At 48.0% G+C, this 144,179-nt stretch overlaps 1 protein-coding gene across 3 annotated transcripts; it reads right to left on the bottom strand.

Annotated features, from left to right (window-relative positions):
* Window positions 1–56,452: 56,452 nt before the first annotated feature.
* On the bottom strand, window positions 56,453–114,708 carry LIPE (lipase E, hormone sensitive type). 3 transcript variants are annotated; one of them, XM_083162189.1, is made up of 12 exons: window positions 114,647–114,708; window positions 90,051–90,317; window positions 73,087–73,625; window positions 69,578–69,668; window positions 68,140–68,166; window positions 67,873–68,018; window positions 66,549–66,734; window positions 65,827–66,121; window positions 64,660–64,887; window positions 64,420–64,578; window positions 63,702–64,324; window positions 56,453–60,421 (listed from the first exon to the last, which is right to left on the bottom strand). In XM_083162189.1, the coding sequence occupies exons 2-12, from the start codon at window positions 90,073–90,075 to the stop codon at window positions 60,140–60,142; spliced, it is 2,601 nt and encodes an 866-aa protein (XP_083018315.1). In that variant the 5' UTR covers window positions 90,076–90,317; window positions 114,647–114,708; the 3' UTR covers window positions 56,453–60,139. The 3 variants fall into 3 exon arrangements, with proteins under 3 accessions (XP_083018315.1, XP_083018317.1, XP_083018316.1); XM_083162191.1 differs by lacking the exons at window positions 90,051–90,317; window positions 114,647–114,708 and adding an exon at window positions 78,690–78,848; XM_083162190.1 differs by lacking the exons at window positions 68,140–68,166; window positions 90,051–90,317; window positions 114,647–114,708.
* Window positions 114,709–144,179: the final 29,471 nt, after the last annotated feature.

The following is a 144,179-nucleotide window of genomic DNA, read 5'->3' as shown; positions in this document are numbered from 1 at the left end:
TTTTCCTTCACACCTGTTAAGATTTGGGCTGGCAGACTGCTGCTGCTATGTCACAGTACAGTACCGCTGACGGATCCGATTGTGGAATAAATAATTGTGCAAGTTACAATAACGGAAGTGATGACACAGATCACCCTGACAGGTCCTGTGCTTAGCGCAAGAGAGGAATTTCTGCCGATTGGCAAATTACATTGTTGCATAGACCAAATATAATTTTCCTGTCTAACAAGTAAAATGTGTTACTCATTGCAGTCACATTGGGCCTAATTCAGACCTGATTGCTGGGCTGCTAGAGTGAAGTCCCGCACCATACAAGCCTTCGAATTGATAAGCACGGTATGCGAAAAAGTTGCAGATAGGCGATTAGCACTAGTCCATTCGCAGGCCGGTCACCATAGAATGATTTGCCCACTGGGCGCAGGCTGTGCATTGCCCACAAGAGAAAGGATAGGTAACTTAGTTACCTGTAGGAGGCGCAGAAGTGTAAGTGGCTTTGTCAGGCTGCAGCACAATGGTGGGGAGTGTCAATCGCCAAAATAGATATAGAAAAGAAAAAGGGAGTAGACTGCGCTAGTTTCCAATATTTTGCAAATTGAATACTTAGATGTATCAAGTACCACTAAAATGGTTTTTAATCTTTAAAAATTAAAAAATTATCTCTTATATATTTGGCTACATCTGTCACTCAAAGTGTGTCTGACTCTCTAATGCTGGGTGGAGCCTCTGACTCACAGCAAAGACACAGCTACTCACCAGGCACACCAGGTGAGCGCCCGTCGCCGCCCCCCTCCCGTGATTCACGGCACACCCCCCCCCCCACGACCCCCCTCCAGCGATTCGTGGCACCCCCCGCGACCCCCCCTCCCGCAATTCGCGGCAAAACCACCTCTGCCCCCCCTCCCGCGATTCGCGGCACCCCCCGCGACCCCCCTCTCGCGATTCACGGGGCCCCTCCCACGATTCGTGTGCTCCCCCTGCCCCTGCGAACCCCCCCTACCGCAATTCGTGGCACCCCCCCCCCACGATTTGCGGCAACCCCAGCCCCCACGACCTTCCCTCCGGCAATTCAGGGTACCCCACTCCCCCGTGACCCCCCTCCTCCTGCAATTCGCGGCAGCCCACCCCCGCGTCCCCCCCTTCCGCGATTCGATGCAACCCCCCGTACCCATCCCCCCCTGCACCCCCCCTCCCGTGATTCGCGGCAAACCCCCCGGCCCGACGACCCCCCCTCCCGTGATTCGCTGCAACCCCCACGCTCCCCCTCCCGCAATTCGCGGCACCCACCCCCGCGACCCCCCCTCCCGCAATTCACGGCATCCACTAACGACACCCCTCACCTCCTACCCCCCCCCGCGCGCGATTCACAGCAACCCCAGGATTAAATGGCACATGCAAAACACTGACATGGCTATGGTCGACAATGAAAAAGGTTGTCATGAGTTTTTGAAGATTTATTTTTCTTTTTTTTGAATGTTTTCATATTCATTCTCATGTGTCGACATGGACACCAATGAAGTGCCACACTTATGTTAACATTTACATGTGTTGACCTTTCTGTGTTGATTTTTTTCTTGTAGCAATTTTTTTCCAGTGACAACTATGTGCACGTCAACCTAGACATCATCAACCAATTCTTTGTATAATATATAACACCTGTTCTGTTTTACTGTAGGTGTTTTAAGTCAGATCTTTTACTGCTACTATTACTGTTTATGTAAATGCATACTGAATGACAGCAACATCCTACCATTCTTCTACAAGAATATATAACCAACTAGGTGATTCATCGCGCCCTGTGCCCCCCCCTCCTGCAATTTGTGGAGCCCCGCGCACCCCCCCTCCCGCGATTCACGCCCCCTCCCACAATTCACGTCACCCCCCCGCGCACCCCCCCCCTCCCGCAATTCGCAACCCCCCCTTGAGCAATTCGCGCCTCCTCCCACGCTTTGCGGACCCTCTCCCGCGATTCGCGGACACCTGCGCCCCCTCCCTCCCTTGATTCACGGCACCCCCGCGCCCCTCCCGCAATTCACGGCACTCCTAAGCCCCTCTTTAGTCCCCTGTATACTCACACACCCCTATCGCTACCCAGCTTCCTGCTCTCCTGAACCGTAACTTCCACCACTGGGGTGTCGCTGACGCTGTTATGCACACATGCCCCTATCATGCCTCATAGCCCAGCCTCCTGCTCTCATGCACCCTAACTCCCACCCAGTAGGAGGAGACACTGACTCAGGGCCACCATCCTGTAATCCTGTACTGCCACGCTTGACCCTCACCCACTGGCAGAAGCTGCACAGTATCTCCCACCCTCCTCTTTAGTCCCCTTTATGCCCACACACCCCTATCACTACCCAGCCTCCTGTTTTCCTGTGTCGTGACCTCTGCCAGTGGGGAGCCGCTGACTCAAAAACACCCTACTATACTATTGCACACACACACACACACCTAAACAACATGTACACACAGCCCCCCCCCCCCCCCCACACCAGCAAATGTCACTGTACCATCCACACTATCAATGTACATCTTACTCTGTAACTGCTTTTTAAGGCGCCTAATGAATTATGTTGTTGTTAACCTGTACTATTACTTAACTCTTATGCCTAGAAATAAAGTGACACAAACACCTTATCTAAAAATAACGACACGGACACCAACTGCGTAAGGTTAAAAAGGTCATGGTTGTTTATTTAAGTGGTATGACCCCTATTTGTATAAGGGATGGCAAAGAAAGCGCTTGAGACCAGCCCCAGTCCCGGGTGTTGCCATGGCAGCGACCGTAGCGCCCCAAACTGGCCACACCCCTTCTTGTGGGTACAGCCCGCGCTGTGACGGACATACCGCCCCCTTCTATTGCATGACGTGGACCTTCCATGAAGGATCCAACGCCCCCAGCAGGAGCTGGGGACTCGCCCGCCTTCTTGGCAAAGGGGGTGCAATACCGCACAGAGACCACCTGACACCCCACCTGCTTGCTCTCCAGAACAAATAAGAAAGTGCAGGCGCTTGACTTGTATGTTCCGTAATGTGATTTTTTCTCTCACGTGAAAAATAAACAGAGAAAAAAATGTGTATCAGTGACACAATCTTAAATTTTAACTTATGAGGGTACCCTGCACCCAGGGAAGAAACTCGTACCGAAACTCACTCTGCAGTGAAGTGGGACAGGTGTGTAGCGGTTTCTTTAAAGGTTCACCACAGTGATGAATAAAAATATGTACCAAAATTAGGTGTCAACCTGCTTGCTGGTCGAGAGCGCCTTCTCGCCGATTGTTAACTAAACACTATGGAAATAGAGAACCAAATTTGTTGAGATGGCATCATGCCAGGTAGCACAGAGGAAAAATGGGTAGGGAGGGTGGGGATCCAGACTCAAAGAGGCTCACTTCCTGTCCTTGATCACTGATATACCCTCTCTGGCTAACGCCCCCCTGCTTCCTGATTGGCAGAACTAACTGCCACTCAACTGTATTTCCATAGGGCTTCACACAGATGCTTCTGCTATACTTGCTTGTGGACAACAAATTCACAGGCTCTTAAATTCCCTCCAGCCTATGCGGCCCTCGCTCTATTTAATTAAACAAAACAATACACCCCCCCTTCCACATCATATGCTCTCTATTTAACACATTTCACCTATAACTCAGGGTTGCCGACTTTAAGATTCTCCTCTCCGGGAGAAGCCCGGAGAGGAGAGTTTCAGCAGCCGCTCAGGGGGCGGGGCTTACGAGTGACATCACTAAGCCCCACCCCCATGTTGTTAAAGCAGCAAATTCAGTGATCTCCGTGGAGGGGGCGGGGCTAAAATGACGCGATTGAGCCGTTTTAGCTCCGCCCCCTCCTCTGAGACCTGAGGATTGCGGCATTTTAATGCCGCAATCCGGGGGTCAGCGGGGGTCCCCCCTGAATCCGAGAGGGTTGCCCACCCTTCCGGGGCCCGGGAAATTCCGGGAGGGTCGGCAACCCTGCTATAACTCAAGTTGCAATACAGGCATCTTTCATACAATTCTAACCATATTTCTCACAATACAAACGTTCACAAATTAAGGGGGCGCAGCGCCTTACGACGGTGTGAAGAGCGCCCCTAGGGCGCGATGAATCACCTAGTAAACAATATAAACATAACAACATTACAAGTCAAATATTGGCCATTACATACCTTTAAAACAAGGAAAGGGGGGGGGGGGTGGAGTGGGGAGGAAAAATTCACGTTTCTGACTGAACTGATGAAATAATTATTATAAGTCCATACGGTACCGTATTTTTGGTGGAACAGATGGATTTTTTTGAGATCTGTATATGCAGATTTGATGCAGATTTGGTGTCCTTTTTAATTTTCCTGTCTAACAAGTAAAATGTGTTACTCATTGCAGTCACATTGGGCCTAATTCAGACCTAATTGCTTGGCTGCTAGAGTGAAGTCCCGCACCATACGAGCCTGCGAATTGATGAGCACGGTATGCAAAATTTTTGCAGATAGGCGATTAGCGCTAATCCATTCGTAGGCCGGTCACCATAGAATGATTTTCCCACTGTGCGCAGGCTGTGCATTGCCCAGGACTTTCCCGGCGGCTGCAATAGAAACAGGCTGATTGGGCCGGAGCTGACGTCACATGACTTCCTTTCACATGCCTCTGTTTTCCCTGACACTCCCAGAAAATGACCCTCAAATGCCAGCTTCCTGTCAATCAACTGACACCCAGCAATAAAAAGTTGCATGATTTTATCGCAGGATGGCCCCAAGCATACTTACTACGGGCCGTACACATGCGCATTCTATGGATTAGACCTTCAGTCCCTTAAGTATTGTTTATGAAAAGCTTTTCTGTACTTCATTGTTCCTGTACTGTATTACATTCATTCTATCTGTTAAGCGCCAGGAGTCTTATTGGAGAAATAGCGCTATATAAATACAATTATTATAATTATTGGCCAGCCTGCCAATTCGCAGCTGGACTGGACTGTTAAACCCCCTATGACCATGCAAACTGGCGGTGGCAGTAGGAAATCTAAGCTCGCAGAAGCCGCCAGATACATTTGCAGTAAAATAATGCGCCTGAGTTTTCCTTACAACTTCCTGTAAACTCTCCGCTAACATCTCAAAACGGTCCCTTCCGTCAATCACTTTAGCATGAGATCCTCGCTGCGAGTGAGATTGCAGAAGCGCCTTGGCGCATGCGTAGTGCAATTGCAGCACATCTACAGTTGGCCCATAATCGCTTTGCTGCGTGATCGGTCATTGCAAATAAACATGAATTAGTCCCTTTGCACACAAGCGGTGGTTCAGAGACGCACCCAGAGATTGTCTTAATACAAGTCCCAGCGGTTGGGGCATTGGCATATATTCGCACAGGCGCTGCGTACAAATTCAGTGGGACGGCACAGCGGGTCAGTGGGTAGCATTGATGCCTGTTAATATTGGCATCATGAGTTTGATTCTATATCTATGTGCATGTCGTTGTGTGAATTTCCACAGGTGCTCGGGATTCTTCACGCATTCTAAGGGCCTGATTCCAACACGCTTGCTAAGCAGCGCTCTTTCGGTGCCTAGCGAGCCGGGAAAACGCTACCTGCCCGGGGATTGAATGCCTCCCCCCCCCTTTCGCTGACCGAATGCACGTGCCGGCCTGCCAATGGATGTGTGCGCTTATACATCCACTCACATGCGGGCGCACAGGCAAAAAAATCATTTGATGGTTGCTGACCATCGAAAAAATTTTTCCCCCATTTGCAAATAAGAGTCAGTCTAGGCTGATGCGTTTCACAGCAGGTGTGCACATGCGTATTTTCGTTGATAAAGCACAGACCCGGATCTAATTCGCTCAATAGCGACTAGACCTGAATCACCCCTAAATACTTACAGGTAGGTTCTTTGTGACTAAAATGGTGCGTGTGTGTGTGTGTGCATGTGTGTGTGCATGTGTGTGTGTGTGCGCGTGTGGTGTTCCTGCACCTGGGTTACACTCCAGTACTGTTAAGGATGACCGGGATTTCTATTAGAGAAGGAAGAACATTACATAGAAGCGTTAATTACACCACAGCCGTAATTACAGCACCGTAATTATTAATACCTCAGCTGCTCAGATTATCCCCTAAGGTAATTTACTGAAACCGTAAGGATTAGCTCCAACAAGTGATTTTCATAGCAACTATACACAGCAGGATTAGTGCGCCATGACGATCTCTCGTCCGGGTGAGCCTGTGGTATTTTGAGAGACACAACATAATTGTGCGCTGCCATTACTTTCATCAGGGCAGAGGATGGAGGGAATACAAGTAGAAGAAATGCCACTCTATGGACAAGAACTCATTAGGTGCAAGCTTCAATGTTGCGCCCGATAGTGCACCGATGGTATGTCTAAGTACGTTCCAGTACCGGAGCATGCGCACATGACAGAACAGTGTGTGGGGAGCAGTAAGGGAGTCGCTATGACTAATGGCCGTGGGCGCGCATGACAGAATAGTGTGCGGGGAGCAGTAAGGGAGTCACTATGTCTAATGGCTGCGGCACATGACAGAACAGTGTGTGGGGAGCAGTAAGGGAGTCGCTATGTCTAATGGCCTCGGCACATGACAGAACAGTGTGTGGGGAGCAGTAAGGGAGTCGCTATGTCTAATGGCTGCGGCACATGACAGAACAGTGTGTGGGGAGCAGTAAGGGAGTCGCTATGTTTAATGGCCGCGGCACATGACAGAACAGTGTGCGGGGAGCAGTAAGGGAGTCACTATGTCTAATGGCCTCGGCACATGACAGAACAGTGTGCGGGGAGCAGTAAGGGAGTCACTATGTCTAATGGCCTTGGCACATGACAGAATAGTGTGCGGGGAGCAGTAAGGGAGTCACTATGACTAATGGCCGCGGCACATGACAGAACAGTGTGTGGGGAGCAGTAAGGGAGTCACTATGTCTAATGGCCTCGGCACATGACAGAATAGTGTGCGGGGAGCAGTAAGGGAGTCACTATGACTAATGGCCGCGGCACATGACAGAACAGTGTGTGGGGAGCAGTAAGGGAGTCACTATGTCTAATGGCCGCAGCACATGACAGAACAGTGTGCGTGGAGCAGTAAGGGAGTCGCTATGACTAATGGCCGCGGCACATGACAGAATAGTGTGCGGGGAGCAGTAAGGGAGTCGCTATGTCTAATGGCCTCGGCACATGACAGAATAGTGTGCGGGGAGCAGTAAGGGAGTCGCTATGACTAATGGCCGCGGCACATGACTGAACAGTGTGTGGGGAGCAGTAAGGGAGTCGCTATGTCTAATGGCCGCGGCACATGACAGAACAGTGTGCGGGGAGCAGTAAGGGAGTCGCTATGTCTAATGGCCGCGGCACATGACAGAACAGTGTGCGTGGAGCAGTAAGGGAGTCACTATGTCTAATGGCCTCGGCACATGACAGAATAGTGTGCGGGGAGCAGTAAGGGAGTCATTATGACTAATGGCCGCGGCACATGACAGAACAGTGTGCGTGGAGCAGTAAGGGAGTCACTATGTCTAATGGCCTCGGCACATGACAGAACAGTGTGCGTGGAGCAGTAAGGGAGTCACTATGACTAATGGCCTCGGCACATGACAGAACAGTGTGCGTGGAGCAGTAAGGGAGTCACTATGTCTAATGGCCTCGGCACATGACAGAACAGTGTGCGTGGAGCAGTAAGGGAGTCACTATGACTAATGGCCTCGGCACATGACGGAATAGTGTGCGGGGAGCAGTAAGGGAGTCACTATGTCTAATGGCCTCGGCACATGACAGAATAGTGTGCGGGGAGCAGTAAGGGAGTCACTATGTCTAATGGCCTCGGCACATGACAGAATAGTGTTCGGGGAGCAGTAAGGGAGTCACTATGTCTAATGGCCTCGGCACATGACAGAACAGTGTGCGGGGAGCAGTAAGGGAGTCACTATGACTAATGGCCTCGGCACATGACAGAACAGTGTGTGGGGAGCAGTAAGGGAGTCGCTATGTCTAATGGCCGCGGCACATGACGGAACAGTGTTCGGGGAGCAGTAAGGGAGTCGCTATGTCTAATGGCCGCGGCACATGACAGAACAGTGTGCGTGGAGCAGTAAGGGAGTCACTATGTCTAATGGCCTCGGCACATGACAGAATAGTGTGTGGGGAGCAGTAAGGGAGTCGCTATGTCTAATGGCCGCGGCACATGACGGAACAGTGTTCGGGGAGCAGTAAGGGAGTCGCTATGTCTAATGGCCGCGGCACATGACAGAACAGTGTGCGTGGAGCAGTAAGGGAGTCACTATGTCTAATGGCCTCGGCACATGACAGAACAGTGTGCGGGGAGCAGTAAGGGAGTCGCTATGTCTAATGGCTGCGGCACATGACAGAACAGTGTGTGGGGAGCAGTAAGGGAGTCGCTATGTCTAATGGCCGCGGCAAATGACAGAATAGTGTGTGGGGAGCAGTAAGGGAGTCACTATGACTAATGGCAGCGGCACATGACAGAACAGTGTGTGGGGAGCAGTAAGGGAGTCGCTATGTCTAATGGCCGCGGCACATGACAGAACAGTGTGTGGGGAGCAGTAAGGGAGTCACTATGACTAATGGCCGCGGCACATGACAGAATAGTGTTCGGGGAGCAGTAAGGGAGTCGCTATGACTAATAGCCGCGGCACATGACAGAATAGTGTTCGGTGAGCAGTAATGGAGACACTATGAATAATAGCCGTGGCACATGACGGACCAGTGTGCGTGGAGCAGTAAGGGAGTCACTATGACTAATGGCCGCGGCACATGACAGAATAGTGTTCGGGGAGCAGTAAGGGAGTCGCTATGACTAATAGCCGCGGCACATGACAGAATAGTGTTCGGTGAGCAGTAATGGAGACACTATGACTAATAGCCGTGGCACATGACGGAATTGTGTGCGGGGAGCAGTAAGGGAGTCACTATGTCTAATGGCCGCGGCACATATCAGAATAGTGTTCGGTGAGCAGTAATGGAGACACTATGACTAATAGCCGTGGCACATGACGGAATAGTGTGCGGGGAGCAGTAAGGGAGTCACTATGTCTAATGGCCGTGGCACATGACAGAATAGTGTTCGGGGAGCAGTAAGGGAGTCGCTATGTCTAATGGCCGCAGCACATGACAGAACAGTGTTCGGGGAGCAGTAAGGGAGTCACTATGACTAATGGCCGCGGCACATGACAGAACAGTGTTCGGGGAGCAGTAAGGGAGTCACTATGACTAATGGCTGCGGCACATGACAGAACAGTGTGCGGGGAGCAGTAAGGGAGTCACTATGACTAATGGCCGCGGCACATGACGGAATAGTGTGCGTGGAGCAGTAAGGGAGTCACTATGACTAATGGCCGCGGCACATGACGGAACAGTGTGCGTGGAGCAGTAAGGGAGTCGCTTTGACTAATGGCCGCAGCACATGACAGAACAGTGTGCGGGGAGCAGTAAGGGAGTCGCTATGACTGATGGCCATGGCAACGCACCTCAGCGCCCCAGTGCGCCACCCTCACTCACCTGCGCATGGAGTGATACGGTGGGGGAGTAAAGCGACTGCCGCCGGAGCTGGGTCCGGGGGGGGGGGGGTGTGTGTGTGTGCTGTTGCCTCCTCCACCGCCGCAGAGTCCGGTGGGGGACAGAGGGAATGCGGCCGCCACCGAGTCCCGGGGGAGGAGGGGAATGCGTCCGCCACCGCCGAGTATGGGGGGGGGGGGGTTCGGAATGCGCCCACCACTGCCGAGTATGGGGGGGAGTAGCCACCGTCGATTTAAGGGGGCGGCGGGAGGGGAGGGAATGTGGCCGCTGCCGAGTCCTGGGGGGGCTTGGAATGCTCAGCCACCACCGAGTTCGGGGGGGGAGGGGGGGCAACGCCTACCTTGATCCAAGTGGGACAAAAGCCTAAAGCTGCACTGGTAAGGGAGTCGCTATGACTAATGGCCGCGGCACATGACAGAACAGTGTACGGGGATCAGGGTTTGTACAGTGACTCATTCACGGAGCGTTACTATTTGCACTAGTAAATGATCTGTGCTCTCCTTTGATTGTGAACCATACGGAGTTAATTATTATTCTGAATGCTAATGTCACATTTCCTTATCTGAGTTTTGACACCATTGCTAACCAGCAATACACATTATTAACCGTGGTGAATATATTGTAATGACCTCTTGGACTATAATAGTAAAACATACACTAGTAAATCATTTTTTCTAATAGTGGATCTGTAGTAGACCTAATTTATACTGATTTGCTATAGAATATCAATTGACTGAAAACTTAATAGTATTTGCTTACTCTCCTGGGATGACCAAGAGGCTCTCGGAAATCGTGTGGTAACAGTAATATCGTAAGTAAGGCTGAAAAAAGACGTTAGTCCATCGTGTTCAACCTATCTTACGTGTAACTAGTGACGTGACTAAGTCATATCTTTAGGATTCCCTTAGTGGCCAAAACTGTGTCCAGTTTTGATGTAAATTCATTAACAGTAGTTGCTGTAACCACCCCATCAACAAGGAGTTCAAGAATGTTACTTCTCTAATGGTGAAGAATCCTCCTCGTGATTCAGTATGGAATTTCTTTTCCTCGAGCCTCAGTACATGCCCGCGTGTCCTAAGTATAGGCCTGTTACTAACCAATCATCTCCCAGTTCCATATGATTCCCAATCCTGTATTTGACTCTCAGCCTCCGTTTCTCCAGTGAAAACATATTCAGCCTGGTTAACCTATCTTTGTATTCTAGTGATTGGAGACCTTTTACTAGCTTAGTCGCCCTTCTCTGCACCTGTTCCAATTCATTTATGTCCTTTAAGGTGCGGTGCCCAGAACTGAACACAATATTCCAAATGTGGTCTCACCAATGCCTTGTAAAGAGGCACTATCACATTGGCATCCCTAGAATCCATTCCCCTTTTTAATGTACTGTATGCCAGTATCCTGTTTGCTTTTGCTGCTGGTACTCTAGGAAAAGTGGGCAAATCTGCTGCATCCTACGTGCAGCCTCCGGACCTCACACTCACCAGTGTAGCTGCCGGCTCGGAGTGAAGAGGGCGGGACGATGACATGAAGAGGGCGGGACGATGACATGAAGAGGGCGGGACGATGACATGAAGAGGGCGGGACGATGACATGATTTGTGATGAATAGCACCATCATAGCTCCGCCCACAACTTCACAAAGGCAGTAATGTGGGCAGGATTCAGTCATTAGGTTGGCACAAGAAAGGTCGACACTCCTTAGGTTGACATCGGAATGTTGACAGGCAGAAGGTCGGCAGGGACTGAAGGCCAACATGGTCCTTGGTTCAACCAGCAGATGGTTGACACTGTTTTTTTTGACACCCCCCCCCCCCCTCAAAAAAAACAGGCAGTAGTTCATGCTCTACCATCCACTAGGGCAGGGGTCCTCAAACTATTTTGCTCTGGGGCCCCAACAGCCAATAAAAGTAACGACAGGACCCTAGCAGGTGACTGCAGAAGGTCATCACATCACACGTGTAGTCAGCAGACAGTACATACATGGCAGCATTGTGGAGGCACAGAATGATGGGAGGAGTCTAATATACCATAACCCATCACATCACACGTGTAGTCAGCAGACAGCACATACATGGCAGCATTGTGGAGGCACAGAGTGATGGGAGGAGTCTAATATACCATAACCCATCACATCACACGTGTAGTCAGCAGACAGCACATACATGGCAGCATTGTGGAGGCACAGAGTGATGGGAGGAGTCTAATATACCATAACCCATCACATCACACGTGTAGTCAGCAGACAGCACATACATGGCAGCATTGTGGAGGCACAGAGTGATGGGAGGAGTCTAATATACCATAACCCATCACATCACACATGTAGTCAGCAGACAGCACATACATGGCAGCATTGTGGAGGCACAGAGTGATGGGAGGAGTCTAATATACCATAACCCATCACATCACACGTGTAGTCAGCAGACAGCACATACATGGCAGCATTGTGGAGGCACAGAGTGATGGGAGGAGTCTAATATACCATAACCCATCACATTACACATGTAGTCAGCAGACAGCACATACATGGCAGCATTGTGAAGGCACAGAGTGATGGGAGGAGTCTAATATACCATAACCCATCACATCACACGTGTAGTCAGCAGACAGCACATACATGGCAGCATTGTGGAGGCACAACATGATCGGAGGAGTCTAATATACCATAACCCATCACATCACATGTGTAGTCAGCAGACAGCACATACATGGCAGCATTGTGGCGGCACAACATGATGGGAGGCAGGGCCGGACTGGGACCAAAAATCGGCCCTGGCATTTTGAGCACACAGGCCCACCTGAAGTAGGCAGGACCATTGCGCTGCAAAAAGGGGCGTGGTCTCATGTAAAGGAGGCTTGGCATCAGAGCATGCCGTATCCAAATTAATGCCTCAGATGCATTTACATAATTACCCATAGTTACACTATATAGCAAACGTATTCATTAATAGAATATGTGTGGAATCTATATGTGTACCGGGTTACTGGCTCCTTTGGTGCATGCAGAAACTGATTGGACAGCATGACAGACACAGCCAGACAGACCAAATGTTATTCCTCGGGAGTTTTTTTAGTAAATAAACAAAAGTTATCACCATTTCCCCTATAAATTCTGCTAATAATGCACAGGCAGTTAATATAGTAAGGAAAATATACATTGGCATAGTGAGAGTAGCTCTAGGCCCTCTCTCCATGGACCATGGGCCATTTATTACCCCACTTGTATAGGCTGGAAGGGGAGCAGAACACACACTGAGCTGCACTGGTGTGTAATGGAGCCAGTACAGGAACATGTAGCATATCATATGTTCCGTGTTCCTGTACTGGCTCCGTTACACACCACCCACTGACTGACTGTCCCCAGACTCCCCACTGACTGCACTCAGTACAGGAGTAGTGCACTCACTAGTTTCACCGCAGGACCGGACGGGTGATGATGGATCTCCCCTGGCCGAATTACAAACTCTGCAGGCAGTGGGTCCTCTCCTGGGCTGTCAGAGGGAGTCTCCGTCACGGAGACCAAATCAATCATGCCGCTGCGGCACTGCGATGGTGCCCGACTGACTGCTGTCCCGCCTTCTCCTTCTCCCAGCACGTGCCGCGTTGGCTGGCAGAGGGGCGGGACAGACTGTCAGTGACCAGTGTGGGATGCGGCAGTCACATGGGGGGTGAGTCGGGCTGCCTGGCCGGGTGGAAGTGAAGATAGCTACGAGTGGAGCCTGTGCCAGGCAGCGTCCGTTGAAAAGTAATGACAACATCCGGTAAAGCTGCACCAGCGGCACTACTGTGTCCTAACAAAATCGGCCCACAAGGCCATCGGCCCTTCTGGCATTTGCCAGAAGTGCCAGATGGCCAGTCCAGCCCTGATGGGAGGAGTCTAACATAACAGACAATTCAACAGATTTTTCAGACTCCTTGAATCACTGACAGATTAGAGAAGTCATCAGCCTGATGGTCAGCAACATGGAGTCATAACCTCATGCTGAGAAGGTCGGGACCCACTTTGAGGACAGGACCCACAGTTTGACAACCACTGCACTAGGGCATGGAGGGAGAATAGATTAGTGTGCCGAAAAAAAAATGTGTCGACCGTCTGCATTGTCAACCTTCCGCCGGTCGACCTAAGGACCCTTTCGACCTTCTGCCTATCAACCTTCCAGTGTCGACCCAAGGAGTGTCAACCTTTCTTGTGCTGACCTAACGACCCATACCCAATGTAGGCGGTGGAAATAGGTAACAGGGACGCGATGATGTAATCGCATATCTACATCCCTGGATCGCAACCTACTATGGGGCGCATTTATCAACATATTGCGATGCCGGCGCAGTGGCATCGCCGGACATCGCATTGCGGTGTTGAAGTACACCGCCTGAATGTATCATTAAAAGGGCGCAGGGACCAGGCTCCGGAAGGAGCCCGTCCCTTCGAAGCCCTGACCCGGAAGCCGGGGGTCTGCGCATGCGCGGTTATGTGCTGACCCCCGCCGACCCCTGTGACCGCACTGCCCCGCTCGGCAGCACGATCCCGCAGCCATAGGCTGCAATGGGCTATCACCATATCAGAATGGCGATAGCCCAGGGGTGCGAAGCCAGGCTGCCCGATGTTAATACATCGGCCAGCTTCGCATCCCCCATAGAAACCTATGGGGGATGCGGCCGGCGGCGGTGCAGGGGGGTATCGCAGCAGGGATCGGAGATCCCTGCTGCGGTCCCCCTTTGATACATTTAGGAGATACTTAATATTTGCGGCTAAACCCCAAAAACGTGTGTTTTCGGGGATTTAGCCACAAATATGGTTTGATAAATGGGCCCCTAAGTCCTTCACTGGTGTATATCTCAATGCACAAGCTCGGAGACCGCCCACTGCCAGCCTCCGCAGGCATAGAAATACCACTTGGTGCATATTTATCGGATGCATCATAGAAACCGTAACCATCCCTATTGCAGGCAGGTGCGGGGGTGAATACAGTATTATGGCTTATTGCATTAATATAAATCAGGTTTTCCGTGGTAGTCAGTTTCTTGATTTGTGAATAAATAACTAATTGCTCACTGGAGGCTGCCATATCGGTATAAAGTGCATGTACAAGGGTCAATTCCTGCTGATTATTAGTCAGAACTGTATATTGGTCAACTAATGTTTAATTTTATGATGTTAAGAGGATAGCTTGGTCTATATGACAATGGGAAGCGATCATCTATTAGAATGAACTTAGGTCTACAGTCATTAGGTCGACCCCACTAGGTCGACTGGCAGGAAGGTCGACCTGACTTAAGGTCGACATGGGCCAAGGTCTACATGACTTAAGGTCGAATTTGCATAAAGGTCGACATGAGGAAGGTAGACTGGTCATAAGGTCGACATGGGTTTTTCACTGTTTTTTGAGCCGACATGTGCCGACAGGCGGTATTTCATGCCCTACCATCCACTAGGGCGTGGTGGGAGAATAAAATAGTGTGCCGAGCGCAGCGAGGCACCGTGCCCGAAGCATTGCGAGCGAAGGGAGCGATGCGAGGGTCCGATTCTCATTGCCAACTGTGTCCATGTCGACTGTGTCGACATTCGGTTAAAAAAACAGTGAAAAACCCATATCGACCTTATGACCAGTCGACCTTCCTCATGTCGACCTTTATGCAAATTCGACCTTAAGTCATGTCGACCTTGGCCCATGTCGACCTTAAGTCAGGTCGACCTTCCTGCCAGTCGACCTAGTGGGGTCGACCTAATGACTGTAGACCTAAGTTCATTCTGACAGATGTACCGATTCCATGACAATAATGATGCCGGGCCGTAACTAGACATTTTGGTGCCCGGTGCCATAAATGGATTGGTGCCCCCCCCCTCCATACTCAAAACAGGGATATTATGCACCAAAGGTACATGTACAACATTTAGGGGTGTGGCTTCATGGGGAAGGGGCATAGCCACATAATAGTATCATAATAGTAATGTGGCCGTAGTAACATAATAGTATCAATTCACATTGCAACACACAGTAATGCCACTTGTTCACATTGCGCCAGGTAGAGCCCCTTAGGCACACTGCGCCAGGTAGAGCCCCTTAGGCACACTGCGCCAGGTAGAGCCCCTTAGGCGCACTGCGCCAGGTAGAGCCTTTTCTGCAAAGTGCGCTGGGATCACGCACAACGTAATGCCCATTACACATTATGCAACACCCTTGTGCCCTTTATACATTATACCACACAACATAATGGCCATTACACATTACACATTATACCATTCGCCGTAATGCCCTTTAAACATTATGCCGCACACCGTAATGTTTCTTGCACATTAAGCCACATTGTAATGCCCCTTACACATTATGCAGCACACTGTAATTCCCATTACACATTATGCCACATTGTAATGCCCCTTACATGTTATGCAGCAGGCCGTAATGTCCATTAAACATTATGACACACAGTAATATAAATTGGCCACAGCAATGCCCCTTACACACAGGGGCGCTGACAGCTCTGCTGAGCCCCGCTAAAATGAAGGAGCATGGTAAACAGGAGGGGACGTGGCCACGCCCCTGTAAAAAAGAAAAAAAGCCGCAGCTACCTCTCTCCCAATCTCAGCACACAGCACTGAGCGGCTCATACCAGGGTTATGGATATTTCAAACATTTTCTTGTGAGCCAATCACTGTCAGTCCACAAGCTCTGATAGGCTGGCTGGCAGGCCCAATGATTTAAATATCCGCTACCCTAGTGTGAGCTGCTCAGCAGCATAGAAGCTGAGCTCACACCACACAGGGTAGCAGCTGCGGGTGGAAAGCGGTGGGCTGCCGACAGAGAGCGATGAGAAGCTGGTGGGAGTGGTGCGGGCACGGGCCGTGTGGGTGGTGCTGCCAGTGCAAATGCGCTATGGGCAAGGCACCTCTGGCACAAACCTACAATAGTTACAACCCTGTAATAATATATAATTTGACACAGTGCTAAAGTTATATCAGTCATGGGTATGTCGGAGTACCTTGAGGAAACCCACGCGAGCACGGCTAGAATATACAAACTCCGCACAGTTAGGGCCATGGTGGGAATGGAACCCATGACCTCAGCGCTGTCAGGCAGTAATGCTAACCATTACACCGTCCGTACTGGCTCCAATGATGAAAAGACTCCCCCAAAAATGGTAATTCCACTTTAAAGGAAATATAAATGGTATGGTTTCCTATTGTGGTTTTCTTGTTACTTGTTGCATTGTTCAGCCGGGGGTTTGGTACGTGACATTTACTGATACAGTCGGACCTGGAAATAACTACTGATCAAACAGAGAGGTGTGTGCGCAGCGAGGTGTGTCCTGACAAGCTCAATCTATTCGTGGTTATCTCAGTTTATTTTTTTTTCACACTAGAGGTGTGTACATTAACCATAGAAACATCTGATTTGGCTGATGGTCGAACCTCGAAGTGGTTCAGAAAAATGTAATTTTGAAAGGCAAAGCAGGTATTAACCCCTTCAAGTCCAACGTCTAGTCAGGCTCAACAGCCCTAGCGCTAGTAGCTGATCCAGTGGGGAGCCACTTTAAAATAAGAACAGTAACATCGTTCAACATTAAATGTAGACCATTTTTGAAATAAAAAAAAATGACAATCAATTCAAACATTTAAACCAGACTATTTGAATTGCAAAAAAAAAAAAAAATGGACTGCAAAGGGTTAAAACCCCAGGCATTGCATTAGATTATTACTCCAGGGCTGGGATGTGATGAGAGACGATTATAGCGGCTCCAAAAAAGTCGCTCGAAGTGGGACGCTAGATTGTGCGGCTTTTCCCAGAACAGGGCCAATGCGTGCGACTTTTCCATTCCATTTGCAAACCGGGTCCAAATTGTGACTTTATATAGACCAGGATGCACCCAATTTATTCGGACCGACCTGAATGCAACCTACATATAGCATAACAGTGTAACATTTGGCCTAATTCAGACCGGATTGCACGGAGCGAATTTGCCAAGACCAATGATCAGTTAAACACCGCCCCCTAGAGTGAAATCCCGCCTTGCAAATGATTGTGCATGCTGTGTGAATAGAAGTGTACGGTTGCGTGAAGCTGTGCGAATATTATTATTATTTGTAAGACGATCACCATCAAATGGTCACCATCGATCGCAGGCTCTGGGCAGCCCTGGTCATTCTTGGCGGCTGCAATGAAATCAGCCTGATCAAGGCCGGAGCTGGTGTCACACACCCTCCCCTTAAATGCTTGGGCACGCCCAGAGGTGAATTTAGACCTTATGGGGACATAGACAGGATACCTGTTTGGGGCCCACCTCCCTCCTACAATCTATAGCAGTATATTTTTGCTGCTGAGTGCAGGCAGCATCGATAGTGTACCTTGGCGAGTGCACAGTCTACCTATCGATGCTCAGCTATGTGAACATCGGCATTGCGTACAAATCTGAATCAGGCCCTAGGTCTTTAGGAGGTAGGTTTAATACCTGTGTCACATAAAGAAAACCGATTGCCCACATACATGTGTAGTTTATCGATAATCGGCTGATGTGTGAAGCCCTTTATTTGGTAATCAGTTACAGTTGCATACAATGATAGACACAAACAGCTTTTACTGATTAAAATGATATACAGCACACCTATATTCTGTATGTAATTTTGACTGTATCTGTATATAAAATGTTCTGCTACAGGGTTTCCCAGCCAAACAGTGCAACATTATTTAGAATGCATAGTCGTAATTACACACTATGCATTCTAAACAATGTTGCACTGTTTGGGTGGGAAACCCTGTAGTAGAAAATTTTTTATACAGATACAGTCACAATTACATACAGAATATAGGTGTGCTGTATATCATTTTAATCAGTAAAAGCTGTTTGTGTCTAATTAGCATGATGCGCATAAGATGCATTTAATGGGAACAAATTACAAGTACAGCCATCAAGGTATATTTTGCAATTATTAAGTTACAAATTATTTCTAATTTTTTTTTTTATTACAAATGTGCTCTAATATTGTACTTGTAAGTTAATTTAATCATTGCTAATTATAACTCACCCAAACAAACCAGCTCTAATTATGTCTGACATTAACGACCTGTTGTGTGTCTGATACCCATTTTACACCGTATCAACCCATTTTAAGGTAAAAATCGTCCTTAATCTTTTATTGCGCCATATTGCCATGTCATTATTCGCAAAGGGGCCCTATTGCAAAACTGCATCCTTGCTAACATTTATAATCAATTGTCAGAGACCCTTCATGCATTCATGCTTGCTGGCCCGAGCCCCCGCTCCCCCCCCCCATCCTTGCTGGTTCAATTACTGCAAACCGCGGGTCTGCGAAGAGGGGATGGGGCTAAAATGTCACAGTAGCGGCATTTTGCGCCAGTTAAGCCCCGCCCCCTCTCCATGGCCAACGAATCACAGAGTTTTATGGCATGGGGCGGGGCCAAGTGATGTCATCTTTGTCCCCGCACCCCTGATGGGTTGTTTCTCCGCGGGGGTGTGTGTGTGCCAGTTCTAGTAATGGGGGGGGGGGGGGGCGCTAGTGCCAGTGACTCGGGGAGGGGGCCAGTGCTAGTGACCGCGGGTGTGTGTGCTAGTTCTAGTGATGGGGGGGGGGGCGCTAGTGCCAGTGACACGGGGAGGGGGCCAGTACTAGTGACCGCGGGGGTGTGTGTGTGCTAGTTCTAGTGATGGGGGGGCGCTAGTGCCAGTGACTCGGGGAGGGGGCCAGTGCTAGTGACCGTGGGTGTGTGTGTGCTAGTTCTAGTGATGGGGGGGCGCTATTGCCAGTGACTCGGGGAGGGGGCCAGTGCTAGTGACCGAGGGGGTGTGTGTGTGCTAGTTCTAGTGATGGGGGGGTGCTAGTGCCAGTGACTCGGGGAGGGAGCCAGTGCTTGTAACCGCGGGGGTGTGTGTGTGCTAGTTCTAGTGATGGGGGGGTGCTAGTGCCAGTGACTCGGGGAGGGAGCCAGTGCTAGTGACCGCGGGGTGTGTGCTAGTTCTAGTGATGGGGGGGCGCTAGTGCCAGTGACTCGGGGAGGGGGCCAGTGCTAGTGACCGCGGGTGTGTGTGCTAGTTCTAGTGATGGGGGGGGGGGGGGCGCTAGTGCCAGTGACACGGGGAGGGGGCCAGTACTAGTGACTGCGGGGGGGTGTGTGTGCTAGTTCTAGTGATGGGGGGGGCGCTAGTGCCAGTGACTCTGGGAGGGGGCCAGTGCTTGTAACCGCGGGGGTGTGTGTGTGCTAGTTCTAGTGATGGGGGGGCGCTAGTGCCAGTGACTCTGAGAGGGGGCCAGTGCTAGTGACCGCGGGGGTGTGTGTGTGCTAGTTCTAGTGATGGGGGGGCGCTAGTGCCAGTGACTCGGGGAGGGAGCCAGTGCTAGTGACCGCGGGGTGTGTGTGTGTCTGATAGCAGCAGTGCTAATGACCCAGGATGGGGGGTGATAGCGCTACTGACCCGGGCACTACTTACCCAGCTTCGGTGCCGCACTCGCCAGCACCATATCCGACCTGAAGCAGTTGCAGGTGACGTGATCACGTCAACCATAAGCGACCAGCGGGCAGCCACGGCCATCTTCAAACTGGTCAAAGCCGGCCGCGGATATATTTTCTGTGGGCAGCTCAGCCAGGCGGCGGGGGCCCAGGGGGGAAGCGGCGGCCCGGCCAGGGTGATATAGCAGCCAAATGTGGTCCGGCCCAAATGGGAAATGGCCCGGTTTCCCGGTGACCCAATCCGCCCCTGGGCGCTTACCTGTTGACTAGGCTGCGAGTATACGCAGCGTAGCACACCGGTCTGAATAAGGTCCTTAATCAGGAAGCCCAGGTGTGTCATTCCTGGTACAAGGATATGAGTTCATAGACCCCGTTTTACGTTGCATTGTATGAGATGTACATTAGTCACAATATGGTAATATATTGTTTAGTATGTGCATATCTAGGAAATACACACATTTATGGATGATGACAGAGCTTTGTTCTTGGGCAGATGAGTCTGTAAGGAGTGTGCCGAATACTTGTGGGCATAGAACATTTCATGAATTCAGAGGAACCTGTTTGTCTCGATCTTATTTATTTCTCTGTTCTACGAGAACATTACATCAAACACAAAGTAACAGTCTTCATTTGCAATGCTGTATGGGTATTTCTTTAAATTTCAACATTAAAGCGTAAACACATACTGTAGTAATTAAATGCGACAGCCGACAAGACGTGACCACTGGTCATTGTTATAAAAATACATAAGCACAGTAAGCATAGTGGCTAGCGTTGTTGCCTGCCACTGCTGAGATCATGAATTCAGTTTCTGACCAGGCATTATCTGTGTGTATGCCTGTCCTTGGGGATACATGGCTTCATACTGCTTTAATATGTCAATAATGTATGTGTGCTGCACTGCAGGTGGGGCAGATGTAACATGTGCAGAGATAGATTTGCTTGAGGTGTTTTGAAACTGAAATCTAAACTGCAGTGTAAAAATAAAGCAGCCAGTATTTACCCTGCACAGAAACAAAATAACTCACCCAAATCTAGCTCTCTCTGCACCTGTAACATCTGCCCCACCTGCAGTGCAGCATGGTTTTTCCTAGTTGTGCGTGGGATTGGATCCCTCGCTGCAGAGAGAAGCTCATAGGCATCGGAGCCCCAGTGGCGGGGCTTTGGTACCTTTGTAAAAGCGGTGAAAACACCACATATAGGGCGTAATCGAGCTTCTGACTCTGATTACAAAAAATCGCTATAAGGCATATTTGCCAACCCTCCCGGAATGGCCGGGAAGCTCCTGAAAATCGTGTCCCCCTCCCAGCCCCACGGGAAGGTGGCCAAGTCTCCAGCATCGCCCTGCACCTCCTTCCCCTCTGCTCCATATACTGTTTTTGCGGGTCCGCGACGAGGGGACGAGGCTAAACATGCAATTCACATAATTTTGAACGCCCCCATCCCCAATCAGCAGACCTGCAAATTGCTGCGTTTGACTGCCAAGGGGCAGGGCTTGGTGAGGTCAGTCTCGTCCCGCCCCCCTTACATACAGTATCTGGTCTCCTTTCTGGGCTTCTTCCAAGGAGGAGAAAAAAATAAGTAGGCAGGTATGGTATAAGGTGGCTGGTTGTTGTAAGACCCCTTAAACTGCAGTCACATTCAGCAAAAGGCAACTGCAGTGTAAGGGCCAGCGGGAGCTGCTACTCAGTGGCTCCGGGAGACTTGCCTACCGTTCCAGGGGGCTGGGAGAGCCACTAGATTTTCAGGAGCATCCCAGACAATTCTGGAGCATAGCCTAGGTAAGTATTCAACAGCCACCTAATGTGTGTACAGTAGGTGTGTATGAATATGACATGTGTGATAAGGTGTGTACAGTATGAACAATAAATAGAGCGTCAGCTGCTGGACTGGAAATGTTCAGAATAATGAATTAACAGAACGGAATATAGCGATACCTCTGGGGAACGTCACCCTCGCCGCCCTGTGATACACGATGGATTTATTTCCCATGTCAGGGCTTGTATGTTTGACCATGTTGAGTATTCCTAAGGGATATTATCAGCCACTCGTTAATGATTACACTAACTGCACTGAGCACCGGCCAATAGCAACAGGCCGGCAATCTGTTTGTATCTGGCGAGTGGAGGTTAGAGAACTTGGAGTTGAACACAAGTTGGCTATAGGGCCGGACTGAGACCCGTACACAGGGCTGCGAATTCTGCAGCCCTGCCGATTATAGAAAGGCTATGAGCACGGTCCCATTGCGATGGACCAAGCGATGGCTGGCCTTTGCTGGCCGATTACAAGGTGATTGACAGACGCCAGACGTTTGGGGGCATAATGCCGGTGTTTTCTGGGAATGACCCGGGAAATGCAGGTGTTCACGGGCTGTTGGGAGGGAGGACGGCTGATGCCAGCAGCTTTCTCCCCGTGGCCTGCACAGCGCTATGTCTAGACTTACTCAGCGCAGCGAGCAGGGGAAAATCATTAGATGCTGACTGCTTTTCCCCCTGCGAATGCGTTTACCTGCTTGCTGGCCACCTAAAACTCGCATCCCAGCAAGCATGCCTGAATCAGGCCCATAATCCCCTCCTGCAATATGTGCAGATGTATTATGGCCCTAATTCAGGTTGGCACGGTAAGCTGCAAACAGTGCTGTTTACCAAGAGCCTGAGCCGCCGCCCACCTTCTGGCCGAATACCCCCCCCACCACCACCAAATCCCCTTGGTACCATGCGAGGGGATGTGTATGAGAACACATCTCCCACATGCCTCCGCTAGCAGGGGAAACCATTGTACGGTCACTGACCATCGGATGATTTCTCTGCGCTAGGACGAAGACGGGGCGTGCGTCTGACGTCCTGTGACATGCAGGCATCGGTCCACCAGAGTACCCACGGGGAACGCCCATAAACCGCTGAGCGTTCTCATGGTAATCGGCCAGTGATGTGGGCGCCAGGGGCCAGCAGCTGACATCACCGGATGTCAGCAGCCACACCCTCTTCCCTTGGAATGTGCACGCCGGTGTAAGGTTGCTCTTAGCAACCTTAGATCTGCGTGCACGTTCTACATCATTCGATGGTCAGCGACTAACGAATGATGTGAGTGTTCCCAGCAGGCTGCAAATGGATGTTTATGTAAAACAGCCCGGCCACCATTCGCAAGGTGGGTTTGGTTGACTCGCAGGGATGCGAATTCGCATCCGAACGAATCAACCAGAATGAATGTATCCAACACAATGGAAGTTCTATTCAAGCGATACTCTGGTTTTGTTATTCAGCATCCGCCTCCCTTAGCTGGGAGTTTTTGCTAAATGTCATGTGTACTGCAAATATTGAGCAGGTAATCCTAATGATAGGAGGCTCCAAGACTAAGCTCCAGTATATATATATAGAGTACAAAGAATGCTATCGTGTTTTTTCTTTCTCTGAATGGAGATGGCTTCAGATGAGTGATTATTATTCAACTAGTTACCAGCCCATGAAAAGAAAAAACAACAACATAACAGGAAAGTCAGCCCAGGTGGCTGTGTGTGCGGAGCAACACTTACATTGCTAGATCGGCGCCATCTAGTGGCCGTTGGTGTGCAAAACACTTGAATCCCCCCATAAAGGGGAGAAACAGCATGAACACTTTATTATACAGGATTAGCATACCTTCCAACTGTCCAGATATTTGCAGGACAGTCCCGATAATTTGGAACAGTCCTGCGTCCCAAGCGCACAGTCTCTATTCCGTGAGACAGAGGGGCTAGGCCAGTAACTCTCAGAGAGCTGGCCGTTCCCTCCACAGCTAGGAAAATGGGCGCATGGCCTCACGGGAGTTCCATGATCGTAGGTCACACCCCCTGATTGGGATGCCACGCCCCCTAATTTCCTCCACTGCCACCAATGTTGGGAGGTATGGGATTCGCAAGCTCTGTTCCTGCATGTGATAATGATAGGGCGCGGTGGGAGAATAAAATAGTGTGCTGAGCGCAGCGAGGCACCGTGCCTGAAGCATCGCGAGCGAAGTGAGAGCTGCGGTTCACTTCCAACTGTGTCCATGTTGACCGTGTCGACATTCGGGTAAAAAAACTGTGAAAAAAACCCATGTCGACCTCATGTTGACTGTTTCACCTGTACATTCTATATGTCGGTATTTTGACCCTGGATTTTAAATGTCGGGATTTTGTCCTTGTCGGGATTTTAAATGTCGGGATTTTGAACTTGTCTGTATTTTGACCCATTCGGGATTTTGACCCTGTCGGATGTTGACTGTCGGGATTTCATACCGAATCCGATAGAACATAACATTGCTTCACCCCCATAAGCTCTAATGGCCCATACACACTGGACGATTTTGAGCTGAAAGCCGCCCAGTGTGTATGGCCCGGCAATGAGCGGTGAGGCTCACTCCTGCATCATCGATGGGTAATGGGTATTACCAGCAGATGAGCTGCTTTGTGGATGACTTTCCATATCGCCGCGCTATGTAAAGCCATCTCCCCCCCCCCCACGCTGATGGCGCCGGGCAGGGGGAAAGCCGCTCAGTGTGTATGCACTGAGCGGCTTTTCCCCCAGCAATAAACACGATCATTGCTGTCCATACACGCTGGGCATAATCGCTCAGTCTGTATGCACTGAGCGGCTTTGCCCCCAGCCAGTGGCGTAACTACTGTAAGGCAGCCACAGCAGCCGCTTGGGGGAGCAAGCGGCAGTGGGATCTGTGTGGGTGCCCACACCCGCTCGATGGACTGACATGCAGCTGCCTGCCACTGCCCACTGGCTGAGCACCGGAGGCGAGTCAGCCACAGCGCGGGTGCGGCCATAGCAGAGACGACAAATCCCCCCCACTGATTCAATTGACTGCACACAGAGCCGGCTATTGGCTACGGTGTACAGGATGGGGGGCGGATGGGCGTGCTGGGGCGGCCTGGGATGCGTCAGAGCCAGGGGAAGCAGCAGTGTCTGCTGGTCTCTCTTCCTCTCTCCTGCTTCAGCTTCTCCATTATGCGTGTGATATCATCACGTCACACACTGGGGAAACACGCTGGAGAGGAGCCCGGGGGGGTTGGGGGGGGGGGGTGCCACAAACTTTTTGGCAGGGGGGAGTAAAATTTATAGTTCCGCCACTGCCCCCAGCAATAAACACGATCATCGCTGTCCATACACGCTGGGCATAATCGCTCAGTGTGTATGTACCTTAAGGGTTAGATTCAGAAAAAAATTCATTGTGTGTCTGGAACAAACCATGTTGCAATGCGGGGGGGAGCAATACATTTATATTGTTTCTCTGCAGGGTAAATACTGGCTGCTTTTGCATGTGCATACATACACTCGGTATAGTTAATGATGCACGCTCCTTGAACATCTTGAACTCTTTGTCATGTTCCTCAAAAAGTTCTTAACCAAATGTTTCTGTGCAGCAGAACATATTATCCTGATCCAAAGAGGAAACTGTCATCAGGGAACACTTATGTCACAAATAGGTGACCTTGGCCTACAATAATATTTAGGTAAGTGGAATGTGTCAGCGTACAATTCACATGAATGCCAGGAGCCAGCAAGCTTGCAAACTTCCCACAGTGCATTCTGGTGCCATCTCTTCAACAGATGGGGAAAGTATTCCCAGCGCTTGACTTTTTATACATTTTGCTATGTTATAGTCTTATACCAAAATGGATAAATTATTTTTTTCCCCTCCAAATTCTACCCACAATAGAACATAATGACAATGTCTATACATTATAATAAAACAAATTTTCATACAATAAACTACCCATATTTATTTGAAGATAAAAATCTTCTAAACGATATTTTATACAGAAATAGTGAGGGATTGTCCAACCTCCTTCATGAAGAAATAGTCCACCTTTATACTCATATACTCTTACAAGATTAAATCCATGGAGTCCTCGTTGGTTGTGCTGAATTGGCGCTTGTCACCGGCGCGTTTCATCCTTTGGAATTCAGAGGATCAATCAATAGATAAATAGGTCAATATTTAACATTAACAGCTTTAAAGATTATCATTACTCAGAGTTATCTTTTATATGGGGAAACCCATACTGAGAACAAATCCCTATGAATAATACATATTTATATTCCACAATCTGTCATATTCTAATCTATAGCAGAATGATGACCAAGCAGCTAATGTTCATCCACGTGTGATCTATGAACGTGTGCATGCGTGTGTACGGCACAAGAGCAGAGCTGGGTCCAAATGTAATAGGGTGTGAAAATCGGAAAGTGTGAGAGTTTGGAAGAGTTTTCCCCATTTTTTTTTAAAGCGGCAATCATTTCCATGGCAAAAGCAACCTGGTTATTCAGTGTAACTGATTGCCGCTTTTAAAAAAATGGGGAAACTCTCCCAAACTCTCTCAATTTTTTTAAAATTCTTGCACACAGTTACATTTGGCCCATGATCTCTACACTTGTGCCGTACACATGCACACACCCGCACGCACACACACACACACACCCCGCACACAAGATCTAGAATATAAATCTGTATTATTCATAGGAATTTGTTAGTATTAATATCTCCGGGAGACTCTTCAGGCAACCTGTAGAGCTACCGGAGATTTGGGAGTCTCCCTGGTGTTCTGGGGGTGTTGGCAGATAATGATGAGATTGTATAAGACAGCTTTGTTCTCGCAGTAAATACACTAACGGTAACATGAATGCATCACATGTTTTACTGACAATTCTCCGTATACTTCAATGAACTTATTAAACCACAATGTGATCTTGTCACTGGAGAACTCAATAGCTTTCCTGGGAGGACAAGGCTGCGGCGCAGACAGATTGCCTCATCCCTACCAAACCTGTTTTTAAGAACTGATGGAGATTCAGGTTGGATAATTCAGGGGAACAATACAGAAAGCAGCATGAAGTAATTTCCTAACCACAGATACTAATGTACAGCCCAGGACAACATCTAGACGTTAACCATGGGATTGGAAGATGGTGGGGGGTGGGGCGGGGGGGGGGGGGGGTGGGGGGTGGGGGGTGGGTGTAGTTGTGGAAATATAAAGGACAGCGAGAATAATATATTTCCATTTGGTGTACTAATATGCTCCAGGGGTTGACATAATCCCAAAACCGGTCCATATGGGCCGATCATAGTGTGCTTTGCTTTCATCTCCACTCTTTCTCGCTATCCTTTATTCTTCCACATTGATTGTGATATTAATATGTTTAATACTGGTCTGACTTACAGATCCCACTAATACGGCTTTTATAAGCTGATGGCGGTGTGCTTTTTCTTCATCTTTACTCTATCTCGCTATCCTTTATTCTTCCTCATTTGAGTGTTATTATCTCCATGTTTTGAATACTATGAGAAACATAGCTGCCGACAGATTTGACAGTTATTATCTTCATGTTTTGAATACCATGAGAAACACAGCTGCTGACGGATATGACCGACACCTGAACTGAACAACAGATCCCTCATTACATGCAGGCGCTAAAATGCCAGAACTGACAACTACACTCCATCAGACTCTCTGGGCCACTTTCATACTAGAGGGACTCCCATATTCAATATTGACCTCGAGAATAATAGCCTTCACAGGCCAATCACAGTTTGCTTTCTTTTCACCTCTGATCTTTCTCGCTATCCTTTGTATTCCTAGTTGGTGTATATAAAATGTCTTCACGGTGTGACATAACTCCAAACCGGCCCATACTGGACGATCATAGTGTGCTTTTCTTTCATCTCCATCCTTTCTCGCTATCCTTTACTTTTCCATATTGATTGTATTTTGATTAACATATCCTATCACTGGACTTAACCCCTTCCCGACATTTGACGTACATTTACGTCATGGTCGGGATGTACTTCCTGACACATGGCATAAATGTACGTAATGCCATTAAACTGTCACCGCGTCTATAGACGATGCCCCCACCCATCGGCGATCGCTGTGATTGGCTGTTTCAATGTGAACAGCCAATTACAGCGTTTTCTGTGTACCGGCGAATAACGTTCGCCGGTGACACAGGGATCGGTGGTGATTGGTGCTGTTAAGTACAGCACCAATCACCACCGGGTGTAAGGGTGTCACTGGTGGTCACCCCAACTCACCCCACCTGCCCCCAAAGGCTGTGATTGGTCCGTCGGACCGACGGACCAATCACAGCCATTACACCTCAAATGAAATAACGGAGACAGCCCGGTCAGGAACAGCGTGCAGAGCGGTCTCCGTGCCCATCTGTGCCTATACTGACCTGATCAGCGTTGGTGGCATCCGTGCTGCCAGCTCCTGCTGTGACTTCCTGGTGCTTGTGCTGCTGGTGCTGCTGCTGCTGCTGCAGCAGCGTCATTGTGTCAAAGATTTAAATTGTGTGATATAATTTTGTATCTGCTGCCCCCTGCTGCCCCCCTTTTGTGCTGATCAGTGTAAACTAACTGATCAGCATTTTTTTGGGGTGCAGGGTTTTTTTTTTTTATATATATCCTGTCCGGTTGCACCCACAGTTGTGTGCCTGCTGCCCCTCACTGCTAATCAGTGTTGCATCACTGATCAGCAGTTTTTTTTTTTTTGAGGGTGCTGTGGGTTTTTTTTTTTTAATTTTTTTTACACCCACGGTGATTTTGTGGGTGTCCTGTGGCCGCAGAGCGCTGATCAGTGATGTACATCACTGATCAGCATTTTTGGCACAGGGTTGATTTATTTTATTTTTTTTGGGATCAAATTCTTGTTGCCTTTTGACTCATCAGCAGTTTTTTTTTATTTATTTTTTTTGGAGGGTGCTGTGGAGTCTTTTTTTTTAATTTTTTTTTACACCCACGGTGCTTTTGTGGGTGTCCTGTGCCCGCTGAGCGCTGATCAGTAACGGACGTTACTGACCAACATCTGTGCTCAATTTTTGGCGCAGGAGCTTTTTTTTTTCTTTTTACTTACACGTGTTAAAGCACTACATACACACTACATACCCCCCGTGTTGAAATAAAGTTTGTACCCCCCCCCCTACACTATACACGCCTACACAAAAATAATAAAAATGTCCCAATCATCGCAAAGACTGTTTTCAGCGGAGGAGGCATATGCCCTTATTGCCTCTGACACTGACACAGCCAGTGAAGAAAGCGATGAATTTGCATTAGTCTTAAGCTCCTCTTCCTCCTCTAGGGATGAGGGACCCCCTCAAAGACGCCCCCGTAGAGCAGCTGAGACCCCCCCCCCCCAATGATTGATCTCGTATGGACCCCACCACCAGACAATTTTGAGCCCCAGGTTCCTGAGTTTTTGGCCAACCCAGGAATCCAATTTGATACTACAGGCCTCGAAGAAATTGACTTTTTCAAAGTCTTTTTCTCTGATGATTTAATAAATTTAATGGTGGACCAAAGTAATTTATATGCCCAGCAGTTTATTGCCCAAAACCCCACGTCATCATTTGCTAGGTGGACCCCTGTAGAAGCAGTAGAGATGATGACGTTTTGGGGTCTGGTGTTACATATGGGCATAGTTAAAAAGCCAGAAATTAGGCAATATTGGAGTACAGATGTTCTGTACAGCACCCCACTTCATCGTATGGCCATGACCCGGACTCGTTTTGAGACTATTCTTAAATTTTTGCATTACAACGATAATGCACAGTGCCCACCCAGAGATGATTCCACCTTTGACCGGCTATTCAAAGTCAGGCCGGTCATTGATCATTTCATCGCCAAATTTGCTGAGATGTACATCCCCCAAAAATTCATTTGTGTAGACGAGTCACTTATACATTTTAAAGGAAGGGTTAAATTCCGCCAGTACCTTCCCAGTAAGAGGGCAAGGTATGGCATAAAAATGTATAAGCTGTACGAAAGTACCTCAGGGTACACCCACAGGTTTAGGGTATATGAAGGGAAGGACACAAGAATTGAACCGCCAGAATGCCCCCCCTCCCTCGTAGGTGTTAGTGGAAAGATTGTCTGGGATTTAGTGCACCCCTTCCTGGATAAGGGTTATCACCTCTATGTGGATAACTTTTACACCAGCATCCCCCTGTTTAAGGCCCTTGGTTCAAGAGGTACAGCAGCTTGCGGTACTGTGCGCAAGAACCAAAGAGGCCTCCCAAAAACGCACGTTGCCCAATTACTGAGAAAGGGAGAAAGCAGGGGAATATGCACCGAAAATATGTTGTTGGTCAAATATAAGGACAAGAGGGATGTCCTTATACTGACAACAATTCACGGAGACAGTACCACCTCCATCCCTGTACGAGGTACCAGTGCCCACACCTCAAAACCTATTTGTATCCTAGATTACAATAAGTACATGGGCGGAGTGGATCTTTCAGATCAGGTACTGAAGCCGTACAGTGCCCTGCGGAAAACAAAAATATGGTATAAGAAGCTGGCCGTGTATATCATCCAGATGGCACTGTATAACGCTTACGTACTATTCCGTTCTACCAGCCAGACGGGGACATTTATGCACTTTCAAGAGGAAGTCATAAAGGGCCTAATATTTGGGAACCAGCAGGCAGAGGGCCCCAGTACTTCTAGTACTGGCCCCAGTACTTCTAGTACTGGCCCCCGTATTGTATCAGGGCAGCATTTTCCTAACGAAATCCCCTCCACTGGAAAAAAGGGCAGGACACAAAAAAGGTGCAAAGTTTGCTATGAAAAGGGAATACGAAAGCAAACTATTTTCCACTGTGAAACTTGCCCCGACAAACCCGGCCTATGTATGAAGGAGTGCTTTAAAATATACCACACATCTATGGATTATTAGGTTCATCATTTCAGCGTGCTTCGGGGGTCTTGCTAATGCGACATAGCACCCACCATTCATTCCACCAGAATGTGTGCTGCAAAATCCAAATATCACTCCTTCCCTTCTGAGTCCTGCCAGGCACCCAAATGGTATTTTTTGGTCACATATGAGGCATTGCCGTACTCGGGAGAAATTGGGGCACAGATTTTGGGGTGCTTTGTCTCCTTCATTCCTTGTGAAAATGAAAAATTTTGAGCCAGAACTGCATTTTTGTGTAAAAAATGTAATTTTTCATTTTCACAGCCCAGTTGTACCACAATTGGTGAAACCCCTGGGGGTTTGAAATGTACACTATACCCCTAGATGAATTCCCTGAGGGGTGTAGTTTGCAAAATGGGGTCACTTGTGGGGGGTTCCACTGTATTGGTGCTTCGGGGGTCTTGCTAATGCAACATAGCACCCACCATGCATTCCACCAGAATGTGTGCTGCAAAATCCAAATATCACTCCTTCCCTTCTGAGTCCTGCCATGCACCCAAATGGTATTTTTTGGTCACATATGAGGCATTGCCGTACTCGGGAGAAATTGCGGCACAGATTTTGGGGTGCTTTGTCTCCTTCATTTCTTGTGAAAATGAAAAATTTTGAGCCAGAACTGCATTTTTGTGTAAAAAATTTAATTTTTCATTTTCACAGCCCAGTTGTACCACAATTGGTGAAACCCCTGGGGGTTTGAAATGTACACTATACCCCTAGATGAATTCCCTGAGGGGTGTAGTTTGCAAAATGGGGTCACTTGTGGGGGGGTTCCACTGTATTGGTGCTTCGGGGGTCTTGCTAATGCGACATAGCACCCACCATTCATTCCACCAGAATCTGTGCTGCAAAATCTCTTATATATTTGGCTACATCTGTCACTCAAAGTGTGTCTGAAGCTGTAACGCTGGGTGGAGCCTCTGACTCACATGACTGACTCACACGACAGAGAACCAGCCCAGTGAGCCCACAATGCCAGACACCCTCTGCCTCTCCATGTTACACAGCAAAGACACAGCTACTCACCAGACACACCAGGTGAGCGCCCCACACCGCCATACCTCCCAACATGACCCTCTCCAGGAGGGACAGAATGCTCTGTTTGTGGACTTCCATCTTAATTTATGATTGTCATCACCTGTTTGAAACAGGGTAATTGATAAGAAATGTGTTTAAGCACAGGTGATGGTAATCCATAAATTAAGAAGAAAGTCCAGAAACAAAGCAATGTGTCCCCCCCCCCCCCCCATTCACGGCAACCCCACAATTAAATGGCACATGCAAAACACTGACATGGCTATGGTCGACAATGAAAAAGGTTGACATGAGTTTTTGAAGATTTATTTTTCACTTTTTCAATGTTTTCATATTCATTCTCATGTGTCGACATGGACACCAATGAAGTGCCACACTTATGTCAACATTTATATGTGTTGACCTTTCTGTGTTGATTTTTTCTTGTGGCGATTCGCGGCACCCCCCGGCGACCCCCCTCCCGCGATTCACAGCACACCCCCCCCCAATTCGCGGCGACTCCCGCGATTTGCGGCCCCACCCCGTGACACACCCCCTCCTGCGATTTGTAGCACCCCTGTGACCCACCCTCCCACGATTCACTGCAACCCCCGCGTCCCCCCCTCCCACGATTCGCGGCACCCACACCCCCCCCGCGCCCCCCCCACAATTCACGGCATCCACCCACGACCCCTCCTCCCGTGATTCGTGGACACACCTCACCTCCTCCCTCCCCCCCCCACCCCCGCTCGCGATTCACGGCAACCCTAGGATTAAATGGCACATGCAAAACACTGACACGGCTATGGTCGACAATGAAAAAGGTTGACATGAGTTTTTGAAGATTTATTTGTCTTTTTTGAATGTTTTCATATTCATTCTCATGTGTCGACATGGACACCAATGAACTGCCACACTTATGTCAACATTTACATGTGTTGACCTTTCTGTGTTGATTTTTTCTTGTAGCAATTTTTTTACAGTGACAACTATGTGCACGTCAACCTACACATCATCAACCAATTCTTTGTATAATATATAACACCTGTTCTGTTTTACTGTAAGTGTTTTAAGTCAGATCTTTTACTGCTACTATTACTGTTTATGTAAATGCATTCTGAATGACAGCAACATCCTACCATCCTTTTACAAGAATATATAACCAACTAGGTGATTTATCGCGCCCCGTGCCCCCCCTCCCGCAATTCACGGACCCCCCGCGCACCCCCCCTACGATTCATGCCCCCTCCCACGATTCACGTCACCCCCCGCACCCCCCCCCCTCTCCCGCAATTCGCAACCCCCCCCGCAATTCACGCCCCCTCCCACGCTTTGCGGACCCCCGCCCTCTCCCGCAATTCGCGGACACCTGCACCCCCTCCCTCCCTTGATGCACGGCACCCCCCACGCCCCTCCCACAATTCACGGCACCCCTAAGCCCCTCTTTAGTCCCCCGTATACTCACACACCCCTATCACTACCCAGCTTCCTGCTCTCCTGAACCGTAACTTCCACCACTGGGGAGTCGCTGACGCTGTTTTGGCCACATGCCCCTATCATGCCTCATAGCCCAGCCTCCTGCTCTCATGTACCCTAACTCCCACCCAGTAGGAGGAGACACTGACTCAGGGCCACCATCCTGTACTCCTGTACTGCCACACTGGACCCTCACCCACTGGCAGAAGCTGCACAGTATCTCCCACCCTCCTCTTTAGTCCCCCTTATGTCCACACACCCCTATCACTACCCAGCCTCCTGTTTTCCTGTGTCGTGACCTCCGCCAGTGGGGTGCCGCTGACTCAAAAACACCCTACTATACTATTGCACACACACACACACACCTAAACAACATGCACACACAGCCCTTCCCCCCCACACCCACAAATGTCACTGTACCATCCACACTATCAATGTACATCTTACTCTGTAACCGCTTTTTAATTAAACAAAACAATACAATACAATACACACCCCCTTCCAAATCATATGCTCTCTATTTAACACATTTCACCTATAACTCAAGTTGCAATACAGGCCATCTTTCATACAGTTCTAACCATCTTTCTCATATACAAATGTTCACAAATTAAGGGGGCGCAGCCCCTTACGATGGTGTGAAGAGCGCCCGCAGGGCGCGATGAATCACCTAGTCCAAATATAACTCCTTCCCTTCTGAGTCCTGCCATGCACCCAAATGGTATTTTTTGGTCACATATGAGGCATTGCCGTACTCGGGAGAAATTGCGGCACAGATTTTGGGGTGCTTTGTCTCCTTCATTCCTTGTGAAAATGAAAAATTTTGAGCCAGAACTGCATTTTTGTGTAAAAAATGTAATTTTTCATTTTCACAGCCCAGTTGTACCACAATTGGTGAAACCCCTGGCGGTTTGAAATGTACACTATACCCCTAGATGAATTCCCTGAGGGGTGTAGTTTGCAAAATGGGGTCACTTGTGGGGGGGGTTCCTAACTTTTAGCATCTTATGGTGCCTAGAAACGTACATGGTGCCTAAAAAATAATCTCATAAAAAGGAGGCTCCAAAATCAAGTAGGTGCTCCTTCTATTATGAAGCCTGTGGTTTGGTCAACGTGCACACTAGGGCCACATATAGGATATTTATGAAAACAAAAGAATTGGGGGAATCAATTTTTAGTCACATTTCTCTAGTAAAATCTACTGTGTTCCTTAGAAAAATGTATTAAAATTGAAAATCTGCTAAAAAAATGAAATTTTGAAATTTCACCTACACTTTGTTTTAATTCCTGTGAAACACCTAAAGGGTTAACAAACTTCCAAAATGCTGTTTTGAATACTGTGAGGGGTGCAGTTTTTGAAATGGCATCATTTATGGGGGTGTCTCACATACAAGTCCCTCAAAGTCACATCAGAACTGAACTGGTCCCTAAAAAAATCAGTGTTTAAAATTTTCTTGAAAATTTGAGAATTTGCTATTCATATTTTAAGCCTCCTAGTGTCCAAAAAAATTAAAAGGAGGTTGAAATAATGATGGAAACATAAAGTATACATATGGTCTATGTTAGTTATTAACTATTTTGAGTTGTATGATTATTTGTCTCACAAGCAGAAAATTTAACATTTTGCAAATTGCAAAATTTTCTATTTTTTTACGACATTTTGGTATTTTTCACAAAAAAACACAGACTATATCGACCAAAATTTACCACTAACTTGAAGTACAATGTGTCACGAGAAAACAATCTCAAAATCACTGGGATAAGTAAAAGCAAAAAAAAGTTATCTCCACTTAAGTAATACATGTCAGATTTGAAAAAAAGGGCTCTGTCAGGAAGGCAAAAACAGGCTGCGTCGGTAAGGGGTTAATGTCCGCACATAGAGATTTCACTAATACATCATTTAGTGGATGATTGTGGTGTGGGTGTTCTCAATTTCCTTCCACCCTCTAGTACACCAATGGTACACCACATGAGAGATCTATACGTGCCAGCATTTCAGATACGTTTTCAACCAGTCTGACATTCTGGCCGACACTAGATCGAGTCGACATAACTGCATGAGACCCATTATCAGAATAACCATCGGAGCACCTGTGAACAGACCCATACACATGTGACCAGTTAACTTTTATCTAGCCATGAACATCTAATTGATAAGATTGCGTATTGTCCCAATGAATGCACATCACACCATTTAATGTATGCATAATCACATTGCCACTTGCGTGTTTATAACCACACCATTAGGTTATGAGAATGAAATGTGCCTTTGAATAATGACATGTCATTAATGTTTTGTTTCTGTCACATTATCCCTTAATAGGCTATTCTGACGGCGCCGGACAGACGCTTCCGCGAACCGCTCCAGTTACAATAAGCTTGCGTCTCAGCACCATGACGCTGACACGCACACTGAGCACCAGTTCTGCATCCGGCTTCCGCCTTCCGGTACAAGCGGCTTCCGGCAGCGGGCTCCCCGGCGTCTGACTGAATACGCCTCACGGTAAAGTCACCCTATTTAAGTTAGATGTGTACTTACTACTATTGTTGTTCCTGCACCTTGACAAAGGGGCTAGTCCCCGAAACGTTGGGGTTCTTTGAATACAGTTTTTTTGAAAATCCACCGAGTGCTGCAGTTTGTTTGTACCCTGATACAACTACGCTATATATATATATATATATATATATATATATATATTCTGATATTTTTAAAGACAGATTGTGAGTCTTATTTGTACCCTTGGATGTTTTTAACCAATAAATGTTTGTCCAACCTTATTTTAAACAAATTTAATGTGTCAGCCGACACCACCTCACCAGGAAGAGAGTTCCATAGTTTGACTGCTCTGACTGTAAAGACATTTTTCCTTCTAAGGGAACGAAAACGTCTTTCTTCTAATCTAAACTCATGCCCACGAGTCCTTGACTCCTTCCTTGCAGTAAAAAGGGTGTTTGACAGCTCCTTATATTGACCCTTGATATATTTGTACATGTCCCCCCTTAAACATCTCTTCTCTAGTGTAAACAGTCCCAATTTGCTCAGTCTCTCCTCGTAGCTTAGATTCTCCATTCCCCTAATTAGCTTTGTTGCTCTTCTTTGTTTTTTTTTCCCCCAGTTCTATGATGTCCTTTTTATAGTGCGGGGCCCAGAATTGTACCCCATATTCAAGGTGTGGTCTAACCAATGCCTTGTACGGTGGCATAATTACTTTTGAGTCCCTAGTCTCCATGCCCCTTCTAATACATGCTAGAATTCTGTTTAGTTGCTATGTGACATTGAGCACTACACCCCAGCTTGTTATCTATATGGACTCCTAGGGTGAGATTTAATGGGATGAGATTTTCAGAAAGTGAGAGATTTGGTGAGAAATCTCCAGTTTTTTTAAAGCGGCAATCATTTACACCGCAAAACCAGTTTGATTTTGCAGTGTAAATGATTGCCGCTTTAAAAAAACTGGAGATTTCTCACCAAATCTCTCCCTTTCTGAAAATCTCATCCTATTAAATCTCACCCCGCGATCCTTTTTAAGTACTGAATTACCCAATTCCTCCCCATTTAGGTTATATCTAGCACACTGGTTATGTCTCCCAAGGTGCATGACCTTGCATTTATCCACATTGAACCTAATTTTCCACTTTTTTGCCCACTCATCTAGATTGTCAAGATTATTTTGAAGCATGGTGACATCTTCTGATGATTTAATAACTCTGCTCAGTTTTGTATCGTCGGCAAAGATGGATACATTGCTTAGTAACCCCATCCCAATATTGTTAAATAAAATGGGCCCTAGTACTGAACCCTGTGACACTCCACTTAGTACTGGTATCATATTTGATACGGCACTGTTCACGACCACTCTTTGTTCTCTATTACACAGCCATTTCCCTACCCATCTACAGATTCTTACCCCTAATCCCAGGTCCTCCATTTTATTTATCAACCTCTTGTGTGGTACTGTATCAAAAGCTTTAGCAAAATCTAGGAAGACCACATCTACAGAGTTACCATTATCAAGGTTTTTGCTGACATCCTCATAGAAGCCTAAGTAAATTTGTTTGGCATGAACGATTTTTCCTTAGGAATGACTCCCCGCGCAGGGAGTGATGGCGGCAGCATGATGCAGAAGGTAGTCTGCACATCTGCTGTGTGCGAGGTGTAACTATTAAGCTGATACAGCACGCTGGCCATTGGGGGGAGGGGGGGCCGGACTGAAGGTCAGTCCTGGGCCCCAGGATTCCTAGTGTCGGCCCTGATAGAATGGAATATAAGTTTATACTGTTATGCCCGGTACACACCAGGACCAGGAACGTACGACCCACTCACGAGCTGATGGCGCCGCCGACCCGCCGCGAAAATGCCCCTAATGTGATCAAAGTTTTTCATGTTTTTTTAATATTATTTTTTGGGACTTTGCCTTTTGATTGAAAACAATAAAGTGGCGGAAGCGTGGCGAGTGAAGCAGAGACATATAAGGGTACACGCTACACTAATTTGGGGTTCCATGCTGACAGGTGTTCACATTGACACAAAAAACATGAAAAACTCAAGCCAACCTTTCCATGTGTAGGCCATTTCTATGTCGGCCTTTTGCTTGTGTTGACCCTTTGTCAATGCTGACCAAGTGCATGTCGACCAGTTCTCAGTGTTGACGTACTGCATGTCAACCTTTGGTGTAGATATTTGGGTAAATTGCGTTAGTTTATATGGGTGAAAATTGTAAGGTCAGTGGATCATGCGAGAATTCGACCTGTCTATAAGGGTGGTCGGCGGTGAGCGGGGCTGGTCTCGGTGAGGGGGAACTAGCCACACACTGAGGCTGGGGGGTGGCTGCAGGGGGCGTGGCATGACTGGCCAACGGCTGGGTTCCATCGCAGCCACATAGCAAGTCTCTGGCTACTCTGAGCCTCCAATGGCCGGTGCCCAGTGTAGAAATCATTGGATGGTGAGCGGCCTATGAAAACGCTTTGAACATATTTGCACGGTTGTGAATAGATTTGTAGCCATACACATCCATTTGCACAGCGAACACATTCATTTGCAAGGTGGAATTTCTCACTGGCGTCTACCTGAACCTGCAAATTCGTGGCAGTGCCATCAGGTCTGATTTACCACCTAACTACATAAACTCTGCCCCCCCATCTAATTAGGCAATTGAAAGTTTCCCATTAGCTTAATTTGTTTAATAATTAAATGTCATTATTGTGGTAAAAAACTCAAAACAGTTTCATTACTTTTATACACCCCTCATTTATTTACTAAAAATAAAAATAATAAATGCTTTTTCATGTTGTATCTTTTTTTGGTACTTGTGTATTATCTGGGCGCCCGATTTTTTCGTTGCATGCCACTACTTAAGGCATGCGATGCTATGCAATTTGATGCAATTTTTCACTGTAAAGACCCAATTTTTAATTGTATAGTCGCCCATGGGTGATTTCATACCCCACTATCCAACTACGCATGGAGTTGACTTTATATAGTGTGGCGAACGCAGCGAGCCACCGAGCCCGAAGCGTGACGAGCGCAGCGAACCCCGCAAGGGGCCGCAGATTACTTTACATGTATTCTGCGTGCGCTCGCCACGCTTCGGGCTCGGTGGCTCGCTGCGCTCGCCACACTATATAAGATCGACTCCATGCGTAGTTGGATAGTGGGGGTATGAAATCACCCATGGGTGACTATACAATTGAAAATCGGGTCTTAACAATGAAAAATCGCATCGCATGAATTGTATGCCACTATATTGCATGCGATGCGATGCGATGCAATACAATGACAAAATTGGGCGCCCAGATATTACACAAGTATTTTTTTTTACCTTAGTTCATACTTTGTTTAATTTTTTTGTTAATACTTTATAGAATTTGTGTGTGTGTACTTTTAGCAGTACCTAGAATCTCCCGAAATTCATCTGGGTGTGAAACTTTTAGCTATGTTGCTCCGACTCTATGGAACTCACTTCCCCGCACAGTTCGAGAAGCCCCCACTCTAGAATCCTATAAAAACAGACTCAAGACTTTCTTGTTTACTCAAGCATTTACATAATCCCCTTAAGTATCTTCATGCTCTCTGTAGTTTATGCAAAGATTTTCTGTACTTTATTGTTCCTGTACTGTATTACATTCATTCTATCTGTTAAGAATCTTGAGTCCTATTAGAAAGAGAGCGCTATATAAATAAAACAGTGGAAAACCCCATGTCGACCTTTTGACTGTCGACCTAATGCTTGTCGACAAACTTGCTGTAGACCAAACGATCCCAACCCAAAGTCAAAGGAGTTGTCTGTAGACAACGGCCCTAAGAATACAGGCAAGATATCAAAGGAGTGGCTTCAGGACAACTCTGTGAATGTCCCTGAGTGGCCCAGCCAGAGCCCAGACTTGTATCCGATTGAACATCTCTGGAGACATCTGATAATGGCTGTGCACCGACGCTTCCCATCCAACCTGATGGAGCTTGAGAGGTGCTGCAAAGAGGAATGGGCGAAACTGCCCAAAGACAGGTGTGCCAAGCTCCTGGCATCCTATTCACAAAGACTTGAGGCTGTAATTGCTGCCAAAGGTGCATCAATAAAGTATTGCGCAGAGGCTGTGAATACTTATGTACATTATGTGTAGTTTTTGATTTTTTACTAAATATGCAAAAATCTCCCAAAAACAATTTGCACATTATCATTATGGGGTATTGTGTGTAGAATTTTGAGGGGAAAAAAAATAATATATTCCATTTTGGAATAAAGCTATAACATAACAAAATGTGGAAAAAGTGAAGCGCTGTGAATACTTTCTGGATGCACTGTGTATAGACATATAAAATATTAGAGGGTGCTGGTACCATATAATATATCTCAGTAACTATAACCTCTCATTGGAAACACTATTGATATCACTCAGACATCTATACAATAAAACTCATTTTCATACAATAAACGGTACTCTTTACCTAGAACGGCGCCCATCGCGGTGATCGCGACATCGCGGGCAGTACATAAACGGCCGCGACGCGATGCCCGCGATCACCGCGATTTTCCCATAGGGAACAATGTTAAAAAGCCTGATTGACCGCGATTTTGCATTCAATGCCTCAATGCCCGCGATTTTCACATAGGAATCAATGTTAAATGGGCTACAGAGCCCAAATAGGCACAATTAACCCTTAAATGTCACCCCAATTTTTGTACGCCACCCCACGATCCACGCCAACCCGAAGCGTGGCGAGCGCAGCGAGCCCGCGAGGGGCGGCGGTACGCGTCCTCCGACCTTTTCATGCCCTACTATCCACGTCGGCGTGGAGTTGAGAATAGAATAGTGTGGCGAGCGTAGCGAGCCACCGAGCCCGAAGCGTGGCGAGCGCAGCGAGCCCCGCGAGGGGACGCGGATACCTTCACAGGTAAACGCGTCCCCTCGCGGGCTTCACAGGTGTCCGCTTTTCGCCACGGATACCTGTGAAGCCCGCGAGGGGACGCGTATAACTGTGAAGGTATCCGCGTCCCCTCGCCTCGCTGCGCTCGCTGCGCTCGCCACGCTTCGGGTTGGCGTGGATCGTGGGGTGGCGTACAAAAATTGGGGTGACATTTAAGGGTTAATTGTGCCTATTTGGGCTCTGTAGCCCATTTAACATTGATTCCTATGTGAAAATCGCGGGCATTGAGGCATTTTAAAGTAAAATCGCGGTCAATCAGGCTTTTTAACATTGTTCCCTATGGGAAAATCGCGGTGATCGCGGGTACACGATTTTTATGTACCCGCGATTTACCCGCGATGACCGCGATTTTTTACCCCCGACGCCCGCGATTCTAATCGCGGGCGCCGTTCTAGGTAAAGAGTACCCAATAAACTACCCATATTTATTTGAAGAAAAAATCTTCTAAAATATATTTTATACCGTAAAGTCACGACTGTCCATGAGGAAATAGTAAAAAGGAATAATATTATACTCTTTTGACTTTAAAGTCCTCATTGGTTGTGCTGAATTAGCCCTTGCCACCGGCGCGTTTCATTGGAACTCAGAGGATCAATCAATAGATAAATAGATCAATATTTATCATTAACAACCTTATAGATTATTATTACTCAGAGGCATCTTTTATGTGGGGAAACCCATACTGAGAACAAATCCCTATGTATAATACAGATTTATATTCCACAATCTGTCATATGCTAATCTATAGCCGAATGATGACCAAGCAGCTAATGTTCCTCCACGTGTGATCTACGTTCTTAGCCACACACTGAGGCTGGGGGTGTGGCTGCAGGGGGCGTGGCATGACTGGCCAATGGCTGGGTTCCATCGCAGCCACCGAGTAATTCTCTGGCTACTCTGAGCCTCCAATGGCCGGTGCCCAGTGTAGAAATCATTGGATGGTGAGCGGCCTATGAAAACGTTTTGAACATATTCGCACGGCTGTGAATAGATTTGTAGCCGTACACATCCATTTGCACAGTGAACACTTTCATTTTCAAAGTGGAATTTCTCTCTGGCGGGACGGTGTCTACCTGAACCTGCAAATTCGTGGCAGTATGATCAGGTCTGATGTACCCCCTAACTTCATAAACGCTGCACCCCCCCCCCCCCTCTAATTAGGCAATTCAAAGTTTCCAATTAGCTTAATTTGTGTAAATAATTAAGTGTCATTATTGCGGTTACAAAATTATCCAAAAAAAACCTCAAAACTGTTTAATTACTTTTATACACCCCTCATTTATTTACAAATTTTGTAATAAAAAAATAAATGCTTTTTCATTTTGTATCTTTTTTTTTTACCTTAGTTCAAACTTTGTTACATTTTTTTGTTAATACTTTATAGAATTTGTGTGTGTGTACTTTAAGCAGTACCTAGAATCTCCCGAAATTCATCTGGGGGTCGAGCTTTTAGCCATGCGGCTCTGACTCTATGGAACTCACTTCCCCACACAGTTCGAGAAGCCCCCACTCTAAAATCCTTCAAAAACAGACTCAAGACTTTCCTGTTTACTCATGCAGTTCTGTAATTCCCTTAAGTATCTTCATGCTCTCTGTAGTTTATGCAAAGCTTTTCTGTACTTCATTGTTCCTGTACTGTATTACATTCATTCTATCTGTAAAGAATTTTGAGTCCTATTAGAGGACTAATAAATAGAGCTCTAATATGGAGTGCTACATAAATAAAACTATTATTATTATTATGATAATAATATAATTATAGTAGCCCAAGGCTAATACAGAAGTGGCAGAGGGAGCCGGGAGCTGTCAGTGCTAGAAAAAAAAGCCTATACAATGAATGGGCAGCCTGTGATTGGCTGAGCGCTCTCTCAGCCAATTGCTGACTGGCTGAGAGAGCGCTCAGCCAATCACAGGCTGCCCATTCATTGTATGGCTTTTTTATTCAGTACTGACAGCTCCCGGCTCCCCCTGCCCGGCTCTATGCCGCCTGTGTCCCCCGCAGCGTCCCCAGCCCCCCCTGCTCCCTCCACCGCCGCGCCGCCCCACTAGGTCCCAAGTCGGGTGGTCGGACGTGCAGCAGGTCCGACCACCCGACGCAGATCCGATGCGCACGGGACCGCGCATCGGATCTGAGGGGACATCAAAACTAGCCGATTTTGGTCCGATTTCGGCCAGATCCGACTGATCTGGCCGAAATCTGACCAAAATTGGCTAGTGTATGGGGGCCTTAAGCTATAGGAAAAATATCAGCGGAGGATCACAAGGTCCTCAGGGAAGGCCTTAACTTAGGCAAGTGCACTCAAGCTTTTGTGGTTTCAAAGCAAAATGGGGCAATACTATGCTCGAACCCCCACCCAACAATATGGGATAAACAAGAACATATACTACCTTTCTGGAGATCGTTTCATAAAATACTGGAATTAGAATACAAGTGCTATAATGCGTTGACACAAATTACATATCAGTTTCCCTTAGTCTGGGGGGTGCCGGATGGGGTCCCAATAGTCGGGATCCCGACAGTCATTTACCCAACGTCTGGATCCCAACTGTTAAAACACCGACAGACGGGTTCCCGATGGCCACCGGCTATTCTCCCTCGTGGGGGTCCACGACTCACATAGAGGGAGAATAGAATAGGTGGTGAGCGTAGTGAGCCACAGTGCCCACAAGGGGCTTTGTTGCACTCACCACGCTGTCTGAGTCCGGCTAGTTGGGATCCTGACGTCGGGCTAATGACTGTCAGGATCCTGACTGTCGGAACCCTATACCACACCCTAGTCTGGGATCCATTAGACTGTTGAAAGCTGGTTTTAAGTTAATATAGATTTATTATTTTTGGCTTTTGCGTACTTTTTAAGTGATGTCCGTTTATTTCATTATAACGGAGTGACTCATTACTCCTATTTTTGTCCATCCTGGTCTAACCAGTGACCACCACGGTGAAGAACCCACTTGCGTGTCAGTAATGCATTGTGTCTAGGCTTGGGTATGGTTACTGTTAGCTATAGTCATTTCCTATAGTGAGGCTGCTATGCGATCTGCAGGAATGTACAATTGTGGTGAATGTGTTGTTGGAGATGTTCAGTCACAGTAAAAAAAAACCATCACAGCAAGAAGTAACATTGGCACCACATATTGCTAGAAACCGATGGCATCAGGGTGAGGAAACCATCAATGAAAAGCCTGAAGTGATGAAGATACTTCAGGCTTTCCGCTATTGTTTGTGATTCCAATTGTTTGGGAAATCTTATATAAACATTGGCAAGTTCTAATGCTTGACAACGAATTCAAAACCAATATACAACCAAAAGCCCGATTCATTTTCAAACGGGCAAAGACTAAAACAATTGACTCAAAGGTTCATCACCATGGAGGAGAAAAGAGACCAAGTCAACACAAAAGGCCTCTGTCTAAAATGTTTCCTTTATTTCCTTGAATGTCCGTGCGGTTTACAGTACATGGGCCAAGCAAAAAGAGGTCTGTAGGTAAAAACAGCTGAGCACATCTATAACATCAAGGGCTAGATGTATCAAGCTTCACAAGGTGATAAAATGGAGAGTGACAAACAGCCAGCCAATAAGCACCAACTCAATCCAGGGGGTAACTATTCCTCTACATTCCATTAGTGTTCAGGGGTATTTAAAGTACTACAGACATTGAGGGATATTTAATCAATTCTTGGGTGACATTTATTTTACTCATTATACCATGGTGTTTTTTACTGTGGTTTTCTAGGGGAACGCCCAGTGTTTCCACATGCGCAAAAAAAACCCCACCATAGGACAAAGGGACGAATTCGGATAGAACAAACGGTTCCGAATCGGCCACTTTAAAAAAATTAAAAAAAACCTTTTTTTTATTTAAAATGGATTCCTCTTCCCTGTTTTGTGAGTTACAATTACTAATGAAGGACCACTGGAAATCTTATTTTTTTCTCTGGGTTTCAACACTTCCTTCCTATCCATTCTTGAACTTTTTTTTTCTTTTCTTTTTTTTTTTTCCTATAACCTTGATCTAAAAAATATCTGAAAAAAGAGTTCCCCATCTCATCAATTTGTACATCACAAATGTGTTTTCAGTACAGTTATTTTTCGTAGGAACAGGCCAAACGGGATTCCGTCCAGCCAGTTCCTGCGGTGTTTGACTTCCCCTTTCGATGTAACTATTTGATTTAATATTTTTTTTCATTTCCATATGCAAATTTCAATAGTCAATGCGGATGATTATAAATAGAGAAACGTTCATTTTCAATAGACCGTTTCCATTTTCTGTTTTGATGACAGTAGAATGAAAACGTTCCCCATTCACATTGGAATTTCTCAAATAAACTGTAAAATATTGCCTATTTGTGTTTAAAGAGGAATGCACTAATATACAGACTCAATGTTACTACTTATCCACGGATGCTTCATTCCCTGTCCCAAGATGGCCACCGAGGTCAATACTGAACATGTGCGGTAAACTTTGTGTAAGTGGTGCCCCTCGGCTTCTGAGAGACCTGTGTTTAAAAGAGATTCACAACATTTTTCCAGAATCCCTGCGCCTCTATGGCTGACAGGCAATGTCTAGTTAGACAGTCAATGGGGGGGGGGGGGGGGGGAGGGGGGGAGATTGGGTGTTGTTTTGGGCAACCAATTAGATACGATCTATTATCTTCCAGAAGGTTCTAAATCTATAAAGAGGTAGATTCTGATTGGTTGCCCACATCACGTGAAATAGAACTCCCATCTTAGTACATTGCCCCCAATAGGTTGACACCAAGAGTTGGGGGTGCATGTGCCCAGATTTTGACATTGATACACAAAAAAACATGAAAACCCCATGTCGACCTTTTCCTGTGTCAACATTTCCATCCCGACTTTTTAACTAGTGTTGAACTTTTGTCACTGTCGAACTAATGCATGTTTAACTTTTGGTGACGCCCTATTGACGCACTAACCAGACACTGGGCCTTATTCTGGTTCACTCCTTCTGGCAAATTCCGGTACTTATGTAATATCTGGGCTCCCGTTTTTTTTATGAGACCGTGTCCCCTCGCGGGGCTCGCTGCGCTTGCCACGCTTCGGGCACGGTGGCTCGCTGCGCTCGCCACACTATATAAAATCAACTCCATGCGTATTTGGATAGTAGGGGTATGAAAAAATGGGGTGCATTTAACATGGGAGTCCAGATAATACATAAGTACCCAAATTCCTTCTTAGATGGACAAAACCATGTGCACTGCAGGTGGGGTAGATGTTACTTGTGCAGAGAGAGTTAGATTTGGGTGGAGTTTTACTTCAAAGTGAGATCTATATTGCAGTGTAAAAATAAAGCAGTCAGTATTTTCCCTGCACATAAACAAAATAACTCACCCAAATCTAATTCTCTCATTTTACATCTGCCCCACCTGCACATGGTTTTGTCCATCTAAGAGGGAATTTGAGAAGGAGTGAACCAGAATAAGGCCCACTGTCTGTAAGCTATATACCAGTGGTGAAACTTGGCAGACCCCACTGAGCTATACCGCACCCTTGTGGACAATGCAAGTAGACAATGTCAAATGCCGCTGTTCAAACGTACATTTTTTTTAAAACTGTAGGAGTGGGCAGAGAAGGAATTTTAGGCACGGTTAAAAAAAAGATACCTTTACATGCACATAGGGACCAATATCAAGGTCAGTCCAACTCCATTATTACATCTGGGAGTGAAAACCTGATATTGGTTGCCAAGTATTGAGGACAGCGCCAGAGCTATCGCACATTTGTTTGGTAGATTGGCTTGTGGGGATTTGGGGCCCTGTGTGAAGGCTCGGCTGCAATCTTAAGCAGTGCTAATCTTCAGGAGCCTCCTGGCCATTCTGGGAGAGTAGGCAAACCTGGCATGCACATGCCTTAGTATTACATGGGGCTGCGACTAGTTGCAGCCCAGCATATAAAATCACACCCCCGGCAAGGCACAGGCGGACATGTTTCTGGAAATAAGTGTGTCTTTGACACCCCCCCCCCCCCAATAACCCCGGTATGCGGTCATGATGTCGACAGTCAAAAGGTTGACACATGAAAAGGTTTGACATATATTAAATCGACATGGAAAAAGGTTGACATGATTTTCGTAATGATTTTTTTCTTTAAACTGACTTGTTCATACTTTACCATCCCAGTAGGCATAAAGGGAGAATATAATAGTATAGCGAGACCAGGTCACTAATATGGTGTGCATGTCAACAAAGACAACAAAAAAACCATGAAAGCTGCACGTTGACCTTTTTGATCATGTCGATCTTTTTTCATTTGGAGACTTTTTGACTGTTGACATCGTCGAACTAATGAACCATACCAAATAAGCCCAGGCTGGGGTATTTAGTACCTACCCCTCCCCCTTAATCTCAGATTGTGTTACTACTAGAGGTGGGCGCTGAGGCCGAAGATTTGGATTTGGATTTGTCAAGCGTCGGTGAAAGGCTTTGGATTTGGAGTTTTTTTCAAAAATAGTCAAAAACCACCCAAATCACATAATTTTTGCGTTTTTTTGTCCCTAGAGTAATATTAACACTAATTTCCAGCCCTTTCCAGACAATTTTGACCACTTTACAGCTCACAATGTTGTTTTCATTCAATTTAGGCCAAGGTCTGCAGCAAGCTGGCTGGTTATTAACACACTGAAGTTCTGACAGTATCAGTATGGTGTATTGGGGTGCGGTACACACAAACAATGAATAAAGAAGAGTAAAATTATTTATTTAATTTAATTTCTATTTTATGGACGGGACTTGTATAACACTGGGCCTTATTCTAGTTCACTCTTTCTGACAAAATCCTTCTTAGATGGACAAAACCATGTGCACTGCAGGGGGGCAGATGTAAAATGTGCAGAGAGAATTAGATTTGGGTGAGTTATTTTGTTTCTGTGCAGGGTAAATACTGGCTGCTTTATTTTTACACTGCAATATAGATCTCACTTTGAAGTAAAACCCCACCCAAATCTAATTCTCTCTTCACAAGTAACATCTGCCCCACCTGCAGTGCACATGGTTTTGTCCATCCAAGAAGGAATTTGTCAGAAAGAGTGAACCAAAATAACCCCCACTGTGAGGAGGCAGAACAATCACACACGGAACTTCTGACAGTAGTATATGGTTTATTGGATTGCAATGCAGCACACCACACACCACACAGAAAAAAAATGAAAAGCCTGTGTACTGTACCCCACTACACTGACAGCTTCTGCCCTCTGCCCACTGCCACAGCCTGCCTAACCCAGCACAAACCCCTGTGCACAGCACAACACCCCTCTGCACAGCACAACACCCCTCTGCACAGCCCAACACCCCTCTGTTACACAACACCCCTCAGACCCCTGCCAGTATCACCCCAGACTCAGGGCAGCCGAGAGGGGGGTGGAGCGGGTACTATTTACCCGGGCCCAGGCTTGCTGGAGGGGCCCCACAGGGACCCTGGTCTGATCATTCCATTCCTCAGGGGTTGAAACAGCAGCACACACTTCTATGGCATGTGCTGTGCTGACAGCAGGCTCAGCATGAGTGTCTCACTGACAGCGTGAGAGGTCATGCTGTCAGCACAGCATATGCTGTAGGTGTGTGCTGCTGCTGAGATTACAGTTTTTAGAGTTTTCTTTCACCCTCCTCTAAACATTTGGGGGGGTGTGTGGTCTAAGTGCAATAGGTGCCCACACAGGCCACGCCCCCAATTTTTTACCGGGGCCCGGCAATCCTCTCGGCTGCCCTGCCCAGACTACACTGCAGAGCTGTGCGCAGCTTGTGGAAGCGTGTGAGAAATGGCGCCAAATTCTCGGGATGCCGACCCCATAAAGTCTCAGCGTCTCGCGGGAATCTGACGCGAGCAAAGCCAGAAACTAGCGAACGCTGTTCGAATCGGTTCGTATTCCACGGAATCCGGATCGCTCATCTCTAGTTACTACCAGCAGTGCTCTTCCCATATATGTCCTCACACCACAAAATGCCATAGATACTATATTGTACTTTCATAGGGTGAAAGGCTGAGCTAAAAAAGTAAATATACACAGTAATACGTCATTTTATGACAGAAAGGTAGACATATGAAGCAGTGATAAGAGAGGAGAAGTGAGCCAGAGGAGAAGTGGCCCATGGCAACCAATCAGCACTGAAGTGACATCTATAATTTGCATAATATTAAATTATACAGAGCAGCTGATTGGATGCCCTGGGCCACTTCTCCTCTGGCTCACTTCTCCTCCCTTGTCACTGCTTCATACATCTACCCCAAAATATGTTAAGGACTTGCTGTTTATAATGTAAATGAGAGACAGGTACGTGTTAGTACATGTATTATCTCCTTACCTGATGCACAATGGTCCCTAGAGATAATTGCTGCTTAGTAACAGGATATTGGCAGTGAGACACCCATTTACCAGAATAACTGCTCTATTTATTGTTCCGCTACAATAGCTGTGTATGTGCCAAAGAGTCTGCAATTGTTTAAGACGCATTTATCGGTCTTATGCCAATAATTTAGAAAACAAATCTGTTTATCATCAATTACTTTCTGCCTAGTAACAGTATATTGGCAGCGATAAACCCTATTACCAGAATAACTGCTCTAGTTCTTGTTCCGCTCTGGGCTGGGGATGTCACAGAGTTTGTAATTGTTTAAGACCAGGGCTCCACAATTTTTTTTAAAAAATGTAGGAGCTAAACAAACTAAATATAAGGACAAAAATGTACACAGTAATGCCTATTACACATTTCACACACCCGTTACATATTATACCACATGCCATAATGCCCATTACATGTTATGCCACACACTGTAATACCCATTTCACATTATGCCACACGCCGTAATACCTATTACATATTATACCACACACTAGAATGCCCAATACATATACCACATACCATAATGCCCATTACACATTATGCCACACACTGTAATACCCATATATAATACCACACGCCGTATTGCCTATTACATATTATGCCACATAAGTGGCGATTACCTACATGCGCGTTGCTACGGGTTTCATGCTTGATGCCAGGGGTTTCATAATCTATGCCAGGGGTAACATTTTCTTTGCCAAGGGCAGCATGCTCTTTGCCAGGGGTTACATACTTGTTGCCACAGGGGATTACCCCTCCTCCCTCCCCACTGTTACCATGCATGGTAACAGCAACAGCCGCCGGGCAGAGCTGTGGACAACTCACCGGGCTGTATCAAATTAGGTCCGTGGTGCCACTATTTCAAAATTCAAGGCGGCTCGTGAGCCAATTGGAGCTCATGGTTTGACATCCAATAAGGAGCTACCACTGCTTCTCCTAATTGGCTGGTGAACTGCGAGCTCCGATTGGCTTGCGAGCCGCCCTGAGTTTTGAAATAACAACACCGTGGACCTGCTCCGATACAGCCGGAGCCAGGTGGGTCGTCCACTGCTCTGCCCAGCTGTTGCCAATAAGGCAAGCCACCACTCTGCCCAACGCCATCTGGCAAATCTGGTTTCCAAGAAGCAGAATATGGTCGCCATGGTGACCTGGCCCCCGGGTTTTGTTGAGCCCTGGTTTAGACTCATTCATAGGTCTTTAAGCCTGTCATCTCTTCCCCCACTGCCCGGTTACCTGCAAACAGGGAGGGGGAGCGGGAAACAGGCTCCCATAGCAGACCCAGATAAAATGTACCCGCACCCCTCCCCCCTCCCTCTTGGTACCATTGATTACACCCAGTTGTATAAATATATAATGCATACTATAATTACCTTCTCTCCTGGAATCTGCTGGATACACAATATTTTCAGGTGTACCCCACACCCCTGAAAGAGTGGGGGAAAATCCGGCATCATGCAGTGATTAGTGAGTGTGTATGGAGGCATGGGGATAAATCATGCAAATGACCTCACAGGTAACACAGGACAGCTGCAAATCCCTACACGGCTCAATCACCAACGCATGATTGTGCATACCTGTGACCCTTCCGCATCACACACCCTCCCTGAAAACACCTGGGCACACCTGCGCTTTTACAGACACTCCCAGAAAAAGCCGGTAAGCTCCCACAAACGGCGGCTTCCAGTCAGTCAAGTTACGAGCGGATTGCGGAAAAAGTATTCCCTGATTTTTGCCACTGTTTTGCCTCGCGCATGTGTGCTACACCATACGCATGTGCGTTCAGCTCTGAATAACCCCCTTCATGCCGCCCCTTTACACAGACCGCATTACACCAGAACCGGGCCCCGACCCCTGAACTTGCCAGTGGCAGCTCCTCTCTGAGCATCTCCAGGAGAGAACGTAGAAGTTAGTAACTATGACATAAAGCGGTCACAGTAAAAACTGTTACTCCCATGATTATGAAAAACAAAACAAAGTTTCTGACTCTGTACCCTGTGGAAGGGTATCCGGATGCTGGTCCGCTTGGATCATTCTTTACTATCCAAGTGGACATAGAGTTAGCACAAAATAGTGTGCTGAGTGCAGCGAGCCGGGAACCTGTGACATTCGGCACAAAAATATCCTGAAAAAGTCTCGTCGACCTTGGCTTCGCCAATCAGCTGCCGGTGTCTAACTAGCGTTACTGTTGCTCTAGCGGGTGCTGACTATCTTTGCGCTTCTAACTGAGCTGGGTCTACTAAGAGGTCGGCCATTCCAGGGTCCATCTAAACCCCATCGAGCCGCTATACCACAACCTTGCGACAGCCGCTACTTGCTCACCTTCTACCGCTATACCCCAACCCCGTGACAGCCTCTACCTGCTCACCTCCTACCGCTATACCACAACCCTGCGACAGCCGCTACTTGCTCACCTCCTACCGCTATACCACAACCCCGTGACAGCCTCTACCTGCTCACCTCCTACCGCTATACCACAACCCTGCGACAGCCGCTACTTGCTCACCTCCTACCGCTATACCACAACCCCGTGACAGCCTCTACCCGCTCACCTCCTACCGCTATACCACAACCCTGCGACAACCGCTACCTGCTCACCTCCTACTGCTATACCACAACCCTGTGACAGCCGATACTTGCTTCCATGTGCCGACAGGCGGTATTTCATGCCCTACCATCCACTAGGGCGTGGTGGGAGAATAGTGTGACGAAGCATGGCGAGCACAGGGAGCCATGCGAGGGGACGAGGCAAACGTAGGCGGCGTCCATGTCGACATTCGGGACAAAAACATGACCTTGTAGTCTTTTTGACTCCCAATCTAAACCAAATACTTGTGTCGACATTAGCCATGTTGACCTATTTCAGGTGTCGACCTAAGCCCTGTCAACCTTCAATGGTCGACCCAATGACCCACACCCCAGCTAGTCGATATACTACATCCGTTGCAGAATCACTAAATACAGTAAAACTCTTCTTGAAAATGATGCTCAAAATGTTTCTCTAATATCCTGAGATGCAGTGACACCTAGTGGCTGCTCTGCTTACTGCAACAAAACATGATCATTGTTTCTGAAGAGCAGCAAATTAGCACCTTTAAATAAATATATATATATATATATATATATATATATATATATTTCAGCCAATCATAAGCCAGTACAAGCAGCCAATCATAAGCCACTACAAGCAGATCATTTCATGATTATGTAGTTTTTTATTTTTTCTCTCCATAAGACATCCCCATATCTTAATTACAGAGTACTTCTTTAGCAAGTCAGTCACTTTGTAAACATTCTTATATTACAGTTTTACGCATTAAATTTACCAGCGGTTCTTCAGTCATCGTCTATAAACACCATGGAAACACAGACATGGCTATTGGTTTGCTTAGTACACTGCCTTAGTGCCAACACTCACTATGACTGCCCATACTAACCGTGTTGACGATGCCTAGACTACAATTTGCAGATCTGCAGGGAGGGGGTGGGACTAATATGAAGAGATTTGCATAATTTACCCAACAACTCCACACAGCACCACAATTCTGTTGTTTAGCTTCCGATCCTGCTAAACAACAGAAGCCTTTCAAATGGTTCCAGCTTCCCACGCATCAGAATCAAATGCTGTTACCGCAGCTATATATTTTGTATGTGTAAATGACACGAAAATAAAAATTGGGGTGAAATTAAGTATTTTGAACAAAATTGAGGGTCTGAAGCTTTGGGTATTTTTTTATCGGCCATTAAGTGGTTCCAGAGAGAAAATAATACAGTGCTAGGGTTTGACTGAATGAAAACTAACACAATTTACCAGTTAGATACATTTATTACATATTAAAAACAGACAGAGCAATTAAAATAGTTCGAGAATAAAAAAAAAAATAGGGATTAAAAAATAATAAAAAGGGTTTTAAAAATCAGTCTTTGCTAGCAGAAATTGCTCCAGTGAGTACATGATTATAGCAGCAGTTCATGTGCACCAGTGTTGATTATATAGTTATCAGAGATGAGGTTTAGTATGTGCCTCTCCTAGATTTGGAGGAGATTAGAGAAGGTCTATTGCTCCTGATGAAGACGTGTTAACAAGTCGAAACGCGTTGAGCTATTATCCGCCTTGCTCCAGTCTGCACCTTGTCATACCCGACCTTCCGGACCGGCTTTCTCAATACACAGGATTCCACAACCTCAGCCTTAGGTATAACTATCCAACCTGCAACCTCTGCCTCTTTTCAATGAGTAAATTTGGATCTGTATGCTGGGCAATCTCTTCCCTAATCTCCTCCAAGATTGCCCAATATGAAGTTAAGGTACTATAACAGATGTCATTTAGTCCGAAATATCATCAAATTGATGGGCAGTACTCACCTTTGGCCGGATGGGGTTGGTTAAATATTGTAATTCTATGGGCAGTATTCAATGTTAAATTTCGCCGTGTGCAGCGAATCCTGTTTAGGATTCGCTGCACACTCGCTGCGTTCCGGAGGGCTGGCTGCCACTCGCTCTCTCCGTATTCAATGTCGGAGTGGCGAGTAGCCCCTCGCTTCGAATCTTAACCTCTGCAGCGGACGAGCGTCCGCGGCAGGGAGCCGTGGGACGGTGGCAGGCAGGGAGATTGAAGTCTCCCTGACTGCCCCAGAATGTATGTGGGGGGGAGGTGGGCTCCCCGGGACCCAGGCAGCACAATCTGCCCCCCCCCAGAGTCAGCAGGGGACCGGGTATATTCACTGCTCCCGATCATGCATAGGTAATGATCGGGTGCAGTGAATATATGAATATCTAATGAGCGGCTCAGCTCCCGGCCCCCTGCTGGCTGCTCTGTGTAAAAAAAAAAAAAAATATATATATATATATATATATATATAAACAAGAAAAGTACCCCTTCAATGCGCTGTAAGTTAATGGATAAGGGTGGGCAGCAACTAGGGAAGTCCCTTCTGTTAGTAAGGGATAAGGACAGATAGAACAAAGAAATTTTCCCAGTGCGCCCTATGTATGGGTGTCCACCACCAGACCAATAATGAAATACAGTATTACTTCTGTAACAAAAATATTTAATACAAATGGTTTAAAAGTTATAATAAAATATCATTTTCATCTGTATATTCTTTCCAGTCAGTAACAAAGAAACCCAACGCGTTTCGTCGACCCAGCGACTTCCTCAGGGGTTATTTAGTCTAAGTGGTGGAGAGAGAGTATTATACACTACACGGGTAATGGGTGGTATAAGTCTATTAGAATGGGATTGTACATACCCAACAGTGGCTCAGGAGTATATATAGAGCTTTCAGGACTCTGACTTCAAAATATAGCGGATGAGTCCTTATAAGGACTTATATCCTATAAGTTGTAGTGTGGATTTATCTAAAACATAAAATATGTCACCGTTTCAATAAATGAAAAATATATATATATCCGGAGGAGAGCAAGTGTTTTATGAGTAACAAATAGGGTTGGAGGAATCAGTACATACCAATTTCCAGGTGGTGCCTTTTTTAAATGCAAAAAAAAGGATGAGGGGGAAGGATTCAAGATGAATCAAAAAAAGATCCACTGGTTCCTACAAATATTTATAAGTGTTTTATAAAACATCTAATTTCATGGTCATCATAAATCATTTATAATGGAACAGTATAAAGTTTAGATTAAATTAATTCTAATTGGCCCGTCATAATGGATAGAAGTTTAGCTGGTCTGTAATAAACATAAATAGTCGTTCCAGCAGAAATAGGAATAAGTTAGATTTCTATATCTAGATTCAAATAATCAGCCCAGGAGTATTCGGTTAATTAAGCATGCAGCAGGTGGAAATTGAGAGAACCAAACTTGTGGCATTCATAATTGGCTACAGTAATAGATACAATCATAATTGGCCACAATTATAGAGCAAGTACAAAATACAACAGATATTCATTATACAGGTTCATAGAACAGCTGATATTCATTACAAATCATACAACAATATTATGAAGAGGGAAGCCAGTTTTCACATACCTTACGTGACTGTGCACACCACCAAACACTGGACCAAACTGCAGGTAATGGTCTCAGTGCTGGCATCGAGTATAAATAGTGAAGCCACCCTGACGTCACTTCCGGTACGAGTGGAATAGTTAATCTGTCTATTGGCGATATGCGGCAGAATGAGCCGCATATAAGCTCATCGGCACAGTGTAAACTAAGTGCCAAGGAATAGAAGGTATAGTCCGGCGTGCGGGCTAGCGCTAGCAGTGAATAAAGGACTTTTCACCGCTATGCGCGTCACTAACGTGTCACTGGGCGTGTCACTAGGACGTAAGTTCCGGTGGTGGTGGAACGCATACAGCGTTCCAGGGGGAAGCTAGAAGTAACTACATGGTTCCCTGCAGTAGCAGTGGAACGCACGGCGTATTTACTAGATGGGACCTGTTAATATTAGGACGTGAGTTCCGGTAGTAGTGGTGTTAAATTAAAATATATAAATTAAAATATATATTCATGTGCTATAAGCACATGAATAAAAATATCATGTCCCTTCTCAGAATAAAATTCCTGATTTTTTTACACCAAAATTAAAACAAAAAACCTTTTATTTAAAAAGTTCACATTCCACTTCTCCATGAAAAGATGGAGAATTGCTACACGGAGAGACACGGCGAAAATCACTCAGAAAGACGGCGAGAAGTGCACGTTGAATAGGGTTGCTCGCTTTTTGAGAGCAAAAGTCTCCGTCCAATGCGAGAAAAGCACAAACTTGCCATAAAACATGGCAAATTTTTCTCATTGAATACTGCCCTATGTTTTAAAAACTGGAAATTTATATGTATAAACATATCCGTTGTTGCTGCATTTATTAGTATTGAATAGCATAGGTGTCTTACCCTCCTCTCTCCAAAAAAATAAATAAAAATACTATGTATTAAGTAGTGTCTATTAACATCTCTTAGATCACTGTCTCCGAATTATTGTGCTGTAAAGTAAAGCTTGTTTGTCATGTTTGAAGTAAATGTTCTAAAAAATTTTTTTTTACAAATAAAAACTCAATAAAAGAAAAAAAAGGACGTGCCTGAAAAATGCTGGGAGAGTTGGGGGAAAATGCAGGCACGCCAAGCCGGCTTAGAGAAGGGTTTGTGACATCAGCTTCAGCCCGGATGCACCTGCTTTCTTTGCAGCGCCGAGAAAGCCTCAGGCTACGCGGTGCCTACAATGACTTGTGCCCTATGTAAAAATCATTCAATGGTGAGCCTGGTACAAAGGATTTTGGACATGTTCACATGGGTGGGAACTGATGTGCACCCATACAGATCCATTCGCAAGGCGGGATTTCACTGGAGTAGGGCGGCGGCTTAACTGATCGCGGATTGCAAGTCCCTATCCGGCTGCTTTCCCAGGTACTGAAGGAAGACAGGCTAGGGACACCCAGACACAAACAGATGTTGTGCATGGCTTGTGCGTGAACTCTGATTGTGTAGAAATCACACACAGTAACACAATAACAAATACACATTGATTTCTGTACACAAGTTATTTTATTTACAGGTAAAAATAGTATCTAGGTCCTTATATATATAGTACAAGCAGGTTAGTGGTTACAGAGCACCAGCCCTGCACAGAGATTCCCTTACTTACATTTCCTTTTGATTAAATACATTTTACACAAACGCATCATATATAAATAGCTGTGAAGAAAGGTATATACATATGAATATATATGTATAGATATATAAACGTCTTTCTGTGTGCATAAACAATGACATATAAAGTGGGGTGTTTATGTATGTACAGAAACGTAAGAATGTGCACATATATTTGCAGATGGATGACGATCCCTAGGTGTATATATACAATCAGACGTGTTGAATATACAGTATAAGGATACGGTACAAGTAAATAACTTGTAAGTGTGCTTCTGCAGCTGGCGTTTGAGACAATATTAAAACAGTGCTCACTATAAATCTAAACTGACATCACAAATATCTCTGACATCACTAATGTCACAAGTAAGTACTGATTGAGGTTTAACAGTGGTTTGCCCCTTTATCAATAGGTCAACTGGAAGAGTTTGGCTCTATTCAGTGGTCTCATTGCGGTCTGAACATTTTGAAGTATGAACCAATGAGATAGTAGGATGTAATGACGTGGCTTCATGCCTTGGTTATCTGCTAAGTAACTGGGTGGTGTCAGGGTGGGTGTCTACTTTTAAGGTGATACTGTAATGCTCCACCACCCCCAGTGGGATGCACTGAAGCGAAAGGGGAACTAATGAAGTTATAAGGATGTTAATTCAAGAAAATACCAAATAGGTCAGGCACAGGTGTACTTTGTGTACTAAACCTAATTTAATCACATTTTATTTACTGCTATTGTGTACTGGGCTTACATTTCCTAGTCTTACTATCACTATATGTAATGGTAGTTGCATCCCGGCACGTTTTGCACTGGATTATAACAGCCACAGTAAGTTGTGCACAAAATTTACTAAAGCTTCTAAAAATTCTATCATTTTCTAGGATGCAATAGAGAAATGATGGACTTTTTTATTTGCAAAATCACCCTTTTAATTTTTAGAAGACTTTTAAATTTACTGCTTGATGTTTATCAGAGTCTTGTATCAGTAGACATGAGCCAACGCTAAGGCTGGATTCCTGCCACACAAGAACTGATAGTCTGGGAGAAACGGTATCTAGCCCCATGAAAACGTTATGCGCAAGGTGATGATGCTCCAGCCAATCAGCTACAATATGTAAATTGACAGTTAGAAGCTGATTGGCTGGAGCATTCTCACCTTTATGGGGATAGATGATACTACTTCTCCAAGCTTCATACATTTACCCCCACAGTACCAGTGTTTGATGTGAGACAGGGAAGCGGACACATGCACAGTCCCTGTGGCTGATATAAGCAGGCACAGAATGAGTCCGCGTGTCACAGTCCTTCTACTGTTATCAGTGGTACATAAAACCTTTATATAAAAATCCACAAACGCATTTTATGAAAAGTGCTTTCGGTTCCCTGATATTGCTGTAGAACGGCAAAGCCTTACAAATAATTCACAGTGGTTAGTTACTTCACATGTTTAAGACATAGCAGCAACATTAAGAGTCTGTAAATATCAGATATACAATTCTAAAGACCACTATGGTTACTGTGCAGAACAGACGAACGAACGAAACAGCCGACCACTCGTTACAGACTGCCGCAATGCACGCACCAAAATAACCATAGGTGTGGAAACAGCAATACAAACCTGAATACAACGCTTTGTTCTTGGAAAAGTCTGTAAATTAAACAAGTAAATAAACAATACAAAGAATTTGAACGATGAGAAGAACCACAAGGTCCATGTACCTGTAGTCTGCCCATTTTATTATTCTTAGACCTCAATTCAGGCATGGCCAAACAGCTGGTTTGGCCATGCCTGCCTTAATTATTTGATACTTAGGTTCTTATATAAAGCTATATATCTGTGTGTGTATATATATATATATATATATATATATATATATACACACACACACACACACTCATAGCAAAAAAAAAAAAAAAAGAATAATTATATATATATATATATATATATATATATATATACACATACATACACACACATATACACAATAGAGGAGTAAGGAATGTAACGTGGTACATAACAAATACATACTAAAATACAAGGAAAACACAAAAATATGCTGAAAGAGAGACAAGTTTGTGGTTAGTTAAGTTACTAAGAACCAATGACATGGCTCCGTCATGTGACCGGCTCCTAGCAATTTGATAGGCTGCATTCTCAGCATCCAGTGTTGGTTCAGGCAACCAATCAGGCCTCTGCTGTGAGCAGGGGACCAATGTACTTTAATGCTGCTGCAGCTGTATCAGTATTCCGCAGTAACCTGTGACTTTAATACCGGAGATAATGGGATAAATCGATGTAATTAAATCGAACGAACGCTACAGAGACTGATCTGCTACATAGAACCTTTACCTGTCACTATATGGATATAATCAATATGTTCTGGTGGAGCAGAAAGCCTGGCTTCTCGCGCTGTAGTACGTTAGGAGCACATACAGAACTTAGTGTGTGAGGTAAGGAGGTAGTAACACAGATGTATAGCAGTGGCTGATGCCACAGTCCTTTGCATCATTACATCAGCAGACTCGTATATTCTTATTAGTACTTCCTAATGGAAGATTGCAGCATTACCTAATACGCTTGTAGGAGCACCTTGATCATGGAGGAATGCCGATGCTCAGTATACCGTCGCCACTGCCGTCAGAAGACCCGCACCGGAACATCGAATGGATGAGGATGTCAACACTTGGCAGGTTTGGAAGGTAGACCCAGGCAATAGGTTGACAATGGAAAGGCCAACAGTCAAAAGGTCGACAAGTTTTCAAAATTTTTTGAAGCCGACAGGCGGTATTTCATGCCCTACCATCCACTACAGCGTGGCGGGAGAATAAAATAGTGTGCCGAGTGCATGGCAAGCACAGCGGTACACTTAGACGTGTCCATGTCGACTGTGTGTAAAAAAAAAAAAAAAAAAGTGAAAAATTTGCGTTGACCTTCCCATTGTCGACCTAATGCCTGTGTTGAACTTCCAACCCTGTTGAGCGGAGACGTGCCGACCTAAAGTGGTCAACCCAATGGCCCATAGCAGGTTAGGTTAAGGCGGTGGGAGTTAAACAGCAGCGGGAAGGGAGGGTATGTTTACCTATCTGACCCCTGTTGGGATTTTCTCCTTTGTGATGCCGACATCGGTATACTGAGCGCCGATATCCGTATGTATCCCCTGATTGAGCCACAAATGAAGACACAGTATAGTATTTGTTGTACGGCTGCAGCCAGTGACTTATCGGAGAGTTTCCATGTATCCCCCTTTCCTGCAAGCAATAAGCCATATGTATCTGACCTGCAGATGGGACAGATACAGGATACCAGGCCCTCATCCTTTATAGACATTTGTAGCTATTGCACAGAACCGGCTTCACAACATTTCTATTGGCTTTGGTGTCCAATCAAGATGCTCTGACCAAATAAGCCCATCCCTTTTTATTACAGCCAACCTATCAGTGACCGCTAAAGCTCATGTTGCATTGATAACCGCAGGGTCTTATTGCAATGAAAGCAGCGTAACAGGAGTAACCAGTGAGATTAAATGCGGTTTGTTATTGCACGTTATAAAGACAAGCTGTCATTATCTCAAGCACCGATCTCTCGCTCCGTCACTGCGCTCTTCCCCAGGGTCCGTTCCAGCTTCCAGTGCTTCCGGGGAGCTGCGGCCGGAGGCTCCTCCCGCAGTATTTGTCGGATGCGCTGTACACACACCGCTGTGGCGCTTCGGGTCTCGTGGGAGAGCTGTGAAAGGCTTAGGAAGCCGTGAGGGAGATCTTCAACCACGTGGAGTGTGACCGGGCGGGAGAGAGAGCGGAGCCTCTTGGCAAACATCACAGAGTCGTCCAGCATGGGGTCCAGGGCACAGGCCTGTATGGGGAGAGAAGGCTGGCATGAGTAGTGGCATCACATGGACATCGGCTGGCTTTGTAAGCACCCTAACCCTCTCCCCGTACCCTCCCTAGCCGCAGCCTAACCCCTACCCCCCCAGCAGCCTAACCCTTATTCCCCCACACTAGCGCCTAAACACCCCCTCCTTGGCCTGACCCTAACCCCCCCCCCCCCATACTCAGTGATCGGGATGCTGACTGTCAGTATTAGGGGGTGGGAATCCTGTCCCTTTTAAGGTTCAGCGCCAGTCTTGTGATGGCAGTTGGAATGCGGGCGTCGGTATTTCGAACGCCGGCTTCCTGACCGCATCCCATTTATCAAGCTGGGTTTTGCAATTAAAACCACTGCAGTTTTCAAATTTGGGCTTAACCCTTTGAGTACCAACATCTCTGTGAAAGCTGCACAAAATATCCGCTAAAAATTCCAGCGTCGCTCACATTTGTTATATAAATTCAAATAAAGAAAAGATGATATTTCCTATATAAGGTAATTGTGATGATAAACAATGTTTGTTTGCCAATTTTCACACCTAGTTTGACAAATTCCCTTGGCACTCAATCTAAGAAGAGGAGGCAATGGCAAGCCACTACTTCGTAATTATGCCCCTAAATATGCGTTATTTTACATTTGGAAGTGTGAGAGGACTCAGCCTATACAGGTGCGTAGCTATATATATTAGTTTCCCTTTAGTCGGCCTCCTATATCGCAAGTACTAAATGAATCGGCGTAATGGTGTGTACACACAGTCGATTGGTTTGCTCCCGATTGGATCCCGATGCGATCGAATTGCATGACAAGCAGGGGGGAGATACTGGATACGGATCTATCCTGCACTGTCCAGGAATCTCCATGACACAGGATACAAATAGGGAAGCAGCACAGCGCCCAGTGTGCGCCGTCACCTGGGAGGGGAACATTTCTACCTAATACTCAGAAAAGATAGTACAGCTCTGAGAGTCCAGAACACAACACGTAGTAAATCTCCATAGTACTCGGATATGGGGGGTTATTCTGATTCACTTGGAAAGGCACAATCACTCTCTAATGGACAAAACCACATTCACTGCAGGTGGGGCTGATGTAACATGTGCAGAGAGAGTTAGATTTGGGTGTTTTATTGTTTCTGTGCAGGGTAAATACTGGCTGCTTTATTTTTACACTGCAATATAGATATCAGTTTGAAGTACACCCCCCAGCCAAATCTAACTCTCTCTGCACATGTTACATCAGCCCCACCTGCAGTGCATATGGCTTTGTCCATTAGAGAATGATTGTGCCTTTCCGAGTGAATCAGAATAACCCCCATGGTTTATAACGGATCATGCTTTTTAAAATGATATGCTGGACTCTTTCTTTTATCTTTGTAGGGAGAAAGATTCAGATTCTACTTCTTATTTATTTAGCACCTACTTGAAGACAATAGAGAAGTTCTAATTGGTTGCTAAGGGCAACATCCCATCTTCAATAGATAGGGCGTCTGTTTCTGCAGACAACGCCTCTTTGGTCGCATGAGAAGACTGTGCGGATTCATTTGATATAGGATACTTGTGCAGTGCGTGTGACTGAGTCTGTATACGGAGCAGAACACAGCTTGTGATGGAATAAAGGCTGAGACTCAGTCGCACACAGATATACAAGTGTCACATATGAAATGAATCTGCAGAGTCTCCTGGTGCGTCCTAGTCACATTGCATTGCGACTAAGATGCATTTTCAGAAAATAAGTTGAATGATGTGTTATGCAAAAAAATTCTTACGGCACATGGCGTGCCAATAGGGGCTGTTTGGCGTGACTGCAGCGAAGATTAGGACACATCTGTTAGTATTAGTAGAAGCCGTGGTTCCCACACTGGGTGCTGATCACACTCGCAGGGTGCCACAGGTTAGTCATTCTGATTGGAAGCCACAAGCACTACCATGTCCCCACCACAAAACTGACCCTGAGGATTTCCTACATTTCTCAATAAGAAACGTTTGGCCTGGGGGTGCTATTGAAAAACATTCTAGGGTGGCCTGAATCAAAAAAAGTTTGGGAAAGTAGTTTTTAAATCTTTATAATTGCTGCTTACAACCACCTACATCAGGTCTGGCCAAACTGTGGTCCTCCAGCTGCTGTGAAACTACACATCCCAGCATGCCTTGCCATTGTTTTAGCATTCCCTAATAGCAAAACTGTGGCAAGGCATGATGGGACTTGTAGTTTCACAACAGCTGGAGGGCCATAGTTTGTCCATGCCTGACCTATATGCTTAACACAACAATGCATCAAAATATATTAATTCCCTCATGACTCGTTTCTGTGACATTATAGGTTCTGTCCCATATATTCTGATACCATGGTGTAATCTGTCTCTACTATATTCTGCCCGACTCTCTCTCTCACTATTTACTATTGTAAATCCTGTATATGAAACCATGCTCCTGGTCTCTATGGGAGAGGGAATTTTAGGTGTTGCGTGGGCCACTGGCCAGTAGATGGCGTCCGACAGCACGGTCATGTTGTTCCATCTTGTAACTAGTTTACTGTGGGGCCGATTCAGTCCGAATTCGGCCCCGTTCCCGAGATGGTTACACAAACCCCCGGAGCGAGCGCCTTCGGTGAGTTTCACCCTCGCCGGGGCGTTCGCTCACTGATGGGAAGGTAGAGGGAGATCACTGGGGTAGGCCCAGTGTTTCATAGGCGGCCTTGGCCCATGTCTGCTAGGGGTGGGCGGCTGACATCACATGATGTTAGGGCCCACCCCTATTCTGGCGGAAAGCGGTCATCTGAAAAGTATAGGCTTACTTTTCAGACCGATGCGCGACCATCTAATGATTTTTGTTCTGTGTGCCCGCCGAAGTGTAAACCTACACTGCTGCTCGCAGCGTAGCGTGGGGCCTTGCATTCTGCATTAACCTGCTCGCTGGGCAGCGAATATACGCAGTCTAGCGAGCAGGCCTGAATCGGTCCTAATGTATGAGCAATACTTGTACTACAACGAGTAAGGTCACCACATCAGAACGTCATCCGCAGCAGAGAGCTACAGAGACGTCGGGCTTTATCTACAGAGGGGTGGCTTCTATAAGCCACCAGCTTTCCAGGAGATAGTCCTACCCCAGGTACATTGAGTGATGTCATTAGTATGTCTGTGCTAGAACCGCTACATCTGCATGTACACAATGAGGAACATGCATCCGCTACCGTGCATACTAAGGAAGTCAGAATATCTGCAGGGGAATAGCGGCCATTTATAAAGCCCCAATCCAAGTCTTGTACTCACAACAATGTGAACAGGAGGAAGACCTTGCAGCATGCTGTCCGGGGCCAGCAGAGGCGACATGTAGGGGTTATGCACAATGGCAGACGTCTGCAAGGTCATATTAGCGAAGCCATTCTGTGAGCGCAGCGGCTGGAATCCCTCTGGGAAGCCCAGCATGTGGGGGCTGGGGTTGGAGTGCAGGGATGAGCTGTCCTCATTGGAGTGCAAAGGGGGAATGTTCTCCTTGGAGTGCATCGAAGGGTCTCTATCAAAGGAGTGTTCGGCTTCACTATCGCTCATGGTCAGGAAGAAATTGACCTGGTCCTGCGGGCTGCTGGAAGACAGCGGCTCTGTGGCTCCAGGACTTGCTGGCACCAGCGAGGGAGGAAGCGACTGCTGGTTCTTCACAGAAGAACCGCTGCTGCAATGAGATCCAATCTGTGATCCGTTATCTGTGCGTTTGTTCTGTGCTCTGCTCAGTGCCTTGTGCGGGGTCTGCGGTCCCCCTGACTCCTGCTCTGTGCTCTGCTCGCTGTACTGATGCCGACCGAGGTCCTGGCAGGTCTTGCTCTTTAAGGACACCTTGCGATTTACCAAGCTCTCCTCGGCCAAAGCTGCCTCCGACACGCTCTTCCTCACCGCCCCTGTAACGATCATACACGGTACACGTTGAAGTCATACATGGAGCCAGAGAGGTCACCTGATCACCCAGATTGTGCTGGAAGCTAAAACTACTTACCAGGACTTTCCTTTTCCTTGTTCCCCTCCATTAGATTACTCAGCCAGGACGCCGCCCCTTGTCGGATGTCTCGGAGAAATAAAGCCGTTCCTCTCTTTACTGTGCTGACGGCGCTCTGTTTTTCCACCACACGATCATCTATTGGGACATGCTCAGTGCCTGCATAGAGAGAGCATGGTCAGTGAGCGAAAACCCTGATGTGTCCTTCAGAAAGGTGTCCCGATACCCAAGAACCATTACCTGCGTAGGCGCTTAGACACTTGGACAGCACGCTGAGTGGCAGCAGCGGATCGATCAGAGTGAGGAGGCGGGAGGGGGATGCGGTGGCCTGTAACAGTGTGGCTGGGTAGGCCACCATGATCCCATCCGGTAATCTAACGCCAACAGAGGCTGCGCGCATCGACACGGTGATACACAGGTTACCACCAGCGCTGTCGCCGGCCAGGCAAACTCTCTCACCTGTGGAACCTGATAAGACAAAGACAAATGAAGTGCGTCCCCGATGGGTCAGAATTACCATTATATGTTACTAGTTAAAAGCCTGTCAAAATTACAGCTTCTGCAATGTACTTTGAGCTGTGGCAGTATTTACTTTCACTTTGAGCTGTGACAGTTTTTAGGCCACAGACTCTCCACCACACCCCCAGTCCCAATCTGCTCTTACCTCCAATCTCCCACATAATACAACCTCCACACAGATAACACTCGGGGACAGAAACAAACTAAGGAACTGACTCAGGTAAACTCCGCCCATCTGGACGACCCCTCCCACATCCGCTCGCATGTGGCCGCATGGGCGAAAAATCATTGGATTGTCGCCGACCCTCAAATGATTTTTCTCCCGCTCGCAGATAAAACTTAATCTGAACTAACTTTTATCTGAGCCAAAGATGGCTGAAAAGGGGGCGGGCACCAACGTCATGTGACGTCAGCCACCTGCCCCAAGCAGGCAGTGGGTCGTCTGCATTCCTAGGGGAGTGCCGAGTAATTCATGGGGACGTCCATAAAACTCTGAGCGTTCCCCTGCCCTCTCTCCGCCCCCTTCCCTTCCGCACCAGTGCGAACGCCCGGTGAGTATCATACTCGCAGAAGGCGTTTGCACAGCGTATTTTTGCCCATACGCATGCGAAGAACAGCAACACCGATCACTGGCCAAAATTAGGCCCATATCGATCAAACCAGAACCAGGCCTAGGGTGACCAACTCATCCCTTTAATCCGGGACACATATTAATTACACAGGTTCTGTGGCTGGCTTTCACCTGGTTTTAAACTGCCACAGAACCTGTGTAATTAATGTGTGTCCCGGATTAAAGGGATGAGTTGGTCACCCTAACCAGGCCCTAAATACCAATTTGCTGACCGCTGTCAATGGATCTATAAGACAACGAGAGAGGGAGACACTAACCCAGCAGCCGGCAGTGTTTGATTGCCCAGCAGTAAGCGTAGAAACAGTCCTCCAGGGCCCTCGGGAACGGAGCCTCGGGGGCAAGGGAGTAATCCACGGACAAGATGGGAGCCTCCAGTTCCTGCGCCCACGTCTTCAGGTAGGGCTCATGGGACTTGGAGGTCTGAGCTACAAAACCCCCACCGTGGAAATGGATAATCAGGTCAGGAGAGAGGGGGGCCGGGCGTGATCTCATGTGTAGGTCCAGGCTTAGGGGCCCTTCGGGCTTCGTGAAGGCATTCAGTTGTTCACTCTCCTGAAATACAAGATGTAGATGTCATAGCAAAAAAGGGACACAACGGTCTCTTGGTTCCAGCCAGGAAACCATCTGCTGCTGCAGATCAGGCGCGTCGGAGGTTAGTTCTGCTGCATTGAATAGGAGAACGTGACACAGCAGTGGTTCCCAAACTTGGTATTCAGGACCCCAAACAGTTATCGTTTTCCAGGGCATATAGCAGGTGCACAGGTATTTTAATTACTCGCCGACACATTTTAGAAGACCTGTAAAACACAAACCGTGTGGGGTCCCAAGGACTGAGTTTGAGAACCCCTGGACTAGAATATATGACAAACTAGGAGAACTGGACACCGTGGATGTCATCCCCAAACCTAGAGTGCAGGATAAGACCTCTAGCAGTTACAGCTCTCAGATTCGTCAGCAGACAGATGCTCCAGTCACTGACCTGTCCCTCGCGCAGCTGGTAAGAGATGAGCCGCATGTGCACCGGCCCGGGTCCGGAATGGGCTACAGGGGGGTTGATGGTGACCGTGCGCTGCGGATCCGAGAACAGAGGCATCTCTAGCGGCTGGGGCGGCACTGTCAGGGTCTTGTTGATGCGTACAGCTGTGGAAGCTATTCCAACCAAAGACTGAATGGGGAGAAAAGGACACATTTAATATGCGGAATTCATAATCAAATCGGAAGAAATAAGAGGCACGGACATAGAAAGAGGAAGAACCCAGATCCAACACTATTAGCTCCATCAAAGGTTTGAGGAGTCTTTCATTTCCAATAGTCTGTGATCTATAGCTTCACTTACATTTACTACAGAAATAACAGAAGCCAAGATGGTGGCTATTCTAGACTGACAGAGGCCGTGGCTAATAATAACAACACTTTTATTTATAGCCCTCTTTCTCCAATAGGACTCAATGCGCTTCTAGATAGTGACTACCCTAGACTCATGCAGATGGTGGCTAGATGGTGACTCTCGGAGGTGGTGGCTAGATGGTGACTCTCGGAGGTGGTGGCTAGATGGTGACTAGACTACTGTAGACTCACGGAGATGGTGGCTAGATGGTGACTAGCCTAGACTCAAGGAGATGGTGGCTAAATGGTGACTACCCTAGACTCACCGAGACAATGGCTAGATGGTGACTACCCTAGACTCAAGGAGACGGTGACTAGATGGTGACTACTTTAGACTCACAGAGATGGTAGCTAGATGGTGACTAGCCTAGACTCATCGAGATGGTAACTACTGTGGACTCACAGAGATGGTAGCTAGATGTGACTAGCCTAGACTAATGGAGATGGTGACTATCGTAGATTCACAAAGACGGTGGCTAGATGGTAACTCAAGGAGATGGTGGCTAGACGGTGACTAGCCTAGACTCACAGAGACAATGACTAGATGGTGACTACTTTAGACTCACAGAGATGGTGGCTAGATGGTGACTTCCCTACACTCACAGAGACGGTGAGTCAGGACTTCGATATCGGAGACTCGACTGTCGGAATCCCAACTGTCGGTGCTTTATATTACACCCCACTACAGTGCATGCTGTCGGCCGGATTGTCTTCTCTCGTATTGCTTCCTTACGTATTGTATCCTGTTTTGTCCATTGATCTCACCATACCGGTGTCACAATCCCCCGTTAACTGATAAAACTGACAGATACATTCAGGAATGGCTCAGCGGGCTGCACATGTCACATTTATACACCCTTTACCTCCTTTCCAGGGCACATTATGGGCACTGCACCACACCATTTCCTATTACTCACCGTTAGCACTTCCATCTCTGTAATGTTCCAGAATGTTTTCCAGAAGTTCACATCCAGGTTCTGTGTGATCCTTTCAAACTCAGCTCCTCGCAGCTCGGGATCAATGGCGTACCTCCCACTTATAAAGAAGGAGCTAGCAGCTACACCTACATATGGAGGCACAGGATTAATCACCTGGTTGTGCGCCATGCAGTACATTACAATCCCTGCACTTTATTGAATTACTACACCGATGCAGTGGCAGGTACCTGCCTGATGCACACTTACCATAGTAGGCTGAAAGAGCTCCCTCTGCTGGTTAATGAAAGCATTGCAGGGAGGAAGAGGGGAGACGTCACATTACAGCTCAGATGGTGTCTTACACACACACACACACACACACACACAAATATGCTAATATACAAACTTTACAGGCCCTGTGTAATTAGGTCAACCACCATTTGTCGACAGAGAGCAGGTCGACACCTATGAATGGTCGACACATCCAAAGTTGACAGTCGGAAGGTCGACCATGAGAAAGTCAACAGTTTTTCACTTTTTTTTGTCGACATGTGCCGACATGCGGTATTTAATGCCCTGCCATCTACTAGGGTGTGATGGGAGATTAAAATAGTGTGCGTGCCATACGAGGTGACGTGGGCCATTTCGACATTTGTGACAAAAAGAAACGTGAAAAACTTGTGCTGACCTTTTGACCGTTGATCTTCCCATGGTTGACCTAAAGGCCTGTGACAACCTTTCGACCCTGTCGACCATTCATAGGTGTCAACCTACTCACTGTCTACCAATAGTGGTCACCCCAGTGATTGTCGACCTAGACATGGTCAACCCAATATACCATACCCAAATAGAGGAGACCCTGAGCGGTCTAATACCCCTTTTACACCAGAGCCGCGACCCGGGTTATTGCCGCTCCAGTCCGTGCCGGGGCTTGGTGTAAAAGGGAGAATTTTTTTATTTTTAACCGGGTCCTGTTACCCGGTGTCCGACCCGGCAAATGTTCAGGGTCGGACACGGGGCTTCCCCGGAGTGAGGGGCCGTGTAAATGGGTTGCCGGGTCATCTGACCAAGGGACCTTTTTACTCCGATCAGGGAGCCCCAACCTCCGGACCGCACCGCCGAGGGGGCACGGAGGCTGGGGGCAGCCCAGCAGCTTACCTGGGTGCTGGGCTTGCCCCCAGCTTGTCGGACCGCGTTGCGGGGGGGGGGGGAACGGTCATTGGGTTTCCTGGCGCTTGGAGATGATGTCATCTCCGAGCGCCGGTCTCAGGGCCCGAATTCACCGGCATCGCCCACCCCGGCATAATGCCGCTGTAAAAGGGAACAACTGCTGGGTGGCATCCGGGTCCGAAAACCCGGGTGTGACCTGGCAGTTTTGGTGTAAAAGTGGTATAAAAGTAACCTACAGTATTTGACATGCACAGACAAGTTCCTCACAATAACAGGTAGGCTTAACTGCAATCCACTAGAGGGCGCCAGTTATCACCAGCTCTTCTCATCAATGCACGCGAGGGAAGGTCTGACAGGAATAACTGTGCACGTGCAATAGGAGGCATTCTCACACTCGCCCAAAAGCCAAATAATTGCAAATATGAAGAAAGTGTGGAAGAGCTGGTCAGATGTCACACAGAAATTCTAATGTAGGATAAACACCCGGGTATCACGGCCTCTTCCACAAACCTGCTCGGCCAATGTGGAGACTTACTTATTCCAGAGCCATGGCGCTTGTAGTTCTCCCCGAATGACACCAGCCCGATGGAGATGGTCTGCAGGAATGGGCGGATGGATGGAGTAAACTGCAGGGAGGAGACGGACAAGGGGGAGAAAAGGAACATTAGAAGCCATGACGGAGGCTGCAGGGGACAGGACAAAGGCCGCGCACTCGGGAAGTGAGATTACGGGAGATGTCAGAGTATGTTAGGAAAGGTGAGAGAAGTGTTTGTTCTGCTACAGGCAGTGGAGGCGGCTGTGTATATAGACTGTCCTGTTATCTTAATCCCTTTATCCCAGCCAGATGCCGTATACGGCTCATATACCCCCAGTATAACTAATCCTTCTAGCTGTCCCCAGATCTCTGCAGAACAAAGATGGAGGCAAAGGCTGAAAACATAAGAGATGGGTCAGCCATACGGCCAACAGAACCAATGGCAGCCACAGAGTGGGTGGGGGAGGGTGCGGGGTGCGGTCACTATGAAGTTGGGCAAACATTCGGTCGACCACTAAAGGTCCACACATGAAATCGATCGACATAGCGAAGGTCGACACAAGCATTAGGTTGACAATGGGAAGGTCCACATGAGTTTTTCAGGCAGTATGGCCGTGGATCTGAGTGCACCTAGAACTACAGAAACCTTAAGGATTTTGATAGTGTATGCTCAAATATATATATGCTTTGTAACAGATCCTATGATACAGTATAAAGTGCCCAACTTGTGTCCATCCTCCTCTTCCTCATGCTGCATCTAGGTCTCACTAGTCACACCTGTTGCCCGTAATTTCCCCCTGCCCCTCTCATACTCTCTCATTCCATCTGTTACACCTTCCCTGCCAGCAGCCGGGATTCCGGGTGGCAGCAGCAGCAGCGTCCTGTACCAACGTATCCGGGACCGAACACCATTGCTTGGTACTGCATTGTAGCTACATCATGCCACCACAGACCCCGTCATGGCTTGTTCCCCCAAGCCGCCACGGGGTCTGCGGCACCATAGTTACGCCACTGGACCTAACTTCATACAGTCGACCCTATGACCCATTCCTGGGCATGGAAAGGGCTGGCAGCACAAGTCTGAAGTGTTTCATCTCATATATGGGAATTACGGAGGCGACACACAGGGCAGTCGGCGGCTGGGATCACCCAGGCACACGGATGGCATGGATGAGGCAGCCGATAGATGGCGCTACCGGGAGAGCACCGGCACCCAGTGTGTCCGATCCATAGTATGCTGCCATATTCTGCACCCAGTGACAGGAGAGGTGGGAAATGTGGGCACCCACCAATATATACCATGATACAGACTAAACATGTGCTCAGAACTATGGACGTCATTGAGGCATGAGGTAGTGCGTGCCTCATTCCTCTGTGATCTAGCTATTTTCTAGTGAGCTCTTAATATTGGTGCTGTAACCACACAACCCCTTCACGTCTTCCAGGGATCAATTGCAGATAGGCATGTAATGGGAACACTATACGGGGGTCATACAGCAGCAAATTCGGCCCTTCCGACGATGGTGGGGGTCTTTGCATACGCACAGGGGCTATTGTGCATGTGCAGACTGACAGGCAGGGGGAGTTCCGGGGTGGACACCCGGTGTTTCATTGGCTGCGAGCAGAGGAAAAATCCTTTGATAGTAAATAACCATTGAAGGATTTCGTCTGTGCGGCCGGCTGCGAGCGGAGGTGTAATGGTGCACATCTGCTCGTAGTGTAGAAAGGGGATTCAGGTGGCACGGTATATACGTTCCCTGGGGTGGCGTTAATTTGCTTGCTAGGCTCCGAATAAACGCAGCCTAGCGAGCAGGGCTGAATGACCCCCTATATTTGTACATGTCTGCTCACCACTGAGCATAGTGCTCCCTCTAGGTGCTGATCAGAGAGGTCGGTATATTTACATGATAGATGTCAGGTATTGTTCTCAGCCAGTGATCAAAGTAACCTGAATATTCAGTTGCATTGTCAGACTCCTCGCATCACTGACTAATACCCCTTTCACACCAGCCTAAATTCCCGGGTTGGGTCCGGGAACAACCCGGGACTAGTGCTGTTGTGAAAGGTTCCAGGGACAAATTCCCGGGTAAATTTGCAGACAATTCAACCTTGCTAGGTAGCAGGGTTGCTCCCGGGTCCTTCCCGGACTACTGGCACTTGAAAGGTGCAGGGACATGTCCTTGCTTCTCGTGTTGCCTCTGCTAATGCTGATTGGCTAGCATGGCAACTTCCTGTTGTGGTGGACGCTCACAGACACGCCCAGAGGCAGCATACAGCGTGCAGGGAGACACTGTGCATGTTCTGTGGCACTACAGACCCCAGCAGTGTTATTTCACCCCAGAAAGCCTGCAATGTCTGCAAAGACCCGCCCTCCCGCTCTCCCTTTACCCCTCTCCCTAATTACCTCATCTTTGTGGGCCAAAAAAACGTCCAATTTCAATGATATTCTTATAGAAATGCAGGGTCATCATGGGTTCAGTGTGAAAGGTGCCGACCCGGGTTGTCCCTGCTTCAAAAGCATGTTTGAATGGGTCCCAACCTGGGAATGTCGCTGCTTGTCCCTGGAATTTAATTCCCGGGTTGGTCTCTGCATTTCCGGTGTAAAAGGGGTATTAGATATCTGAGGAGTCATCAGCCAGGTTTCTTGTCATCCTCTGCCTCTCCCTGCTACCCACTCCCTGTCATTTACTGCCTGGCCAGCCTCCAACTGCATCTTCCTGCCATCCCCAAAGCCTTCACAGCAAGTATTAGCTTTACCATATGCATCTATATATTAAAAAGCACACACAGGGCAGGACCCCGTCTCTGCTATGGTGTAAGCATTAGCGGTCACTTCTCGTCTGCTTTCTGCCTCGACAACACTGCCTGCATGGGCTGTCTGCTGACCACATACATGTTGTGGCCATTCTGTGGTAACTTCCTGGGGTAATCATTTTCTGATGGGGTCCCCAAGCACAATGGCTTGAGAACCCCTATTTAAATACTATTTCAGAATACAGCCATCTTCACATTTACAGACAGGAAGCCTTCATAATGTTACGTAACTGTATCGGCTCAGTTCCCGTCACCCGAGGGAATCAGGAGTGAAGGGTAAACAGATCCGCGTCACACAAGTGGATGGCATTAATGCAATCTCTGTCCCATCTTATCAATGGCACAGATAACACGTGTGACGTCACCACGCATACTGAGAGTAGATCAAGGTTGCTCGGGAGTTCGAGGTCAGTGACAGCACAGTGCCAGGAATAGAGAGTGAATTACAGAGTAGGAGAAAGTGCATGTAGTGTGTGACACTGAGACACCAGGCAAAACATTGAAGGACCTACACATGGGGAGATGTTGCTGAGCAATGTAGATCGTTCAGGATGGCTCAGCAAGATCGTTCAGGATCGCTCAGCACACAGCACTGCACAGCGATGGGCTGTGTGCTGAGCGATCTGCCAGGGCCAGTGTACTTGGTGAGAACACTACTGACATATAAATGACATTGTACATAAGGGAACACTCACTTGGAAGCCCAGACAGCGTCCGTAGAAGCAGCCTTTGTGCATGGTGCTATACTCTCGCAGGAACTCCTCGGACAGGCCTCGTTCTTGCCGAAAGAAAAGGTCTCCATGCCGATTGGCGGTGAGTAGGCGCTGGGCAAAACAGAGAAGGGCACGTAGCTGGGTGAGGGCGGCTCCATAGGCCTCGAGCTCAGCGCAGTTGTGCGCCGCTCTGAAGAAGAGGCTGCGGCGGCTGGCTGTGACGTAGCGGCACTTGTGCAGGATGTGCTGGGTGCAGGCTAAGACCACCTTCAGCAGGCTGCGGTACCCATTAGCGGGCGTGTCAGGGTCCAAGTCAAAAAGCGGGCACACTGCAGCTAGGGCACGTAGAGACGGCTCAAGTCCAATCGCCTGTTCCTGGATGCGGGAGAATGCCTGGACCAGTCGGGAGCCAACCTCGGAGCTAGACTCCCCGAAATGTTGTATGTTGTCCTGGCACAGGGCATCCACGGCCTGGAATAGAGGCCGGGGGTCCATCTGTTCGTGAGACACAAATACCACACCTGCAATGACACGATGTAAGAAAGGAAATTAAATCCCAGTTTTGGACAATTGTCAAGAGAACAATAAAGATTTGCCTGCTTGGCACTACAGAACAGATTACAGGTCACATGACTAGGGGCCTGATTCAGATGGGGATGGAGGGGCTATCACTGCCACTTACATAAAAGCAGCAGCGATAGCTGACAGTCTGATGCTGCAGTGCAACCAGCTAGGCAGACCTGTACTGCGTGGGTGCAGCGCATGCATCTGTGCTTTGCGGCACGCACTGTAAAAGTGTCAGGACATTACTCAGGCCCAAAGCTTGTAACCTTTTACAAGATTTTATAAGATACAATGCACAAATCTGAATACATTTTCTGTAGTTAGCCTGGGATCATTACGGAAGTGTATACACAGTAAATGCTGGAGAAGACACGACGCAGGGAAATACTTCTATGTACGTCTGCATGACGCTGCATATATTACAACTTGGCCAATTAGTTGTGGAACTACACATCCCATGCCCTAGTAGTAGGACTGCGGAAGGGTATGCTGGGATGTGTAGTTCCGCAACAGCTGGAGGTCCAGACGTTGAATGCCACTGCCATATATCATATCAAAATCAATAAAATCGGTTTATTTGATATTGTCTAAATGAAAAGCTGAATAATAAGAAATAGCAGCTCAGTGCTGGATGGAGGACGAGGACAGCTCAGCGCTGAATGGAGGACGAGGACAGCTCAGCGCTGAATGGAGGACAGGGACAGCTACGTGCTGGGACCAGAGTTCACAGTCACTGCTTTCCAGGCATCAAACTAGACTGAGCCCGACTTGTCAAGGGCACAGAGGCTGAGGAGTCCCAGTGGGCCAGACCTGTTAGCAACACTGCCATTTCGCAGATGGAGAACACCCCACTGCATTGCAGGTGGGGCAGATGTAACATGTGCAGAGAGTTAGATTTGGGTAAGTTATGTTGTTTCTGTGCAGGGTAAATACTGGCTGCTTAATTCTTACACTGCAATTTAGATTTCAGTTTGAACACACCCCACGCAAATCTAACTCTTTGCACATGTTGCATCTGCCCCACCTGCACTGCAGCCTTGTTTTCTCCATTTGCAAAAATAGCAGCCACGTCGACGTTCAGTGGTCAACCAAATGCATGTCGACCTAATATGGATCGACATAATAACCCACATCTTTTATTACGGTTTAAAGCAAAATATAACAAACAGAATAATTTGGATATAATGAGAGTAATGTTCTAAAGCTCACCAATCGAGAACTGCGCAAACTAGGAGTGAGTCACGGGTCGTCATATACCACATACTAATTTTATTAATTAATGCCACCAGAAGATGATTCATTACAATAAAGGATTTTGCAGCAACCACAAGATCTGCTGTTGCCAGGTGCTAATATCCCCATGCCTAAAGGTGCCCACACACTAGAAAGATCTGCGATCGTAAAGGCCCCCATACACTAGCCGATTTTGGTCAGATTTCTGCCAGATCAGTCGGATCTGGCAGAAATCGGACCAAAATCGGCTAGTTTGGATGTCCCCTCAGATCCGATGCGCGGTCCCGTGCGCATCGGATCTGCGTCGGGTGGTCGGACCTGCTGCACGTCCGACCACCCGACTTGGGACCTAGTGCGGCGGTAGAGGGAGCAGGGGGGGCTGGGGACGCTGCGGGGGACACAGGCGGCATAGAGCCGCGCAGGGGGAGACGGCGGGAGCTGTCAGTATTGAATAAAAAAAAAAAAAGCCCATACAATGCATGGGCGGCCTGTGATTGGCTGAGCGCTCTCTCAGCCAGTCAGCAATTGGCTGAGAGAGCGCTCAGCCAATCACAGGCAGCCCATTCATTGTATAGGCTTTTTTTTTCTACCATTGACAGCTCCGAGTCCCGCCGGCTCCCCCTGCCCGGCTCTATGCCGCCTGTGTCCCCCGCAGCGTCCCCAGCCACCCCCGCTCCCTCTACCGCCTCGCCGCACAGACGCTGGGGGGACACAGACGTGTCACCCGCAGCGTCCCCAGCCCCCCTGCTCCCGCCTCGCCGCACAGACGCTGGGGGGACACAGACGTGTCCCCCGCAGCGTCCCCAGCCCCCCCTGCTCCCTCTACCGCCTCGCTGCACAGACGCTGGGGGGACACAGACGCTGTCCCCCGCAGCGTCCCCAGCAGCGGGGGACACAGAGTCCCCAGCCCCCCCCCTGCTCCCCCGGGTTTTTTTACATGTGATAAATCGAGACGATTTATCACATGTAAAAAATGGCACATCAAGTGCCAGTCTAATCAAGCTCCCCCGGGGAGCAGCCGGGGAAGCTCAGGGGGAAGTCGGGGGCGACTTGTCCTAAGGACAAGTCGCCCTAGTGTATGGGGGCCTTTAGATGTGCGCATAAATTAGCCTTCAAATCTTTTGTCCGTCCTGGCCAAAAGATTTCAGGCAAGCGCACATCTTTACCGAAGATTTTTATTAAGATCCCGTGTGCGTTCCAGGTGGCCATACATACGCAGATTTCTCTTCAGATCTGGCTGGTTGGAACAAAAACATGGTTATGGATGAGAGCAAATGACAGTTGACCATTTGCTTGGAAATGCTGGAAAACTGACAAACTGTCACTGATCCATAACCATGTTTTGGTTTCAACCAGCCATATCTGAAGATAAATCTTACTAGTGTATGGGCACCTTAAGGATCTTTTGTTAAATCTTCTGACCTTTCATGCAGCACGTAAGATCAGAAGATTTAGCAAAAGATCCACGGGAGCGAGCATCGGACCGAGATCGGGCGATTTTTGACCGATTATCGGTAAACATATATCGACCGATTTAACGGAAATTGGCCAATCGGCCAAACAATCGTTCTAGTGTGTGGGCATATTTACATGTGATATCTGCCCAGGGCGAGAGGTAAAGTACATAGAAGATCTGTGTGCAGTGCAGCACAACATTCTGCTTGCACTGTACTGTACACCACATGGAAGGAGTCAGCAGTATTCAGCCAGCAATACCCGGAGAGCAGCGTTGCAGTATATATCAGTGTGCGAATCTGTATCCGAAGCACAGCAGGACTTGGCCTCTGCATCGTATCACTTCGTATCCACATTCAGTCGCACACAGATATATCAGTACAGTCTTCTGATGCATCCTAGTTGTACCGTACTGAGATTTAGACATGTATCCAGGTAAAAAAGGCTCAGCAGACACCCAGCGCTAGCAAAATAGCATTGAGCCTGGAGCACTGAGACTCTGTTTGTCAGAACTGCAGCACTAATGTATAAGGATGCATCTGTATATGCTGGAGTATGTATACTGTTTATCACCAGTGTGTGCACATGATATATCTTTGAACCTTGTGCTTCACAGATATAGAACTTCAGCCGTGCAACAAAACAGATGCCATACATCTTTTACATGTTTCATACGCATCTGCCTGTGTATACAGATAGGTGACCGAGTGACGCTAGCCGCAGGAACCCGCAACAGTAACCTCACCACCGGTTCCTGTGGCCAGACATACTGGATTGATGGATTCGTTCCTTCACCCAAATCCTGGGTCTGACCCGGGATTTGGAATACAGGGAGTTATTCAGGTTGGTTTGCAAAAGCAAACTCCTTCTTTAATGGACAAAACCATGCTGTGCTGCAGGTGGGGCAGATGTAACATGTGCAGAGAGAGTTACATTTAGGCGGGGTGTGTTTAAACTAAAATCTAATAAAGCAGCCAGTATTTACTCTGCACAGAAACAAAATAACTCCTCCAAATCGAAATCTTTCTGCGCATGTTACATCTGCCCCACCTGCAGTGCACATGGTTTTCTCTATTAGAGAATTAGTTTGCTTTTGCAAACCAACTCGAATCACCCCCCACAATTCCAACACGGGTCAGACAAGGGACATACATCTTTTTACCGCGACCCAGGTTAGCGCTATTTGACGGTTTGCTGGTATATGCAGATGACATCATCTCCAAGCGCCAGAGATGCAGCTCCCACTATGCTGGTTACCTGCTCACACTGCCCCTAGTCCTTCCCGTGACCACCTCTTCTAGCTACCCGGGTTGGATTGCCAGGTCACTGGACCAAAGCTATTTCCCGGAGACCCTTGCACACTGAGCTGCAACCCGGGACAACACAGCAATAACCTTGGTCAAAGCAGCGCTGTGAAAGGGGTAAAAGTGCGTATGCTGTGCCGTATGTTTACCAAAGACGACAGGTCATTGCGCACCACAATACACACTGGACAATCCGTCTAGCCAGAAGCAGCACACAAGTTCCCCGTACAGCTGAGGAGAGGGGCTGCCTGATACCTGCACAAGTCCTGACTGTTCAACTGCCCGACAGTTGTGATCCCAACCAACAGGGGCAATTCTCCCTGTGGGGGAGCAACGCAAGACACCGAGCCAGCAAGGGGCTCTTTTGCACTCCCCCCTGTTGGAGTACCGTCGGCTGGGATTCCAATGTCGGTATACTGACCGTCAGGATCTTGACCGTTGATACCACACCCCTTGAATTACATGCCCCAACATGTCCTGCCAGCCAGAAACTATCAAGGCATTGTGCTACATGTAGTTCCATAACAGAGCCAACAGAGACAGGAGAAAGCAGCTGAGGAGAGGGGGCCCAGCATCTAATACAGGCATGTCCATACTGTGGCCCTCCATCTGTTGTAAAACTAGTCCCATCATGCCTTGCCACAGTTTTGCTATTATGGAACGTTAAAACTATGGCAAGGCATGCTGGGATGTGTAGTTTAACAACAGCTGGAGGGCCACAGTATAATATATCTATATCCGAGACACACACCTGGAGGGTATAATACTGTATTTATATCAGACAAAAACCTGGAGGGCAGCTGCACTTTCCATAGGTCTTATCTGTTATACCAGTGCTATAAACACAGAAGCCGCTGACAAGATGTGTGTCACCAGAGAGGACAGGTCAAGGAGCAGGGAGGGAGAGCGATGGAGAGACAGGCAGCGCAGGATATACACACAGAGAGCAGGGAATACAAGCATCAGGAGGGGAACACAAGAACACTGATATACGCCAGCAGCGAGGCGAATGTCCCATTCTGTCCATACCTGCAATGGAAGCTCCTTCTCTTACTGGTGTGCAAGCAGGGACTTTGCTTCCTGAAACAGTCACATCTCACTCTCTCCAAGCAGACCCCTCCTCACAGAGCTATATACCTGCAGGAGGAGGAGGGAACTGCAGCCTAAGCCTTCCCATATAGAAACCTCATCTCTCCAGGGAAATATATGGGAATCTCCTGGCACTGGCCCATCGATGATTAGTTCTTGGCTGGACCCAGCAGCAATGGTGTCTCTTCAACCCCCCCCAGTGTTATTTACTGCATGTAACCCTGGATGCGCACAGCACCTCTCTGATTGTCCGAACAGCTGATTCTGCCTGCAGGTAGATACTGTGCAGGGGATTAGCCAACAATGAGTCCCCTGTGCCCGGCTCAGCATGGCACTGCCTGGCACCGCAGCCTCACATGACTGAGGATTACTGTGCCCCCCTTTCTCCCCTGGTGCTCTGTGATCACACTGCTCTCTGTACAGCATAGGACGGCAGCACCGACAGGAAACAAGCCAGGATATCTCTGCACTTCATCTAAGACAACAGAACACCAGAGCCAACGGAAACCGCAGTGTCTTCTCCAGGGACGCCCAGCTGATCATTGCCCCTCCATGCCACCGAGGAACATGCGGGAAATGGCATTACACTCTATACTACACTACAATGATTTACTTATTACGCATCATGTATATAGCGCACACATATTCCGCAGTACAGAGAACATTCCAGTCACTCACATCCATCCCTTCCCCAGTGACGCTGACAATATCTTCCCCATCACATGGACACACATAGGGGGCATATGTACTAAGCTTGAAATGATAAAGGGGAGAGTGGTAAAGTAACGGATATTCAGCCCCCACATGTCATGTTACAGCCTGAGTTTGAAAAATGACAGTTATGAGCTGGTTGGATTGTAGTTTATTGATCAAGCTTTAGTACATCAGGTCCATAGTTAGCACTGTCCGGCAGACAAATTCCTCTACACCAGGGCTGGCCAATCCGTTCCTCGAGATCTACTAACAGTTACTAACTGTCACATCTCTCAGACACCCTAGCTGGTGCACAGGTGTAGTCATTACTAACTGTCACATCTCCCAGACTCCCTAGCTGGTGCACAGGTGTAGTCATTACTTTCACATTATCCAGAATCCCTAGCGTGTAGTCATTACTAACCGTCACATTACCAGACTCCGTAGCTGGTGCCATTACTAACTGTCACATTTCCCAGACTCCCTAGCTAGTGCACAGGTGCAGTCATTATTAACTGTCACATTTCCCAGACTCTGTAGCTGGTGCACAGCTGTAGCCATTACTAACTGTCACATTTCCCAGACTCCATAGCTAGTGCACAGGTGCAGTCATTATTAACTGTCACATTTCCCAGACTCTGTAGCTGGTGCACAGCTGTAGCCATTACTAACGGTCACATTTCCCAGACTCCATAGCTGGTGCACAGGTGCAATCATTACTAACTGTCACATTTCCAAGACTCTGTAGCTGGTGCACAGCTGTAGCCATTACTGACTGTCACATTTCCCAGACTCCCTAGCTGGTGCACAGGTGCAATCATTACTAACTGTCACATTTCCCAGACTCCCTAGCTGGTGCACAGGTGCAGTCATTACTAACTGTCACATTTCCCAGACTCTGTAGCTGGTGCACAGCTGTAGTCATTACTAACTGTCACATTTCCCAGACTCTGTAGCTGGTGCACAGCTGTAGCCATTACTAACTGTCACATTTTCAAACCTGCTGCAGTCATTCCTACTATAGATCCACAGGTTGCCTGAGACACAGGAACTGTTGGTAGACCTCGAGGACAGGTTTGGCCACCCCCGAGCTACACGAATGGAGAAGGCTCGGGAAGGAGGATGGCTCAGAGAACCCACGCCATCTGAAGATGGTGTTGGTTCTCGCACACTAACCCCTAAAATGTCAGTTTTCAGTGTAAGGTAGCCCTATAAAGCCCCTAATACTGAATGTGCCAGTTACAAAAATACATGTGCAATGGGTCCATAATGGGAGATGAATAGGCCTCTATATAGCATTCATTCAATGATTTCCTTTCCAGATTATTAGAGCAAGCAGGGCAACAACCAATGACATCTCACATATTCCACTCACATAAAGATGTGCAAATACCCCTCAGCTACCACTTCATACTGTACTCCCCCTTGTTCAGGAACATATCTACTCAGCCAGTCATGCATAAAAGTACGCATACCTGGTCAAGAGGTTCAGTTGTTGTTTAGATCAAACACACCTGAAAGGGTAAGACATATGATATAAGGGGGCGAGTAAAATGTTCTGGGTGTCTATATAAATAGAAACTCAGAACTATTCGGAGCAATTTGATTGTTGCTTCGATCAGATGGCCATTAACCGTGGTCAGGGCCGGCGCCACCACTAGGCAGCTCTAGGCATTTGCCTAGGGCGCCGGCACCTGGAGGGCGGCAGTTCGCCCCTCACCCCCAGCGAACTGTGTAAAAAAATTGCTGCCCCGGCGTCCCTGCAGTGCTGGGGCGGTCAGGGGTGTCCGTGCCGTAGGGGTACCTGCGGCGCCGTCATGTGTATAAAGCTGGCTGCAGCCGGCGGGGTCCCTGTAGTGAATAGCAAATAACTAGCGCTAATGACGGCTTCTGCAACGTACTTTCACTTTAAGCTGTGACAGTTTTTACTTTCCCTTTGAGCTGTGACAGTTTTTATCCCACAACTCTCCACCCCCACCCCCTATCTGCTCCTACCTCCAATCTCTGTCTTCACAGCTCCCTCTCTCTATATCCAGCCAGTTTGAAACAGATCAGTGTCCCTGCAAAATTTGCTTTCACTTTATGTTATGACCTCTTTTAGCACACAAAGGAGTAATTTGGACTGCTGCGGGGACTGTAGTGGTCACTGCTGTTACTTCACCTCATAGGTTAGGAGTAGTTAGCCTTTTATATAAATAGATCCCTCTTTTCTTGTATGGCAGTATATTTTCAAGGCAAACGCCCCTTGTATTGTATTGTTTTCACTCTTAAAGGCTCAGAGAAAGTAAGGGAAATAGTGCAATATAGCCACCAAAAGGTGAAATTGTATTGTGTTATGACATGTTTAAGCACACAAAGGAGTGATTTGGTCTGTCGAGGGGACTCTAGTGGTTACTGGCAGTATTTCACCTTATAGAGGTGAGGTGTAGTTAGCCTTTTATATATACTACATACATTACAACCATGCTTACATGATCTATACACTGAAGATTTTATGGGTAACAAACCCAATATAATGTATAAGCTCCTGAAATGAGTGTGTTCTGAGATCTTTACTCCAGTGTCTGTATGAAAACCTTGTTCCCTGGGGTTGCTGTAATCTACATGATGTCATGCACTTATATGGTCAAAGATAATTTGAAATATCCCTGCTTTTCCAAAACTCGTACGGACATCATTAGCCGTTATAACATTGCCCCGTCAATAAGCAAAAATATGATATTTCCCCACAAGCAACCTCATGTCGTCCATCATACTAACTTACCAAATAGCATTGGAAACAATTCGTCAGGATATCCCAATATAACTGGTTGGCCGGGACGCACCTCTATAACGGCACAAGGGCTTCTACACGATACAATAGTATTAATACTGCTACAGCATACATCCAGTCGGCAGAACACTGGGGAAAGGGCATTAATTTAGTGTGATATGCCACTGAGCAACAGCGATACACAGCCGTGCCCATAACTGCTCATTTTTCCATTGTACCCCTATGGTCGGTATCATGGGAAATTGATTAAAATACTGACTGTGAAGTGTCTTTGACTTACTATTCTGGGGAGACTATTGCACAGAGTAGTCTTAACCCTGAATAGGAGTATCCAATAGTATTTTAACACCTGATCTCCTGTCTAAAGTGACATGGAACAGCAGGGCGATATTCAAATATATATTTTTTTTTTCACACACACGCACGCCCCCCAAAAAACGCTTTAGGCACAGAAAGCATCTAAACTCGTGAGTGACACATGTGCTGTTTGGGCGTCCAGACAGCCGACTATTCGCACATTTCCACTCGTCGACCAGAGTGTACACTGTTTATCCAACATTGCACGGACCCGTCACAGCATTTCTCCTTTGGCTGAAAACCTTTAGGTGCTGACAGTGGAGCCTTCACCTGCTTGGCCTGGACAATGGTGCATCCCCACTCTCTGGCCTGAATTTTCCACTATTCACCTTAATGGCTGACTTATGCTGTAGAACCCCCGAGCCATTTCCCAGTCACCCCAGTAAGCCAGTGCCCCCTGCCCCAATTTATGTCACAAGACACCAAACTCTTTTACTGGGAACTCTGGGATGGTGCAGTGGTTACACTACTCCTGGAAAGCCCTGCAGCCCAGCTGTCCTATGTAACTTAGACGTATATAAACAAGCGAACCACTTGTGGCCTTTGTACAGACAGTCTAAGCCAAAGATGGAACATGTTCTGCTGCCACGTGCGTGAGCAAAGAAAAGGAACAACACCACGAGACTACTTGGAAGCCTTCAGATACACTACATAGGACCATGGGGACATATAATACTGCCAGTGTTGTCACCACAGGAACATAATGCCATTCTGATGATGGATTAGATTAATGCAAAATAAAAACAGATGATTAAAGCAGTAAACAACGCTAATAGGGTCAAAAGAGAGATAACGGGACATGAACTTGGGCACATCTAGGAGAATGTTCCAGAACTGTGCAGAAAGTGTGCTGGAGTGGATGATAAATACTAGGATTCTTACTTGGTTATCGATCCAGGATTGGAAATGTAAGCAAAAATTTGAATGGTTGCTACAGGTTACAGCAACAATGGATAAAGAAGACATTACTTAGGAGCCAATCGGTAACCTCAAGGAGACTGTAGGTAAAAATAAAGAGTCAGGGGATATATGCATCCATTGTGGATATATGGAACCTGTGCCTATTCTCTGCTTTCCCTGGTACACAGCACAGGGGGAGGGGCAAAGTACCTGCACTGTGTGTCAGTAAGGCAGGGGAGGGGCGGTGTACCTGTACTAATGTCCTGTGTGTCAGTAAAGCAGGTGCAGGGGAGGAGCAGTGTACCTGTACTAATCTCCTGTGTGTCAGTAAGGCAGGTGCAGGGGAGGGGCAGTGTACCTGTACTAATCTCCTGTGTGTCAGTAAGGCAGGTGCAGGGGAGGGGCAGTGTACCTGTACTAATGTCCTGTGAGTCAGTAAGGCAGGTGCAGGGGAGGGGCAGTGTACCTGTACTAATGTCCTGTGAGTCAGTAAGGCAGGCGCAGGGGAGGAGCAGTGTACCTGTACTAATCTCCTGTGTGTCAGTAAGGCAGGTGCAGGGGAGGGGCAGTGTACCTGTACTAATCTCCTGTGTGTCAGTAAAGCAGGTGCAGGGGAGGGGCAGTGTACCTGTACTAATCTCCTGTGTGTCAGTAAGGCAGGTGCAGGGGAGGGGCAGTGTACCTGTACTAATCTCCTGTGTGTCAGTAAGGCAGGTGCAGGGGAGGGGCAGTGTACCTGTACTAATGTCCTGTGAGTCAGTAAGGCAGGCGCAGGGGAGGGGCAGTGTACCTGTACTAATGTCATGTGTGTCAGTAAGGCAGGTGCAGGGGAGGAGCAGTGTACCTGTACTAATGTCATGTGTGTCAGTAAGGCAGGGGAGGGGCAGTGTACCTGTACTAATCTCCTGTGTGTCAGTAAGGCAGGTGCAGGGGAGGGGCAGTGTACCTGTACTAATGTCCTGTGAGTCAGTAAGGCAGGCGCAGGGGAGGGGCAGTGTACCTGTACTAATGTCATGTGTGTCAGTAAGGCAGGTGCAGGGGAGGAGCAGTGTACCTGTACTAATGTCATGTGTGTCAGTAAGGCAGGGGAGGGGCAGTGTACCTGTACTAATCTCCTGTGTGTCAGTAAGGCAGGTGCAGGGGAGGGGCAGTGTACCTGTACCAATGTCCTGTGTGTCAGTAAGGCAGGGGAGGGGCAGTGTATTTGTACTAATGTCCTGTGTGTCAGTAAGGCAGGGGAGGGGCAGTGTATTTGTACTAATGTCCTGTGTGTCAGTAAGGCAGGGGAGGGGCAGTGTATTTGTACTAATGTCCTGTGTGTCAGTAAGGCAGGTGCAAAGGCATTTACCATTTAAACCTGCCTGACATGACAGGTGTGGATGTGTTCCTGAAACACCCCCACTATACACGCCAGCACGAAGAGTGGACACTTTACATGTCCTCCCGACCTGTTCTTACCCCCACTATCCACGTCGGCATGGAGTTGATTTTACAAAGTGTGGCGAGCGCAGGGAGGGGACGCAGATTACTTTACATGTGTTCCGTGTCCCCTCGCTGCGCTCGCCACACTTTATAAAATCAACTCCACGCCGATGTGGATAATGGGGGTATGAACATGTCGGGAGGACGCATAACGCTTGCGCTCGCCACGCTTTGGGCTGGCATGGATCGTGGCATTTGCCAGATTAATCCCAAACCGATGGACAATAAGTGAATTTCGCAGTTTAGGTACTGTGTCCGTAAAGCGTTATCCTTTCTCAGTACTAAGTACTTAAATACACTTAAAAACACCAGGTACAATTAGTACACGAGACTTGGATGCCTCCCTGCCTGCGCCGGAGTCTGTGTGGGGAGTAGGAGGGCTCCCGGGGCCACAGGCAGCTGCGCCACCCCCCCCCCCCCGGGAGAGCTGGCAGGGGCGCTGTGTACGCTGACTACGCAGGGCTGCCGCGGAGTCACTACGCTGACTACGCTAGGCAGCCATTGGGCTACGCTGACAACGTAGCTTAGCCTATGCTGAAAACGTAGTATAGCCGGGCGCCGTGATATTACACAAGTACTGTACCTACATGTGTGTAGGAGTTACGGGGGTCTATTACAGCCCAACGCTTCTAATACAGTTTATGTCCGAAATTTGAAAGGGCAATGCTTTAACTTGGCATGTCTTCGTAGTAAAATAGTTGTCCCTTTAAATATCCTGCATAAACACGATGAGATGCGTCAGGTTTATTCGTACATAAACCCAATAGTGTTTCTTCATCGGTCATACTCCAATGTCAGCCCATCAATACTGCTTAACTAGTGTTCCCGCTAGTAAAATGCACCTTGCCCTGATGGAGGAGCCCATCAAAACAGCCTGTCCTATGCTGCCCCCACCTGCAGTTAGCGCCTGCCGCTGGTGAAAAATGCCATGTGCACAGTATATATTCACAGTGCAGGGACAGCTTGCGGGCAAGCACATCATTAGTGTTCCTTCTAGGAACTTCGTCAGGCAGGGCGCTGCTTCAAAGGGGACAGCGTGAAGGGGGCGGACGGGCCCACCGACGTCACTATTTTGGGCAGTCCCGTTCCGCCGACGTCACAAAAGGGGCGTGCCCGTGCCGCGCCGAAAAGGGATAGGCCCGGTCGCCAGCGTCAAGCGTGCCCGGGCCTGCCCCGAAGGCAGTGCACTGCTGGGGAAACACCAGGCATCGCTATCTACAGCGGCGCCGGGCTTCCCCGTTCTCACCTGCAGGGAGGAAGGCAGGCTGTTTCAGTGGGGCGCTGCCAGAGAGGCAGGGCGCATTTTGCCCTTTAAAAATTGGGCAGGGTGCAGCGCCCCGCTAAAAAACAGCCTAGCAGGAACACTACATCAAATCTACGAGTGTTATGCTGCCCATACATCTACAGATCAATTGTCAGATTGGGCTGGTTGAAATAAAAACCTGGTAATGGATGAGTGACAGTTTTTGGCAGTTTTCCAGCAATTCAAAGCAAATGGTCAACTGTCATCTGCTCTCATCCATTACCAGGATTTTGTTCCAACCAGCCCAATATGACAATCGATCTGTAGATGTATGGCCACCTTTAGACACGCCCCTTAGAGTGACGAGTCCCAGAGGCCACGCCCCTGCCAGAGAAACCACACCCTTTTTTGGCACGATTGGCCCTGCCTGCTGTTTAATACTTATCATGGTGCCGGTATTTTATGCAAATCTCTGTATTATTGTATTATGTTCATACTATCTGTAAAGCACCTTGTGTCCTATTGGAGAAAAGCGCTATATAAATAAAGTCATCATTATCATCTCTATACACCTCATCTTATCATTAGGTCACCAACCAGGGGGTAAATTCATGAAAGCTTCTAAAAGTCATGTAGGGATAGCAACCAATGAGATTCTGTCTACCATTTTCTAGGATGTAATAGAGAAATGATAGCTAGAATCTTATTGGTTGCTATGGGCAACATCCCTACTTTTAGACGTTTCGGTAACTTTACCCCCTAGTGTCACCTTGGCCAGTCTGTATATAAAACAGTCACTTTGTGTAACAATGCTCCGCTACATGTGATTGGCTGCTGGTCATCAGGAAACCGGACAACAGTAACATGCTGTAACCATTAGCAACTGTATACTTCTCACCCAGTTTGTCTACATAAGAGCTGACATCTGATTGGCTGCTATGGGTTCCAGCGGCCCAGGTCTCAATGTGAAGTGTATCTATAGCAAATGTTACCTTTTCTACAAGTTATAATCATGTAACTAAAATGAAGCAGACAATTATACTGACAACAGAAGGAGAAAGCAAATAAATAATACTCCACTGAGGAGGAAGGGGGTGTTACAGGGATTAGGGGCCTCATTCAGACCTTCTGTAGCCCTGCTGAAAACCAGCCCCCGCCGCCAGCATTCCCTTGGTAACCTGCAAGGGGAAGTGTCTCAGAATGCATCCCCCCCACACGTGGCCAAAGGAAAAAATAAATAATTTGATTATCGCCGACCATCGAATGATTTCTCTCCCCTTCGAAAATAAAAGTTGGTAAAAACAGACTTTTATTTCCGCTGCTGTTTGCCGAAAAGGGGCGGACGCTGACATCACATGACGTCAGCACCCCCGTCCCGCGCAGGCGTCGTCCCCAGGCGAACGCCCATAAAACTCTGAGCGTTCCCCTCTGGAGCGAACAGCAACTAGGTGATTGTGAAACTTGCCAAAACCGTTTGCTTCCGGGGTCTGCAAATACACGCAAACCCCCACCATCGGAACGGCGGCCTGTCCGTTCAAACCTGAATCACCCCCTAGTTGTGCTAAGAAAAGATGGCTACGTATTAGACAGCTGAGGAAATGCTGTAGGTCAGTATGACAGAACATGATAGATAGATAGATAGATAGATAGATAGATAGATAGATAGGACCTGGCTGGGTATACAGCATTACTCACAGGGTAGGTGGCTCTCAGCACGGCCTGCATGCACTCAGCCTGAGCACTGCAGCAGCAGCAGCATGCAGACGCCTCAGTGTTTTGGCTGAGAGGGAAAGGTCAGAGGCAGCCAATAGACATGTGGTAAGTGGTGGTGTGATGGGCAGGCTCCTGGTCACTCCACAGTGGGGGGAAGGGCACAGTGCTATACAGTCCCTATGACAGGACGCTCTGTGCTTCCTCCTGATGTCACAAGGACATGGATAATAATGGCTGGGGGTATTGGCAGGATCAATAACGGTATTGGTTATGGAGCAACAAGACAGAGGTCTTCTGCAATACCTCACACAGCAGCTACATAACCGCAATGATACTATCAACAAAACAAGTGTAATAGTGACAGATACAATGATTCTCTGCAGATCTCACACACAGAGTAAAGGTGCGCACACACGGGTAGATTTGGCAAGAGATCTGGGTGTTCCCGACCTACCGAAACGACCAATCGCTCAAATCGTTTCATGTGTATGAATGATATTGATGCTGATGCGCCTACACGCCGCTATTTTATTTTACCACCACTCCGTAGGGGATGGTAGGGCATGAGATACCGCCTGTCGGCACATGTCAGCTAAAAAACAAAGAAGTGAAAGCTCATGTTGACTTTGCCAATGTCGACCAATGTTAGGTGTCAACCTAAGCCCCGTCGACCTTGAGTGGTGACCATATCAGGAATCAGGCACAAGAGTACGTCCGCCATCACAATTCCCCATCAGTACAATAGGGGGTTATTCGGATTCACTCGGAAAGGCACAATCACTCTCTAATGGAAAACACCACGTGCACTGCAGGTGGGGCGGATGTAACATGCAGAGAGAGTTAGATTTGGGTGAGTTATTGTTTCTGTGCAGGGTAAATACTGACTGCTTTATTTTTACACTGCAATATAGATATCAGTTTAAAGTACCCCCCCCCCAGTAGCGCACGCAGGGGGGGTTTACGAGTACCCAGAAACCCCCCCAGAAGTCTAAGGGCCCTAGGCTGAAAGCTGAGGGTCCCCTCTTTCCATGGGTACAAGAATTTTAAAAATCGGCCCTGGGGAACCAGAGATATCTGACTTCAAAGCAGTGGTCCCCATCCAAGCCTGTTAATTGCTCTTCCCAGTCAGATATTTCAGGTTTCTGAGGGTATATTCCAAAAGCTGGGACTCTCCCCCTTTGATGGACACTAGTAGCTTGTCTCTACTGTTCCCAGAACCAGAGATATCAGCCTTCCAGCAGCTGGTTACTGCTCCAGCTCCACATACCTGGTATGTAGTTTTATATACTTGTTGGCGGATTGCTCTGCCTCCTGAACTCTCATCCCATAGTCCCCAATATCATTTGGTAGGTGGGATTCTCTAGTTTTTAATTCGATTACAATCTAAGAAATCAATTTCCGGGAACTGGAGATATCTGCAGTCAAGCAATCTGTCCTCCCACCAGACAATTATGAATAATAAGCCCACTCCACTATACACCCCTCCTCTGCATATTAAACCTCCTCTACCACCCCGGAAGTTATGTATCAGGGCCCCTTCATTCCGCCCAATGCCCCCTTCTCCCACCATCTGTGCAGTAAAGGGGTAATTAGTGGAAATTACTGATCCAGGCCCCACATGCTGAGCAGCTGATATAATACCCCCTACCACCCGCGGGACATCAAAGCTTCCCCCACCCCTACCGCTGGAGGATCGGTAGGGGCCCCAATACATTGCTTTGCCCAGGGGTCTACACTGCTGTTGATGCCCCTGTATGTTTGTTTTTATTATTTATGTACATTTGGTCTATCTATAATACTTTAACTGACCCGGCATATACTGGGTCACCTAAGTGTCCATTTCCGTGCTTTGCTCCGCCCATCTGGAAACCCCCTTCTGAAAATCCTGCGTTTGCCACTGCCCCCCCCCCCCCCCACCCCCCCCCCACACACACACACACACACACAAATCTAACTCTCTCTGCACAGGTTACATCTACTCCACCTGCAGTGCACATGGTTTTGTCCATCAGAGAGTTATTGTACCTTTCAGAGTGAATCAGAATAACCCCCAATGTCTCTTGTATAGCTTACAACCAGACCATCCTACATCCCACACCGCAGGCTATGTTGGTGCTATAGTAATAATAATAATAGTTACCGTCCTGAGGTTCTGTTCCCGCCATCCTGGCTCGCTGGCAGTCTCTGGCTGGTAGCCTGGCTCAGCACTCATCAATATTGTACACAGCACAGGAATCCAACACTGCAGGATCCAGTGACAGCTTCCTACGCCTGGAATGGGACCCGCTTCCTACTTCAGCGTCTTCTAATCTGCTGCTGTTGGCCTGTGACGGCGGAGTCTTGTTCCCAGCATTAGCTGCTGCTGAGTCTGTATCTGCTCCTCAGTGACTGTCACCTGAACACTGCACTGAGAATAGGAGGATAATAGTTACTTCTAGATCATAGTTCATCCTTTTCTCCTGCAGAAACGTCGGTACACAGCTTCTACTGACATTGGCACATGGAAAATGCATTAAAAATACATCACATAGGTACAGCTAAAGTGGCAGCAGGTTAGCATGCATTATACCGCTTTACCCCGGGCACGTCTGATCAGACTAATCCTTCCAACAGCCTGACCATAGACCTGTCAGTACATCACTGAGTGTACCCTCTTGTCCGTGTCCTCACCCCGTCAGTGCGCCCCTGTGTCCGTGTACAGTCAGTGCATCCCCGTGGCCGTGCCCAGTCAGTGCGCCCCCCGTGGCCGTGCCCAGTCAGTGCGTCCCCCCACGACGGCTCCCCGTCAGTGCGTCCCCCCACGACCGCACCCCGTCAGTGCGTCCCCCCACGACGCATTCCGTCAGTGCGCCCCCCCCACGACAGCAACCCGTCAGTGTGCCCCCCACAACCGGTCGACCATAACTTGCATCGCTCTGATCATACCCAGTCAGTGCGTCCCCCCACGACCGCACCCAGTCAGTGCGTCCCCCCCCACGACCGCACCCAGTCAGTGCGTCCCCCCCCACGACCGCACCCAGTCAGTGCGTCCCCCCCCACGACCGCACCCAGTCAGTGCGTCCCCCCACGACCGCACCCAGTCAGTGCGTCCCCCCACGACCGCACCCAGTCAGTGCGTCCCCCCACGACCGCACCCAGTCAGTGCGTCCCCCCACGACCGCACCCAGTCAGTGCGCCCCCCCACGACCGCACCCAGTCAGTGCGTCCCCCCACGACCGCACCCAGTCAGTGCGTCCCCCCACGACCGCACCCAGTCAGTGCGTCCCCCCACGGCCGCACCCAGTCAGTGCGTCCCCCCACGGCCGCACCCAGTCAGTGCGTCCCCCCACGACCGCACCCAGTCAGTGCGTCCCCCCACGACCGCACCCAGTCAGTGCGTCCCCCCACGACCGCACCCAGTCAGTGTGTCCCCCCACGACTGCACCCAGTCAGTGCGTCCCCCCACGACCGCACCCAGTCAGTGCGTCCCCCCACGACCGCACCCAGTCAGTGTGTCCCCCCACGACTGCACCCAGTCAGTGCGTCCCCCCACGACCGCACCCAGTCAGTGCGTCCCCCCCCCACGACCGCACCCAGTCAGTGCGTCCCCCCCCACGACCGCACCCAGTCAGTGCGTCCCCCCACGACCGCACCCAGTCAGTGCGTCCCCCCACGACCGCACCCAGTCAGTGCGTCCCCCCACGACCGCACCCAGTCAGTGCGTCCCCCCACGACCGCACCCAGTCAGTGCGTCCCCCCACGACCGCACCCAGTCAGTGCGCCCCCCCACGACCGCACCCAGTCAGTGCGTCCCCCCACGACCGCACCCAGTCAGTGCGTCCCCCCACGACCGCACCCAGTCAGTGCGTCCCCCCACGGCCGCACCCAGTCAGTGCGTCCCCCCACGACCGCACCCAGTCAGTGCGTCCCCCCACGACCGCACCCAGTCAGTGCGTCCCCCCACGGCCGCACCCAGTCAGTGCGTCCCCCCACGACCGCACCCAGTCAGTGCGTCCCCCCACGACCGCACCCAGTCAGTGCGTCCCCCCACGGCCGCACCCAGTCAGTGCGTCCCCCCACGACCGCACCCAGTCAGTGCGTCCCCCCACGACCGCACCCAGTCAGTGCGTCCCCCCACGACCGCACCCAGTCAGTGCGTCCCCCCACGACTGCATGCAGCCCCAGAAACCCACTTTCCTAGATTGTTAAGCACAATAAAAGACTTTCTGACATACAATTCCAGCACTTGTAACACACAATATACTGATTTCCACATAAATACACAGAAAGGAAACACAGAATAGCCCGGCATCAACGGGCAAATAGAAGTAATTAGCGATAATAAGAAATCTAACCTCAATGCCTAGTAGGAACGTGAGATGCCACTTACGGCTAATTGCTGCATGGCGCGCCGTGGTATCAGAGCCGCACTCACTGACCTCACAGGGAAACGGGAACGATGGAGAACCCACCAGGATTATCACAGACACGCTCTCTCTATACATAGGGAATTATTACTTGTTACACACTATCTGACCTGTAGTGTGGGGAAAAGGCTTACACTAGACCAAGTATAGCAACTCAGAAATGAAATAATGACCACTACCAAGCTATGAAAACGTACTATTGTCCAATGGGATCCCAAGCTGGGTCCAGGTATAGACGTGTCCCCAGACATCCTTGTTGCAGTCACGTTAAACATCCCTTCTAGTCAAGCCATGCTGTGGTGCGACCTGGTAGCGCCAATCGTCTTTTCCCCATTATTATGCGTCTCATTCACATCGCAAAGAGGACGCACAAGCGGCTTCTGCTGATTAAAATGACATGCCTATACTCTTTGTGCGACTGCAGCTCTATTTGCATACAAAATGCTACATTACAGTGCTATCCTGGAAAACACAGTAACATAGCATTTCGTATGCAGACACAGAATGTAGGAACGCTGCATATCATTTTAATCAGAAGCTGCTTTTGCATCCTATTTGCACTGTGATGGTAACAGAGCTGCCTGGGTACTGCCGTCTCACAGGCATCTCACAGTGCATGGTGTATTGAGGCTATATGTATTAAGACCATTGGCAGTTCTAGAATGGGTGCAAAGTGTGCGGTGGTCCAGGGGGGCCCACACCACACCCATGTTTATATACCTTTCCAGAGTCAGTGCTGCAGCCGTAGACAAATACCTCAGGGAAAATGGCTGCTGCACATTCACAGTTATGTGAAGGTGCCATGTTTCCGGAGACCTGCACATGCACAGTAGACTGTTCGTGTGCAGGCATCAGAGTCTATGGTACCATACAGGAGGGGTTCCATACAGAATCTGCACATAGCCCTCTCCGTCCCGGATATGGACACATCTGTACCTACCAAATATTAACTCAGAATTAAAGGCCTGGAACTTTGCTTATTCTTTGTAATTCTCAGTCTGAGAACAAACATCGAGGGCACGCAGGGACAAGTCTGCCAAACATTTTTAACGTGCCTGTTCCATGTTTGCCAAAAGGGTCCGGCCAGTGCATATCACGTCCTCTAGATCTGTGCAAGTTCATTGGGGACAGATACAAATGTGACACTCACTTGATGGCTCCTGACTGATACCACAAGACAAGATAGGGATGATATCATTAAAGATATAGAGGGCCTGATTTTGGTTCACGCGCAAAAGCAAATTCTCTCTCTAATGGACAAAACCATGCTGCACTGCAGGTGGGCAGATGTAACATGTGCAGAGAGAGTTCGATTTGGGTGAGTTAGTTTGTTTCTGTGCAGGGTAAATACTGGCTGCTTTATTTTTACACTGCAATATAGATATCAGTTTGAAGTAGAAACCCCACCCAAATCTAACTCTCTCTGCACATGTTACATCTGCCCCACCTGCACTGCAGCATAGTTTTATTCATTCATTAGAGAATTTACTTTTGCGAGTGAACCAGAATCAGGCCCATAGTGCAAATCACTCAGTGTGTATCCAATATATCGATAACATTAGGTCAGGCGTGTCCAAACTATGGCCCTCCAGCTGTTGTGAAACTAAAAGTCCCATCATGCCTTGTTAAAGTTTTGCTATTAGGGAATTCTAAAACTATTAGCAAGGCATGCTGGGATGTGTAGTTTCACAACAGCTGGAGGGCCATAGTTTGAACATGGGGCTTAGGCCGACCCGTGAAATAGATCAACATTGCTAAGGTCGGCAGGGTTGGAAGGTACCCGGATACAGTTTCCATGTCGGCTTAATGCATCTGCCTCAATATTGCAGCTTCTGGAGCCTGTGCGAGTGGAAATGTGATAAAAGGCCACAGTTTTGGCGCCTAAAGTGCTTTGTGCAAATAACCCCGGATCCGTCAGCTGCGTTAACCACTAATTACCGTCTGATACAGCTAAAGACTACATTTATGACACAGACATATTGGTATAATTATTTATAAAGTGCGATCAAATAGTACCCAAGAAAAAATTAAGGTACTTATGTAGTATCTGGGCTGCCGATTTTTTGATTGTATGCCTTAAGTTAAGGCATACAATCAGATGCGATGCGATACGATATCGCATCGCATACGATGCGATGCGATGACCCGATTTTTCCATAGGATTCAATGTTAAAATGGACTGAGTCCATTTTAACATGGAATTCAATGGGAAAAAGGGGTCCTTTTCATACCCCTACTATCCAAGTGGGCATGGAGTTGGATATAAACCTGTGGCGAGCGTAGCGAGCCACCGAGCCCGAAGCGTGGCGAGCCCCGCGAGGGGACGGTATTCTGTGTCCCCTCGCCACGCTTCGGGCTCGGTGGCTCGCTACGCTCGCCACAGGTTTATATCCAACTCCATGCCCACTTGGATAGTAGGGGTATGAAAAGGACTCCTTTTCCCATTGAATTCCATGTTAAAATGGACTCAGTCCATTTTAACATTGAATCCTATGGAAAAATCGGGTCCATCGCATCGCATCGCATCGCATCGCATGCGATATGGTCGGGTGCGATGCGATGCGATGGACCCGATTTCAAAATCGGCAGCCCAGTTACTACATAAGTACCAAAATTAATGAGCAAACCTCCTGTAAAACATTTCTACCTGCGGTGCTGCCGCAATATCTCATAAGTGACTGGGCGACATTGAGATGAAAGCCGCTCAGTTTTGTCGTTTGAGCAGCTTTCAGCTGAAGAGCCGCCCAGTGTGTACGGGGCAGCGATGAGCGCTGAGGCGCACTCCCGCATCCTGCTACGGAAAGCCGTCCACCCCCGGGGTGAAATCGCTCAGTGTGTATGCACCTTAAGTATCTGCTGCTTTCCTGCTCTCCCCAGCCCTGAACATAACAGCCAAAGTCCAAGGGAAAGCTGCTCATCTCCTAGGGAGAACCGGACATATTGTGCAACTGTGTGATTCAGCCTTGGTCACCGGGCCAGCTCCGTGCGCTGGGAGGAGGAGCAGGAATACTGAGGAACAGTAGGGCGAGACTGACATGCGTCTACATAGAGTACTACTTCCCATCTCTCTGGGGAGACGGGCGATAGGTCGACACAAGCATTAGTTCGATAGTCAAAAGATTGACATGAGTTTTTCCACATCTTTTTGAGCCGACACGTGCCGACAGGCGGTATGTAATACCCTACCACCCGCTAGGGCATGGAGGGCGATCGCAGTAAACCATGCGAGGGGACGCGGTACACTGATACGGTGTACATGTCAACTTACGTCGAAATTCAGGACCACCTTAGCCATGTTGACCTATTTCCTGTGTCGACCTCAGGCCTGTCAACTTTTAGTGGTCGACCTTCATCGTGTCAACCGTATGACCCCTACCCTCTCTCTGTGTGTTTGGTGGCAGCACCCGGTAGTACCAGCGGTCAGTGAGAGCGGCGACCTAGTGACCGTATCCCAGGCAGTGGTTTCCAATCTACTCGCCACAGCTTTGTGGCCCAGGAACAATGCAGATTCTCTATGCACCACTGGGGTTAGGGACGTTCCATCCACCTACATTCATCACGGCTTGTGGCAGCCTATGGTTCCAATGGGATGGCAGGGATGCACAGAGGGAACCTTTACGGCCTGACACCGCTCTTACAGGGAACCTTGACACTCCAGCTGTTGTTGAACTACACATCCCAGCACGCCCTGCAACAGTTTTGCTATATTATTTGGCCATGCTATTTCTGCATCATTGCACTAAGGCATCTCCAAGCTCCGGCTTGAAGATAAGACGCAGCATCTGAAGTCTTACATGATCAGCCAACACTGTTACTGAGGATGGCCGGCTGTACATGCTAACAATGACGCACCACCGGCCTACTCAGCTGCTTGGGGGCACCACTGGCCTATTCAGCTGCTTGGGGGCAATGCGTGCTAAGATGCAGGACCTATTCTGTACAGGCGCCGGTTCCCCCCATCAGAGATGCCTGAAAGCTATTAGGTTTACGCTTATCTCTGAATCAGGCCCACAGATTAGCAATAGTTATTGAAGAATAATGGAAGTGAAAGAATGCCGCAGATTAGTAATGTCTTCTATCGTGGGTAACCGCGTTGGTGGTATGCCCGGACATTTTCCAGGCTCAGCTGCGCTGCCGTAGTGGGCTATCCTGGAAAAGGTGCGCCCCAGTGGTGCCTCCAGTACTGGCATGTACCTACATACTGTACACCCCCGCCCACTCACCTGTCCCATCACCTGCCGCTGGACACACCGCGCCGCTGTGGGAACACTCGGGCGTTTGTGTGTTTGGGTGCCTGAACACACGGTGGCCGGCGCTGGGCGGCTTTTGAACTGAAAGCAGCTTAAACGGCAAAACTGAGCAGCTTTCAGTGTGTAAATAAAGGGGCAGCTTGTTATGGCAGGGGAAGCTTGTTATGGCATTCTGTTCACGTGCGAATCACTTTCATTAAGCTGGCACCATCTAGTGGATGTAACTAAAGAGTGCATGTTGCATCTCTTACCAAACACAGGCCAGTGTTTATTAAGATTATTATTCTTTATTTATATGGTGCCAAAAGGGATCCGCAGTAGCCAATTAAAGAGTACATAAACTAATAAGCAAAACAGTGACTAAAATGGCATACACACGGTGAATAATTACGGCGCCCGTTACGTAGTTAGCGTAGTGTCCCTGTCAGAATCAGCGTAGTGTTCCCGCAGCCAGCGTAGTCAGCATCCTTGTCAGTATCAGCGTAGTGTTCCCATGGCCAGCGTAGTCAGCATCCCTGTCATTATCAGCGTCGTGTTCCCGCAGCCAGCGTAGTCAGCGTCCCTGTCAGTATCAGCGTTGTGTTCCCGCAGCCAGCGTAGTCAGTATGTTCGCGGCTAGCCGGAGCTTACGTAGTTAGCGTAGTCAGTCAGCATTACGTAGCTAGCGTAGTCAGTCAGCGTTACGCAGTTAGCGTAGTCAGTCAGCATTACGCAGTTAGCGTAGTCAGTCAGCATTACGCAGTTAGCGTAGTCAGTCAGCATTACGCAGTTAGCGTAGTCAGTCAGCATTACGCAGTTAGCGTAGTCAGTCAGCATTACGCAGTTAGCGTAGTCAGTCAGCATTACGCAGTTAGCGTAGTCAGTCCGCATTACGCAGTTAGCGTAGTCAGTCCGCATTACGCAGTTAGCGTAGTCAGTCCGCATTACGCAGTTAGCGTAGTCAGTCCGCATTACGCAGTTAGCGTAGTCAGTCCGCATTACGCAGTTAGCGTAGTCAGTCCGCATTACGCAGTTAGCGTAGTCAGTCCGCATTACGCAGTTAGCGTAGTCAGTCAGCATTACGCAGTTAGCGTAGTCAGTCAGCATTACGCAGTTAGCGTAGTCAGTCAGCATTACGCAGTTAGCGTAGTCAGTCAGCATTACCCAGTTAGCGTAGTCAGTCAGCATTACCCAGTTAGCGTAGTCAGTCAGCATTACGCAGTTAGCGTAGTCAGTTAGCGTAGTCAGTCAGCGTTACGCAGTTAGCGTAGTCAGTCAGCATTACGCAGTTAGTGTAGTCAGTCAGCATTACACAGTTAGCGTAGTCAGTCAGCGTTACGCAGTTAGCGTAGTCAGCCAGCATTACGCAGTTAGTGTAGTCAGCCAGCATTACGCAGTTAGTGTAGTCAGTCAGCGTTACACAGTTAGCGTAGTCAGTCAGTGCTTATTACATTGTGTGGGAACCATTGACCATTTTAACCTGCCTGACATGACAGGTGTGAATATGTACAATTGCAAAAGGGTTGATATTCAAGGGAGAATATCAGAAAAGAAACTCCCGGGTGGGGCACAACCTTCTATAGTGTAGTGTATATCTGTCTAAAATATCAACTTTAATAATACTAAAATTGATCCTCTAAGTGGATCAAATGACGAACATAAGACAAGAACATACAGATAACATGAAGAATAATATACAAATGAGAAAAATCGTGAAAATATAATGTGATAGTCTGAAAAATGGGAGGCTAAATTGCCTCTATATTGTATATCACAGGAATATCAATATCTTTCTGTGAAAAAATTGTTTCAGACAAAGCACGTCTTCACTTTAACCAACAATTGGTTTACATATCATAACATCACAAAATGTGGTATATTATCAAAAAGGCTCACTGTCGAAACAGCACACGTTTATCTAGTAATAATATTCAAACTAAGATTGGACTGCAAAATCAGAGAGAAGAATGCCAAAGTGGTGAGGTACCTGAGCTATAAGTACTCGCGGGGTGGCTGCTGTCTGTGCTTACGGTGGCAATCGGATAGTTACACAGTTGAGCAGACTCAGCGAGTGTCACAGGTACAGGAGTGTAGCAAAGGGGGGTTTCTGCTGTCTCCAGGGGCGACCAACCTGGCCCTGTTATACAGAGACAGCGCAGAGTCGGGTAATGGGTCCTCTGGAGATGAGAGAACCCTGATAAGAGGAGGTGTGAGTAAAGAGAGCACCTTCACTTGGGTCCCTGGCATACGCTACTATCCAGTGTATGCGTTCAAAGACGTAGTGAACACTGGTTGAGCGGTATGTCTGGGTGGTGAATTGCAGAAAAAAGTATAGTATGCACTTTGGTACTGTTGTTCTTAGGCTTGTGAGTCGTTGTTGTACCATGCAAAAGGTGGTAATAAGAGAAAATTTTCAAGGAAGTACATAGTCTGTGCTATCACAATGGGGATGTAGTGCCCTATGATGTGTTGGCCCTGAGAAAGAACTGGGCTGGCAATATAAAAGGTCACCCTGAATTTAAAGAACCTATTGACCAATTGGTATATATATATTATAACATATAGAGCGATGTTAAAGTAGGTTAGTGGTCTATAGTCCTATGATGGGGAAACACTATATTGTTGGTTCCAAAATTTGCTGAGTGTTTATTCTGTTATCTCCTGTGCATTGGTTTCTTGTTCAGGATATAATCCTACACATAAAGCAGAGCGCAGGAGATGGAGAGAAATATTCCTTGTGCGGTGCAAACACACAGCTTTGTACGATGGATCACCAGAAAATGTATTTAAATATAATGCAACATTCTATCTATGTGCGTTACAAGGTCACAGTTTTGTGCATTACAGTAGCAATCCACTGTGATTAGATATGATGCGACATAGTATATGCAATAGATTAGTAATAAATAACAGAGCCACTGTGATTAAATATACTGCAGCAAAGTGTGAGTAATAGATTGTTATCTAGTGACCCCGTAGTTCGAATCGCAGGGGATGCATTTTATATTGCTTATAACAAAAAGGCAGTGCCCTAAGGGCTATTTTTAACTCACGGACACCCAGTCCAAGGTGTATTATTGGAGACTCTGTGCATCAGGCAGAAAAATCCCCCAATGTGTATGCTCTGGTGCGATTACTGCGTCCAATCGACAAAGTGGAAAGAATCCGTGGTATTGGATATCTCGAATGTCACGACAGGTGGATAAAGTTGAACAGTCTTAGTTTGTGGATAAATAATAATGGATAGTAAGGAACTCTGCGCTGTTTTGATCCACAGCGTCTTCTGAGACCTCTGTAAGTGCTGCCGTGGACTCCGCTGTCTCACCCTGTGAAGCGGCTGGAGTGCGCAGTGTCTATGGGGGTTACAGCGGGAGACTGGTTCTTATAAAGTGTCCCGTCCAGGAGTTGGTTCCATCGGCGGCAGATGAATAAAGCCGTCAGGATGTCCTACTGTTAGTTGCGCTGGCATACAATAAAGACCTTTGGCTGGGAGAGCGCAGGTTGTAGTAGGGGACAGACAGTAATGAAGTATCCCGTGCAGGGATTAATACCGTCGGCGGCAGATAAGCGCAGCCGTCTGTGTGTCTCTCCGTCGGCTGTGCCAGCATTCAGTAGAAGCCTTCAGCTGGCTGGGGGGTCGTGCTGTTATAGCAGTGAAAGCCAGATGAGGATATGTGAAGCGTGCCGGGTCCCGCTTGTGCACAGCGGGGACCTGAACAACCGAGACGTACGTTTCACTGAAGTAGCTTTCTCAATCGGTCAACCGATTGAGAAAGCTACTTCAGTGAAACGTACGTCTCGGTTGTTCAGGTCCCCGCTGTGCACAAGCGGGACCCGGCACGCTTCACATATCCTCATCTGGCTTTCACTGCTATAACAGCACGACCCCCCAGCCAGCTGAAGGCTTCTACTGAATGCTGGCACAGCCGACGGAGAGACACACAGACGGCTGCGCTTATCTGCCGCCGACGGTATTAATCCCTGCACGGGATACTTCATTACTGTCTGTCCCCTACTACAACCTGCGCTCTCCCAGCCAAAGGTCTTTATTGTATGCCAGCGCAACTAACAGTAGGACATCCTGACGGCTTTATTCATCTGCCGCCGATGGAACCAACTCCTGGACGGGACACTTTATAAGAACCAGTCTCCCGCTGTAACCCCCATAGACACTGCGCACTCCAGCCGCTTCACAGGGTGAGACAGCGGAGTCCACGGCAGCACTTACAGAGGTCTCAGAAGACGCTGTGGATCAAAACAGCGCAGAGTTCCTTACTATCCATTATTATTTATCCACAAACTAAGACTGTTCAACTTTATCCACCTGTCGTGACATTCGAGATATCCAATACCACGGATTCTTTCCACTTTGTCGATTGGACGCAGTAATCGCACCAGAGCATACACATTGGGGGATTTTTCTGCCTGATGCACAGAGTCTCCAATAATACACCTTGGACTGGGTGTCCGTGAGTTAAAAATAGCCCTTAGGGCACTGCCTTTTTGTTATAAGCAATATAAAATGCATCCCCTGCGATTCGAACTACGGGGTCACTAGATAACAATCTATTACTCACACTTTGCTGCAGTATATTTAATCACAGTGGCTCTGTTATTTATTACTAATCTATTGCATATACTATGTCGCATCATATCTAATCACAGTGGATTGCTACTGTAATGCACAAAACTGTGACCTTGTAACGCACATAGATAGAATGTTGCATTATATTTAAATACATTTTCTGGTGATCCATCGTACAAAGCTGTGTGTTTGCACCGCACAAGGAATATTTCTCTCCATCTCCTGCGCTCTGCTTTATGTGTAGGATTATATCCTGAACAAGAAACCAATGCACAGGAGATAACAGAATAAACACTCAGCAAATTTTGGAACCAACAATATAGTGTTTCCCCATCATAGGACTATAGACCACTAACCTACTTTAACATCGCTCTATATGTTATAATATATATATACCAATTGGTCAATAGGTTCTTTAAATTCAGGGTGACCTTTTATATTGCCAGCCCAGTTCTTTCTCAGGGCCAACACATCATAGGGCACTACATCCCCATTGTGATAGCACAGACTATGTACTTCCTTGAAAATTTTCTCTTATTACCACCTTTTGCATGGTACAACAACGACTCACAAGCCTAAGAACAACAGTACCAAAGTGCATACTATACTTTTTTCTGCAATTCACCACCCAGACATACCGCTCAACCAGTGTTCACTACGTCTTTGAACGCATACACTGGATAGTAGCGTATGCCAGGGACCCAAGTGAAGGTGCTCTCTTTACTCACACCTCCTCTTATCAGGGTTCTCTCATCTCCAGAGGACCCATTACCCGACTCTGCGCTGTCTCTGTATAACAGGGCCAGGTTGGTCGCCCCTGGAGACAGCAGAAACCCCCCTTTGCTACACTCCTGTACCTGTGACACTCGCTGAGTCCGCTCAACTGTGTAACTATCCGATTGCCACCGTAAGCACAGACAGCAGCCACCCCGCGAGTACTTATAGCTCAGGTACCTCACCACTTTGGCATTCTTCTCTCTGATTTTGCAGTCCAATCTTAGTTTGAATATTATTACTAGATAAACGTGTGCTGTTTCGACAGTGAGCCTTTTTGATAATATACCACATTTTGTGATGTTATGATATGTAAACCAATTGTTGGTTAAAGTGAAGACGTGCTTTGTCTGAAACAATTTTTTCACAGAAAGATATTGATATTCCTGTGATATACAATATAGAGGCAATTTAGCCTCCCATTTTTCAGACTATCACATTATATTTTCACGATTTTTCTCATTTGTATATTATTCTTCATGTTATCTGTATGTTCTTGTCTTATGTTCGTCATTTGATCCACTTAGAGGATCAATTTTAGTATTATTAAAGTTGATATTTTAGACAGATATACACTACACTATAGAAGGTTGTGCCCCACCCGGGAGTTTCTTTTCTGATATTCTCCCTTGAATATCAACCCTTTTGCAATTGTACTTACCTTACTCCCTGGGAGCACCTCCACAACAATACTGTATATTACAATCATTCACTCATATGTTGATTGGAGATAACCTTCTTACTTCATAGCCAATTAGTCCTGTGCCCTTGGCCTCCATCCCCTGCCCCTTTTCCCTGAGTTACAGGTGTGAATATGTTCCTGAAACGTCCCCACTATCCATGCCAGCCGAAGTGTGACGAGCGGTACGCGTCCTCCTGACCTGTTCATACCCCCACTATCCACGTTGCGTGGAGTTGGTTTTATAGGGGACATGGTACGTGTTCGCATGCTCCCCGTGCAGGGCTCGCTGCACTTCGGGCTCGCCACACTTTATAAAATCAACTCCACGCCGACGTGGATAGTGGGGGTATGAACAGGTCGGGAGCACGCATGCAGGCAACTATATCACCTAGCAAGTGCATACAAAACACTGAGTTAGCACGGATTGCTAAGCACAACGGCGATCTAGACACTGGGAAGTTCAAGGAGAATCGCACAAAACGCTGGCACACATCTCCACGTGTGCGGCTTCACAGGTGAATACAGCAGAGTACAACAGAGTACAGATTCAGGCTACTCTGAAATACGTGTCAGGGTGGAAGAAAACGTCAGGATTCCGTGCCCTTAATGATGGTTTAAATAACAGAAGGGAAGAGGCATTGTAATTAACATTTATTTATATAGTGCCGGCATTTCCCACTCCATTTTTAAGATGATTTGCTAATTTTCCAAGCGTTACAGTAATATTAGAAAAATATATACTGACAGTCCCCATAGTACCACCATTAAGCTTGGTAATATTTAGTACAGGCTGTACGTCTCTCCTGGTGCTCATGTTCCCGGCCTGTCACCGATGGTGTCTTCTGAGGGCCCAGCACGCCCCCCCCTCATGCTGCCCTGATCCTGGAAGGATCACATTATATATATATAATGGGCATAACTCAAGCCTGGTGTCTGTTTTTTCCAAGTGCCGCCGCCGCGGCCCCCTAGTATCGCACACACATACACAAACTTTACCTCTGACCTTCCCTACCGCTCACCCTTCCCCTTAGTATGTATGCTCTAACATGCCACAAGTGCTTTTTTTTACTTGCTTGGTGGAGGGGGTGTATGAAGCAGTGAAAAGAGTGGCACAGTGGAGAAGTTGTCATGGCAACCTGTTCATTTTATAGAATGCACTTGTAAAATGTTACATGAAAGCTGATAGGTTGCCCTGGGCAAGATTTCCACTGGCCCACCTCTCAATGCTTCGTACATCCGCTCTTCAGCCTGCGTTCAGTGGCACATCGCTGCCTTGTGTGCAAAAATGTTTATTACATTCCCCTCAGTGACAGGCTCACTGAACGCAGAACTACAGTACCTCTATCCTGAATGCCCTCCCCCGTATCCTCATCCTGCCATTTTCGCACCCTTCGCCCGAGTATGGGTCATAGGGTAATATGATCGACAGTCAATAGGTTGGCCAACAGGCCATATGTCGACACATGAAATATGTCGACATGGTCAACACACGTAATATGTTGACATGAAAAAGGTCAACACAAGTATTTTAGATCGACCTAAGGTATGTTGGCAATTTTCATGTGTCGACCAATAGCGGTTGACTAGACTGTCGACTTTACTAGTGTTGACCCGCCTCTTACACCTTTGTCTGCCATCACTTTTGCCCAAAAGCAAACTTTTTTGAGCAAGATATTGCGGCCATGTGGCGCGGCGAGTGTCGTTCTATTTCATCTGCCCGCAATTGAATTACCTCCTATGTCTATTCCTTGAATGACGCCGACCTCATTTTGTGGCACCTTAATAATAAAAAGGAACAGTAACATCATACATACATTCATTCATAAGCAATTTATTCAGGAACAAAACTTCCTAGATATTCAGTGTGATGACAAAGATACCAGCTACGCATACATTCCCATAGCGACTGAGGTCTGAGTGATGGACGCGGCGGTTTATCCGGATAACCTGCTTATTATCTCCTGACAAACATGACTTATAAATCCTGCATATGTTCATGTCTGTACTGGTGGAATATCTATCACCAGATGTCTCAGATATAATCCCATACCTCTCACATGACAACATCTAGTAATAAAAGCCTCAGGTGTACTCTGCACCGCTCGCCAAGTTCCAAACAATGTGTGACTGGCGCATGATAGCAATGACCATATCCACAATGTAGGCAGTCTAACATGTATGAGTTCCCCACATCACTGATCACAGGGGGGTGAGCACCACCTCTGCTGGATACATCTCCTCAGTGACAGGTGCGCCTGCTCCCCTACACAGCTACATCCCCTCAGCGACAGGTGCACCTGCTCCCCTACACAGCAACATCCCCTCAGTGACAGGAGCGCCTGCTCCCCTACACAGCTACATTCCCTCAGTGACAGGTGCGCCTGCTCCCCTACACAGCTACATTCCCTCAGTGACAGGTGCGCCTGCTCCCCTACACAGCTACATCCCCTCAGTGACAGGAGCGCCTGCTCCCCTACACAGCTACATTCCCTCAGTGACAGGTGCGCCTGCTCCCCTACACAGCAACATCCCCTCAGCGACAGGTGCGCCTGCTCCCCTACACAGCAACATCTCCTCAGTGACAGGTGCGCCTGCTCCCCTACACAGCTACATCCCCTCAGTAACAGGTGCGCCTGCTCCCCTACACAGCTATATCCCCTCAGTGCCAGGAGCGCCTGCTTCCCTACACAGCTACATCCCCTCAGTGACAGGAGCGCCTGCTCCCCTACACAGCAACATCCCCTCAGCGATAGGTGCGCCTGCTCCCCTACACAGCAACATCCCCTCAGCGACAGGTGCGCCTGCTCCCCTACACAGCAACATCCCCTCAGTGACAGGTGCGCCTGCTCCCCTACACAGCTACATCCCCTCAATGACAGGAGCGCCTGCTCCCCTACACAGCTACATCCCCTCAGTGACAGGTGCGCCTGCTCCCCTACACAGCAACATCCCCTCAGCGACAGGTGCGCCTGCTCCCCTACACAGCTACATTCCCTCAGCGACAGGTGCGCCTGCTCCCTTACACAGCAACATCCCCTCAGTGACAGGTGCGCCTGCTCCCCTACACAGCAACATCCCCTCAGCGACAGGTGCGCCTGCTCCCCTACACAGCTACATTCCCTCAGCGACAGGTGCGCCTGCTCCCTTACACAGCAACATCCCCTCAGCGACAGGTGCGCCTGCTCCCTTACACAGCTACATCCCCTCAATGACAGGAGCGCCTGCTCCCCTACACAGCAACATCCCCTCAGCGACAGGTGCGCCTGCTCCCCTACACAGCTACATTCCCTCAGCGACAAGTGCGCCTGCTCCCTTACACAGCAACATCCCCTCAGAGACAGGTGCGCCTGCTCCCCTACACAGCTACATCCCCTCAATGACAGGAGCGCCTGATCTCCTACACAGCAACATCCCCTCAGCGACAGGTGCGCCTGCTCCCCTACACAGCAACATCCCCTCAGCGACAGGTGCGCCTGCTCCCCTACACAGCTACATCCCCTCAGCGACAGGTGCACCTGCTCCCCTACACAGCTACATCCCCTCAGTGACAGGTGCGCCTGCTCCCTTACACAGCTACATCCCCTTAGTGACAGGTGCGCCTGCTCCCCTACACAGCTACATACCCTCAGTGACAGGTGCGCCTGCTTCCCTACACAGCTACATCCCCTCAGAGACAGGTGCGCCTGCTCCCCTACACAGCAACATCCCCTCAGCGATAGGTGCGCCTGCTCCCCTACACAGCAACATCCCCTCAGCGACAGGTGCGCCTGCTCCCCTACACAGCTACATTCCCTCAGCGACAGGTGCGCCTGCTCCCTTACACAGCAACATCCCCTCAGCGACAGGTGCGCCTGCTCCCCTACACAGCTACATCCCCTCAATGACAGGAGCGCCTGCTCCCCTACACAGCAACATCCCCTCAGCGACAGGTGCGCCTGCTCCCCTACACAGCTACATTCCCTCAGCGACAAGTGCGCCTGCTCTCCTACACAGCTACATTCCCTCAGCGACAGGTGCGCCTGCTCCCCTACACAGCTACATCCCCTCAGCGACAGGTGCGCCTGCTCCCTTACACAGCTACATCCCCTCAATGACAGGAGCGCCTGCTCCCCTACACAGCAACATCCCCTCAGCGACAGGTGCGCCTGCTCCCCTACACAGCTACATCCCCTCAGCGACAGGTGCCCCTGCTCCCCTACACAGCAACATCCCCTCAGTGACAGGTGCACCTGCTCCCCTACACAGCTACATCCCCTCAGTGACAGGTGCGCCTGCTCCCCTACACAGCTACATCCCCTCAGCGACAGGTGCCCCTGCTCCCCTACACAGCAACATCCCCTCAGTGACAGGTGCACCTGCTCCCCTACACAGCTACATCCCCTCAGTAACAGGTGCGCCTGCTCCCTTACACAGCTACATCCCCTTAGTGACAGGTGCGCCTGCTCCCCTACACAGCTACATACCCTCAGTGACAGGTGCGCCTGCTTCCCTACACAGCTACATCCCCTCAGTGACAGGTGCGCCTGCTCCCCTACACAGCAACATCCCCTCAGCGACAGGTGCGCCTGCTCCCCTACACAGCAACATCCCCTCAGTGACAGGTGCGCCTGCTCCCCTACACAGCTACATCCCCTCAATGACAGGAGCGCCTGCTCCCCTACACAGCTACATCCCCTCAGTGACAGGTGCGCCTGCTCCCCTACACAGCAACATCCCCTCAGCGACAGGTGCGCCTGCTCCCCTACACAGCTACATTCCCTCAGCGACAGGTGCGCCTGCTCCCTTACACAGCAACATCCCCTCAGTGACAGGTGCGCCTGCTCCCCTACACAGCAACATCCCCTCAGCGACAGGTGCGCCTGCTCCCCTACACAGCTACATTCCCTCAGCGACAGGTGCGCCTGCTCCCTTACACAGCAACATCCCCTCAGCGACAGGTGCGCCTGCTCCCTTACACAGCTACATCCCCTCAATGACAGGAGCGCCTGCTCCCCTACACAGCAACATCCCCTCAGCGACAGGTGCGCCTGCTCCCCTACACAGCTACATTCCCTCAGCGACAAGTGCGCCTGCTCCCTTACACAGCAACATCCCCTCAGAGACAGGTGCGCCTGCTCCCCTACACAGCTACATCCCCTCAATGACAGGAGCGCCTGATCTCCTACACAGCAACATCCCCTCAGCGACAGGTGCGCCTGCTCCCCTACACAGCAACATCCCCTCAGCGACAGGTGCGCCTGCTCCCCTACACAGCTACATCCCCTCAGCGACAGGTGCACCTGCTCCCCTACACAGCTACATCCCCTCAGTGACAGGTGCGCCTGCTCCCTTACACAGCTACATCCCCTTAGTGACAGGTGCGCCTGCTCCCCTACACAGCTACATACCCTCAGTGACAGGTGCGCCTGCTTCCCTACACAGCTACATCCCCTCAGAGACAGGTGCGCCTGCTCCCCTACACAGCAACATCCCCTCAGCGATAGGTGCGCCTGCTCCCCTACACAGCAACATCCCCTCAGCGACAGGTGCGCCTGCTCCCCTACACAGCTACATTCCCTCAGCGACAGGTGCGCCTGCTCCCTTACACAGCAACATCCCCTCAGCGACAGGTGCGCCTGCTCCCCTACACAGCTACATCCCCTCAATGACAGGAGCGCCTGCTCCCCTACACAGCAACATCCCCTCAGCGACAGGTGCGCCTGCTCCCCTACACAGCTACATTCCCTCAGCGACAAGTGCGCCTGCTCTCCTACACAGCTACATTCCCTCAGCGACAGGTGCGCCTGCTCCCCTACACAGCTACATCCCCTCAGCGACAGGTGCGCCTGCTCCCTTACACAGCTACATCCCCTCAATGACAGGAGCGCCTGCTCCCCTACACAGCAACATCCCCTCAGCGACAGGTGCGCCTGCTCCCCTACACAGCTACATCCCCTCAGCGACAGGTGCCCCTGCTCCCCTACACAGCAACATCCCCTCAGTGACAGGTGCACCTGCTCCCCTACACAGCTACATCCCCTCAGTGACAGGTGCGCCTGCTCCCCTACACAGCTACATCCCCTCAGCGACAGGTGCCCCTGCTCCCCTACACAGCAACATCCCCTCAGTGACAGGTGCACCTGCTCCCCTACACAGCTACATCCCCTCAGTAACAGGTGCGCCTGCTCCCTTACACAGCTACATCCCCTTAGTGACAGGTGCGCCTGCTCCCCTACACAGCTACATACCCTCAGTGACAGGTGCGCCTGCTTCCCTACACAGCTACATCCCCTCAGTGACAGGTGCACCTGCTCCCCTACACAGCTACATCCCCTCAGTGACAGGTGCGCCTGCTCCCCTACACAGCTACATCCCCTCAATGACAGGTGCGCCTGCTCCCCTACACAGCTACATCCCCTCAGTGACAGGTGCGCCTGCTTCCCTACACAGCTACATCCCCTCAGTGACAGGTGCGCCTGCTCCCCTACACAGCTACATCCCCTCAGTGACAGGTGCGCCTGCTTCCCTACACAGCAACATCCCCTCAGTGACAGGTGCGCCTGCTCCCCTACACAGCAACATCCCCTCAGTAACAGGTGCGCCTGCTCCCCTACACAGCTACATCCCCTCAGTGACAGGTGCGCCTACTCCCTACACAGCTACATCCCCTCAGTAACAGGTGCGCCTGCTCCCCTACACAGCAACATCCCCTCAGCGACAGGTGCGCCTGCTCCCTACACAGCTACATCCCCTCAGTAACAGGTGCGCCTGCTCCCCTACACAGCTACATTCCCTCAGCGACAGGTGCGCCTGCTCCCTTACACAGCAACATCCCCTCAGTGACAGGTGCGCCTGCTCCCCTACACAGCTACATCCCCTCAGTGACAGGTGCGCCTGCTCCCCTACACAGCTACATCTCCTCAGAGACAGGTGCGCCTGCTCCCTACACAGCTACATCCCCTCAGTAACAGGTGCGCCTGCTCCCCTACACAGCAGCATCCCCTCAGCGACAGGTGCGCCTGCTCCCCTACACAGGTATGCTATGTACTGTAAGTCAATGTCAATAAAAAAGCAATATAAATATTTAAACGTTCTTAATTTATATGTTAGTAGTGTTCATGCTAGCACCCTGCATCTTTTAAAACCCGTGCAGTTACTCTTCCCTGCCTGGGGTGTCACTCTCTGTGGTGGTACTTATAGCACAGGTGTGGTCTGCATATCAGTGCTGAAATACAGACCACACTGTGCTAGATGCACAACCGAGAGCGACACCCCAGGCAGGGAAGAGGAACTGCAAGGGTTTTAGAAGATGCAGGGAGATAGAATGAACACTACGTTAGTATATATAGTAATACCTTCTATAAAGGAACAGCTTGTTATAACATATGACCATGTGGGAATCACCACCAGTACTTTACCGGAATCACCACCAGTACTTTACCGCTATGCAGTGAATGAAAAGAAACAGCGCAGAGCTTTTGAAGAATCTCAATCTCCTCGTTAGAAGTCTGATCCATATGAAATCCTGCTGACCATTATCCACTTTACAGACAGCGAGTAAAGCCGACAGTGGTGTCTAATCTGTTTACACAGGACACCAGGAACACCAAAGCCCAATTACTAAGTAGTCAGTGTTAAAGTGGTTGTGCCACATTTCATTTGTTAAATCAGTTTAAGTGCCGCCAAGAGACTCTGCTCTCAGAAGGGCCTTTTCATGGACATTGGGTTACAATTGGTACTTACAGTACATGTTCTCCTATAACTGTACAACATCACTAGACAATAATTAAGCCTCTTGTGTGTATGGCAACAGAAATCCATTTAGTGCTGTACATGTGTCGTAGAGGGGAAAACAGCCCATAAATGGCCTGATTCAGAATTGCAGAGAAGACAGCCGTATTCCGGTCACACAAATGCATGAATTCACCTGAATTCAGAGTTGGCCAAACTGGTCCAACCCATTTACCCTAAATTCGTTACCGCCAATCAGTGCAGATTTCTGCCAGCCCTATACCTGGTGCAAGGGATCCATCTGAAATCAGACATATCTCTGAGCATGCTCAAACATCCCGCAATGACCTAAACCAGGCATGGCCAAACTGTGGCCCTCCAGCTGTTGTGAAACTACAAGTCCCATCTTGCCTTGCCACAGTTTTGCTATTAGGGAATGCTAAAACTATGGCAAGGCATGCTGGGATGTGTAGTTTCACAACAGCTGGAGGGCCACAGTTTGGACATGCCTGGCCTACACACTCACAGAACACTTATCCTTGGTGGGAATATCCAATTGTCGCTCAGTTACACCTCTCTGCCACAAGTGGGAAGGTGCTTCAATGAGCATTGTTGGTATGTATCTCAGGGGTTATCTGCCCTCTTTCCTGCCTGAGGTGTCGGCCTCTACTGTAGTGCTTCTAGCACAGTATGGTCTGTATTCAATGCTGAGGTGTAGACCAGAGTGTGCTACAAGCACGAGAGAAAAGAGCAGCACCCCGGCCAGGAAAGAGGAACTACATTGGTTTTGAAAGGTGCAGGGGGCTAGAACGAACAAGAATAGCCCTCATATCGGCCTGTGTGTATGGCCATTACACCCACCACTTAACCCGAGAAATGCAGTTCACCTTGACTAGGGAACTTATTCTGGTCCACACGCAAAGCTGCGAAATTAGCAGCTTTGCGTGTGGTTTAAAAGCTGCCCTCCGAAACGGCCACCCCCCCTCGCATGCCGTTGCCATGGGTGCGACCCATCACTGCCGCCCCATCGCTCTCCTGCGCGAACACGCAGGTAGTGTTCATTCTAGCACCCGCCAGGTTTCAAAACCCATGCAGTTCCTGTTCCCTGCCTGGGGTGTCACTGTCTGCTGTGGTGTTTCTAGCACAGGTCTGGTTTGCATATCATTGCTAATATACAGACCACACTGTGCTAGAAGCACTCCGGCAGACAGCGACACCCCAGACAGGGAAGAGGAACTGCATGGGTTTTCAAAGATAGAGGGTGCTAGAATGAACACTACACAGGGGAGTGAGGCAATTAGAATAAGGGCCTAATTCCCAGGTTTTGGTAAGTCCCAGGTTAAGAGCAGGGCATGGTGCAGTCAACTAAAGAGTTCTGGGCACTTAACCCGACCCCACATCCCAGCAATGTTAACTGAATCCCTACCAAGAAATTCACATATATTCCACCATGGCAGGGACCTCCGGAAGCAACTAAATATCTGCCAAACACGGACATATATTTATTTTCATTAACAGGTGTGCATGTACCACTACACAGGTATACAAATGATTAGAACAGAACAAAGGAGCAGTTATGAGGTAGACCACACTATTACAAGACTCTTGTACCATGGAGTAACACTGAGGGGTAGATGTATGAAGCAGTGATAAGGGAGAAGTGATAAGTGGCTGGTATCACCAGATAATCAGCTCCTAACTGTCCCTTTTTAAACCCAGCCTGTAACTTAACTGTCAGGAGTTGATTGGCTGGTGATAAAGTACCACTCACTTTATCACTTATCCTCCCTCACTGCTTCATACATCTCCCTGGGTGTGGTACAGGGATCAGACAGTCAGGATCCCTACTGGCCGGACCCAGACAGCATGGTGAGCGCAACTAAGCCCCTTGCGGGCTTGCTGCGTTTGCCACCTATTCTATTCTCCCTCTATTGGGGTCCTGGACCCCCATGAGGGAAAATAGCAGGCAGCCGTCGGTAAGCTGGCTGTCAGTGTTTTGACAGTCGGGATCACGACGTCAGGTAAATGCCTGTCGGGATCCCGACTGGCACCCATCTCCCCCTCAGGTCGATCACTTTAGACAGTAGATTGGGCCCAAAATAACAATTGAATACCATCATGAATGTTCATTTAAGTGAATTCTGTTATATTGTGACCTGTTTTGCCATGTGGTCAGAGGTACAGAAGTCACATGTGCACCTCCTGTAACTTTATTTTGATGCTTCCTAATGACTGGCAAGAACAATTAATGACTGACACTTAATCAATGACTGGCATGCACACTTAATCAATGACTGGCATGTACACTTAATCAATGACTGGCATGCACACTTAATCAATGACTGGCATGCACACTTAATCAATGACTGGCATGCACACTTAATCAATGACTGGCAGGCACACTTAATCAATGACTTAAATAAGTGTTACAGTATTACACATCATTAACCAGTACCCTCTAATACAGGAGTGTGCACATCTAAGCAGGGAGCTCATTCCCCCTCCCCAAGACACATATATCCACTCTACGATGTGTGGAGACCTGTCCGCATGCCCCAGGCAGGTACACCGCTGTATGACGTCTGTGCCAATCACACACAGGTATATCTACCATGTTTTGTGTGCCTGTTCCTATTAACTGGAGCATCAATGCCACACGTGCCTGCTCCCCCTACTGGTACATCTGTATACCTCTGGCTACATAGCAAAGCACCACTCACTCAACCACAGTACAATAGGTGGCTGATGGCAAAGCATAGTAGCTTGTGGAAGGGTCCATACAGTAGCAGGTGGCACTGCATATACAGCAGCCAGTGACCGGGTATACAGTAGCAGGTGGCACTGCGTATATAGCAGCAAGTGACTGGGTATACGGTATACAGTAGCAGGTGGCACTGTGTATACAACAGCAAATGACCGGGTATATGGTATACAGTAGCAGTTGGCACTGTGTACACAACAAGTGACATGGTATACAGTAGCAGTTGGCACTGTGTACACAACAGCAAGTGACAGGGTATACAGTAGCAGGTGGCACTGTGTATACAGCAGCAAGTGACCGGGTATATAGTATACAGTACCAGGTGGCACTGTGTACACAACAGCAAGTGACCAGGTATACAGTGGTAGGTGGCACTGCGTATACAGCAGCAAGTGACTGGGTATACGGTATACAGTAGCAGGTGGCACTCTGTATACAACAGCAAATGATCGGGTATATGGTATACAGTAGCAGTTGGCACTGTGTACACAACAAGTGACATGGTATACAGTAGCAGGTGACACTGTGTATACAACAGCAAGTTACCATGTATATAGTATACAGTAGCAGTTGGCACTGTGTACACAACAACAAGTGTCATGGTATACAGTAGCAGGTGGCACTGTGTATGCAACAGCAAGTGACCGGGTATATAGTACACAGTACCAGGTGGCACTGTGTACACAACAGCAAGTGACCAGGTATACAGTGGTAGGTGGCACTGCGTATACAGCAGCAAGTGACTGGGTATACGGTATACAGTAGCAGGTGGCACTCTGTATACAACAGCAAATGACCGGGTATATGGTATACAGTAGCAGTTGGCACTGTGTACACAACAAGTGACATGGTATACAGTAGCAGGTGGCACTGTGTATACAACAGCAAGTTACCATGTATATAGTATACAGTAGCAGTTGGCACTGTGTACACAGCAACAAGTGACATGGTATACAGTAGCAGGTGGCACTGTGTATGCAACAGCAAGTGACCGGGTATATAGTACACAGTACCAGGTGGCACTGTGTACACAACAGCAAGTGACCAGGTATACAGTGGTAGGTGGCACTGCGTATACAGCAGCAAGTGCCTGGGTATACTGTATACAGTAGCAGGTGGCACTGTGTATACAGCAGCAAGTGACAGGGTATACAGTAGCAGGTGGCACTGTGTATACAGCAGCAAGTGACCGGGTATACAGTAGCAGGTGGCACTGTGTATACAGTAACTGGACATGCCAGAGAGAGATCTGACAGCTGACAGGGAGATGTATGAGATAAGCTGAGAGAGTGCTAACTGCCATGGAAAATGACAGGAGTTGTTGGTTGGTACTTTATCTCTCTCTACCCTGTAGCACTCTCTCAGCTTATCTCGTATATCTCCACCTTAGTGACCTGTCAGCAGCATTACAGTGCCGGGCACCGGGCAGGACCCTGGCTGGTACCTGCTGTACGGTTAGATAACACACACACACAGTATGGGCAGGAATACATGGCAGGAACCCCGCAGTGAGGACACACACAGGCCCGGACAGCCCGCAGCCGCTACTCCTGCCGCAATAAAGTACATGTAAAGAGATGATAACTCACCCGCATCGTCTCTTTCTCTCCCTTCCTCCCCCTCCCCGCCCTGCGCCATCTTGCCGTGACGTCATCGGCAGTGACAGCGGGACCACGCCCCCGCATCCGGGCACTGGCCAGACCGTGACGTGTTAGGCCCCGCCCCGGCAGCAAGTGTGAGAGTCTGAGAAGTGTTCGTCTGTCGTCTCAGTCACCTCATTCCGAATGTAGCCACTGCCAGTCTCAAGTGTCCCCTCAGGGATGGGAAACTTTGGCCCTGCAGTTGTTGTTGAACTACACATCCCAGCATGCCCTGCAACAGTTTTCTCATTGCCAAATAGCAAAACTGTTGCAGGGCATGCTGGGATATGTAGCAGCAGCTGGATGGCCAAAGGTTCCCCATGCCAGCTCTGCATAGTCCATTGGATCTGAGGGCTGGGTACCGCTTAAGTTTGTATGCAGTGGGTATGGCCATCACTTTTGGCCCCCACCAATGTTCACGTAGAAAAAAATCTAAATTACAGACCGGGTGCAATTTTTAAAATCATACACAAAACATTACCCAAAAATCCCCTAAAAAATAGACCGGTTCTTGCAGGCGAATTTTACATAGACATGGAAGGATCGGTGAGATTTCTGCATGCTTATGTCACCGAAAGTGTCTAAAAGTAAAAATTTAAAAATTGAGCTGGTTTTTGAAATACGGGGGACAAATGAATCAGGGTCTCCCATGTTTCGAAAACCAGCACCGGCTTTTGGACTGGTCCTGGTTACGGGGGACAAAACCAGTAAGGGTACCCAGTATTTTTGTACCCTGCACCAGACTTGAACAGCCAGCAGGGTAATGCCACAGCCGGGGGAGAAATTCTATACAAGCTCTCTCCAACTAAAACATTAACCTGTGGCTGGTCAGCCCTGGCAATGGTCCCTGGGGGACATCCAATCCCATCTTCAATAGAACTTCCATCTAAGTAAATTTATCCCAAAGTACCAACACTCCCTCGCTCCATTAGACTCTCCCCGACCTTGCAAAGCTTCAAACGGGCACTGAAAACTCACCTATTCATCAAAGCATACCCTTCCACTGCATAAACCAGCTGGTTCTCCGACCCCTTGCCTGTTAACATCTTGCTATCTAACCACCACCCACTTGCTTGCACCTCTTGTAATCTGTCTGTCTCCCCTTCCTACTAGATTGTAAGCTCCTCCGAGCAGGGCCCTCTTCCCTCCTGTTGTCAAAGCCCTCTTCTCTTCACACGTCACTCACAGCTCTCCTATACTCCAACACTCAGTGACCATCTTTGTCCGCATACTCATCTTCATCATTGGCATCAAGCCTCTAGTTGTATGTTGATTGAGTCCTCACTACTTATATCCAAGCTGTAATGTGTATTGAACTGTGGCGCTCTTTATTTGTACTGTATTTTTGTTATTTATTCAATGTTATGCCAAGCTTTGTCTCCCTGTATTGTTCCTTTGTACGGCACTGCAAAACACTTGTGGCGCCTTATAAATAAAATTATAATAATAATAATATATACTGTAGTATGTTGGGTAAAAATCCATTTGTATATATTAAAGAGTCGGCGGTGCTTCCCAAGGTGTAAAGAATACTGATTATTCGGTTTATACAATCAGTGTGGGGAGAAAGAAAATCCGAATGCTGAGTAAGCAATGAGGAATCATGAACCACCAAAGGGTGCTGACATGCCGACACTTTAGTTAGTCGGGTCATATGTAAATGAGATAGGGGTGAGCCAATCAGGGTGTTCAAGGAGGAGTAGGCAGGATAGAAAGGATCACATGCTATAGTGATCTTTCTCTTTTCTTGTGAATCCCCGCCCTCCCATCAGTGCCGGCGCCACCACTAGGCAAGGTTAGGCATTTGCCTTGGGCACCGGCCACTGGAGGGCGGTAGTGAGCTGGCCTGGCCAGCAGCAGCAGCAGGAGGAGGAAGCTGCTACGCACCGTCGTCGACGCTACCGCAGAGGAGAGAGCCGGAGGAGGAACAAGAAGGCAGCGGCTGGACAGGACTCCACACAGGCTGAGGGCACAGCTGAGCTTGTTGTAAGTATAACGGTCGGACTACCCCCGTCCCCCCCGCCTGTGTACATGGCTGCCGCAGGCCTGCCGCCGCCAGCGCTGACAGACAGTAGTCAGTCAGTCGCTGACGCTGTCGCCCGGACGGTCATCAGGCCGCGGCGCCAGCAGCCAGCGGGAAACTGCGGCAGCGGGCGGCGGCGGGCGGCGGCAGCTCCTGCCCCCGCTGGCAACTTAGCCGCAGCTCCTGTCCACCCCACCCGGTGCCGTGCCCGTGCTGCGCCGTGACCGACACACAGGCTCAGCAGGCCTGCAAATCTCCGGCGGGTGGAGGAGCCGCCGCCCGCCCCCTCCTACCCACCCAGCTACTCAGTCACAGTCTGATCTGCCACCAACTGCCAGTCATCTGGATGGTGGCGTGGTGGCAGTCAATCATTATTTTAAAAGGTGCGCAGCGCTTCATATATCTATGAGGGGGGGGGGAGGGGGGTCATCTATAGGATGGTGCGTGGCAGTAATTTTTTTTTTAACAAGGTGTCGCTTCCTCCCTCTATAGGGGGGGGGGGGGGGGGTCATCTCCTATTATAGGAGATGACCCCCCCCCCATAGAGGGAGGAAGCGACACCTTGTAAAAAAAAAATTACTGTCACCATCCTATAGGAGGATGGTGGCACTCAGTAATTTTTTTTACAAGGTGATGTGATGTAAAAAAAGGTGGCAAACAACAAATTAATGGCTGCACCTTAACCCCACAAACCTCCACCCTGCACTTGGAGCACATTTCATTGCATGGATGTGGTCCATATTATCACCTAGCTAACTGGTGCTGCACTAATCCCAGCCTCACCAGAAGCCTGGTCTCCCTATCCACTGTACATTACAGAGCTGGCACCAGCAATCCCTCATGCTGCATTTGCCTACCCAGCTGCTGCTGCAGCAAACCTTTAGGATTGTGTTTGATTGGTTACGGGGAGCTGCAGGGCGGTGAGGAGCAGTGGGGGCGGGCGGCGGCAGCTCTCAAATGAGTGGCCATCGGGGGTGCTGGTGAAGAAGCATGCCGGTAGTAAAATAGTGGGGAGGGCTATCACTGTATGCAGCGGGCGGGTAGCGGTGATCAGTGTCCGCAGCACCGCGGCGGGCAGCAGCGGCATTTACAAGTTTAAAAAAAAAGTGTCAAATGACTCTCTGGCTCTTGATTGGCTGAGATAGAGCGCTCTCTATTGGCTGCGGAAGGAGGCCGCTGATTGGCTGAGAGTGCTCTATCTCAGCCAATCAATAGCCAGGCAATCATTTGACACTTTATTTTAAAGTTGTAATTGACGCTGCTGCCCACCCGCTGCGGACACTGATCACCGCTGCCCGCCCGCTGCACACAGTGACAGCACGCTGATGATCCCTGCCGCGGCTGCACTGCTTCACAGGTACTTGGGGTGCCCCCTTAACTCTCAGAGAGCTCTCAGCCAATTACTGACTGTCCATACATTTCCTCAGCCTAGCCATCACCTTCCCCACCGCAGCCTAATGTTAACTTCATCTTGCCACATATTTTTTGCTTCTACTGTGAGCCATAATGTGATTTTTGGCCCCTACTGTGTGATGTAATGTGATTTTTGGCCCCTACTGTGTGATGTAATGTGATTTTTGGCCCCTACTGTGTGATGTAATGTGATTTTTGTCTCCTACTGTGAGCCATAATGTGATTTTTGGCCCCTACTGTGTGATGTAATGTGATGTTTGGCCCCTACTGTGCGGCTTAATGTGATGTTTGGTTCATACTGTGTGGCTTAATGTGATGTTTGGTTCATACTGTGTGGCTTAATGTGATGTTTGGCCCCTACTGTGCGGCTTAATGTGATGTTTGGCCCCTACTGTGCGGCTTAATGTGATTTTTGGGCCCTACTGTGAGCCATAATGTGATGTTTGGTTCATACTGTGTGATGTAATGTGATTTTTGGACCCTACTGTGTGATTTAATGTGATTTTTGGCCCCTACTGTGTGATGTAATGTGATGTTTGGCCCCTACTGTGCGGCTTAATGTGATGTTTGGTTCATACTGTGTGGCTTAATGTGATGTTTGGTTCATACTGTGTGGCTTAATGTGATATTTAGCCCCTACTTTGCGTCGTAATGTGATTTTTGTCTCCTGTGGGACTTAATGTGATTTTTAGCTCCTACTCTCCGGACACAGACAGCCTGTTCGGTAACATGTGCAGCACCAGCACTGCGCATTCAGGGGCTGGCTATATAATGCAGTGGCACGCAGTCACTCAGCCAGTGCTGCTTTCGGGTGGCACGGATGAGTGATGCCGCTGCTTTCCTCCTCACATGCTGCTCAACTCCATGCTGAAGTTGAGCTGCGACAAGTCTATTTACCTGCAGTGTGACATGTAGTGTAAGGGGCATTACAATATGCAACGTATAGTGTGGCGTAATGTCTAAGAGGCATTATGGGGGTGGGGGCGCCTGTAACTAATTTGGCTAATTCGTGTATGTATAATAATGTATTAAGAAGCATAGAGTAACCTTGAAAAAGGCTGAAACTGCCAAAACGCATTGGTTCAAACACCAAATAACACACACACTTTAACCCGGCTTCCTTCTAACAGCACAAGAAGCAAGACCCCGCTGGAGAAAAAAGAGTCTTGGTCAGACGTTACAGCTGGAAGCAGAGTGACCGGCAAAATCAGCGTAGACCCGCTCTACAGTACCAGGCAAGTGAGAGACGCTGCAAAGAGTGGTCAGCACAGGAAGGCGAGCTCCAGACCGGACGTCAGACCGCAGTGAGGGACTACAAAACGTGAGTGTTAACCAGACAGCCTACAAACACTATATATTTTTTTATATATATAGGGGGGGGGGGGGGGGGCGGTATCCTGTAGGTTTGCCTAGGGCGCCTAGATGCCTTGCACCGGCCCTGCCTCCCATCCCTATTTCTTCTTCTTGGCGGCGGTAAAGAACGGTCATCTTGTGTAGTTGTGTGAGTTTGTAGATGGTGGGTGCGCTCTCCCTGACATCGATTGTCATGGGCCATGCTTCTGCACGGGGGATGGCCGCACCATCTGCAAGAGTGGTGGTGCTGGAAGAGTGATCACCAGCGGTGTATGGATGGTATGGGGATGTTTACCCCCACTTCCCTTTCTTGATCGTTCTTTGGTGCCGCCACCATTTTGATAGTCTATAATAAGTTGTCAAAATAAATTTGACATTTATGTTTTGAAACGCCAGCACTTATGTCTGTGTGTTTATTTTAGTGTTAAGTATTAGACTTAGTTAAGTTAGAGTAAGTTATGGTTTAAGTTTATAAACTGTGGGGCATAAGGATACCCAATGGTGAGTTCAAAGATTCCAAGTCAAAAGTGTCACATAAATACATATCAAAAACTCATGTTTATGAAATGATAACTTTCAGAATCTACCATTGCGGTCCTGTTTTCAGTGCAAATAATGTTCATAAATTCATAAAGACATTTTCATAAATGTATCATTTTAATATTGCTATATTATCACAGTAAGATATACAGGATAACAGTAACATAATTACATGCAAGAGCTGTCCTTTTGGCAATACCTTCATGCATATGGCGTTATTAGATGCCGGTATTCATGCAGAGACTGGCGACAAGCATCGCAAGTTGCTTGTGATGCTTGCTGCAATCTGCCCCAATACCAGAAAATGACTACAGAGCTTGGTGGGCACGATCCCTTACACCCCTTCTGCACAGTGGCAAAAGATAGATGAGATGGGAGTGGTCACAGAGTGCGGATGTCTGGAAGGAGGAGCCGGGTGCAGCGGCCTGAGGGGAGGAGCCAGGAGGGGAGGCGCAGCTTCATGATAGGAACAAAAAGAAATACAGTTAAATATTCTATAGCAACAAAACAAGTCATGGATTTTCTGATGAGTGCCATGGACCCAGGTATTAATCACTCATTCTGTAAGGGCTGTGGAAGTCCGTACTGAAAATACATTTGAGAAATAAAATGAGAAGACAATAAGGACACAGTTGTACGTATACCGCTTACGTCTTCTTACATAGTCAATAGTTTCCACAGCAGTATACTAAACTATACTTTGATAAAAAAGCAAAAAATACCAATCTACAATTACATTGCAAGAAATGAAGAAACCTTGTGAAGGGTTGGACTCTTGCACACGATGGCAAATTGTCGGGCAAACCTGGAAGTGTGTGCCGCTGCTCCTGCATCCACACCCTTTTCTGCAGTTGGTTCCAAGAGATGAGGATCACGGATCATATGGTAGAGTGTAATCGTAAGAACACATGAATCTGTATGTTCATCAGGACTTTCCATATTGTGTGTTATTGTAAGAATTGTGTCTCAAGAATGACTGTAAACGTGTGCTAGCATTGGGGTGCATACACACTGGGTGATATTTTGAGATCTGGTCGGCCAGATCTGAATTCGATGTTGTGGGTCACGCAGTGGGCGTTCAGTTGGCTGGCGTTTGGACGGTACTGCAAATCTAGACAGCATAGCGAATAGGTCTGAATCAGGAGCAATATCTCTCATTTTGGCCCTTTTGAGAGACGCGCCAAGTGTGTACGCAGCGAATGATGAACATTGCACGCTCCTGCTGGTCATTAATAAGGGTTTCTGTTGTTTGTACATGCAGCTTCATTTTGGCTACGTCGTTAACAAAAAGGTGCCTATTACTAGACTCTTAGGGCCGCAATTATAAAACAATATTTGCGGCTAAATCCCCGAAAACCCATTTTTGGGGCATAGCCGCAAATATTAAGTATCACCTCGATGTACAAAGGGGGGACCGCAGCAGGAAGCTCTGATCCCTGCTGCGATCCCCCCTGCACCGATGCCGGCCGCAACCCCCATAGGTTTCTATGGGTGATGAGAAGCTGCCTGATGTATCAACATCGGGCAGCCCGGCTTTGCATGCCTGGGATCACATCATTCTGACATGGCGATAATCTATTGTAGCCTATGGGGCCGGAGCCAGGGCAGTGCGGTCAGCGCGGTCGGCGGGGATTCAGCGCTAACCACGCAGAGCCCTGTCCCTGCGCCTCAGAAATGGTACATCCCATCGATGGGATAGCATTTTACAATGCAATCCTGGGTGGTAATATTCTGCCCAGATCATATTGTAAATGCGATCAATGATAAATTGGCCCCTTGGTTACATAGTAGTTAAGGCTGAATAAAGTTGCGCGTCCATCGAGTTCGACCTTTGGTTAGAGTGCATGATCTATTTGCTACATTCCTTTTATAAGATGCGTCATCTGATTTAATTATAGATATATTATACTTGTTGTTTGTACCTCGGATGTTTTACTCAATAGACTCTAGCTAGATCATTCGTGGTTCAGCATATAATCCAGTGTGTATACACAATATCGTTTGTCCAGGACACTGGAAAGTTCAAGGGAATTTCTTCAACAATATCATTCAATGAACACGTCGGCTAGTGGGTATAGGCCTTTACATGTGATGTTCATCCATTGTAACCTATGCTATGTACTACATCCTGTCCATTTGATAAGGTTCAGGGCTTCAAACTGTCCTCCTGTAGCAACGATCAGTCTCCATACCTCCCAACTGTCACGATTTTAGAGGGACAGTCCCGATTTTCGGGTCCTGTCCCGCTGTCCCACCCGCGGCAGGCATTGTCCCGCTGTGGGGGGTGGCAGTTGGGAGACCCCCCAAACTAGTAGAATAGACGCTGTGCGCATGCGCACAGCGTCTATTCTCGTATGAAAATGAGGTCGCGGCTAATTAGCATAAGCCGCGCCCTCATTTGCATACGCCCCGTCCCCTTTTCGGGCGCTCGCGCGGCTTCACCGCGCGAGTGTCCCTATTTTTTTAGATCAAAAGTTGGGAGGTATGAGTCTCCAATGTGCTGGGTATATGGATTATCTGCTCCAAGTTGCTGACTCTGAAATATGGAAACAATTGTAAATCAATTAATACCTTATTTATTTATTTATTTAAATGCATGGCAGCAAATTCTGCTCTTGCACATAAATACAATGTACAGTTGCTATTGTGACTGGGCATTGTTGCTCATGTGAGTGGGCACTGACTTAATTGGGTCTTCACTTGCTTTTGTGATATTTTTGATTGACCCAACACTCTATTTTACCTGTCTGACATCAACTGATCTCTTTTAACTCATCCCTCGCTGCTTTTCTACCTCTACCACCTAAGGCTTTTATCACTAAGCAGGACATTGAGGCTATTATCACTAAGCATGACATTGCGGCTATCGCCACTAAGCATGACATTGAGGCTATCGCCACTAAGCATGACATTGAGGCTATCACCACTACGCATGACATTGAGGCTATCACCACTAAGCAGGACATTGAGGCTATCACCACTAAGCAGGACATTGAGGCTATCATCACTAAGCTTGACATTGTGGCTATCACCACTAAGCATGACATTGAGGCTATCACCACTAAGCAGGACATTGAGGCTATCATCACTAAGCATGACATTGAGGCTATCACCACTAAGCAGGACATTGAGGCTATCATCACTAAGCATGACATTGAGGCTATCATCACTAAGCATGACATTGAGGCTATCACCACTAAGCAGGACATTGAGGGTATCTTCACTAAGCATGACATTGAGGCTATCATCACTAAGCATGACATTGAGGCTCTCACCACTAAGCATGACATTGAGGCTATCACCACTAAGTATGACATTGAGGCTATCACCACTAAGATTGACATTGAGGCTATCACCACTAAGCATGACATTGAGGCTATCACCACTAAGCACGACATTGAGGCTATCACCACTAACCATGACATTGAGGCTATCACCACTAACCATGACATTGAGGCTATTGCCACTAACCATGACATTGAGGCTATCGCCACTAAGCATGACATTGAGGGTATCGCCACTAAGCATGACATTGAGGGTATCTTCACTAAGCATGACATTGAGGCTATCACCACTAAGCATGACATTGAGGATATCACCACTAAGCATGACATTGAGGCTATCACCACTAAGCTTGAAATTGAGGCTATCACCACTAAGCATGACACTGAGGCTATCATCACTAAGCATGACATTGAGGCTATCACCACTAAGCATGACATTGAGGCTATCACCACTAAGCTTGACATTGAGGCTATCACCACTAAGCATGACATTGAGGCTATCTTCACTAATCATGACATTGAGGCTATCCTCACTAAGTATGACATTGAGGCTATCACCACTAAGCATGACATTGAGGCTATCACCACTATGCTTGACACTGAGGCTATCACCACTAAGCTTGACACTGAGGCTATCACCACTAAGCAGGACATTGAGGCTATCATCACTAAGCAGGACATTGAGGCTATCACCACTAAGCTTGACATTGAGGCTGTCACCACTAAGCTTGACATTGTGGCTATCACCACTATGCTTGACATTGAGGCTATCACCACCAAGCATGACACTGAGGCTATCACCACTATGCTTGACATTGAGGCTATCATCACTAAGCATGACATTGAGGCTATCACCACTAAGCAGGACACTGAGGCTATCATCACTAAGCAGGACATTGAGGCTATCATCACTAAGCAGGACACTGAGGCTATCATCACTAAGCAGGACATTGAGGCTATCATCACTAAGCAGGACACTGAAGCTATCACCACTAAGCAGGACATTGAGGCTATCATCACTAAGCAGGACACTGAGGCTATCATCACTAAGCAGGACATTGAGGCTATCACCACTAAGCTTGACATTGAGGCTATCACCACTAAGCTTGACATTGTGGCTATCACCACTAAGCTTGACATTGAGGCTATCACCACTAAGCTTGACATTGAGGCTATCACCACTAAGCATGACATTGAGGCTATCACCACTAAGCATGACATTAAGGCTATCATCACTAAGCATGACATTGAGGCTATCACCACTAAGCAGGACACTGAGGCTATCATCACTAAGCAGGACATTGAGGCTATCATCACTAAGCAGGACATTGAGGCTATCATCACTAAGCAGGACACTGAGGCTATCATCACTAAGCAGGACATTGAGGCTATCATCACTAAGCAGGACACTGAAGCTATCACCACTAAGCAGGACATTGAGGCTATCATCACTAAGCAGGACACTGAGGCTATCATCACTAAGCAGGACATTGAGGCTATCACCACTAAGCTTGACATTGAGGCTATCACCACTAAGCTTGACATTGTGGCTATCACCACTAAGCTTGACATTGAGGCTATCACCACTAAGCTTGACATTGAGGCTATCACCACTAAGCATGACATTGAGGCTATCACCACTAAGCATGACATTGAGGCTATCACCACTAAGCATGACATTGAGGCTATCTTCACTAATCATGACATTAAGGCTATCATCACCAAGCATGACATTGAGGCTATCACCACTAAGCATGATATTGAGGCTATCACCACTATGCTTGACATTGAGGCTATCACCACTAAGCTTGACATTGAGGTTATCACCACTAACCATGACATTGAGGCTATCACCACTAAGCATGACATTGAGGCTATCACCACTAAGCATGACAATGAGGCTATCACCACTAAGCTTGACACTGAGGCTATCACCACTAACCATGACATTGAGGCTATCACCACTAAGCACGACATTGAGGCTATCAACATCATTTCGTTATCCTCCCTGTTCGTCACACTTCTGTTTTCTCCTATTTTCTATCTCCTGCACTTAACAAGCCACTTATTGCCTACATTTTTACTACCTACACTTGACCCTAACACTGACCCATCTCTCGCGTCCATTTTGCCTCCCAACTCATTGAGTATATTGTCTTCATCTGCATTGCCACCTTACTTTCCTCCCACTTTCTGCTTGTCCTATTTCAGTTTGGCTTCCATCCTCTCTACTGCATAGAAACTGTCCTCATTAAAGTTAGCAATGCCCCCCTTGCTGCCAAATTCTAGGGCCTCTACTCTCTAGCTATTGTCCCTGACCTCTCTGCTGCTTTTGATACTGTGATTCACCGTCTTCTGCTGAAAATCCATAACCTCCTTGGTCGGTGTGATACTGCCCTCATCTGGCTTTCCTCCTTCATCTCTGACTATTTCTGCATATCTCCCAACTTCTGCATTAGTAAAAGAGGGACACTCTTGTGCGCGCCCCAAAGGGAGAATGGTCTATGTAAATGAGGGTGTGGCCTATGCAAATTAGTCCACCATCGGGCCACACCGCTGTTTTTTTGTCCCCTGCTTCTCTGAATAGCGTCTATTCCCTGCAGGCTGGGGTACTCCCAACTGCTGGCATGTGCCTTGCAATGTATATATTACTGGCTTATAAATTTACATCGGTGCCCAGTGGTACCAGTAATATATAGATTGTCATTGTAGCCCCACCCCCTCTATGTGGAACCGCCATTTCCCCTCGCTTGCTCCTTGCTCGCTCTTCTGGGTGGCCGGGTGCATCACATGAATTTTGTGAGCCTCATGGCCGTTAGGTTGCAGTAGGTAACTACAGTATGCATAATGCCTTGTGAATGTACACATTGGGGCCAATTCAAACCCCTGTGCTCACACGCTGCCCGCCACTTGATTGACAGTGGGTGGCTGATTGGGGGCATGCCGCCTGTGTTTTCCGGGAGTGTCCTGGAAAACACAGGCAATCCCCGGCCATCCCGAGGGCCCCACGTCATTTGCAGAGCAGGAGAAAAAATCATTTGATGGAGTTTGATTTTTCCTTTGTGTCTGCGGCTGCGGAGGCATTCGCAGCACAAGGGTCGGAGGCGGCCGTTCAGCGGGGCAGCATCTACCTGCTCGCTGGGCTCCAGACACAAGCGGATCTGAATTGGGGCCACTTTCTATGTTGGGATTCAGATCACGTTGACATTTTTTAATGTCAACAAACTGACTACGTACCCAGAAAAGGGGTGAGTGAAATGTTGCTTATGAACGCCTGTGTTTTCCCTAATGATAGTACCCCCTGTACTGTGTCTTTCACATTGTATAGGCTTACTATGTCCATACTTTACAAATGTCCCACTAAACGCAGTAACGTCCCGGTTTTTGGCGATGTTCCCACGTCCCTCCAGTGGCTGGCGGTGTCCCGCTGCGGGGGGGGGGGGGGGGGGGAGTTGGGAGTCCTCCCCAATCTGACAGAATAGATGCTGTGTGCATGCGCACAGCGTCTATTTAGCGGCACAGAGGCCGAAAATGGTGGCACCACCTAATTTGCATAAGTCGCATCCTAATTTGCATACACCACATTCCTTGCTGTGCGCTCGCGCGGTGTCCCTATTCTTCAATTGAAAAAGTTGGAAGGTATGTATAAAGGTTGCCAACTTGTTAATGAAAACCAAAATTCTTACTTGTATTCGCCGTATCTGTTTGACATACTCGTTTTCTGCTTCCTGCAAAATATGAAGTACAGGATTTGATATAGGGAACATACAAACCAGGGTTGCCGACCCTCCCGGAATTTCCGGGAGTCTCCCGAAAATCGGGTACCCCCTCCCGGCCCCCGGAAGGGTGGGCAACCCTCCCGGATTCAGGGGGGACCCCCGCTGACCCCCGGATTGCGGCATTAAAATGCCGCAATCCTCGGGTCTCAGAGGAGGGGGCGGAGCTCAAACGGCACATTCGCGTCATTTTAGCCCCGCCCCCTCCACGGAGATCCGTGAATTAGCTGCTTTACCAGCATGGGGGCGGGGCTTAGTGATGTCACTAGCAAGCCCCGCCCCCTGAGTGGCTGCTGAATCTCTCCTCTCCGGGCTTCTCCCGGAGAGGAGAATCTTAAAGTCGGCAACCCTGATACAAACATGTATGTAATAATGGACCGCATGCACTACAGATGTGTCCTCATACATCTAGCCTCTATAGATGTACACATAGCGCCTCATTCCTGGTGCTAGTCAGTCGACAGGCCCCCAGGCAACTCTGATAGCACCAGGCATCTTTTATATTATTTTGCATCTTACTTGCAATATGATGCATTTATCGAGGCATTTATTTCAGGACCTCGGAATATACCTGCACACTGAAAAGCTTTTCTTAGCAATCCCCAAATAAAGTTTTTCAATAGACAGTTATGGGGGCGCAGTTCCCAACAGTCAAGGGTGATCATAGTATACATAAAGAGAAAAAAGGGACGTTATCGGGAGCGCACAAACAGAATTCAAAATTAAATTTTTAATTCTTAATATTTTAAGAATCCCTTATAATGTATTATTTTGGGTGATAACAGTGAAATTTAGAGTTAAAATCACATACATAAACATACACACATACACACACACACACACACACACACACACACACACACACACACACACACACACACACACACACACACACACACATATATATATGTGTGTGTGTGTGTGTGTGTGTGTGTTTTATTGTGACATAAAGAGAGAAAAATAATACAAATGTCAATCTTAAAAAAATGCCCTTATTTATAGAATGGTGTCAGTGTGGGGTTATAATTTTGGTCACCATATTATGGCTAAATAGCCTTCTACTAGATGTTACCAATTTACGTTCATAGAGCTTTGTTGCCCTCTGCTGGTATTCAGTAGATATAGGTTGATTATTACATGTATTAGAGGAACCACAGTATTTAATATTTTTCCAGTTTATGGCATAGTTGCCTACCCTCATGCATTCTGCTGGAGACTCCCTGAAATAGCAGCAATCTCCCTCTCTCCCTCATTAGTCTAGCAATCTCCCTCATGTCACCTAGCCCACATTACACTGTTACATCATAGATACCTCCCCTTCTGCATTCTGCAGGAGACTCCCTGAAATATGAGGGACAGGGGTTTTTGGATTCTGCACACTACAGATGGATTGTGCCCTTGATTATTTGGGCCTTATACCGCTATATCAATTTATACTTGGAGCGGGGGTGCTATCCTATTCTTCTTGTGTTCTCTCTTTTTTTGAATATTGACTCCCTGAAATAGCAGCAATCTCCCTCTCTCCCTCATTAGTCTACCAATCTCCCTCATTTCACCTAGCCCACATTACACTTTTACATTTTTGGGAAAAAAAAGGAATGAGAGATAGATACATTTACATTGAATCATCAGCACCATTTCCCAGCACTTTAGCAAGTATAGTAGCTCTTACTAACTGCTTTGGGGCTCATCTACATTTGGATATAAGTAATTTTAAAAGATTCCTCTCAGATGTAGCAGTATACACCCATGCTTCTAGGTGCCACATTCACAATCTCTTCATATATGGAACTAGACACGCCCTATGGGTGGAGCATGACACGCCCCCTCAATGGGGCATTGTGCAAAATTCTACTACCAACTATAATCTCCCTGAAACTAGTTTTCAAAAGTAGGCAAGTATGGTCCCTGTCCCAGTGGAGCTTACAATCTATATTCCTTACCACATGTGCATGCACATGTTGGGAGCCTCCTGTAGAGTGCAGGAGGGGAGGTAACTATGATGTAACAGTGTAATGTGGGCTAGGTGACATGAGGGAGATTGCTAGACTAATGAGGGAGAGAGGGAGATTGCTGCTATGTCAGGGAGTCTCCTGCAGAATGCAGGAGGGGAGGTAACTATGATGTAACAGTGTAATGTGGGCTAGGTGACATGAGGGAGATTGCTAGACTAATGAGGGAGAGAGAGATTGCTGTTATGTCAGGGAGTCTCCTGCACAGGGGCGTAACTAAACTAAGGCAGCCACCGCTACCGCTTGGGGGAGCGAGTGGCAGCGCTGTCTGTGTGGGCGCCGGCATCCAGCACTTTATACTGCCGCTGCCCACCCCGCATCCCCGGCATAGGCGCCGATTCCGGTCCAGTCCCACCGACCGTCGAGTCAACTGGTGGCTGGCTCAGCCCACCCATATCAATGCTCGTCTGGCCGGCTCACGATGTGACGTGCTGGCGTCACACCATGCTCTCCCCCGCCCAGGGCGGGGGAGAGCGCGGTGTGATGCCAGCACGTCACATCCCGAGCCGGCAGAGTACAGGAGGAGGCAGGAGAAGATGCAGCCGGGACCCACAGCCACTTGCTGAAGGAGAAGGGGGCACAGGAGCAGGGGCGTAGGGAGGGCGCCGGAAGGTCTGCCCTGCTTCCCACTGCAGCCTCCACGGGACAATGGCCGCTGCCTCTACGGTACACTGATTGTCTAAATGATTGCTGTCCTTATCTCTGCTGTCTTTATCTCTCTCTGCTGTCCTTATCTCTCTCTGCTGTCCTTATCTCTCTCTCTGCTGTCCTTATCTCTCTCTCTGCTGTCCTTATCTCTCTCTGCTGTCCTTATCTCTCTCTCTCTGCTGTCCTTATCTCTCTCTCTCTCTGCTGTCCTTATCTCTCTCTCTCTCTCTGCTGTCCTTTTCTCTCTCTCTCTGCTGTCCTTATCTCTCTCTCTGCTGTCCTTATCTCTCTCTCTCTCTCTGCTGTCCTTATCTCTCTCTCTCTCTGCTGTCCTTATCTCTCTCTCTCTCTCTCTCTCTCTGCTGCCCTTATCTCTCTCTCTCTGCTGTCCTTATCTCTCTCTCTGCTGTCCTTATCTCTCTCTCTCTGCTGTCCTTATCTCTCTCTCTCTCTGCTGTCCTTATCTCTCTTTCTCTCTCTCTGCTGTCCTTATCTCTCTCTCTCTCTCTCTCTCTCTCTCTCTCTCTCTCTGCTGTCCTTATCTCTCTCTCTCTGCTGTCCTTATCTCTCTCTCTGCTGTCCTTATCTCTCTCTCTCTGCTGTCCTTATCTCTCTCTCTCTGCTGTCCTTATCTCTCTCTCTCTCTCTCTGCTGTCCTTATCTCTCTCTCTCTCTCTGCTGTCCTTATCTCTCTCTCTCTCTCTGCTGTCCTTATCTCTCTCTCTCTCTCTCTCTCTGCTGTCCTTATCTCTCTCTCTCTCTCTCTCTGCTGTCCTTATCTCTCTCTCTCTGCTGTCCTTATCTCTCTCCCCGCTGTCCTCTCTCTGCTGTCCTCTCTCTCTCTCTCTGCTCTTTCTGCTGTCCCGCTCTCCCATGTCTTTTCTCTTTCTGTTGTCCTTTTGTCTCTTTCCACTCTTAGGCTGGTTTCACACTGTCCGGCTCCTGCCGGACGGGAAATTACCGCACGGCTTAAAAGCCGTGCCGCCCCTACAGTGTGTGATGGACAGCTCTGTGTCCATTCACACTGGACGGTCACGGCGCGGCCACCGGGTAGCAGCCGGATCTTACCACTGCAGTGTCCGGCTGCGTGGCCGTCCCGTTCTGCCCATTCAGTGTGGTGTGGAAGGCAATGGGCGCCTTCACACACCATGGAAATTACCGGATACTTACGCCCGCCCCCATGTGACGAGTAGGGCGGGCGTACACCCCATCAGACTGGAAATGCCAGTCAAACTGTTTGGACCCACCCCCATGTGACGAGGGGGCGGGTCCACAGGATCTCCAAACCGGACCATGTGAAAGGTCCAGAAATCCGGCTAAAAGCCGGACAAAGTGGGTCCGGCTTTTTTCCGTCCGGTTAAAACCGGAGTGTGTGAAACCAGCCTTAAGGGCCTTATTTTGCTTCATTCTTTCTGTCAAAATCCTTCTTAGATGGACAAAACCATGTGCACTGCAGGGGGGGGGGGGGGGCAGATGTAACATGTGCAGAGAGAATTAGATTTGGGTGAGTCATTTTGTTTCTGTGCAGGGAAAATACTGACTGCTTTATTTTTACACTGCAATATAGATCTCACTTTGAAGTAAAACCCCACCCAAATCTAATTCTCTCTGCACATGTTACACCTGCCCCACCTGCAGTGCACATGGTTTTGCCAATCTAAGAAGGATTTTGTCAGAAAGAATGAACCAAAATAAGGCCCTTAGTGAGTACATGCATCCTGGCAAAATATATATATAATTTTTTTTTTTTTTGGGAGGGGGGGGGGCGCCACAAATTTTTTAGCAGGGGGGAGCAAAATTTATAGTTACGCCACTACTCCTGCAGAATGCATGAGGGGAGTAACTATGATGTAAAAGTCTGATGTGGGCTAGGTGACATGATGGAGATTGCTAGACTAATGAGGGAGATTGCTGTTATTCCAGGTAGTCTCCTGCAGCATGCAGAAGGGTAGGCAACTATGATGCCACCTAATTAATGCCACCTAATTTATCCCCCCCCCATTAGGAACAGACAGGCCAGTGGTAGGGTTTTTGGCATCCCCCAACAAACTAGAATGCTTTTTGTGTGAGAATTACTGTGTAGGGCCAATGTGGAGGTTAAAATGTTCCACCCCACCATTAGAGGTGGTACAACTCAGTTCCACCCCGTACCCCCTCACTTTAACCCCTGGGTTTCTCCATTCCTGCAGAATATATATATTACAGTTTCGGCAAGTTAAGTTTTCTTGCAGCCACTTATACCACTTTCGCATCGCAAATGTTGGGTCGCACCCGAGTTTTGGGCACAGATCTGTCTCACAGGGGCGACCTGGCATTTGTTATTCTAGGTCCCCTACAGTGACCTGGCAATAAGCCAGGTTGGTTATGTTATTGGGAGGCGGAGTGGCATTGTGTCACAGTGGGGGGAGGAGGCAGCATTTGGAGCTGACACTGCCACCTCCTTGTGGTGTGAACGGGACATGAGTCACTTGACCTGTTCATATGGTCCAACCTGGGATTAACCCTTCTTTTAACTTGGGTCGGATTGCCGGGTTGCTGGACCCGGGTATTTTCAGAAGGCCCTTTTACACCGCACTTTGACCAGGGTTATCTGTGCAATGTGAAATCATTTGTGCATTCCTCCTGTAGGTGGGCTGGTAACTAGTTACTAATAACTCACCATATAGATGGGCTCATTGTTTTCACCCTGTTCATTGTTCTGTAAATAAACAAATATTACCCATTAAAGAAAGTTCCCTAAGCAAACAGTAATAATGCTGGATGTAGTCTTATGTTACAGCATCATGATATCAGCAAGTCTCTGGCGTCGTGTCTCCACCTCCGTGGTACGGTCAGGGCCGTTGAGAGGGGGGGGGGAAGATAGCAGGTACTTATTACCCAGGCCCGGGTATGTTGGAGGGTCCCTGGGTTTGCTCTCCCCTCCCCCATTGCAGGGAGCCTGCAGTGGAAGTACAGAGGACAGCAGCACGGCCTCTCTCCCCAGCTCAGCACACGCTGCTCAGTCAGTATAATCTCTCCTGTGATCTCGCATTGCGGTAACGGGACTGACCCAGTGCGGCAGTTTCAGATCAAACCCGGTTTGCCCATTATACAGAGAGCAACCTGAATTTAACCCTTCTTATAAACTGAGTTTAAATGCTGGGTTATTGTGTTGCATCGAACGTTTATGCCTGGGTCAACAAGTCACCAACCCGGGCCCAACCTGGGTTATTTTTGCAATGTGAAAGGGGTTCAAAGCCTCATACACACTGAGCATGAAAATTTTTGCCTGGCCCAGTAATTTCACAGGGGGTGAACCACTTTCCACAGTGGGAGACTATAGAAAGTAGTTCACTCAGCTGGTAACACAGCCCGACGGACATCTAAGCAGGGGATACGGTCGTATTGTCGACAGCACTTAGGTCTACATTCATTAGGTCGACACTATTGGGTCAACAGGTGTCTAGGTCGACATGGGTGAAGGTCGACAGGTGTCAATGTCGACATGGGACAAGGTCAACATGGGTTTAGGTCGACACGGTGCTAGGTCGACAGGTCAGAAAGTCAACATGGTTTTTAACAGTTTTTTGAGCCGACAAGTGCCGACAAGGGGATTTCATGCCCTACCATCCATTAGGGCATGGTGGGAGAATAAAATAGTGTGCCGAGCGCAGCGAGGCACCGTGCTCGAAGCATTGCATGCGTAGTGAGCCCAGCGAGGGGCTGCGGTTGACTTCCAACTGGTCATAAAACATTTGGGTCATAAAACAGTAAAAAAATCCATGTCGACCTTCCGACCTAACCCATGTTGACCTAACGCTGTGTCGACCAAAACCCATGTCGACCTTGACACCTGTCGACCTTCACCCATGTCAACCTAGACACCTGTCGACCCATCCGTGTCGACCTAACGACTGTCGACCTAAGTGCTGTCGACAATATGATCCACACCCCTAAGCAGGACAATGCTGCTTCATCCCAAACATTCAGTACCTGTGCGGGAGTAGTTGTTCTCCTCCTTTGTAGATCTTCGTCCATACCTGAATAAGACAGTTAACATGTTACTAAGATTTTGGTTTCACTTTATTCCAGACCTTTTCAAGGATATACAGATGTAACCAGTACTAGGGTGGCCAATCCCAGGATCGAGTTTGGCCGGATCCCGGGATTTGGCCCCTAAAACGCTGGGAGTTTCCAATCCCGGGAATTAGGAGTTAGACTGCACATGCCCAGTCTAATACCAGGCAGCATCTGAGCGAGTGCTCAAACTTCCCCGGTAGTGCGGCTCTGCGCAGCGTGACGAGGTCAGAAGTCACACTGCGCAGGCCACACAGCCGCACCTCCCGCCTCGTCCTGGGCACAATGTGCACCCGTGTCATCATTCAGCCCGATCTCCCGCCCTGGCTGCATCGCCCGCCCACCCCCGGCTTCACCGCCCATTTAGCTTTCGGATTCAGCGCCCGCCCACCTGCCTTCACCGCCTACCTTCCCGGCTGGACCGCATTGCACATGTAAGTAAATATGTGGGGTGGCCAGGGCGGGTTTTTTATATTAGGGGATTCCTGGGAATCCCGGGATTGAGCATTTTTCTATCCCGAATTCCAGGATTGGCATCCCAAACCAGTACTAATCTTATATACAATAGACATAGAACTCCCCACATGTGCATGTAATCACCTCTATTCCCCGACACCTAGGCCCAGCCACACTGGATGAAGCCCCCGGGTGGGAGTACCCATGTACCATAACTTATATGTAAACCCGATTATCCGGTGTCTGACTTGTGGCCGCCGTGCTGCGCGACTATAGGGTAAGTCAGAAGGTGTCATGGTCATCCCTGAATCTGGCCCATTGTCCGATGCAGCATTGGGCGCCTTAAAACATTTTGACTGTAGACTTTGCCATGTCTATCTAATGCTTGTGTCATCCTTCCAACCCTGTTGACCTTAGACATGTCGACCTATTTCAGGTGTCCACCTAAGCCTTGTCGACCTTGGGTGGTCGACCTAATCAATACTTCACAGTCTGGAACATATTCGATACACTTTGGATCAGGGAAGTTGGCATAGAGGTTTTCACCGAATAGATTAGCACACAGGTTCTCAAAGTCGGTCCCCAGCACACAGCGCAGGTTATGCAGGTCTCCTCCCAGGATCACAAGTGATATCCTTAGCTCCAGCTGTGGATCTTTTAATATGTCAGTCAGTAATGAGTGCACCTGTCGGGTGACCAGGAAAACGTGACCTGTGTGGGGTCCTGAGGACCGAGATTGAGAACCCCTGGGTTAGTACATCAAGGGCCTGATTCACGGTATAATTACCAACTGTAAGGAGCGAGCCATGCTCTTCACTAATTCGGGTCCACATGCTCAGGTGTCGACATTAACACAAAAAAAACATGAAAAATTCATGTCAACCTTTTCATCTTTCCCAGGTCTATCTTCTGCTTGTGTCGACATTTTGTCAGGGTCTACTTAGTGCATGTTGACCTTGTGTCAATGTCGACCTATTGCATCAACCTTTTGGTGTCGACTTATCAACTGTCGACCTCGACACCTCCCTACAAAGCCTCCTCATATGTTGCCAAGTGGGCCTGATTCAGCCCTGAGCGATGAGCTGTGAATCTTCGGAATTGATCAGGAAGCCATCGCCCAGCCAGAGTGAAATCCCGGCCATGTGCACCGCTACGGATGCAATTGCAGCCAATAATCCATAACTGATACTTCCCCGCTATGTGATCAGTGATTGTATTGGGGAATGGGGTGATTCGATCAGGTCATCACATGCAGATTGATAGAAACTGTCCCTTAATATAAGTATATCACCAGCCCCTTTGTTACTACAGGTAACGTTCTGTTACTTGTCATACCCTGTTTGATGCTCTTTGGTTTGCGGCAATCCTTTATGAAGAAAACAAGAGCGATGGTGAGAGCGATCATTGCCACAACCGCCACGGAGCCAATGACTATGCCGGCAATGGCACCCACAGAGAGACTGTCATCACTGGCAGCTAAACATAAGAGAGAGAAGATCATTGGGGGATGAGACTTATCATTGTACATTAGATGTGTCACCTGCTGCTGTAACATTGTACATTAGATGTATCCCCTGCTATAAAATTATACATTAGCTGTGTCACCTTCTGCTGTAACATTGTACATTAGATGTATCCCCTGCTGCTGTTACATTGTACATTAGATGTATCCCCTGCTGCTGTTACATTGTACATTAGATGTATCCCCTGCTGTTACATTGTACATTAGATGTATCACCTGCTGTTACATTGTACATTAGATGTATCCCCTGCTGCTGTTACATTGTACATTAGATGTATCCCCTGCTGCTGTTACATTGTACATTAGATGTATCCCCTGCTGCTGTTACATTGTACATTAGATGTATCACCTGCTGTTACATTGTACATTAGATGTATCACCTGCTGTAACATTGTACATTAGATGTATCCCCTGCTGCTGTAACATTGTACATTAGATGTATCACCTGCTGTTACATTGTACATTATATGTATCACCTGCTGCTCTTACATTGTACATTAGATGTATCACCTGCTGTTACATTGTACATTAGATGTATTGCATGCTGCTGTAACATTGTACATTAGATGTATCACCTGCTGTTACATTGTACATTTAGATGTATTACCTGCTGCTGTAACATTGTACATTAGATGCATCACCTGCGGCTGTAACATTGTACAATAGATAAATAACCTGCTGTAACATTGTACAATAGATAAATAACCTGCTGTAACATTGTACATTAGATGTATCACCTGCTGTAACAATGTACATTAGATGTATCACCTGCTGCTGTAACATTGTACATTAGATGCATCACCTGCTGTTACATTGTACATTAGATGCATCACCTGCTGTAACATTGTACAATAGATAAATAACCTGCTGTAACATTGTACATTAGATGTATCACCTGCTGTAACATTGTACATTAGATGTTTCACCTGCTGTAACATTGTACTTTAGATGTTTCACCTGCTGTAACATTGTACATTAGATGTATCACCTGCTGTTTCATTGTACATTAGATGTATCACCTTCTGCTGTAACATTGTACATTAGATGTATCACCTTCTGCTGTAACATTGTACATTAGATGTGTCGCCTGCTGCTGTTACATTGTACATTAGATGTATCACCTTCTGCTGTAACATTGTACATTAGATGTATCACCTGCTGTAACATTGTACATTAGATGTATCACCTGCTGCTACATTGTTCATTAGATGTGTCGCCTGCTGCTGTTACATTGTACACTAGATGTATCACCTGCTGCTGTTATATTGTACATTAGATGTATCCCCTGCTGTAACATTGTACATTAGATGTATCCCCTGCTGTAACATTGTACATTAGATGTATCACCTGCTGCTGTAACATTGTACATTAGATGTATCACCTGCTGTAACATTGTACATTAGATGTATCCCCTGCTGTAACATTGTACATTAGATGTATCACCTTCTGCTGTTACATTGTACATTAGATGTATCACCTTCTGCTGTTACATTGTACATTAGATGTATCCCCTGCTGCTGTAACATTGTACATTAGATGTATCCCCTGCTGTTACATTGTACATTAGATGTATCCCCTGCTGTTACATTGTACATTAGATGTATCACCTTCTACTGTTACATTGTACATTAGATGTATCACCTGCTGTAACATTGTACATTAGATGTATCCCCTGCTGCTGTTACATTGTACATTAGATGTATCACCTGCTGCTGTAACATTGTACATTAGATGTATCACCTGCTGTTACATTGTACATTATATGTATCACCTGCTGTTACATTGTACATTAGATGTATCACCTGCTGTAACATTGTACATTAGATGTATCACCTGCTGTAACATTGTAAATTAGATGTATCCCCTGCTGCTGTTACATTGTACATTAGATGTATCACCTGCTGTAACATTGTAAATTAGATGTATCCCCTGCTGCTGTTACGTTGTAAATTAGATGTATCCCCTGCTGCTGTTACGTTGTACATTAGATGTATCCCCTGCTGCTGTAACATTGTACATTAGATGTATCCCCTGCTGCTGTAACATTGTACATTAGACGTATCACCTGCTGCTGTTACATTGTACATTAGATGTATCCCCTGCTGTTACATTGTACATTAGATGTATCACCTGCTGTAACATTGTACATTAGATGTATCCCCTGCTGTAACATTGTACATTATATGTATCCCCTGCTGTTACATTGTACATTAGATGTATCACCTTCTGCTGTAACATTGTACATTAGATGTATCACCTGCTGTAACATTGTACATTAGATGTATCACCTTCTGCTGTTACATTGTACATTAGATGTATCACCTGCTGTAACATTGTACATTAGATGTATCACCTTCTGCTGTTACATTGTACATTAGATGTATCCCCTGCTGTTACATTGTACATTAGATGTATCACCTTCTACTGTTACATTGTACATTAGATGTATCACCTGCTGCTGTTACATTGTACATTAGATGTGTCCCCTGCTGCTGTCACATTGTACATTAGATGTATCCCCTGCTGTTACATTGTACATTAGATGTATCACCTTCTACTGTTACATTGTACATTAGATGTATCACCTGCTGTAACATTGTACATTAGATGTATCCCCTGCTGCTGTTACATTGTACATTAGATGTATCACCTGCTGCTGTTACATTGAGTATGAAGGTGAAAACGTTGCTTCCTATGGGATTTTCAGCCTTGCACATATATCGGCCGCTCAGCTCTGGAACCATGTAGTGCACAATCAGATACGAAGAGTACTCATTGGAAATAATGGAGACATTGCCTTCTGATAGAATTTCGGAGGGGTTTGGGTTGAGTCGGAACCAAGAGAATTTTGCAGGGAAGATTTGTGCTGCTGGCGACTGAAGAGTCCGTCCACTTCTACCACTGTTTAAAGTAACGGAGAGAAGGACATTGCTTCCCACGGTGCCTGACGTAAAGCTGTCATTTATGAACCCAGCAGACTGTGGACTATCTGAGAAATGAAAGAATAAGCAGAATTAAACAAATACCAATCTTCTTCTTCTCCTTTCTGTGTATTTTTTTAGAACCTATCATTTGGGCAACTGTTTATGTTTGCCCTCAGATAAGACACAAGACTGTCAGGTGGACACAAACATATCCAGTACACAGAACAGATAGACATTCTATCCATTAGCCAAGCAAATAAACAATTGTCTTCATTATAGAAACGCTAGGAAATATACAGATGAAAGTTACACAGATATAAGGGTCTAATTCAGTCTTAATCAAAAAAGCACATTTAGGGTGACATTTAATGGGATGCGATTTTTGATTTTTGGAGATATTTTCTCCAAAAACTGCAGTTTTCACACTTTTTCCCGAAATCGCATACTTAATGAGATGCAAAATCACATATTTTGAACTGGAGGATTTTAGTGTCACTAGAACTCGCATCCAGATGTTTTTCCATTATAAAGTATACAAATCGCATATTTAATGAGATGCAAATTCAGGAAAATGTGTCTAAAAATCGCCACACATGCAGACCATGTTCTGACAGGCGAATTTCACAGAACCATTCACAGATCATTGAGATCTGTGCATAGTTCTGTCTTTAAAAATGTGTAAAATTATTATTTTTTCTTTAAATGGCATGAGGTCCCCCCTCCTGAGCATAACCAGCCCTGTTCTCATAGAGCCGAACCTGCTTCCAAAAATACGGGGGACAAAAAGCCTAGGGGTCCCCCGTATTTCTGAAACCAGCCCCGGACTCTTGTACTGGTCGTGGTTCCAAAAATACGAGTGACAAAAAATGTGGGGGGGTCCCCCATATTGTAAAACCAGCACCACGTTCCAACAGCCCGCGGTGTCATGCCACAGCCGAGGGACAATTTTTACATTTGGTCCCCCGGCCATACCATGAGCTTTCAGCCAATCAGGGATGATCTATGCATCTCCATGGAGACGCATAGTGCCAACCACGCTAACAGCCTCTATAGCGCTGGGACAGCGCTATAGAAGCTGTTAGCAGTGACGGAGGAAGCTGGCTCACCCAGCTGTCAGTGGGGGCTTAGCTGACTGTGGAGGAGGGAGGCAGCGCTGACTCTGGTGCTGTAAGTATGTTGGTGTAAAAATGAGGTGTGTGTGTACTTAAGTTGTACTTTGTTTTTGTGTTGTATTTTAACATTCTTTTTACAGGTGGACTACTAGTCCCAGTGGGCCCATTAATGCCCGCATGCTGGGACTTGTGGTTCACCTGTATAAAGCAATGTTATGTATGAATGATTTAACCCTATCACAGACCAGGGATGCCGGTGACAGCCCCGGGCTTCAGCCCTGGATGGGTGAAGCCTGGGGGGGAGGGGCTTTATTGGGGGGGTCCCCACTCCCCCCAAGTACCCCTGTGGGCTGTTGGAGCCTGGTGCTGGTTTTAAACTACGGGGGACCCCCAGATTTTTTGTCCCCCAGATTTTTGGAACCAGGTCCGGTCCAAGAGTCCGGGGCTGGTTTCAGAAATACGGGAGACCCCTAAGCTTTTTGTCCCCCGTATTATTTGAACCAGGTTTGGCTCAATGAGCCCAGGGCTGGTTATGCTCAGGAGGGGGGACCTCACGCAATTTTGTTTTAATTTTTTTACACAAAAATCGCACGTCATCAAATTCCCCCATATTCATGACTAAACATCGGTGCATTATCGCACTTTATTATGGAAAGTGACTAAAAATCTCATCCGATTAAATGTCACCCCAATTCTTTAAGGGACAAAACCATGCTGAGCGATTTTGTCTTAATAGACAAGATTTGGGCAAAATGTTTTCAAACTAAAATCTAAATCGCAGCGTAAGAATATTTCAGAATACATTACACTGCACAGAAGCAAAACGACTCTCTAAAATCGAACTCTCTCTGTACGTGTTGCATCTGCCCCGCCAACATTGCAGCATGGTGTTGTCCATTAGTCGCCGAACCCATTGCTGCCCTGTTACACCCTTGCCCCCCCCCCCTCCTGCGGATTGGCAAAATATTGTCAACGAGCGATTTTCAGCCAGTAGCGTGCCCTGCAGAATTAGGCCCAATGTACAACGTATTCAGTGAAAGTTGCAGGAGGGTACCACATGCACAAATACATTTATTCTGCTTTTATGAGGACAAGGGGCTCTTTGAACAAAATTGTGTTATGTTGCATAATAGTCCATGTGTTCACAATGCACAATGCTGTTAACCCATTGTGTTACTAATACCCTTAGTGCTCATACTGTTTCTATGGGGTCCCTGCTAGGAGACTGGCACTCTGCACTGTCTTCTATGCTGCATACAATGTGGGCACTAGGACCCAGAGGCTGCAGGGAGGTGTGGCCTCCAACTTCATGTGCTATTGCAGACTGTGGGCAGAGTGTGAGAGTGTCACACACCTATGCAGTACTTAGCCAATGAGGTGAGACACCCAAATCCCAGATATTAACCACTACTGTTAACCCCTGCATTGCCACTGTCTTCTTGTATCTGGTTACTGCTGTTTACCAAGGAACATGGCATCCTGGTTAGGGGCTCTTTGTGGGGCCTATCAGTCACTCTCACATCTGCTGTGCACCTACTGTACATATAGTGATGATCTTCCCAATAGGCAGTATACAGAACACCAGCAGTATACAGAACACCAGCAGTATATACAGCACACCAGCAGTATACAGTACACCAGCAGTATACAGAACACCAGCAGTATATACAGCACACCAGCAGTATACAGTACACCAGCAGCATACAGTACACCAGCAGTATACAGAACACCAGCAGTATAGAGTACACCAGCAGCATACAGTACACCAGCAGTATACAGTACACCAGCAGTATACAGAACACCAGCAGTATAGAGTACACCAGCAGCATACTGTAGGAGCCGGAATGGAGGCAAAGCCTGGGGGTAGGCTCCCCTGACAGGGTTTGTAGGGAGCTGACTAGCAGGTTAGTCATAGGAGGGGTGGCTAAGGAGAGGGTCACAAGGGGAGGGGCTTAACGGGGTGTTGGAGGGGTTTATAAGCAGGGTTCAGGCAGGAAATAGGGGTCACTGGGAGATTTTCTCAACAGCTAAGCAGCGTGACATCTCCCATGGCTTCCCCAGGCAACGCTGATGCGGAGGTATCCGCTGCGCTTGCTGCCCTCAGGGAGGCAGCTGGCACCAGAGGGGCTGAGTGGCTGCAGCAGCAGATGTCAGGTCTGCTGGGGGGACTGGGAGCAGCAACGCAGGAGGCTGCTCCAGCGGGTGCACGGCCTCGGAGGTCCAGGCCTCCGGAGCGCTTTAGCCCATCTGTGTCCCCCAGGGTTCAGCGCCGTTCACGGAGCCCCGTTAGGGACCCTCCAGGCCAGGCTGCGGGCCGGGCACCTTCCGCCCGCAGGACCAGGTCTGGGAGGAATCCAACCAGCAGGCGGAACCCTCCGCGCGGGGGGGATCCCCCCCACGTGCAAGAAGATCCGGCGTTGCGTGGTACTGGACCTGGTACGGTGGGGCATGCGGGGCATGCTGCTGCCCAGCGCGGGGTGAGTCGTGCCAGGGGGGCAGAAGTACAGGCTGAGGACCGCAGGCCTGGTACACAGAGCGACAGGCGCACAGCTGGCTCCGCCTCCAACGAGGTCACGCCGGCTGGTGCTGTACCTGAGGGTCGGGATGACAGGAGAAGAGAGATGGCAGCGTCAGCAGATGATGGAGAAATACCTGGTCCTTCCTCATTGGCTGGAGTTCGTCAGGACACTGGACCTGCGGCTGCTGGGTTCACAGCCCCCAGGCAGCCTGGTGAGTCTGTCTCTATGTCTGTTAATGCTTTAGCGCAGAGTCAGGGGGGGGGGAGGGTTAGCCCTCCAAGGGGAAATGAGTAGAGGTTTTACTGAATTATTGAGTGGTTTCGCAGATTGGTTGGTGGGTTTGCGGCAGGGGGCGGGGCCGTCCACGGCGGCAGCATGGGTGCCGCAGAATGCGGGCACACCAGCTAGCATTAGTGTGCCAGTCAGTAATAGTGTGCCGGTTAGCAGTGGGGTGCCGGTTAGCAGTGGGGTGCCGGTGAGCAGCGGGGTGCCGGTATCCGGCGGTGAGCAAAGTAGCAGTAGTGCAGGGGCAGAAGGGGGCAGTGTTGGGACGCAGGAGGAGAGTGGGAGGCTCAGTGACACTGCAAAAGGGGAGGTGTATGTATGCTTTGAGGGGCCATTGGGGGCCCACCTGAAGCAGGAGGTGAGGGAGAAGATTTGGAAAGGGGAATACGTTGATATATTTTCATTGCTCCCTTTAGAACGTTTTAATCTGGATAGGCCCCAGAAGGAGGAGGAGGAACGGCGGCGGTATCGGCTGATACCGCGGTCATTCACGAACTGGCTGCAAGCATTTGCTATTTTAGCTAGTGTGATTGGGGAGAAGGCACCTGACAATTGTTCAGGCTTGTTTTGTTATATGGATGCGATAGGAGAGGCATACCGTGTGTATGGGGGCTTGGCTTGGCTCAGGTACGATGAGCAGTTTAGGCAGAGGAAGGCTGTTCGCCCTAACATACGTTGGGACCATAAGGATATTGCTTTATGGTTAAAGGTGGCGGCTCCCACAAAAAGTGGGCAGCCCTTTCGTGGGGACGGGGGGGGCCGAGGGAGGCCACAAATGGGACGGCCATGCAGAAGGGACTCTGCTTTGCCTTTAATGACGGGTCATGTCGTTTTGGGGCAAAATGCAAATTTAAACATGAATGTTCCTCGTGTGGAGGGACCCATGGTGCAAATAAATGCTTCAGAGGGAAGTCACGGGACGGTAATTCAAAAGGGGGAGACACCGGTTCGGCTGGAAAGGATGCTGGGCTATCTGCGTAGGTATCCTGACCAGCAGACGGCCGTGTTGTTGGAGGAGGGGTTTAGGGAAGGTTTTAAGATACCTTCCGACGTGCAGGTTTCAGGGGGCTTGAGGAGGAATTTGAAGTCTGCAAGGGAGCATCCAGAGGTGGTGCAGGATAAATTGCGTAAGGAGGTGCAGCTGGGTCGTATGGCTGGACCTTTTGGGTCGGCACCATGGCCAGATTTGATAGTCTCTCCATTGGGGGTGGTGCCAAAAAAGGAGGCGAACAAGTTTCGTCTTATACACCATTTATCTTTTCCAAAAGGGGCGTCGGTCAATGATGGCATTGACCCTGACATCTGCTCGGTGGTTTATACATCGTTTGACGCGGCTGTTCAGTGGGTGAAGCGGTTTGGGAAAGGGGCCAGGTTGGCAAAGACTGATATTGAATCGGCATTCCGTTTGCTGCCGGTTCACCCAACCAGTTTGCGTTTGTTGGGTTGTTGTTGGGACGGGGAATTTTTTGTTGATCGTTGTTTACCGATGGGTTGTTCTTTGTCATGTGCTTATTTTGAGGCCTTTAGTTCTTTTTTGGAGTGGGTGGTTAAGGATGTCT

Source organism: Crinia signifera, chromosome 19, assembly GCF_055691185.1.
Source record: "Crinia signifera chromosome 19, ASM5569118v1, whole genome shotgun sequence".
In the NCBI taxonomy this organism is placed as follows: domain Eukaryota; kingdom Metazoa; phylum Chordata; class Amphibia; order Anura; family Myobatrachidae; genus Crinia; species Crinia signifera.
This window is presented reverse-complemented; position numbering and strand designations above follow the sequence as displayed.

Bases quoted from the DNA above. Each gene is read 5' to 3' on its own strand.
- LIPE (XM_083162189.1), bottom strand. From the start codon at position 90,075: ATGGCGGGAACAGAACCTCAGGACG. The intron at 68,019-68,139 runs GTAAGTGTGCAT...CTCCATATGTAG, and splicing joins AGCTCTTTCAGCCTACTATG to GTGTAGCTGCTAGCTCCTTC. The intron at 60,422-63,701 runs GTGAGTACAAGA...CTCCCCATACAG, and splicing joins TTCCTCCTGTTCACATTGTT to GCCTGTGCCCTGGACCCCAT.